Source organism: Numenius arquata, chromosome 19 (assembly GCF_964106895.1).
Source record: "Numenius arquata chromosome 19, bNumArq3.hap1.1, whole genome shotgun sequence".
Lineage (NCBI taxonomy): Eukaryota > Metazoa > Chordata > Aves > Charadriiformes > Scolopacidae > Numenius > Numenius arquata.
In genome coordinates this window covers 4,502,772-4,616,024 of record NC_133594.1, presented here as the reverse complement: position 1 = coordinate 4,616,024, position 113,253 = coordinate 4,502,772, and the positions used below count along the sequence as shown (strand labels likewise).

The 113,253-nt window shown below is 43.6% G+C and overlaps 1 protein-coding gene across 1 annotated transcript; it reads left to right on the top strand.

Annotated features, from left to right (window-relative positions):
• The first annotated feature begins 19,210 nt into the window (after window positions 1–19,210).
• BRINP1 (BMP/retinoic acid inducible neural specific 1) lies at window positions 19,211–78,443 on the top strand. Its single transcript, XM_074161180.1, has 7 exons — window positions 19,211–19,428; window positions 51,525–51,715; window positions 56,898–57,067; window positions 58,371–58,476; window positions 65,244–65,480; window positions 70,884–71,106; window positions 77,303–78,443. Exons 1-7 carry the CDS (start codon window positions 19,211–19,213, stop codon window positions 78,441–78,443), a joined length of 2,286 nt encoding a protein of 761 aa, XP_074017281.1.
• The last annotated feature ends 34,810 nt before the right edge of the window (window positions 78,444–113,253 follow it).

Genomic DNA, 113,253 nt, shown 5'->3' with positions numbered 1-113,253 from the left:
ATCCAAATCCTGTTAGAGGCAGTGGAAGCATTTCAGTTTGCAGGAACAGGAGCTTGGGACTGGCCTTGGCAGGTTTTGAAAGCAGTCGGTGACAAGGTAAGGGAATGTTTTAGAAAACAGGGCCTTAAATATCACAGTGGGATATGCTGAACACTTGGAAAATCAGCCTCCAAGGTGTTTGTAAAATATCACCTTAAAGAATTTGCCCAAGTTTATGCAGGAAGGCTGCAGCAGAGATGAATGCCTGGGTGCATCTAGAGATTTACCCAAACCAGCCTGGTAGGAGTGACAGAGTGGAGAGAGACCAGTTAAGGAGCTCATTAGTGTACTGTCTCCCCTCCCCAGGTTTTCTCTCCAGTGCCACAACCCCATGCACCAGAGGGTCCCAAGGTCCCCCCCCAAGACAGAGGTCCACCCTGTCTGCCACGTGCTGGGCACAATCCTGCATCATGCTCGTGGTCTTCCACCATCACTGGCACCACAGTGGAGGGAGGAAAGAGGAACCTGCCTTTCTCCATACTCTTCCTCTCATATCAGCCGTTTTTTTCCTGTTGCCATAGACAGACATTTGCGTGAAGAGAGAACAGGCTGTTGTCTACAAACAGACAGGGGTGTTCAGCTTCAGCAGGTGGAACTTTCTGAGACCCACTTGTCCAGTGTCTAAAAGCATCACCAGGTGAGCAGAGAGGAGACTACACTTCCACCATCAGCTGCGCTGGGGCTGAGACGGGTAATAAAACTGCGTTTCCTTGAGAGAGGTGGGAATGATGAAAAGCTGATGGCTGTGAGGAAAGCATATGCTCTAGATGGAATAAAGCTCTGAGAGAGATGCGTGACTGGGGCAGGGGGGGAGAGCTGGCAGGTAGGAACACAAAGTTCACTGGCAAGGCAAGTGTGAATGCTGAGACGAATTGCCACATCGGGACAAATGGTTCCTTTGCTTCCTGGATTGCAAACAAGGTAGAGATGTGACGGGCAGGTGCAAATTTGCAGATGAGGTGTTGTGTAGGTGTGATGATTACTGTGCCTACAGGCTTGGCTGGAAAGGGGAAGGATGGACAAGGGAGATTTCGTTCTGCAAAACGCATGAGAAAGATGCTTGCAAAAAAAAAAAAAAGCTATGAGGTAGGATTACAGTTTACCTACATTATTGGAAGATTGATTTCTGATGAAAGGGAGCAGAGAAGGGAGGGAAAAAATGTTTATAGCTGGCAAGAATGGGGATCACAGCCTTAAAATGGCAGTGGTGAGTTAGTATTCTTGAAGGATTGGTTCAAATGTGACTGCAGAGACCAGTGCTAGTTTCTGATTTCTAACCATCTGCATTAAAAAAAGAGAGAGAGCGCGAGAGAGAGACCAGCAGACTGGCCTCAGTGAAATTCTGCTGGATTTTCCCCAGGGAACCAGAATTGTCCCTGCATTTCAAGTACCTGGAAGACTTAAAACATTGACAAGGCTGAAAGGTGAGGCGAGGGTCGAAAGGGAGAATGGCTGGCAGGAATAAGCAAATTGTAGACTAGGCTGGATAATTCAGGCATCTGTAATAAAACTGCACGGTGACGGATAGTGAATAAAAGACTATAGGTATATTATGGTTTACGGAGCACAGGACAGATGTGTCTCTAAGGAGACTGATAAGGAGTGGAAGGCAGCAGCGGACCAGGAGCAGCGGCTGTTTTGGGATGCAAGAGCACTGTGTGAATAAAGCAGCACCGTAGCAAGATAGTTCAATCCCGATGCTGTCACCGACATGTTATATACGACCTTGGGCAGGTCACTTAGGCTGATATCTTTCAGAAGAGCTTTTTAAATGCATGTGTTTCCATGCACAGGAGCTGAATTTCTTACAGGCAGCACTGCGGTTCTGAGCCCTCCAGCTCACACGGTGGATGTGAACCGCTCGGGGAACTCAGCTCCAAGTTTTGCATGAGGAAAAATTTGCATTTTTTAAAGAATTCAGCAACCCATGTCCTCAGGAAATGTAGCCCCTCCAAGACTGCTACTCAGCAGTACTAAGCCTTTACATTTCCAGTGCTGGGCAAAAGCAGCACTGGTTTGCATCTAACTCCCCTCCACCCCAGAAAATGGCTCGGCGTTTAGAAGTCTGGCCTGAATTAATTTCTCTTCTTGTTGCCGAAGACCACAAATGAAGTTGGCCTTTTACTGGAATATATAAGGGAAGAATATGCTAATTGTATCTCTTTCTCTCCCTTGCACAGAGATATGAGGCTTTTACTTATACCACATGCACAGTGAAGTGTGCCAGTGTGCATGTGGGGATACACACACACGTATACACACACACACAGAGACACAGACAACACACACACACACACACACACACTGGGCTTTAGGAAGCCTGAATCGAGACCGCTGTTTCAGTGCAGCGTATTAGTCTTTTTACCAACTTCAGCATTTGCAGTAAATAGTAATTAATGATAAAGCTGCTTACATTAAAGAGAAGAGCAAAAGAGGCTGATAAGTCCTTCCTACCAGTGGATTCTCCTACAGTGTTTCTCATTATTTTGTTTGTTTTCAAGTTTGAAGACAGAAATTTTGTTGGTGGCATTTTTTTTTTTTCCCCTCACTGCTGCTCCTCCAAGGGATCTCTTCTGTAGAGCCTCGAGAGCAGTGCAGTCCAGTCCCCAAACCTTTTGTGTCGCAGAAAACAGGGACGCTCCTTTGATGCTGGGGGCATGACCCTTCCTCGGGTGCTGTAATAGAGGTGGACAGAAGGGCTGGGGACAAATACACACTCTGCTGCCCTTGCACAGCATTACTGCTTGTCTGCAGACCTCCATAAATAAGATTTGAAGCTGGGGAAAATCAACAGGAGAGCTGAGATACACTCTGGGTTTTATTTTTATGTGTAATTTTAAAATTCCAGGCTCTTAAAAGGATATGAGGTCTGATTTCCAGCTCAATATTGCAGTATTTTTGTAGTAAGATGCCCAGGATGCATTTTGTGTGCAGATGCACCCATGCACACATGCAGTCTGTGATTATGCAGTGTCTCCTGGGACAGTGCTGAGGGACTGTGGAAGATGACAATAAGCCGTTGGAGGGTTTGTGCTTGCTCATAGTGCCCACAACTGATGTTAATAAAGCAAAATACACCCTGAAACGTGTTTCTTCTTAGTGGAAGTAAACTAATACAAAATGCAGTGTCTATGGCTAAGGAACCCAGAAGCCAAGGTCTTTGGCAATGTGGAAACACCCAGAGATATTTAGATGCCCGACTCCTATATATATGCCTGATTTTCTTCAAATCCACTGTAAGCAGGAAGCTAAGCAGGTGATGCTTCCCTAAATACCTCTGGGACCAAGATTGCTGGTGGGTGGCTGTGAGCAGGGTCCTGAGCTTGAGAGATCAGAGAGAGAAACGGCTCTGCCAGATGATGCCTGAGGAGCAGGATCCCTGGTACACGCTGTTCCCATCCCCGCACGTCTGTGTCTCGTTCAGAGCTCACCTCGGTGGTTCGAATCGGGGATGGCTGATTATTGCAGGGAGCTGTGCTTTTTTTTTTTTTCTTCTTAATGTCAGACGCACTTGGACATCACACGTTCCAATTTTCTCTAGGGACCTCATGCCTATTTGGTTACATGTTAGAGATAGTGGTGCTTAAAAGAAAAGGAGAACTAAGAGAAGCGAAGAGAAAGAATTCAGAGAAACAGAGGGCAAAAGGGGATGCTGTGACTGTCTTAAAATAAAACAGCAGTAGATGGTAGTTTCTAATGGGAAAAGTTAAACCTGGTCTCTCTCAGATTATTTCCTGGGAACTTTTCTCGCATTTTTGATACTAGGATTTGCTCATTTATTTTTCTGTAAATCTAATTATTTTACTTCAAGTTCTCTGTTGAATGCAGGTTTAGACTAGAAGAGAGCAAGAGACTATGAAAGTCATCAGCTTAAGAAACTCACTGAAATTCAGCCTTGCTGAGATCCCTCATGTTGTTATGAAGATCTGTCAGGCAGTTATTGTAATTCCTTGTAGGGATAGGGGAATAATCATTTTTCTTTTCTTTTCTTTTTTTTTTCTTTCTTTGTCTGTTTGCTTCTGAAACAAAAAATGAAGGGGAAAAAATTAATTTCGGCAATTCAGACATAGTGGGGGTAGGGGGAAGAATAAAAAGGATTTTTTTTTATATAGAAGGAAAGAATAGAAAATCACTTCACAACTTTAAATTTTATAGAAACGCATAGCTTTTTTTTCACAACTGTATTATTTCTCTTTTGTTTGTGTTTTTTTTTCATTTCCTTCTAGATCCACTTTGTAAACATTTCAATATGAAACATTTAAGTTAAGAAATAATGCAGCCACATCCTTTGACTCTTTTAAATTTTTCCCATCACATTTTTTGACAGTAACTATTTAATGGATTCAACCTGAATTAATAAACATTGTCAGTCAATCCCCAAGCCCTTTTTTGTACCTAATTTTAGTATGTGTTAAAAATGTCTTGCATCTTTAGTGCCTATGATTGCAGTTTCCTTTATGCTACACACAATTGAAGACAATTCATACCTCAAATAACATATACTCAAAGGGTACAGAGCAGTGGGAGATAAAATGAGAGAATAAAAAGATTTGTCTGAAATCACAGAGTATATCAGTAGCAGAAGCATATAGGAAAGCGTATGGTCTTGAATTCCATTTCCCTGCCCTCTCACTAGACTGTGGATTAATTATAAATCTCTTTCTCACCCATTGGATTTTTCTCATACTACTTCTACTCCTGCACTTTCTCATTCACACCTTCAATTCTTTGTTACTCTTCCTTTAATTCAACTTTCCTTACTCTCCATTTTTGCAACTCTTCTTTTTTCTCCTCCTCTGCTTCTCCTGTAGAAGATTACTAACGAAGTGGCAAGTGTTAATAATGTGTCTTGGCTGTTCCTGCTGTAATGGATAAAGAAGGAGCAAGGTGGCTGAAGGAAAAGAGTGACAAAGAGGTAGGGAAGGGAGTGATCTGAACTGATTTCAGACTCCACGTGAAGGTGTGCAGGATGGCAGAGGACCCAGCTTCAGGCTCAGAAACCCTCACTGCAATGGGAGCAGAGTCCAAACCAAATGTCTAAGGAGGAGAGCATAAGGGTATCTGAAAGGTGGGACCTTTATCCTCAGGAACACAGGCAGCAAAAGGAAAGCAAAGACTTCCAGGACTGGGAGATGTGTGGCCAAAGAGGGACTGGCAGATTCCTCCTCTTTTCTATGACAGGACCTCAAACCCAGGCGTCTCACACTTGATTCATCTGGGTGATTTTGTACACAGGGACTTCTAGCGCTCGAGTAAAATCAGATGTGAATACGCATATTCAATCAGACAGGGGTTACGGGTGCTCTCTGTGCACTGGGCATTGCACGCTGGCAGGGATTAGACTGCCATCTGCTAGGTACAATACACATCACAGGGATGGTACCTGAATACGGGATGCTGCTGGAACTCCTGCCGGCTTCCTCAAGTCCTGCAGAATAACGTTTTTGTCACTGGAGCCTCTGTTGCGTGGTTAATGGACAAATCTGGACAGGGCATATGGATTTGGGGAGGAAAGGCACTTAATGGTCAGACAGGAGAAGCAGCTGAAGGATCGGTACTTTGGGCTGATACCTGTACCTCCCTGAGAAATACAGGCCAAACACACAACAGCTGTTGGGGGGGGAATGGTGTTGATGCTGTGGGAACAAAGATGTTGTCTAGCCTGCAATCCAGGCAGGAGGAGGGAGAAAACAGAGACGTAAATTAGCTGAAAGGTTTCTTGAGCTGCTTTGGTTCAAGAATATTATACCAAGAATAAAATGTCCAAGAATAGCTGTCTGTCATTGTAAACAGTCACATTAGACATGATAAATAACTTCAGGCTATGTCTTCATGAGCACAGTAGACTCTTAATACCCTTCTTTCTTTGGAAACTCCTTCCAAATACCTTTGATTTCACAGGGATAAGCCAGCTAGCTGTATTCCTGTTCTGCATTTGATTTACCACTCACAGAAAATTAATCTATCTAGCTATTTATTATCTAATTCCATGGCTGCAGTTGAGGAAAGTCTGTTTATTCCTTTTCCACAGCAGTGTCTCTTTCTCCGGCAGCTCTGACTAGCTGCTAGGTGCCCTGGGGAATGTCGAAGTAGAATTAATTAATCATGACCAGTGATGGAGGTGTTTTTCAGATTTGGATTTGGCGAGCTGATTGCACAGGATCTTTCTGGGAGTCAGGCTGTTGAAGAAACAAATGTGACGCCTGCTCTGGATTGCTTTCAGACAGACTCACTTTGGGAGGTTGCAGAGGCATGTGGGATCTATCGAGCAGTGGGAAAAATCCAGCAGAAGTCAGCTGTATGCATGCTCTTGGAGGGGACTGCTTGCTCCCTTTGGTAAGACACTGTGCCAATGAACTAAAAATTACAGTTTAGCCTGTCCTGTCCTGTTCCCAGCCTGCAAAGGCGTGGATCTTTCATCATTCACAAGAAAATCTTCTGGGCTTTCATTCTGAATGTCCCCTTTGGAACAGGAGGAGTTGTGATGGTGCCTGGCACACGCCAAACTGGAATTCACCCCTTCAGCATGCCCATGAGTGATGGCAACGCTGGCCAACTGCACAGGCTGTGCTAGAGCAGCAGTGTTTGTTTTACAAATAGCTCTGAATTCTTCCAGACCCTCTTCCCTCCCTTTGTAAAGCCCAGTAGAGCATGTGCTGTTCTTGCTGGTCAGTGATTTCCTCCTGGCAATGAGAGAGGTCAAGCGTCCACGCCAATTCTTTTCAATCTGTCAGGAGCCTTCAAATCTTCTGGCAATGAAGGGCTAATGATTTGCCGTGTCTGGCATGGATGGGCAAGCTCTTGCTGCAGGACCATTCTTCCTTTCCAAAGAGACTCCACTGTATGGCTTGAAGTAATGAAGCATTTCCCTCAAGGACTCTTCCAGGGGGTAATTCAGTGCTCAGTCGTGCTGTTCCTGGCAGAGGGATGGGGCTACAACATTACAGATGTGCCGACGACAAGGGATAAGATCAACTTTCAAGTAAATAATCCAGAGTTTTCAAAATTTATCATCCTCAGACATATTTTCCTGCCTTCAACTTGTTCTGTTGTTGCCTAACAAAGAAACAAATGGAGGCACTTTGCTCCTTTCCCACCCCAGAGATGGGGCCACGTGTACAGAAACCTCATCCGGGATGGAGCCCTTTGTGGCGTGGGGAGGTGGAAATGTCAGCCTTCCATGGAAGTCTCAGACTAGAGCAGTCCTGGCTATTAGCAAAGAGCTGTAATCTGCAGTGACAGGCTAGCTGGAGCAATGGTGGATAACCAGGCGCATCTGCATGCAGGGGTGCACTCGGAGCAGCTGTGGGGGGGAATTCAGATTTCAAACTGCCACGCTGGGTGGTAGAGTCATGTCCCTTTAAGAGGAAAAGCAGACAGAAAGACACCCCCCACCCCTTATTTTAAATAAACCTCCGAAGATTGGGGATGCTACTCCTTTTTATTCCCATTGCACAAAACACCATATTCATCCCTGTGAAGCCCAGGTGGTGGGGGGAACTAAGCCTTCTCTCTGAGGGATGCTGGCAGCCTTGCGATGGGAGGGAGCAGCCCTTACCGCCTCTTTACACTTTGTTTTAGCCTGATGGAAGGGAGGAGAAGGGAAAGGAGGGTAGTCACACATGGCCATGCTCTGCCTACTGCTCCATCCACCATCACGAAGGGTTTTGTATTCCAGCCCTGCCTTTGTAAATGTTGCTCTCTCTGTGTTCATGGGGCATGGACTCTCCATCCTCTGTCCTCTCGCCGTTCAGCCCCGCAAACAGGCGCTGGCAGTGCAGACCCGGCTGCTGAGACCCGCTGCCCTCCATCTCTTATTGAGCTGCAGTGAATGCACAGGAGCCGTTGGGGACATTTTCATCCATGAAATGAAGAATCAATCGAGTTGCCTCATTACAAGCTCTGCTCCGCACTGCCGGGCTCTCCTTCCCTTTTGCCACTTGCTCTGCCCTTTTTTTCAACCTACTTTTACCACCACCTACACAGACTTGATGGCGCAAATTCACGGGTAGCAGTTCCTCTCTACTATGCATGGAGCAGTGAAAATATGGTTTAAAAGAAGAAAAAAAAATTCAGGTAGACTTCCAAGAAGGAGGTGGAATATGTCTTTTAAAAGTACATGAGTGGTTTGGAAGCCAAAGGCCCCAGGAGGTCAATGGTATTTTTTAAATCTCTGATGCTCATGAAAACATTACATGCAAATTCCAGCCTGGAAAATTGTAATTTTCTTTTTTTATCTCTTTTTTTTTTTTTTTTTTTTTCCCCACGAGCAGAGAGGTTGGTTTTCTGATGTGCAGAGGGGAGTGGAGCTGTGCTGTGCAGTCATTGAGCTGACAGCTGCTTGGAAAATGGACATGCTATTTCCTTGGGACATTGTCACCTTTTGATTTGTGGTTGGTTTTTTTAAGCTCCAGTTTGAATGCGAATCGTGCTCCCAAAAAGCTCTTATGACCTAAAAATTCAAAAGCAATAATAATTTGAGACCATCAATATCTTCTGTTTCTGTGGTGCTGAAAGACTAAAAGGCTATGGGAAATATTTAGCATTGTATAATAATAACATGATTAATAAATAAAACACCATCAAGTATTTTATGCAATATATAGTATATTTAAAACATATATCAATACAATACAGGATATATAAAAATGTCAAAACAAATTAATTGAAACAACATTAAAATAATGTGTTTATCTCCTCAAAATGAAACATTTCAGTATAACTGAAATGAAGAGAGAAAATCAAAATGATTTGTTTTGACACTTTAAACATAAAAAAAGTTTGTCAGAATTGACATGTTCCCATGCAACGTTTCGATTTCAAGAGAACTGCGTTTTCCTGCGAAAAACTGTTCTGTCAAAATTTTTTGACCAGCTCTGCTTACAGTCTATCTAAACAGACAAGCATCACAGCCAAGACTCGCAAACGCTCCAGGTGGTCAGAAGATGGATTTAGCACAGAGCAGAACAGTCTCAGAGAAGGAAATAAATAAAACTCACAGCTAGAGGTGGCCTTAAACTTGGGAACCAAACTGCTTTAATGTTTGAGATGCTCAGGCCTGAGTGTTTTTGGATGCTAATCCCAGCAAGGACAAAGTTCCTTCATATTTTAAGAAATCTGTGCAGCTGATGGAGGAGGCTATTTGTGATGGTCAGATGCCAGTGCAGATTCTCAATATCCTCTGGGATTTTTCAGTTCTTGGCATTGGCTAGGGTCTAGCTAGTAACAGCCCTCTGTGTTTGACAGATTAATACTGGTAAGTATGAGATGGCTTTATTTCCCACACATCCTTCTGTCTCGGTGGAAATCCCAGGCTTAGGGCTTAGGGGATAGGCTGAAATGCAGTGCTGCAGGTAGACTGGCTCTGCGATTCAAGGCTGGTGAGAACAGCTTTGGCTAGGAATTCTCCCACCTTCATGATACACAGATTTTAAATCTTCTCATTATATAAATGCAGTTTCAGGTTAATTTGAGCTTCTAATTTAATATGCTGTTCCGAATTAAGAGTTAATATGATATTTGATTATCTTTTTGCAATGAGATCCAACCCAAGGCTCATTGACTTCAATAGACCTTCCAGGAGAACCTGCAACTGCAGAGCCTGCGTAGATGCATGTTTAGAGCAAGAGACCTACACTCAAGATTTCTGGCTTCTGTTTCAGAAGCTGCTGATAAAACAGTGTTATCTGGGGCTATTACACATTCTAGCTCACATTTCTAGCTTGAATTTAAGCGCCTGTGCATTAATGTGCATATAACTTCCTCTGTATGTGGAGGCAGGGTGGTAGAAGGAGCTGAACCTGAGTGTTTTCAGCCTCAGACCAGTGTCTTATGCACTAAAGGAGACCTTCTTAAACACTTAAATCAGCAGGCGATTCATGTAACACATCTCTGAGCCACTGCGCATCATCCATCAGGCAGTTGCAGGGGTATTAAGCCCCTGCCAGTGACCAGTTATCCTCACCCTGGTTCCAGTTGCAGCTCTGTTCCTCTGCAGAAGTCTGAGCCATCAGAGGGAGGTCCTTGGGAGGTCTCACCATCTCCAGAGTGGCCTGGCAGGAATGTTGCTCTAAGGCAGTGGCTTCAGGAGCCAGTGTGGCTAAATGCAGAGGGAGATTTTTTATAGCCACAGTAAATTCTTCATCCATTCGGCGTGATAAAGGAGGTGGATCTGCCCTGGGTCAGAATTGGCAACTGCCAACAACTCATGGTCCCTTTTCCCTCCCCTCTTCAGCTGCCCCTGGCTCCCTTGGCTTCATCCAGCGTGAGTGGTGGCACAACCCAGTGCCCATAGGAAGTGCTGAGTTAAATGGTGCTTTTCATCCTGGCAGGCAGGGCTGTCATTACCCAAGCAGCAGGAGCTGTACCAGGAGAAGCAATGGCCGGTGGATTTTAACCCCTTCTGCTCCTCCAGTAAGGGCTGAGGAACACAAAAAACCCAGGTCAAGAGCTCAGCTCCTTTCTGAAGGACACAAAATCAGGAAGACAAATAATTTGCAAAGATCATAAGGTAACCTCAGCTTCCTAGCACAGCAAAATAAACAGGGTTATTTTGCATTGCCCAGATCCTATGGAGCGGGATCACTCCATGTGGCTGTGGTGGTAAAGTCCCTGCCCAGGAATAAACTTCAGAGCAACAGAAATATTGCAGAGAATGTCTGGTGTGGGATAACAGTTGACCTTTTGGGTTGAACGTTACATTATTGTTCTTCGGGGTAGTTTTGGCATCGATTTTTTTTTTCCTTCAAGTTCTTTGCCTGCAGGTCCATATTGTTGCAATGGAATATATTAGAAAGGCAGAATGGCACACAGAATGGAACAGGCATGAAACCAAAACCTGGGTTTCTGGACTCTGACACAGGCGTCTTTGAACTAAATTTTCAGATTACTCTCTTTGAAATTTCCTGTAAAAAATTGTAGGGAATAGTATGATTTCTGTTCTATTTATTGTGCGTGGTTTGCAGGTGTTTCTCATTCCAAAAGGCAAGAAAAGTATTAAATGAATTTGGACATTTCCTTTTATGCATAAATTACAAAATCTATTTTGGCTCAGTCAAAACATACTGTTTAAGAAAACTCTTCATTTTGATTTTTAATGTATATTACTCAACATGAAACAAAAAACAAAACACAATCTTGAACCGATCCTTTCCAAACAGAAGACTCGACATGTTCTGTTCCAAAGAAAAGCTGACTTTATCAAAATGCTTTTTTTTCCCCTTAAATCAACAAATTTCTACAAAGTGTTTTGCCTCTGATGAATTGGCATTTTTCTGACATAAAATGAGCAATCCAAAAAAATTCTAAGCAGCTCTGTGGCAAGTCTTAGCTAATTCCGGAATAGTAGCATGAAGGTGCGTAGGAAGGGTACTGCAAGGAGACGTAGCATTGAGCTGAGACTTAAGAGATTTGGGTTGAATTCCTGAAGCAGTTATAAAATGATCTAGGACAAGCCATTAATCTAACCCATGTCTCAGTTCCCATTCTGCAGAATAGGAGAAACAGCATTTCCCGATCTCCTAAAGCTACTGCAAGGATAAAAACCTATTAACACTTATGAGATTACTGGACTTTGATATGAGGTGTATAAATACTGAGAAGACAGAAGACGGAGCTGCATTTTTGTGTAACTTAGAATGAAATTATGGGGAACTGAACTAGCTTGGACAATAATTTAATAATAGTAGGAATAATTTCAAGTTCAGGGCAATGTTTAATAGAAATCACTGCTCACCACCCACCATATTTTTTTTTAATAAGCAGCTCAGAAAAGTGCAATTTATCATTATTATCATCATCTATATTCATTCTATCTCTGCCACTTCACAAATGAGAGGAGTTCCTCACAAACATCTACAAAGCTAGCTCATTATCCAGCCTCCCTATTTATAACTCTCATTTATGACAATAGCTATCAAAATCTTGCCAACAGTAGGGCTGCTGGTGTGCTGACACCACTGCTCCACAGCCCGCTGAGCGGTATTATCTCACTGTTCCCTTGCGTTCCCCCATCTGTCCCTGGCCATCTGGTGTCCTTGGTCTTCTAATTAGATTGTAAGCTTTTTGGGGCATGGACCGCCTTTCTGGTTTCTGTCTGTACAGCACCTAGCACGGCACCATTCTAGTCTCAGATTCAACAGGACTGTCTTCAAAATGTGGTACTTCACCACATATCTATGTCCATATGCAGAAGATCCTTTCAATTCGGTTCTCAATCTATTGAGCACTGTTAGATGGATACCTTTTCTAAGCAGAGCCCTGAACCTGCGTAGATCCTGGATTTCAGAGCGGTGGCTTTGGCACCTTGGCTAGTAGATTTATCATGACTAATGGATTTTAATTCCCTCTGTCCAGCGCCACCTGATATTGTGACTTGATGGAGGTTGCACGCCTGCTACAGTTCCTCGGTTTCAAGCCGCCTCTCATCCTCATCATAATAACACCAGTAGCTTATAATTAGCTGAAGTGCGGGGACAAACGAGCTGAAAACAGGTACCTAGTTGTTACCAGTGTGATTCTTGCCTCGCTATAGGCAGGGAGTAATTAGAGTTTCTGCACAAGACCTGCTCGCTTTAGGCTGCTGGTTGAACTGCATTAATAACGAAGGATTTGTAGGGTGGTTTTGGTTCACTGAATATTCTGACAAGGTGTAAGCAAAGTGTTGACAAACTGAAAGGGAAAGAAACCTTTTCTCCTCTAAGTCATTTGGGGTCAAAAGAAATATTTTTATCACTGTTCTCTTTTAAGAGGCCAGAAAGACAGATCAAAAGGAGAAAAAGAAAAAGATCTAGTAGTTTTAAATAGAGATTTGGAAATATTTCCCCTTGGTGCTCTCACAACCAAAACACTGACATCTCCCAATCATTATTTTTTTCAGCATGAACAGTTTGCCAAAAGTGAAGTGAATTCGTAGACTGTGCTGGTATTTTTGAGAGGTATTTCTCATTCTCCCTCCTTGCCTTTCCTCACCCAAAAATGCTTCAGCTGATGAATATCTCTCAGGTGTAACCACTCATGCATATTTTAAACTGAAATGGTTAAAGAGTGGTTAAAGAATAAATTTAGACACTGATTGGTGCAGAATTACCAAGGTTTGGGGAAGAATTCACCCATCACTGCCCAAAATAGAGAAATCACACTTCCATGAAGAAATAGCTTTGAAATAATTTCTGATTTTATTTCGTTGTGTGCCATAGTCATCCAGAAAGTCAGAGCCTCTGCTGAACTGCCATTCCATCCCTGACTGTAGTCAGACACCAGCCTTGGCAGTTTGAGCTATAAAGACATCTAGGGTAGAAAGGACCAAATTCTGTTTTCCCAGGGCTGAGGTTTATCCACAGAAGTTCATATGACTTAAAAACCCTAACAGATTGGATTCCCCGTCCCTTTCCACCCATGTTCCCTGTTTTCCCCTGGCCCTGACACACAGAAGGTGTCCTCGGTTGGATTTCTGGCCAGCATTTCCAAGGGACAGCTAAAGCTGCTTCACAGGCGGTAACCGCCTTTCAGTGTTTTCATGGACCAGCTCTGAATTAGGTGCAGGACATAAATGTTATTGCTCCAGTTTCACCCAGCAACTTAACACGAGCTAAATCCTAAAGGCGCAGGGCAGTAGTTACCTGTCTACAGGAATGGGAGTGCACAGGTAACTTGAAGCAGGGGTGGTTGAGTAAAATCTAGGAGAGTGTCTCCCATACTTAAAATTAAGGATGCACTTAAGCTGTTTGCTGAAATGAGGTCAGACGTTCGTCACTTTACAGGGTCGAGCTCTAAACTAACATAAGCTGTTTCATCTCTCCCTTGACACTTCAGTCTTTTACTAATTTATCAGCATCCTAAAGCAGCGTATGAAGTTGGTGCAGAACAGAAGTGTTTCAGATACAAATAGCAATTGTTAGCCTCTTCCCTCTGGTAAATGGCAGCAGGCAGAAACCTCTCTCAACCTGCCAAGAACCAAATGTGGGACACAAGAAAGAATTATTGGTGCATGAAGCTTAAAGAGATAGGGGACTTATTTCTTTGCTGCAAATAATGTGTTCAGTAATTTCTCTTTCCTGAGTCTGCATTTCTGATGGAAATAGTTTACAACAATGAGCATGAGAAAACAGAAGGGATGTGTGCAAGATCAATTTGAATCTAATAGAAGGGATAAATGAAAGGTGCAGAGGTTAGAAGAGAGGTAGAAAAATCCCCGGAGGCAGAGGAGTAGTGGAGTGTTTACAGCAAGCAACGGAGAATCAGAGTTCCTGCATTCTGCTTTCCCATTTATAGCAGTGATCTGAGGCTCCTCAGCCTTCCTCATATGAAACAGACCTTGCAATATCATTTTGTGCAAGATCCATCATTCTGAGCTATCCCACTGTATAAAAATTACCTTTTAAGTGGCTAAGTAGACACCCAGCTTTATTCCTTTCTTCTTATTTCAAGAAACAATGGGAGTAACAGCACTTGCCTGCCTTACTAGAGTGCTGAGAGCTTTAATTAATGTCTCTAATTCAATTTGAACTCCTTGGATAAAAGGCGCTGCCTTGTGACAGCAAAGGTATTGCCTAAAATAGAATATAATTAACACACAGATATCAATCACGATGAAATTAAATGTGCATTCAAATACAACTTGCACTTTACAGAAAGTACTTGCCTATTTTTCCTCCAAGAATGCTGAAGACTCATAAGACAAGGAACATTTAATGTTCCAGGCTGTATTCAGATTAGAATAAGGCCATATTAAACCACCTAACAAACTAAGGGCTTGTAGCAGAAATCTCCATTTGCATTGACGGATGTACCTTCATGATGGACAATGCTGGAAACTGGCTGTAACATGACTCAAAATCGGTACATCTAACGTTTTCTTCTCCCAGTACTTATTTACTATGAACTTTAGCCTATGTCCTGGCTCACCCACCGATCATATTTATTAACAGATGTGACAATTGTGGGATCATGTTTGTTGACAGGAATCAGAAGGACCCAGAGAACTGCAGTGCTCTGTAGTGTTCCTGAGTGGAAATGGGCTTTGTATCTTGGATTTTTTTAACTGCTGCATTAAAAAGCTTCCTGACACCTTGAGATGGTTCTCATTCATTGCTTACAGGATAGGAACACCTACTGAGCCAGTCCAACATGAGCAGGACTGGGTTTTGCTAGGTGCTATACCCAGATGAGGGCCTCTCCAACAAGTTTATGGTCCAAGCAGTCAAATAAGTAAATCAAATAAATAGTATAGTGTCTGTGCTGATAATTGGAAAGTGAGGCAAAAAAGCATGTAAGGGCACTGCCCAAGATCATAGAGGATGTTTGGGGCAGAACTGAGAAGAATGTTGGACTCCTGGATCAAAACCCAGTGTCTGACTCCCCCAAGCCTCCCCTTTAGTGCAGAGATTGTGTCTGTGCCAGATTTAGCTTTTAGTTAGTCTTGGATCTCCTACCCAAGGGCTATATACTTGGAGCCATCACCTCCCTGCCCCTTCTTCCCCCGTCCCTTTAGCAAAATCCCCAGAACATATCTTACATCAGTGGAGCCCCATAAAGACACCTAACAAATTAATTTCAGATTCAGACTTGTTAGGAGTTAGATTGAATGCACCTCACAATATTGCCTTAGACACAAAATAATCCCACTTTAGTAAGCTTTATAGCTTCCATGGGGACCAGCCCTGTGGTGTGTATTAATCTTTAATGCGAAACAACATCTCTACAGCAGCTACAGGGGGGAAAAAGATACTACTAAAAAATTAAAGTTGATGGTGTGATAGTTGTCTAGACCCAATTGTGCTCTACCATCCTCAGTTGCCTCAGGCACCATTCCCTGTTCTCAGCACTGATACAGCCAGCTTCCAGACTGGAGATGTGTCCATCTCTTCTAGTCATCTCAAGGTATGTTCTGCCCATGTCTTAACCCTTGGTTAAGAGCCGTCACAACTCTAACCATCCTGACTCTAACTCTGAGTTAAAAGCAAAGGAGGGGAGGATGAAGAGGTGTGTGTGGGGAATTAGTGCATATCTCCCCTCTTTTATAAGCTGATATTTCCCCAATGTACGATGCTCGCATGTGGGAGGACACACTGGGATTTCTCTGAAACCCATTTAATTTGGCTCTTCTCATATTTCGCTTTGCACTTGCACTGTGCTGGGAATGGGAGGTGAGCTGTCACTCCGCTTTGGTATGTAAAAGCTCCCTTCCTCTTTTCGCAATAGAAATTCAATAGAAAGTGAAATGTTTAAAGGGAAACTGATCCAGGCCGGCTGATGAAGGAATTAGTTATGGATGAGTTTAATGAACAGACAACCAAGCGAGCTTGAACAATGTGTACAGAACTGATTGTTATCAGAAGCAAATCTGCATACCCGTCTCATGGCAAATATGCTGAGTTTGCAGCTGCTCACTGTGATGGGACATGGTGGGTCTGCAAAAAGCAGAACGTGGAGAAGCAGCCTGGATGGAGAAGCAGGAGAAATGAATCCCGCACTGGAATTTGGAAATGCTGAGGGTGGGATGTAGCTGGGAGCATTTCCCAGTAATCACCTTGGGTTTATGACCACTGTGAGTGGAAGCAGAGATGTACTGTAGCCCACTTGGAATATGCTCCATTCCCCTTAATGTGGGAATAGAAACTCCCCAAGCCCCAGTTTTGTAAGGTAAAGTAGAACCAGTCCTTTCTGAGAGGCGAGGGACTAAAACACTAAGAACTGCCACAGTGATGGGTAAAGTGGGAGTCAGTGGTGAAGCCTAATATTAAATACTTGCCTCCAGAAAAGGAACAACCTCCTCAGTCAGGAGCTGCAGGTACCATTAGGTTTAATAACAGTAATATTCTATCTGCAATTGCAAAGAATTTTATGTGTGCCCAACAGAAAAAGCGAACATTCGTTGACTTTCCTATACTTAGTTTGTTGGGGTTTTTTTCTCATTTCTTCATGTAATGCAACAGCTGACTGTCATTTTTAACCAGACCTACCCAACTCCGTTTTGCCGAGCGCTGCGGAGCTGACTGCCGCTCCACAGACACATGCTGTGCACACGTGCGGACTCCCACACTCCGCCGTGCACATACAAACCGGTGCTTGTGCTCCCCGTCGCGCTCCTGGGTTCGATCCACCCACGCAGGAGACAGACACGCTCGCTGCCATGGGCTGCTGCTTCACCCTGCTTCCGGTGAAAGCTCCTGGAGCAGAGGAGACAGCCACCCTGACCATGAATGGTGATGCTCTCTGGTCTATACCATCCTCACACCATCCAAGGTCTGATGTTCACACGCTCTGCTGCAAATGTGCGTGGCACCTCTAGCACGCCTTGGTTTGGCCGCTCCTATACTGACAGCAAAACCTTGTCCCTCTGGCATTGCAAACTTTTTGAGTGCTTATGGTGAACTCAGACTCAAAAGCAGAAGGGTTTCTGGAGCTGTAAAAATAAGCCTGACGCTAAATCTGACTGTAGCCAAGCTCTGCATAGCCTAATTTCTCCTGCTTTAAAGAGTAGCTACAGTTTCTCTGCACTACATTCTGCAACTATATTTATTATATATATACCTTATATACCTATTATATATTTTTTTTATATATATATATTTGCACTATATTCTGCAAAAATAAGTGGGTATCACCTGTCCTGAGGCCAATGTTTGGCCAGGTTTATGCTCCCAGAAGCAGAGGGATGCATCCTCAAGCTCGCTCTGCCTGCCCGGGCATGCCCACCGTGTTGGCACGTCTTCCACAAAACTCAGCAAGGCAACCAGATGGACAGGAGGTGGGCAGGAGGAGGAACACGTCCTGCGTACAGAGAGGACTCTTTGAGAGCAGCATCAGCAATTCCCAGGGATGAGGAACACAACCTAAACAGGCTGGGCTGCTGCTGCAGCCACGTTGTGGGTAGGAAGCAGAAGGGAAGGGGGTCCACGCCAGTCACAGGGTGCCAGCTAAGCAAGCCACTCACCTTCCACCAACGGAGCCCACGTCTTCGTGCGGAGAAGGGGCACCATGCCAACAGCATGACTGCGGAGGCGGATGATCTAATGGCTGAAACGCTGGAAATGGGAGTCAGGAGACGAGGGCTCTCTTCCAGCTGTATCCCTGGCTTGCTGCGTAACCTTTGGCAAGCCGTTTCACCCCTCTGTTTCCCTTCCCACTCATCATATGTCTTGTCTGTTTAGCTGTTAAACACATCGGGGAGAGGAGCTGGCTCGAAGCAGGGCTGACTCCAGCCATGATTTGACGGGGGGGGGTGCAGAGGGACAGCCGCTCTCCCATCATGCGAGCGACAGCGTGCCCTGCACCAGGTGGTGTGGAGCATCCCCTTAAGCCCCCTAGTAAATCTCCTGCACTGAATATGCATGTTCAGTATGTCGCCCTGCAGAGCCTTGATCTTGGGAAGAGCCTCCGGGTCCTACCGCAATGGAAATAGCAACAGATCCTGTCCCCCTCCGCCAGACACCCACCTCTCAAACACCCAGGCAGGAAAGCAGGTCGAGGTGATTTATATCTTTCAAAGTTTGGCAGGATTTCATAGTCCTCTGTGTGTGTGTGCGCGCGTCTGTGTGTCTGCATGTGCTCGTTATTGAGGCTTGGGTAATTATTTTGTTTTATTTCTTTTTTTGGCAACACTTTAAAGCAAGAGCTAGGTCTTTATAGATTCCTCAGGTTGCATGGAGTATGGATTACAGATCATCAGAGAGACATGAAAGCAGAAGACATGTTTCTCTGGCACGGCATTAAAGGGACAATAAAGGGGTAATTGTAGCCTAGGGTGCGGCCACCTTCTGCGCCCAGCCTTCACTCGCCTTTGCAGCACTGCGGAGAACTTCATGAGGGAAATGATGGAAAAGCTGGGGTGAGGATGTCTCAGGTCAGGACCTGGTTATTTCAAAGGTGGTATATGCTCAGGAGGTTAAAGGCACCACTTAGGTACATGAATAAAACACTGCCAAATACTCTAAGCTGTAACAGAGGCAGACTGAAGTCTTTTAAAACTTGATTTTTCATGTCTTTTTTCACCCCGAGAGACAGCTGTCAAAGGATCAAAGCAATTCCCATTTTTAAACTCTCTCTCTCCCTCTTCTCTCTCCTCCCCTCCATTTCTCTCTCTCTCTTTCCTTCCTCTTCTTCCCTCTCTTTTTCAACAGGACTCCACAGAATGGAGCAAGAATGAGAGGAAAAAGGCAGACAGAAAAGCATGAACTGGAGGCTTGTTGAGTTCCTCTACCTCCTGTTTATATGGGACCATATACTAGTACAGCCCTCCCACCAGGACCCAGCTGCTACCAACCAACATGTCTCCAAGGAATTTGATTGGCTTATTTCAGACAGGGGGCCTTTCCACCACTCACGGAGCTACTTATCCTTTGTGGAAAGACATCGTCAAGGATTTACAACCAGATATAAAATATACAGGTATGTTGGTTTTCTACAGCACCTGTAGCTTGTCTAAGTTGTTAAGTGGTGGGAACTTAGCCAGTTCCCATGGGCTCAAGGCTTGTAGTCAACGGGAGACACATCATTGTCCCCGTTCCACCTGGAAATGCTTCTGTGGTTCTTCATGGTCCTCAGCTGGCAATGCAAATTTCTTCAAAGGCTCATGCAGTGCTCTGATAGTGAGATGAAGGTACTGCAATACCATGGCAATGTGCATGGCATAGATTGAGATAAAAAGGGACCAAGGGTGCGGGTGTACTTCATTTGTGGTGACAGATAAGTTCATGGGCAGGTTCACAAGTATGTTTTTCAAATCAGTGTACCTATGGGCAGACCAAGCCTCTGTAGCAAACTGAAATGCCGATAGCTTAAGGTTCATGTGGGCAAGAACAGACATAAAGACGTCAAGACACACATCAGTACGGCCGTGCTCACACTGCTGTGCATGAGCCTTAGCTGTCCACTGCCTACCACAGACCTTCGCAGATTATCTCCATGTATGTGTCAGACTTGCCCCCCAGAACCGTGATCTTGGTTTAAAAGTCTTCCAACTAAAAAACTACAGGTTTTTTAACCTGCAGAATTTGGATTTTCCTTTGCCTTCTAGATTTTGAAGCCTTTGTTCTTGCTTGTTTCAAGCACTTCTTGCCAGCTGTGATATCCAGAAACACATTTTTCTTTTTTTTCGTTTTAACATGAAAAGCTGGGGTGCTTATATGAGCCTCCGATTAAAGCAGCAAGTGCTTTGGAGTGAAGGGGAATAAGCCAGCAAGTGTCAAGAGATTTGCTCTAAAACCCAAAGAGACTGCAAAACTCTCATAGCCATGTGTGCATTTCCATAATTATATAGTCTTGTTGTGTTTCAGAAAGACACTTGCAAACACAACCATGCAAACTAGGAGGTAGGAAAGGACTAGTGAATACCCTACTGGCAACACACACACAAATACACACGATGAGGGGGGGCCAGGGAGAGCAGGGAAACCACGTGTGCAGGCAGCGTTCTCCCACGGGCAGAGAGCCAAAAGCACGTGCAGAGTAATAGCAACGTGTGAGACATGTCTCTGTGTGGGGAAAAAAAATGAGTTGTGCCTGTCCCGTGGCCTCCAGGGAGAGCAGCATCTCCTCCCCTCACCCCAGCCCACAGAGCAAGGGCAGGTCAGTATGGATTGAAGGTATTGCCCTGGCTTGTCCTCTTCATCCAAAACAGCTTAGGGGGAAGACAGCCCCAAAACCTAGAAATTATGCTGCCATGCTTCCACTAAAGATGCCTCACTGTCTCTGTTTACACTAAGGAGCAGAGAAAACCTGCCTTTTTCAAAAAATACTTTCTTCCTGGTCGTGGATATCCCCAGCTCTCCTCCTTCCCTGCCTGACAACACACACTCCAATTGAGACGGCAAATCTCTGCCCCACACAATGCCCCTGGCAGTGGCTCTGCCCTTTGCTAAAGAGCTATTCAGCCCTGAATGCCACCACAGCAGTCTACAGGGGCCGTAGTGGGAGAGAAATGCATGCAATGTATGTGTTCAGACACATCTAAGAACTGTCACTGCAGGTCAGGCCAGAGATCCATCAAGCCTGGGATCCTGTCTCTAAGAATCATGGAGAAAAGGGTCTGGAAGGACCTTGAGAGGTCATTTAATCCATGCCTCTTCCCCCAGGCAGACTCAGACATACCTGTGTCACATCTGACAGAGGTTTGTGGGCAACCTTTCCTGAAAGGTTTCCCGTGATGGAGAATTCACACCCAGAGCAGGCAGCCTGTGCCACAGCTTTGCTGTCTCCGCTTTTATAAAGGAGCTAAAATCTTGTTTGTATGCAAAGCCTGCAATTTCTAGTTTTATCTGCTATGGAGTGAGTAACAAACTCCCCATTGTTTTGTAGGAGAGCAGTAAGAATTTGAAGGGTTATCTTGGTTCAGGATGAACTTTATATATGGGAAACAGAAAGGGATCTATTTTTCTCCCATTTCTGCTGGATATTGACAAAGCACATAGGAAAGAAACTTGTAGCATGGGGAGGACACAATGTCCTCCTCCTTCCAACACGGGAGAAAATGGGCAGCAGCATTCTGCGTGCATGGGAGGTGTCTGAGAAGGGTCTTGCAGATGGTCACAGTGCTGGAGAAGTCATTATTCACAAAAGAAACTGGAGACGAGAAAAAGTCCAGTGGAAGTTGTTAGGGAGAGAGTTTAGAGAGACATGGGAGGGTTGCAAGGGCACCCAGGGATGCATCTCATGGCCAAATACCATGCACTGAGCTGGAGAAGGGAGCTGAGGGCTTGGGGAAATCCAGCCACGTGTGTCATGGTTTGAGCTGCTGGGAGCTGAGCACTTTGGAAACACTCTCTGGGAGTAACTTTTGCTCCAACTACGGTCGGCTGAGGAGGAGAGGAAACCTCATGTGCTTCAGCAGAGCAGAGGACATTGAGGTGCTGGAGCATGTCCAGAGGAGAGCCACCAAGCTGGTGAGGGGTCTTGAGAACAAGTCATACAAGGAGAGGCTGAGGGAACTGGGCATGTTTAGTTTGGAGAAGAGGAGGCTGAGGGGAGACCTCATTGCCCTCTACAACTACCTGAAAGGAGGTTGTAGAGGGGCGGGTGTTGGCCTCTTCTCCCAAGGGAATAATGACAGGACCAGAGGAAATGGTCTGAAGTTGCAGCAGGGGAGGTTTAGATTAGATATTAGAAAGAATTACTTTACTGAGAGAGTGGTCAGGCACTGGAACAGCCTGCCCAGGGAGGTGGTGGAGTCGCCATCCCTGGAGGTATTTAAGAAACGTGTAGACATGGCACTTCAGGGCATGCTCTAGTGCCCGAGATTGTTGGTTTGTGTCTGTTTGTGGTTTGTTTGTGTGGGTTTCTTTTTCTTTTCTTTTTTTTTTTTTTTTTGTGGTTGGACTTAATGGTCTCAAAGGCCCCTTCCAACCGTGAGGATTCTGTGATTCTATGTTGGAGGTTTGTTTGCTTTTGATATCTGGCCCCACTATCAGAACAGGTCACTTGAAAATTGGGCCCATGCGTTTTTTAAGGAGTGTCAAAATCAGTCTAGCTATGGTGAATTAGTGGAGCCACAGCCAATTCTAGCAGTTAAGAGCTGGACTCTGAGCACACACATCCTCCAGAACATATCATTTCACTGAAACCCACAGGGGTAAAATCTCATTTTGTGGGCTCCTTAAATTGACTTCGAGAATCTGTAAAGCTGTTGGGATTTTGTCAACTGTTTAATTCCAACATAGAAGCCTCTTTCGTCCCAAATGATGTCTCTCAATTGCTCTTTGCACTAGACTAGCCCAAGGGAGGCACATATTCTACATTAAGGATATTGCTCCTTTCCTTAGAAAAGCAGCTGATTTGGAGCATGGGAATTTTCTGTGTAGTCTTCTCTTTCAGTGTTCCTTTTCTCTCATACTTTTTTTGGTTGGCTGGTTTGTTCTTTGTCCCTCGGTCAGACAGTTCCTTGGGGCAATCCTTGTGAATTTGTTGAGTGAGGTTTGACCTGACCACTGCTCTTCTCCTAAGGCCAAGAGCAGCAGATCTCAAACCAGCCACAGCGACCAAGGGTTTGGAGTGGATGTGAAATCAGGCGAGAGGACCTCACCCGTCCCTAATTGAAACACTGTTGCCTGTTTAGTGGTGATTTCCCCAGTGTTTTGCTGTGCAGGAAGCATGGACACAGCACATTAGGACCGTGTCATTTACATTGAAAACCCACCGAGACAAAGCCACTGTCAATGCTACACAGCAGCGTCAGGCAAAATGCAGCATTTTGTCCTTTTTACAGGTGGTGTTAAAAAGGAAGCACCACCAAACTAAAACACGCAAAACTCCTCCTTCCATCACAGCTCAAGTCCAGAAGTCTGTCAGCAGCAAGCAAAGAGCCTGTTTAAGTGAGCAAGGCTATTTCATACCCTGCATAAGCAGAATCGCTGTGGAACAGCATAGCTGCCGATACCTCATCTTAGGATGCCTGAATCCCACACTAGCACAGAAAGGCAGTTCACTGTTACAGTCTCCAAAGGTTCATTCCTTCCTTCTGTGTATTGCATTTTAGCAGATTTTAGGCCTCTTGCAAAACTTGAATGACTGATTTTCCTGGTACCCTCAGTCAAGGATTGCACCTTGCATGCAATATTAGTAGGAAGGCAAGCAAAGGGGTAGATGTTTTATATTAAATCATGGACAGTAGGGGTAGATACAATTGCATTAAGGAAGCACATTAATCAGCATCGATTCATACTAATAAGGCTGGTTTAGGGGGGCCTCTGGCAGGAAAATGCTGCTTTGATCATTATCTGTGCACTCTGATGCTAATGTAGATAGGATGGCAGATGCTGAGAGTGGTTTGTGGGATGTCTGAATATTCATTATCACTATCCTTGTTGTTGTTCCTAGTCATGAGAGCCTTGGGTACTAGGTACAGCATGAAGGCTGGAAAACAGATGAAGCTCAGCTTGGCTTTGGGACTGGGGCACTGCTCAGACCAGAAAACATTCCTGTTACCACAAGACAGGAGTTAACAGCTTCAGTCCACTTCTTTGAAGTGTATTGTTGTGTTGTCCTTTTTTTCTTCTCCCAGAAACTGATTATTTAGCTATCAGGCAAAGCAAAAGAAACAGTAGACTGAGCACTTGAATCCACTATGCAAATAGGCAGGCAGAAGCCCTGAAACAGAGGCATTTCACTAATGATGCTGCTCAGTTTCAGCAAGTTCTAGAAAAATGAAGATTTTCAAGAAAAAAAAAAAAATGAGGCTTTGTTTTTCAGTGCCAGAGGTGAGACATGGGAGGCAAAGAGGGTCTGGTCCAGTGTGGTAGACAGGCTGCCACTGCTAGTTTTCCCACAGAGGGACAGGACACACTGGCTTGGAAAGAGGAACACTCATGGTGAGACTGGCAGAGAGGTAATGCAGGCAGTAGCTATATTTTTGCCCCGGGCTCATGGTGTGACTGTGGGTAAGCTCACTTCTCTGTGCCTCAGTTCCCTCCCCACACCCCTGAGAATGGGATATGACAGCATTTGTCTGCTCTGTGTTGCTGGGCAGACTTAATTAAACGCTGCAAGATGTTTGAACGTAAGGAATGGCGGCAGTATAAAGTGGATGATCACAGAGGGCTGGAAGGGGAATGTGCATGTACAAGAAGAAATGTGGATTTTCCACGTGTGGGAGTTTTAATTCCATTTTCTGAAATGACAGTAAAGACAGGGAAATCTGGCACTCTGTGTAGGAGAGGAGGGAAACCCTGGGGTATAGTAGCGAGATCTGCTCGCCTTGCAACTTCTCCTGCAGCGGGACCTTTTAGAGGCTGCCTAATTTCATGAATCCTGCAAATACAGAATACTTCTGAGACCTCTGCCAGGCCTGGTTAAAATGCACCAACAGATTCAAAACTTAGTGGGGAATGTGACACCAAAGCAGCCCGTCCTGCCCCATCCCTCTGCCTGCAGAGGGACAGGAGAAAACTGATTGCTTACGTACACTCGTAACAATAAGGTCCCTGGATATATAAAAAGGAAATACAGCTCCTGAGACAGGAAAGGTTGTGAGTAACTGGCTGCACAAACTAGCCATAAATTGGTTGGGATGGTGCCTGGGGAACAAAAAAAAAAAAAGGTGATATTTTTTATTTTCTTCTAAAAATCGTTTCATCAGGAGGGTGGTGCCTGTCTGGGACAGGTCAATGAAGAGATGAGGGGTATCTCCATCCTTGGTGACTTGTAAGGCTTGGCTGGACAAAGTCACATCTATGGAGGTGTTCAAGGGCAGGCTGGAAGGGGCTTTGAGTAACCTGGTCTGGTGGGAGGTGTCCCTGCCCAGGGCAGGGGGTTGGAACTTGATGATCTGTAAGGCCCCTTCCAACCCAAACCATTTTATGGCTCTGAGATTCTGTGATGTTCTCAGGAGCTGGTAATAGTCCTTCTTCAAGTGAGAAGTTAAATTAGGGACCCCCAGGGTCCCATCTAACTAACATTTCTGTGATTTCCCTGTTTCTCCGATTCAGAGTGGACACTAAACTGGGTGCTCATAAAGGGATTTGCACTGCTGAATACATTCGACCACACTAGAGATTTTTATTTAGTCCTAGAAAATCCACAAATCTGAGCAGCTATGTGCTCTCTAAATGTGTCATTCCCTCGCAAAGAGGAAGAGAATTATCATAAAGTGAGCATCTTTGCTGTGCACGTAGCATGGGCTACAACTGACTTAGAAGTGCATATGCTATTCTGCTGCTTAAATTTTCCCTTAGAGGAAAAAAATATATAAAAAAAAAGAAGAAAAAAATATTAAAAAAAGAAGAAGAAAAAAATTCATTCTCACAAAACTTTCAGAGTTTTCTGGCACTACAAATTAAATACAATGAGCCAGGTTCTCTTTGACATAAATATGTGAAGCTGTTGATTTCAAGGAAAATTCATCAATTTATTGGCTGGAGAAACCATTCTAGCATATTCAGCATTGCCCACTGCCCCAGGACCTGCATACACAGCACCGGGGCTTACACGGCTGCTTGCCCAGGCTGTCTGGATGGAAGCATTATGAGCTTTTATTATTTCTATGCAAAAGCAGGATGTAACTCCTACATTCAGGCACTGTACTTGGACAATCTGGCTAGTGAATGTGAAGTTTCTATGACTCTTTTTAGCAGTTTCTATTACAGAAGTTTTGCCTTTCCTGATCAGACCTTCTAGGCAGGTTTCATGCAAACCTGTGATTTCCACAACTGAGGAACTGATCTGGCAGAAAACCAACCTGGCAAGAAAAAGGAAAAGGAAAAAGGAAAAGAGAAAGAAAGAAAAAAAGTTAATTTTCAACTGCATCACTTTTCCAGTCTCATTCATTGTGTGTTCAGGTGATAATAAAGGGAGGAAGGAAGGACTAAGGGGACTGGTGAGACTGCTGTTTCAACAGCAGTGTGGATTAAAGTTGTATTAAAGTAGTTGTGAAAATGCATGCTAAATTTTGGCAGAGACAAGGTCTATTAGAGCTGCTTCCACCATTTTTTCAGTCCCTTATTCTTCTCCCATCTCTCCACTCCTCATTGACTCCTAGTGCTGTCTCTCTATTGCATTGAATTTAATCTACTGGTCACTCAAGCTGTACAAATAATTGATTTTGTGGTTCACCGGTTGTATGGAACAAAAATAACATTAAAAATGGGTTTACCTGAAATGGATGTTTGTTCAAATTTTCAGTACAAAGAAAAAATCAAAACATTTCATTTTAGGCTCAGTGAAAGGCTTAACCTTTAGATTTGTTTTTGTTTTCATTTTATTATTCCAGTGAAAAACTTTTTTCTTTGCAATTTTTAAGGCATAGAAGTTTATCTCAAAACAGGAAGTCAACCATTGCCACTTAAAAAATGTCAAAAGGGAAACATTTTTATTTTGAGTGTATTTTGTTTAGCAGTTTGCTCTTCAACTTGCGCATTCAATTTGTGTTGAATTTACAAGTAGTTTTTATGTCCTTGAAATAGGGAAGCAGAAAAAAAAAAAAAAAAGACTGACTGTCCTTATTGTTCACTCTGAGACTTTGAAATCTTAAAATTCCCCAGGGTTTAGCTTTGACTTTCCTTGGGTTCAGCTTTTAGCATCTTAGGATTAAAAAAATTAATGATGATTTCCCCAGCACCGCTGGGCAAGGGAGGCACAGCCAAGAGGAGCAGTAGGATTGCAGCTTTGCTGTGGGAAGGCTCATGCTTGTTCAAAACGAAGTTGGATGCTGAGACATGGGTGTTACTGACTGGGACGAACTGTACAACCCAGGTGCAGTCCCAGTTTCTCTCTCACACACATACCCTGGCAAGTTTTCAGTCCTGTTGGAGTTGTTTGGATGCCTGGAGCATCCAAAAAAGCACCGTGAAGGTTCTTCTACAACATTAAGGTGATGCTTTGCGCTGGTACAAATTGATAGGCACCGTTAGGCTTTTTAATCTTTGCTTTGGCTTTTTTAGTCATGCTGAAGTTCTGCTGACAAGGTTTTCCTATTAGGTTTTTATGCTATCTGTTTAAAGGGGACATCAACTTTTATGTTTTCCAGTCAGAGGCAAGGCTTTTTTAGGAGAGGCAACGCAGCAATTGAAGGACAGAGGGAGCTGAGATGAAAGGAGGCTCTTGCCTCTGTGTGGAATGAGCAATGGAAATCCGCACAGCATTGAATGGCAAAAAATAAGAAATCTCCATAGTTTACATTATGCATGTAAACGAGTGATGTACATTGGTTTGTAATCAGTAAATGCCTTGTAAATAAATGTGTGTAAACCAAAAATTTAAATCTATTTCCATAGTGCATGTAAACAATGAAGCCTTCTAGTGTTCTCTTCAATGTAAATGTTAATCTAGAAATGACATTACACCAAGTTTATGCAACTTTACAAGAGAGCCACAATTTACATTCCTGTCTCACCAGCTCTCACACAGCAGCCTGGCAAACAGGAGCCATTCAGCGGTGGGCGTAAACCAGCCAGTTCCATCACGTCGCCTCTCCTTTAGCCACAACCTTCATTCTTCATGCAGTTCAGGGACCAGTGTTGTTACATTCCCTGCATAATGCGTCTCCCTGCGTATGGGAAGCTTTTAATAAATTTGCATAAGCAGAATAAAGGCAGGAGAGGGGGGTGGCAGGGAAGGGCTCAGGCTGAGCTGTGCAGCACTTAGTCCTGGGAGCGTTGGGCTGAGCAGACAAGGAGCTTGGCCCTGGTCAGGGCTGGAGGAGCAGCTGCTCTGGCTGCCTTTGCATTCAGATGGTGAGGGCTTTCGAACATCCCTGGCAGCTGCAGGGCTTGACAGAAGGACACACCTCTCCTTCTCTTTGATATCCTTGAGAACAGAGGGCAACTGGAAGGATAAACGGCACCAGCCTTTGATATGCTCAGAGCTGCGAAAGATGCGGGAAGAGAACATCTGGCCAAGCTTTGGGGAAGTGCAGACCCTCATCTCAGTGCACGCCCAAGCCGTAGGGAAGGGCGCAGAAGCGATGCAGTTGATAAGTTCATATTGTGATAAGGTGCTTGTGGTCAGGGCACACCAGTTCCTCTGGAGAAAAGCGTGCACGTGAGCTGTGTGCCTGGCAAGGCATATCACTAACTGGTTGCCCTGCCTGCTGACCCGGGTAAGCTCTCTGCTAGAGCGGCTGAGTGTTAGCACAGTGCTGCAGAATCGCATGCTCAAGCACAAAAATTCCCTTTCTGAATCCAGAATGAAATATTTTAACCGCACTCCCAACCAATTCCAAGAGCAGCATCCACAAATATTTTCAGTCATTGAACCTTTTCAAAGAGATCCGTGTCCTGCTGGGCTAGGAGGGGGCTGTCTACACAGTCCCCTCTGAGACCTGGCTTGGTGGGGGGATCTTTTCCCCTCTGCATGAAGGATGGAGGGCTTTGATCAGCAGGACCCCCGAGGCTGCTCCCCAGAGTGCTGCCACAGCAATGACTCTGCACCTTCATCTCAGATTCTAGCAGACTATGGTCCAGTGGCTTGGGAGCATATTTTAAAGGTTAACAAGCCAAGGAGAAGCCTTCACTCTTTTTTTTTTTTTTTTTTTTTTTTTTTGGTGAGCAGATTATTAATTCTGCTTTTAAATCAGGGAGATGCTTATTTCAGCAGAGAAACTGTTACATTAAAAAAAAAGTTAGATGCATGGAATAATTTTGTTCTGGCACCAGTAGCACTGGGAGATGGCATGACTGTACCTATTATAGGGGTTTTTCTATTTCTGGATTCTTCTAATGTTTCCCTTGGGTTCTAGAAAGTATTTTTTTCCCTTCTTTTTTGCTGATTGCCACCCACCAGCCTCTGTAAATGGAACAAGATGCGTCCCACTGGGGCAGTCGGAGACATCCAGGCTGGTTTCCCATCTTTGACTATGAAGTGCAGGTACAGAACCCCAGGACACATCTAAAAAGAAATGCAGGAATCAGCTTTGCCTGCAGTGGGGAGCGAGAAGGGGTTGGGTCAGCCCTTTGTGCCAGGATGTCCTCTCCAGGCAGCATGAAATCAAATACACTGGTGTGGAGCCGGCAGTTGCTCCATGTGCTGCAGCAACCATGTGCCCAGCGAAGGAGCTGACACAGCTCAGGGTGAGCTTGGTGCAGCCTCGGCTTCTCCTCCGGAGAGCCCTGGGAGGTGGTACCAGGGCTGCTCCTGGGGAATGGGGCAGAGGCAGCATTTAGGCAGTGCCCTGCTGCCAGGTCTGTCCACTAGGGATGCTGTTCATAGAATCGCTTTGGTTGGAAGAGACCTTTAAGATTATCAAGTCCAACTGTTAACCCAACACTGCCAAGTTACCACTAAACCATGTCCCTAAATGCCACATCCATCCGCCTTTTAAATATCTCTAGGCATGGCAAATCAACCACTTCCCTGGGCAGCCTGTTCCAGTGCTTGACAACCCTTTCAGTGAAGGAATTTTTCCTAATATCCATCCTAAACCTCCCCTGGCACAATGTGAGGCCATTTCCTCTTGTGCTATCACCCGTTACTTGGGAGAAGAGACCAACACCCCTCCACCCCCTCACTACACCCTCCTTTCAGGGAGTTGTAGAAAGCAAGAAGGTGTCCCCTCAGCCTCCTTTTCTTCAGGCTGAACAACCCCAGCTCCCTCAGCTGTTCCTCATAAGACTTGATCTCCAGACCCCTCCCTCACTAGCTCCATGGCCCTTCTCTGGTGACCAAGCCTGGGAGCTCTGTGTGATCTGGCCTGATTTCACACCGGGAGCACTTCGCAGGCTTCCACCGCTGATCCAGTAGCCACAAAGTATTTACAGGCACCTGCAATGAGGTTCCCTTCCCCAGGGAGTCACTTTTGCTGGTTAAATACATCCCATCAGGTGAGAAATGCTGTGAGGGAGGGAAGAAGAGGGGTAGGGACAGGAGCTGCAGGTCACAGTGGTACTTGTAGCTACTGAGCTGCCTGGGCTGGAGGTTCTCTGCAGGGGCTGCCTCCTCCTCTTCCTCCCTGACAGACTGCTTGCAGCTGCCTGTGTCTCCAGCCATACTGTTTCAACAGGATGGGGATCCTCCCCTTCCTCCCCATCCTTTGTGGCGCTGGAAAGCCTCCGACCCGAAGGGAAGCCTTGAGGTCTGAGAGCAGCAGCTACAAGCGGGGCTGGGCTGGGGCGTAGCGGAGGGATGGGATTCTCTAAAGTATCTGCTGTGCTTCTAAATCAAAGTCCTGCTGACAACACAGAGCACTAAATGCCTGCCTGGGGCTCTGCTCCTACAGTCATGTGATGACATCAGAATTTAAGCTTTAATTAAGAAACGAGCGCGGGGAGGGAGGGGAGCGTCTCTAGCCCTTATGACTGTAAAAGAAAGCTTGGAAACATGACCCGAGTGCAACCAACATCTGCTTTAATGTGCAGATGGCTCCCAGCAGAGGGGTAAGCAGCCAGGAGAGGAAGCCATTACATCGAATTCCCAATCAGGTCAGGCCTCCTTGTGCTTCTGCTTGCAATGAAAGCACTTGCTTGGAGAAAGGAGCTTCCATAAAAGCTGTGCCATGGCAGATTACACCAAGACGCCCTCCCTTGCTGTACGTGGCTCTCATGCAGCCTTGCAGGGCCAAATTTTACACTCACATAGAGCCAATGCTTGCGCACCGCCATCATCTAGAGGTGTCAAGAGCCAGCTAAATGCCACTGTGTCCCTGCAGGCTGAACTGTGCCCATGGTGAGCAGCACGTTTTAAGCAGCAACATGGAAATTCTCTGCTCTTGGCTTATGGCAGGAGGTTTTTTGCCTCCTGGAGCTCCTCAGCCCAAATTGAAGGGAATCCTTTGTTATGCCTATGTGGCATGCAAGCCTGCAGCACCTGCTGACCTAAAAACCCACACTGTTCTTTTTTCTGCCATCAGTTTTAGCAAGGGCAGGGGCCAACTAGATGTTTTAGAGACCAACTAAGCAGAAGCCTCTGGATGGTTTCCATCTTCCAGGGATACAGCTTTGGCAAAGTTCATTGAAGAAGAACTTTATTTAATGGCTGTCAGCAAGCACACCAGGGTCTGGAGACTCAAATATGCTCTGATTAATTAGTGACAGCTCTTACGTTCATCCCAACACTCTTTCCCGTGTTGATGTGGCTAGAGATCTGTTGTTTTTGCAATAGAAGTGCCCCTTTGCAAGCTGCAGTTTCATGGACTGGCAGGTCTGCTGGGGCACAGACTGGGTTTAAGCATTGATTTCAGTAGCCGACTGTTGCGGTGCCCTCGGGATTCAGCTTGGATGAGGATGCAAATGCTGACCAGTGAGGGACACTGCCTCCCCACAGCTACCTGGAGGTGGAAGAGAGGATGAGGTGAAACCAAGCATTATGTTGGGGATGCAAAGGTGTTTTCATTATCTGTGTGTCCTTGCCCAGCCTCATTTGGCTTTTCCTTCCCTTTCTTTCAGACTGGTTCTTTCTCTCTCAGCAAATGAAAACCTGCCTATTGAGTACTCAGCATTAAATATTTTGGTGTTAACTTCCAGCTCTTGAGCAAAAACCCGGAAAGAGCATTACCTTTTATTCCCTTCCAAATGTCTGGGCCTCTCCCTGGGGAGTGCAGGCACACACAGAATCACAGAATCTTCTTGGTTGGAAGGGACCTTTGAGACCAGCCTGGTTAAGGCTAATAAGAGCTTGGTAGACGGGGAGAACTGCATGTTGCATGGTTAACAGCAAACAAGAGAGACAGGAATAAGGAAAGAAGGTTGTTAACTTCATCTCTGGTTAAAGCTAAGTGAATAGTGCCCACCAGACTAATACGTTCTCCTTGCATTTTGTCTTCCTTCACCCCGTTTTCCTCCCCTTACTCCCCATCCATGCACAGACTGGAAAAGTCTCAGATTCCCTGTTCCCACCCGTAAAAGACTCCCGACTGTTCCTTTTGATATTTGAAATCTGTGCTGTATGGATTCAGCGGGCGAGTGTTGCCGAGTCACATGATGAACTGTATCTCAAGACTATTTAGTGTCTCTTCAAAGCCCACACTTTTACAGTCTTCTGATTATGTAAGAGTCTCAACTCAATTTTTAAAGTAAGTTTACGGCCCTCGTAATTGCAGAGGAAAACTTGATAATACGACTCCTACATACTCAGAAAGCAGAAGGCAAAAAGGAAGAAGAAAAAAAACCCCAAAGTTTATCAGATTTTAAAAGTCTCATGAATTTTAAAACCAATCTCTTAATTCTTTTTTGGAGCCTGACTCATGATTTTCAAACAGTTAGCAATATGGCTGTAGGGATTGTAAGGCTGGTTTGTTATCTTATTAGATAACTTACATAAAATATCCAAACCTATGGAGACTCAAAGATTGAGTATTGCACTTCAGTACACAGCTGGAGAGAATAGTGTCTTTTCTTCTGTATAGATGCCGAGGATCTCCTCTTAATCCAGGTCTCTAGTCACTACTGCAGCATAAATATTTCCCAAAATTATATTAGTGCTAATCATATGAATGAGAATAGCCATAATATTGATCTTCATAATACTTAGGTTATTAAATTTCAGTTTGAAGGTAGTTTTGTGGGGCAATTCATAATAGTAAATCTCGTCAGCATGCATAAGCAGGGAAAACAAGCCGCAGAGCAATAGCATTGCAAACCCAAAGAGAAATATATTCTAGAGTCTTCCATCCTAGCACAAGACTGCACAGTGAACAGACATGTGTGGATAAGTTCGCAATGCCAGAACTGATGTTTTGCTAGTTGTTTGATAATCTCCGATTAATTTAATTAATCTGAAAGGGGAGAAAAGCTTTTGGATGCTGAAACAACCTGTGCTGATGTTTCTATGAGGTGTATGCACCACCCAGGGGTACTTTATTCCTGCACATAATTTTTGCACACAGCAAGACAGGGGTGCTTCTGTGATAAGATGGAGATAGCCATTGTCACCCTTAAGTGGTGGCCTTGCCTTCCACATACATGTTGACTCAGGCTGTCCATGTTCAGTTTAAAAGTCACTCGTACTGAAGAGATAGGGAGGTAGCAAACATATCATGCTTGTAAGCTGTTCCAGAGCCTCATACCTGCCTCTGGGATGACATGAGCACTGATGTTTGAGGTGCACGCAGGTATTGGGGTGGCTGAAGCATCTTGCATGGCCTACAGTGGACTAAAGGAGATCTGAGAATATTTTCCTGTGGAATGGCTCTAAAATAGGGGACAGTAAAAGTCCTACCAACTCTTCTAGCATATAACAAAGGAAGAACCAAGAGTTTGGAAGAGGCTGAATGCTACTATATAATAGGCTTACAGGATAATTGCCAACTGTATTTGGACTTAATTTTCTTCTGCAGAAGAGTCATAAAAGTAAGTTTATTGTTTTCGTTCCTGGGGTCTGAGATATTTGCGTCATGTCTTTTAAAAAAGACACTGCTTTGTCTCCCAACTCAAACATATGAACTCCATTGGTGACTGTCTCCTGTACAGTTGTGGGTGAGCATCCGAAGGTAAAGATCTTATATGCAGAGCTGCTCTCTGATAGAAGTATCTCAGCTCTCTGTCAGAGTCTTGCAAGTGTTTGTACCACTGGGGTGGGATTTTCACTCATAGTGGTGGGGATTGTGCACCAAAAGGGAAGCAGATCTGGGGTAGTTCTACAAGGACGGAGGAAGGCAAATGACAAGATGGTAAAGTCTTTGCATTTTAGGTGTAATAAAATTGTCTCAGTGAGCTAGGAAAATATTTTCTCCTAAGTAAGGTTTTGTCAAAATTCTTTATTTTATTAGTGTTTCAGGCTGATGAATTGGATTCAACACATTTTTGAAGTCCTGGCTCTCTGGTCACTAGTGACTGTGGCGAGAGAGAGAGATCTAAGAAATGAGGTATTTTGACAAAATTTTGTCTAGTGAAAACATTACAAGCTGTTCCAGATTCTTCCAGCATGGAACAAAGCCAGATTCTGTAGTAGTAGTTACAAAAGGAATAATCTCCTGGACTGCTCCAGCTGCCACTGAAGTCAGAGCTCTCCCAAACGTAAGTGATTTAAGCTTTGTCTGGAGACACAAAACTGAAGCCCTTACCAATTACAGATGAGTTATCATCAGGTGCCACAGGGACAGTGCAAAGGGACTGAGTAGTAAAGGATTAGCCAGGGCACACAGAAATATTGAGCAACTCACTACTACCTCCTATTGTGCTCATGCCAGTGGAAATCCTTCTTAGAATGGCATATTTTATTCAATTTTTAAGAGCTCTCAATTTTTCATTTAGGAAAGGAAGTTGGAGCGGCGTCCAATCTGTAATCAATCAGTCCGCCTTTGCAGAAAAGCTCTGAGGAAGTGCTCTTGCTCTTTGGTCCTTTATCTTCTCTGTGAACTCACAGAAATTATATTTCTGAATGGGATTAAGAGTGAGGGAGAAGGACAACTACAGCCAGGGCAATCCTCAACTAAATCTTATAGACCGCCGTCTTGTAGTAACTAACCCTACCGAAGCCATCCCCAACCACAACACTTCTGCTTCAGTCAGAAGAGGCAGTTAAGTTTCAGATAAGCTTGGCCCAGACTTAAAAAAGGTATTTAAGCACTTTGTGTGGATACTTAACTGCCTAAGCGCCAAATTCCTGTAGATTTTAGTGGGCATTATAAAATTAGAAGCTTTTGAACAGGATCTGTCACAATCTTAAATGAGGCTGTCCATAACATAAGCCATGGATTTATTTTCCCTGGTAATAAATCACTAGAAATACACAATAATAAAAGGAGGAATAACACACACAGCTCATCCAGGGATCTCAAAGCTCTTTGCAGGGTTCCTTATAATAGCTGAGGAAAAGACTGGGTTTTGTTTGTTTGTTTCGAATGAATAAATTAATCATTAGTAAAATATTATGCAGTTCATCAAATATATTATTCACTAGCTATTTGTCAAAATAACAGCTCAGTCATATATTATCAGAACTAAACATTTATAATGCGTGTATATCTAGTCATCAGATGATTTATTCAGGCTTTTGTAGAATGAGTTAGTTATTGACCAGTTTAAATCACTGCTCCCTTGGGATGCAGAGGCGTACTGGGTTGTGAGCTCTTGGTGAACTCTCACCATCTTTTTTGGCGCATTGTGCAGCACCTGGCACCACAAGCAAGAATCCTGTGTCTGGGATTCTTTTTGGAGCTACCTCAATAAAAATAGTTAAAATTCTGTTTATCTATAGCAAATCCCAGGTCTGTCTCAAGAAGGAAAATTCAATCACTGATTCAAGATTGAACTATGAACAGGGCTTTCCATGTTTTTGTAGGACCAGTGCCTGAACTCAACACTGAGGTCATCATCCTTTCTTAGATACCTCAACTGTTCAGTGTCTCTCTACCTCCCACTTGCAGGAAAAGAGGGTTTAGGAATCCCAGCTCATTGCTCCGTGTGACAGATCACACAATTTCAGTAACGCTGGGAAAGAACAGAGGAGCCTTTTACCAGGTCCCTCCCAGCTCCCTCTCCTGTGCCAGCAAGCTGGACTCCTTCCAAAAGAGCTTCGGCAGAGCGAAGCTACGTGACTGACACTCACTGACTCCCCTTGTCATTCGTGACCAGCATCCCAGAAGGCTGCAGCTTCTTCCATGCCTTTATTGGTGTCAAACATCACAGCCTCTCCCCTGGGTTTTATTAGGGAAGTTGGTGCCAAATCACCCAGCTTCCTCCTACTCGATAAAAAATGTTTATAACCCAGTAAATTCTAACATATCAGCAGCTTGTTATGGAGGGAAAAGGTCACTGGGAGAGAAAGAGGGGGGGGAAAAAAAGAGTGCCCTTCCAGTGGAGATTCTGGCTGGGTATATACGAAGGAGTCAGCGCCAGGAAAATATCTTTTGATATGATAAAGTCTCATAATAGAAAATGTTGCTGCAATACAGGCCTCGTTTCTTCAGATAAATATTTAATATAGATCACTAAAGATTAATCGAGTACAGAAAAGAGTGTCTCCTATGGTTGGTGTAAAGAAAACATCTTCTTGTTAATTTATTATGGAGCCTGAAATGAGAAAAATCCTATAGAGAGAAATGCAGGGTACGGTTTCCATAGAGAAGCAGCGCACCGCACCAGAATTTATTTAGTGTGTGGGCAGAGGCCTTCCCAGAACCAGCTGCAGCGTGGCATTCGCGTGATAAAAAATCCCAATGTAGGAAGAAGTCTCACAGACTCATCGTGTTTTGCTGATCTGACTTCTGCAGAACCTAGGGTTTCCAGAAATGGTGAAACCATAGGACCCATGGGCTCTCAAGACCATGCCCCACCCTGGATGAAGACAGTATGGTGGCATGAGTAACATCCCAACCAGCTCCTCCAGGGAAGGGCATTTGGTACTTTAGGAGAAAGGTGATACCCTGAGCTCACTACGAGGAGAGGAGCCCCCAGTCTGATCCTGAAGACTGTTTGCTTTAGCCAGAAGTCCCCGTAAGCATCTCCTTGACAGTTTCTCCAAGGCACTGTGGCCATGTCACGCTGTGCTCCTGACTGTACTGGGCAACAGTCTGGGATGCTGGTGTGAGATTTCCATCTCCTGCAGTGCTGGGATGTGTTTAGTCAGTTCCACTGGGATGGGTAAGTGAGAGAATCCCTTGGCTTTCTACAACATTATTCACAGAAACCATCTTCCCAACCATTTTGCAGCATTAAATAGGACAGTTAAAGAGAATAAATCATAAATAGCAGCAGAGACAGTAGAAGGGAGAAAATAAGAGAGTCACAGGCAAGGCAGGAGAGAAAAAAGATACAACTTCAGCTGAGACTGAAATGGAACGGAGTCAATGAGATGGAGAGATACATGATGGTTGTTCCAGATGGCCAGCCCCACTGACGTGAAGCCTCTTGCACCACCAGTATCTGCAGTGTGTGAATGGGGGCGACACCAGTTGCTCTTATGGAAGTGGGCAGGAGAACGCAGCAGATCTGTCTGTGCTCAGGGATGGGGAAAACAGAGGAGCCCCCTCTTGAAACACATGTTTTAGAGACCAGAAACAACTCTGGAGAGAGGGAGGCTGTAACATTTTTCCACCTCTCCAACAAGCCATGTCTAGTTGTTTCTCTGGAGATGATGCTGTGTTTTCCTACTTGACCTTTTCCTGTGGACACATTTCCTGTTTTGGGAATGTTTGAGTCAAGCAGCCGACAAAACACTAGTCCATGTGTTTAGCTCTCCCCAGGAGAGAGGCCAAGGGAAGGAAGGTTGAATGCCACCAGTCAGATTCTCATTATGCTGCCCTGTGCATTGCTGGGAGGCATTCAGGAAAGGTAGATGGGAGGAAGGTGGAAAAGCATGGTTAGAAAAGGGCTGGCTTTATTTTTGTGGCATATGCAATGCAGTGTGTCTCTTCTGCTGCCATGCCCAGCTGATCTTGCAGGACACCATTTTTTTGGCTGACATGGAAGACGGTGGAAGGGCAGAGAGGGTTCAGCATCTGGTATCACAACCCAAGGAACATGGGACTAAAAGGGCCCTCCAGGGTCACAGTATCCCATCTCCCACTCTGCCAGGCACAGCATTTTGCTATTTGAAGGATTACAGTCCTAAAGCTGTAGGAGAGTAGGGGTGGCCTCTTTGTAGACTGCATCTCCCAGGCCTTGGCTGCTCCCAGAACCCAAGTAACAACTGAAAACATAAATAATAATTCTCTCTAGTTCTACCACAGGCTGTTGGACTTGATACAGGTGTGAGTGGATGGCAGGCTCTAGCCTGGGGCTATCCAGGGGAAAGACTAACAGATTTTTAATAGCAACAGGGACTGTTGCAGTCATCTAATACAAAACTAATCTGTGTTTTGAGCATTTATTTGTAGCTTGTGGCACGGATCCGGTCAGGAGAATTGCGAGAGCTAAACTACCCCCAGGATAACCTGGGGCTGACGGAAGGGCTCCTATTTTCATCTCTGCAGACACTGTGACTGCACTGCAGCTTGGCCCCTGTCACCTTGGCAGGGGCTTTCATCATCCATGCCCCTCCGACTCTGTCTGTCATGCTTGGTACTCCCGCCACAGTCAGCCACAGATATAATCTATGGAACACAAACATGATTTTATAATAAGTTTTCTATGCAGCCAGGATAAAATGCCAAACAGAATCAGAAAACAATCAGTCAGTGAAACTCAGCGCTGCTGATGAGTGCGCTGCTTGTAATGGTTCGGTGCTCAGGAAGATTGAGGCTTTAAATACAGCCACCACCTGCCCTTCCAAAGATGGGGAGAAGCGGGGCAAGGGGACAAGGGCAGCAGGGGTATGAGGGTCAGGGGCGTGGGAATACCCAGTACATCTTCTGGTGGCAGTATGTTAAAACAGGAGCGGTATCAGAGCTGCAAAGACACCTTAGCATGGAGTCACTGCTTCATATAACCGGAGATCAGCAAATTTGCCAGCGGCTGGGCTTTGTAAGTAACAGTGTGAGGAGCAGGGACAAACAGGTCTGCTGCAGAGACAATATTTGAGCGAGATAAACATGCACTTATTGTGGAGGCCTCTGGGTGATGCTCTTGCACAGGGCCGTATAATTGATTCCTCCCACCGTAGGCAGTTTTAGGACTCCTCTCTCCCCTCCATCAGGCTTGTAACAGCACCTGCCCTGGGCAAGTCGAAGTTTATGTTGGGTTCTACGTCCTGTCACAAGAATATGGTCTGTAGGACCCTAAATCTGGGCTGCTCAGCACAATGCAACAGCTGGGGGAGAGGAAAAAAAGAAAGGAGGGCTGGGAAGCACGAAGAGGGGAAGCGACTTCTGCAAAGAGTACAAGAAAGAAGAAAATGGAGTGCCTGGGCATAGGGGAGAGTGCCAAAAAGCATCCTGTGGGGCTGAGCAGCAGTTCTGCTAATCTGGCAGTTTACCCAGGTCCAGGAGAGGGGAGGGCTGTACCCCGGGGGGATCACTACCCATGGAAATGGGGCAGACTTTGAGCTGCCCCCTTCTTTCTGACACTTGCTCAGGCACTGGGAGTTGTGAGGTTTCTACTCCGTAACGGGAAACATTGGGACCAGTTCTCTATCAGACTGCACAGATAGGGTTTTTTATTATTTTTTTTCCTCCAGTATTTGTAAGAGTTGAGGGATTCATACTAGCTTTTTTCATGTCTTCTTTAAGTACTCCAGGCTTGAGTCATATTATTGTATAACTCACAACTTCCATTTAAAAAATAAGAATAGGCTTTCTTTTAGGATTGCAAAGAAAAGCCAGAAAATATGAGCCTTTAAATCTCAAAACCCAGAAGGCAAATAAAAAGCATTGCAGATATTGTTGTTTTGTTCAGTAGATAAATATATACATATTCATGTACTTCAGAATTCTGGGGTCCAGTTCATTATTTCTCAGCAGAGGCTCAGATGTGCAGTAGCACATAATCCTTTATTCAGCCATGTGTACAGGTTCAGCTGGCACAGGAGATGGTGCTTTTACTGTGCCCAGTCCTCACCCCTCAAACAGCCATGAGGAGAGATCTTCTCCTTTGCATTTCTGCGGCATCTGATCTCCCCAGACCAAGTTTACCATTCCTTGCCTCAGAGAGATCCTGACTTTAACTTAGCACATACAAAAAAGTCTCTCATGAAAGAAAGTGGTGCAGGAGAAAGGGGAAGAATGAACGCCATAGAAGCTCCCACCCGGGCTAAGCAAAGGATTCCTGAGCCACAATAAAAGTGCAAAGCAAAGACAAAAGAGCCCTTATTAAAGAGCAACACCCTTCACCCTCTATTTCACTCCCTACTAAACTTAAAAAAAACCTAAAAACCCTAACCCTGTGCCTCAAAAAAAAAAAAAAAAAACCAGCCCAAACACCACCACTGCCTTGGGAAAAAAAAAAAAAAAAAGGAAGGAAAAAACCCCAAATCCTCCCCACACAGCTGACTTCTCTTTCCCCCTAAATAGAGCATGAAAGGCGAGGCTATAAATCTTTGTAGCTGTCCTAGAGGAGGAGCCCTGTATTTGAGGAAGAGGATTGTGCCCTTTGCTCAGCAATGGGGCTCAGCTCAGCCCTCTGTCCCAAGCCCCGAGTTTTGGTTCTCAGAGACCTGCTGAGTTCTTGAGACTGCCTTTGCTTGTGCGGCTGCATGCTGCCTGCGCTGGAGTCAAGGAGGTTTTGCTCTTAACTTCTCCAGGACCTGAATTTCACATCTGGACCTTAGCATGTGAGTGGATTTTGCTTTCTATGTGAATTAAGCGATTCATGCAGACAGATGCTCCTGTGGCTCTGTGTGCATTGTGGAACAGTTAGCAGTTTGCTCATCCTGCCCTTCCACTGAAGGGCTTGTCCTCACTCCCTTCGCTGTACTGCAGGTTTTATGCCCACAGCACGTGTATAACAATGCCTCTCAGGTATTCCGGGTGTGCTTGAAGCCCAGTGAGCTAAGGAAGCACTCTGGTGTTCCTTCTTACACTAAAAAAGTCTCCTGTATCATCTGGCTATGGTATATTCATAAAACTGCAGGAATTAAGACAAACGCAACCTGAAGCGGCACAGACTAGCATTGCTGGAGGCCTTAGAGGTCTTTAACCTTCTCTCCTAGACTATCCAGCATGTTCTTCTTTGCCGATTTGAACACAACTGAGTTGGCAATCAACATAACCTTCCCGAAGGAAGCGGTTTGCATTTCATTAGATTGATTTCACAGCCTTTGGGGTCCTATTACTTTGTAGAAAAAAAATGCTACGGGTGTGCACTTGATCCCTCTCACTCTTGCTATAGAACAGGTCCAACCCCCTCCTTGTGGTATGACGCCAGCTCGCTCCACTCCGTGTTTTGAAGCACATGGTTCTTGTGTCCTCCCCAAAGGGCTGGGATTTGGGAATTTATGTGCAGTGGTGATTTGAAGACATGTACTTCTGACCCTGCTTCTCCTCTTGGTTGATGTGGGGTTGTGTTTGCACATTGCCACTGCTATCCTTACCATGATTGAGTAGGATCCTGGAAGCAGCGCACCCTGAGTAGGCAGCAAGGACCCTGGGCATGAGTGTTTATTGGCACTGGAAAAATGGGCAGCAAGTTTGGCCATGACCCCTTCCCCCCCGCAATTTGATAGTGTTATGTTAACAGTTGGACTTGATGATCTCATGGGTCTTTTCCAAACTAAATGGTTCTATGATTCTATCTACCTTAGTCCTTGCTGGAGAAACGCTTTGTCCTGGCTCCAGATCCCTTCCTTGGAGAAGTTCATCTCTTACTGCCTTAACTTCTCTCTTCAGAGTGACACATTTGTTTTAAAGTGCTTTGAGATCTATGTATCAAAGTCACAAATAACAGCTAAAGGAAACATGACTCATGATTGGGAAATTGGGAAGCACATGCCTGAATAACCAAGTGCTTCAAAGCTTCACAAACAGATCCCAGAAAACAAAAGCATTTGCATTCACGAGTCTCTGTTCCCTGGATAGGACAGGACAAAAATAAAACTTTTCCTTTATGACATGTTGCATGAAAAGCATGGTTGTCTTTTTATTTCAGGCCACTTTGCAGCATGCAAAAAGATTGCCTTTCTTCAAGAGTTTGTGAATTTTTATTTTATTGTAGTCTTTTTATTTCCTCCATCAAAACATGTCTGAGTTTGAAATGGCATGACTAGGAATGAAAATTAAATACATCAAAACTGATTTTTGTTGAAATGAGATTTTGGAGCAAACAAGGAATGTTCAAGGCTTTCTCACTGCTTGTGTTCAGTTTTTTTTGCTAAAGAGGGATGTAGTCTGAGGAAATGGGTCACCTTTTTCCTAGAGAAAATTTCTTCAATTTTACTGTAATTCTGAAATGTCACAGGCTTTTGGGGACAGTTTTTTTTTTTCCTTAATCTTGAACAAAGCATAAATGTCTCTGATTATGGATAGCTTGAATTTTGCTGCAGCTTTACTCTGCAGACTAATTTTTCTTAACCCTTCACCTCTTACCTTATACTTTTTGCTAGTAATTTCAGGCCCAGATACCATCTGAATCCTGTGCTGAGAGGGGACAGTCTCTGTGTATAGCCACTGTGGATGTCAGTGTTAAAATACCAACCCATGGTGACTGGCCTGAACCTAACAGCACAGCTTGAAAACCAAAGGGGTGTTCAACCACAGATTTTGGGGTGAAGGCACAGAAATGGGTGTCCTGTGGAACCGTGAGGAGGAACCACCATTTTCTCCTAAGCCAACTTGGAAGAAATAATGTCACACAACACTATAGGAATAAAGTAGCAAGGATCAGTATGGGAGGGGAGAGTGGGTTTATTGTACGATCGCAAAAGAGATTTTGATCACTTGCACTCTCATACCTCCTCCATGTACTCACAAATGCTTTCTACGAGATCCCTTGCAAGAGCATGAGTAGTGAAGGATGCTGGTCCTCATCGCATCTTGTGGGTCCCTCTGTTCTGTTTCCCTACGTATTGTCTATGTGCAGCCTGGAGCACGTTCTTCCATCTGAAGGATATTCCCTGGTAGGGAGAGGTACGGACCCCCTTCACTTCACTTAACCTGGACAAAAGGCCCCTATGGCAAGAGGTCCCTGCTGTAAGCAGGTGGCTTTGCCAGCTGGCTGTCTTTAGGCATCCAAGCCACCCACCAGCACCTACCTTATATGTTAGCTGGTGTTTCCATCAGCTGAGAATGACTCAGGGGCGAGGAGGTGGGCGAGAGGGGACAGCTTTCCCATCACTGCCTGTTCTTGCTGAGCCCACAAGCGTGGTAGCTGTGCCCAGGTGGCTCTGCCAGGACTGCCTTGAGGGCACAGCTGGGTGTAGGAGGCAGGAGGGGCTTTGAATTTGAATATCAATTTATATTTTTTCCTCCTGACATGGTGAATTTGAGCCTTTGCCAAGTGAGTGGCACAACTGACCAGAGGGGGGGTGATGGCTCCATTTTCTAACAACAGTTCAAGTTTTGAAACATGGCTGCATGCTGCGTTGGAGAAAATTTTGTGCTTTTTCGAGAAAAAGGGCAATCAAGGCTAAATTTCCAATACTTACTTTCCCAGTATTGACAGATACTGTGCTTACATTGCCAGAAGTGCAACAGCCAGGTACCCTACCCTGTAGCATGAGAAATTAAGGTTCAAGTCCGCATTTCTTCCAGTTTTTTAATCTGAGTTAGCTGTGAATCATGATAAGTAAAGAGCAAAGCTTGGGGCTGTGGTGTCACAAGCTGAGGTTATCAGCTTGCTACAGCTAAAATTAGGAAAAAAACCCTGTAGTCCATGCACCTATATCTTCAGGAAATAAAGCAAGTGCAATTTAATGAAATTACTTGTTCCAAACTATGTTCTTGTTACAGCCTTTGATTCATGCTGTTGTGCTTGTATGAACACCGGTAGGTGATTGTGACTCAGTTTAGATGGTGAGTTTTGGGGCAGGCCTAAATTGCTGAGGGGCTCCATGGGGTAAAGGGCGTGGGCCAGTCTTCCCCGAGTGATGTGTTGTCTATTGATAAATTAAATTGCCTGTTTTCTATTTCAAACTTGCTTTCAAAAGTAGATTTAAATACTTTCATGTTATATTTAGCCCTATGAGGAGGGACTTCATCAAGAGTTTAATCCTCCAACCTACTAGAGTACAAACACTTCAGTGTGAAAAGGTCTATTTTTTTTGTTGGTGGTTGTGTTTTTTTCAGTTGCTACAGCACAAGACCGAACAGTTTGGGGCCTTTTCCTGTCTTTGCCCCATGCTTCTCTACAGCCTTAGCTAATTGTTTCACCATCCTGTCTCTTGGCTTCCCTCCCAACCTGTTGTTGGCTGAGTCCAATTGGCTGATGTACGCCATCAGCTCTCTGGATCATGTGTTGAGCAAAGGAGCATACAAGAAGGGAATTAAAAGAATTGTGGAGAAGAGAATGTAAAATTGTACCGATTATCTCAGGCTTCCTCAAGACTATGTAAAATTCCTCCAGTGACTCAGATGTTTCTACCTGTTGTTTTAAAAGTGCTCTTCTTTGAAAGCATCTTCTTGACAGCTCCTTGACTTCCCAGGATCTGCTTGATCCTGAATTTGAGGTCAAACTCGTAGAAATACAAATCCAGGAGACCATGTTATGAAAAATAATGTCAGTGTTGTCATAATCATAACTGTAGAACTCAAAATGCCTGTTTCGTAGATGAGTTTCTCTAGGCTACATCAGGTTTTCTAATGGACAATTGTTCTGGCTGCATCTCTTGTGATTTTTATCATAATTCGCAGTGAAAGAATGGGTGTCTATATTGTCTATTCCAGTGCTTGGAGCACAAGACCTTGCAGCCTGTTAGAATAGCTTCCACAGTAGCTTAATAAACTATGTCTGGTTTAGGTAACCTTTTATGAAGAAAACAGCAACAGAACAGAACATTTCCTATTGTTGATAATGTTTGTTAAGCTGCAGCAGTGCTAACAATGCTGGGAGCCCTTGTAGGGATGTCACTCCGGCTTCTAGCAGCTGGTATCAACCACTATGTAACTTGGAGTGGCTTAGAAGAAGTGCCGTCATCTCAATGCTGAAAACAGTTGAAATGGTGTTAACAGTAATGGGAGCTACTTAGGAGCAAGTCTCCAGGGTGGACAAGGCTTAAGTAAGCTGGTGTTGGAAAAGCTATCTCCAGTGCCCAAGGTGTGTGCTGTTTGCAGCGAAATCTGCACAAATAACTTTATGGGGAAAGCTGAGGGGAGTAAATGTCCCACAAGCGGTTTGTGATGTAACCTGATGGGTGTGATGAAAGGGAATTGTAGCCGCTGACTGGGGTGAAATATGGGAACAGAGCAATAAGTGACAGATGAATGTAGCTGCTGAGTTTGCTCTGGGTTGAAGAAGTTTAGAAGTTACTGCGTGTTATCTGAGGATGCATAAACATGTAACCTGGTGGTGACCCCATTCAGTTGAAGGGGTAGGAACCTGCTCTGCTGTGTTTGCATGTGGTTGACTGGAATGGCAGCTATGTTTATATTTGAAGTCAGAGCTAGGAATCATGTCCTGGCTACGATCAAGTTTAATAATAAGCAAACTTAGTAGTGACCAAATGTAATGACCTACCTTTTAACTTGTGGTTACCTATGCTGAATCACTCTGCTTTGACTCTAGTAATGAATTCATTCCAGCTTCATCTTTTTTTAAACAAATCCATCTTTTCAGCACCCAACAATTACGTGTTGCCTCCTAAGAGACCCAAGTGTAGTCCCATCCTAAGAGAGAACACAAGACTCGGAGTCATGTCTGTCTGATTGGTTTTTAATTCAGTGCTGGAACAATCTGTTTACCAAGGCACTTTCAAGGTCACATGAAATCCACCTAACTTTGAAGTAATTTTCTTTCTTTTTGCTTCTTGCAAACTTCCTGTCATTCTGGACCTATTATTTACCTCCCTCTCCTTCTACAAGGAAAACCTTCATGTTTTATACCCTGAGAGAATTTAATATTTTTAAGAAAATATCAGACAGATGAAAACAAAACTCTGTAACAAGAAAATCCAACAGGCTGAAATGATTGCCCAGAAAAGGGAAGTAGTTGAGGTTTCAGACGCCTCAGCCAATGCAGCCACATGGCCAAAGTACAGACCAAGCAAAAAAAACCAGAAGATTCTTCCATTGTCCTGTGGAGACAGGTGAAGGAGTAGGTAGTCCAACAGCGCTGTTTTATTTCTGCCATATGATTCTGTTGAATGACCCAAACCCTGATGATCTTCTCTTTGGGTTCAGTCCTATCAGGGCAAATGCCCCTATAGGAATAAAACTGCTGCAGACAGCACAGCATTTATCAATAGATCAATAGTCAATTTATTTATCTTACTCATCTGCCAGCTGTCATATGTCAGCCTGTCTGCTTGCCTGGTTGTTATGCAAAATGCTGTCAGACTTTCAGCTTAAGTGATTTCTCTTCATACTTCTCTGGAATTAGATTTTTGTATTTTTTTTTTCTCTCTCTTTCTTACAGCAGAGTTTCATCCTCCGTCTAATTTGGAACAAGTATGAATCTATGGAGTGGAGTTTTCTTAAATAGATTAGGGGGGATGAGTGCCAAACTCTCACAGGAAACTAATTCTTGTAGGTCCTTTGAAAAGTTGAGCTTTGAAGACTGACTTCTTCATTCTGGCCTAGATAGAGAAGAGACCAAGCTGCAGAGGAAACAGCTGAAGGAATATTGTGCTGCTTAGCCTCGGGCTGTCTGGCATTTTGAGGGCACAGACTAGAAATAAGACATCACTGACCCCACCATAATCACAGATACCTTGTCCAGACTCCCATTAAGCCAGATCTGGCGGTAAAAGATAAGCATTATAGTGCTGTTGTCATGCTCGTATCCTTCCCCCATGGCATTGTTTGCAGAGTCAAGGGCTCACAGTAACCTGGAAGAGCTATTACCCTGAGGACTGGAGATAACTATTACTTTGTGCAGCCCATGGCTGGGACAATTAGGCGGAGAAAAGGAAAGACAAAACAAAAGCCCTGAAACAACAACTCTGTTGTAGGAACAACTGGGAGGATTCTGGAGGACTTTGGGCTAAGTTTCTGATGCAAAGACCAAAGTTGTTTTCTTGCCTGGAAAATGCCTCAAATCTGTCCGGTTTGGTTCATTCTCATTTTTAACAGTTAATAACACTTGTCCACAACATACATAGGAGTGTCCAAACATGTCTGTCTTAATGATTGTGAGGTGCTTGGATGTAGAAAGGTAGAGGCATGTCTAGGCAGATGCTATTGTATATAGATCAAAATCCAAGAGAGGAAGAAGGCTCTAGGAGTTCTCTGTCTCTGACTGGGGATCCTACTGACATCAGAGAGTCAACAACATGTGCAATACGCCAGGTAGAGGACATTAAGCAGTGCTTGTATCTTGCTGTTACTGAAGAGGGTGTTGCCTTTAAAAAGGCTCTGTCTGCTCTTCACCTATGGGATCAGTTGATGGCTTTTGAGCTGTGATCTATAAAACAGATAAAGGACCACTGAACAGAAGGGAACTGCTGCCTTCTCCTTGCCCAGTTCCCAGGGAGTGGTGGGGCTGGTCCTGTCTGAGTGTGCACTGTGACTGGGATGCACTAACTGCCCTGAAGGCAACATATCCAGCAGCAGGAGGTGTTGGGGTGTTGTAGTCAACGTGACACTTACAGGCTTTGTTCAGTGTCTTCCTGCTCTGCTTTTTTGCCTTTGTCAAACAGATTCTGTCTCGCTCATTGTTTAATGCATTTAATTTCTTCTTGGTTTCAAGCACCAGCCCCCGAGGTCTGTACTGAACTTGTTTCTTTCACTCACGTCCTTTGGTTGTCTTGGCCATTTGAAGACGGGGGATTTAATTTGCTCCGACGGCCTCTCTCTTTCAGACTTCTCTCCCTGGGTAGAGATCTCATGCCCTTGGAGTCTCCTACTGTTGGTGCAGTGGGGGGTCTGGGTGATATACTCATTCTAGGCTTTTGACTTTTTCTCCCTCTTCAGCGTTTTTCCCCCCTTTTTTTCTGTTTCCCTCAAGGGGTCATAGTGCTAATGAGCACTGAGACATCATAGTGGCTCCCTCTGTCTCTGACATGCATGGCCTTGATAGCAAGCTCATTAACGCAAACTCTGAAGGCGCAAGTCTTTTCTCAGATATAGCCGTATACAAATAAAATGTATCCCCTTTCTGTGACAGGGAGGAAGGCCTGAAATATGTGTACTGCCCTAAGGCAGTACTTCATCCCTCTATTTCCTCCCACCTCCCTTCCCCCTTGAGGCATTAGCACTTTCTACCCCTTGCAGCCATTAGAAGAGTGGGCTCTTCAGAGCTTTCACCAGACATTAGAGAGCAGGCTCCTCTCTGCTGACCTGGCAGGCATTTTCCTGGGTACGTTCCACATTAGCATGGGCTGTCTATGCTGGCGAGACATTAGAGCATAAACAAGTGCCTCTCCCCCACTACTCAGACGTTAGGTCATAGTTTCTCCTTATCCCGTCTCTGCATCAGGGATACAGGCTCTTCCTCCTTGCTAAGAGGTTTATCATCTTTCCGAAGCCCTTAAAAGCTTCCCCACTGGCAGAAGTTCAGGTCCTTGCTAGGGTTTTCCCCCGAGGGTCAGAAGATTCTGCACTAATCCTAACCGTATCATGGGGTGCCATCATAATCCTGGTCAGGTCTTTGCAACTTTTTCACCTGGAAAGCGAGCAAGCAACAGTGCGATATTTCTCTTTTATAAGTGTCTTGAGACCCATAGATACCTCACCTGTGTTTTCCAGGCAGTGGCATTGAGACTGTGTTGTCACTGGTGGTTCTGAGGAGCAATAATCAGTGAAATCTGAGAGTCATTTCTGGGAGGAAAGATTTCAGTATCCTTTTGCACATATCATCTGTGAATCCAAGGCTGTGGTAGAGCCTCCAAAGATTCAGTGGGGACACTTCACAGACTTCAGGAGACACAGGCTGGATCATTCCCTAAAGCCAAAGCTACACTGTTCCCTGCAAATATATATATATATATATTTTTTTTTTAAATCACTAGCCATCTCCATTAATATTAAGCCTATTTTCCAAAATTGTACCATAATCTTGGCCTTGGGTGCATTTTATAGCACAGAGTTCTACAGGTTGCATGGAAGTTTGCTAGTATTTAGAGGGTTGCTTTCAGTGTAAAATATTTTTGAACTGAAGAAGCCAAGTTTAAAATGTATTTGTGACCATTAATCAGGAAGCTTAACAATACCTTATCATTTGCTTGACCAGTCCCAGCCAATCAACAGCACACAAAGAGAGAAAAGAGCCAAATACTACACAAAACCTTAAAAAAAAAAAAAAAAAAGCTCGAAAAATGTCACTAAGTAAATTCAAATAATGCATAAATTAGAGGGAATTGCAACTGGCTCATGGATATTCTATGAGCAGAAGATAAACATCTAAGTTCATTGCATAAATTATTCATCATAACGTATTTGCTCAGCTTTTCTCATCAGCTATGAAAGCCACACATCCAAGCATTTGGAGAGTATAATAAACTGGGCTTTCACCTCAGTGATATGCCCTGGGAGTAGAAAGCCCTGGGGAGGGATGGTGTGCATGAGAAATGAGTGGAAAAAGTCTCCTTCACTATGAAGTTCTAGATGTGGGTACTGCTAAGGGCTTGTCTACTCTATGAATGGTGACTGGGACTGTCCCTTGGCAGCCGGCAAAGTTGAAGATATGGCAATGATTTCTTTTAAACTCCTTTTGCCTGCTGCCAGTGGTGTCATGAGATGATATTGGACCTGATATAAAAATTGAACCCACCATTCCTTCTTCACACAAAGGGGAGTTCTTTCTATAGTGATATTTGGTATTGCCACTCTAATCAAGAATGATTAGAGCAACCTCCCTCTGTAGTGTCAGAGAGAAGCTATTTGTCTTTACTTTTAAGGGTTTCTCTATCACTAAAATCAACTGTGGGATCCCCAAACATATATATTCCACAGATACTAAGTACTAGACTTTTACACTATTCTGGGACAGCAGAGAAAAACCCCTGTATTCTGCTCCACACATTGAATACGCGGATATTGGTAATGTATTCGTTATCTGCAGACCCTTTTGGAGACAATGGTCTGTTTTCTCCACTCCTGGTAATGTGATCCTGGTGTATGGAATTTTTTGGGTTCTGTTAAGGATTTTTTTTTTTTTTTTTTGGCCTTTTGACAGAGTTTTTTTTCTAAGAAAGACTGATATTTCTGGGGATTTCAAGGTTTGACACTAATGACTTTTAGGATGTGGTAAGAGGGGGGTTTTGTTTTGGCATTTTCAGTTGGCTTGTGAAAGCCTAGGAGCTACAGAGGGGGCATTAGCTCAGGTGTAATGAGGGATTGTGAAGTAAAAAGCTGGCACTTTGCTGTTTTAATGAATGCAACTGCTGTTAAGCAGCCTGGGGTGCTGCGATGGGGTGAAATCAAAATAAATAAATGGATAATTGCATTAAGTAAAATAACCTAACACACATGAAGTGGATCGGGTCTAGAATCAATCTGGGGAAAAAAGATTTGGTTTGTGATCTGTGATCCCAGCTTTACAACTGACTTACAGCATCTCCTAAATCTGCCTGCATGTCAGGTTCTCTACCAGCAAAGTGGGATTGCTGGTGCTGGTTGACACACATTGATAGAAAGTGCCGTGTCAGTGCCAGATATTGTCTTTCCTATTATTTAAATGAAATTTTGGTCTTAAACCTGAGTTAGAGGAATAAGTGAATGAAAAGTGACAGAGAAGCTTGTGACTTGATTATCTGGGAGATAGCTTAAGATAGTGCAGGTGCGTCGTAGGAGAGTAGTTATAAATAATATCCTTTCTTTTTAGAAGGCCTTGCTCAATATTTTTTCAAAGGACATTAATAGGTTTCTCATCTCTTAGGTGCTCAGCTGGTGATGTATTTCAGAGGCCTGATTTTTAGATTGCAGGTGTGCAAGGTTTTCTCTAGGCATTTCCCTCTGTGTCATTTCAAAATGGATACCCGCAATAAAGCGCTGCTTTTGCAAACATTAACTTTATTTTTTTCCCAGTTGCTATCAGCTTAAAGGAAGGGATTTGAAAATCACTTTATAGGCTTTTTTAAAAAAAGAAAGAAAACCAAACACCTCCATTTTCATCCTGGCCTCTGCTTATATCTGAATCGATCCTTTTAGATGGTTTATCAAGTGTATTGTTTTTCAAAATGATCTTTTCTGTACTCCCTGGTGATGAAAGATTAAGATGTTTGGGGAAAGTGTGTTTCTTTCAACCTTGCTTTGCAAAAGCAGTAACTACAAGGAAGGCTTGTGGACACAGGGACATAGCAATGATCAGACCAGTCCAGTTCTACAGTCTAACTGGCAAGCTCTTTTGCTGACAAAAACCAAAATTTGCTGCTTTATGGAGAAGTGTAAGATCCCAAAGTGTGTGAGGCTGAAAGAACCAGGCTGCTTCCTTTGTGGGGAAATGCAACCCTCTGCCAGACACCTCTGGAGACTCTGACGCTGCCTCCTCATCAGCCCAGATCCTGATTCTCAAAGTGTGTTGTTATTGTGCAGTAATGTCTTGCTTTTCCTCTTCTCCTCCCCCTTCCCTTCTGTCTAGCCTTGTGGCTTCACGTGTGTATCCATGTGGGGGTGTCCAACAGGATTGTCCCCTTCTCCATCCTCCGTCCCTGCCCTCGGTGGCTCTCCCTGCCCCTCTGGACTCAAAGCCTCACCCCTGTTGTGTTCCTGTGTTGTCGCATAGGGAGTTTGCCCGTTGGAAGGTGAGGAACACAGCCATCGAGCGGAGGGACCTGCTCCACAATCCACTGCCCCTGATGCCTGAGTTTCAGAGGAGCATCCGCCTCCTGGGCAGGAGACCCACCACGCAGCAGTTCATTGATACCATCATCAAAAAGTACGGCACCCACATCCTCATCTCTGCCACCCTGGGAGGTAGGTGGCAACCGGCACTGTTTTCGTCCGCACGGGGGTCAATGGTGGGGTGGTGAAGGCACTGGATGGCACCTGAAATCCTTGGCCACCTTGCGTGGAGCACAGCTGGTCACGTAGAGCCAGGCTGCAGCTCCTCCAGCTGAAGCCCGTCTTGTTGTCAGATGGTGTGAAAATCCCCAGAGTACAAATAGCCTTTGGAAATGAATTCGCAGGGCGATGCGTGCGAGCTCAGCATCTGTGGTACCTGTGCTCCTCTAACAACGGCATGTGTGTACCTGTGTGCGTCAAGATAAACATGCTTCACTTAGCCAGGGAGCCTGTCTGTCAGTCCTGTGCCTCTGTCCTTAATTTGACAATAGAGTGTGTTGATCCCTCTATTTGATTTCTTCTTTTTTTTTCAGAATGAAAACAATTGCAGGAAGTAAAATCATCCGTTCTTGCTGGAACTAGAGGAATTTTAAAGAGCTCCATGAAAAGGGAGTTCAAGGAGCTGGGCAGGAGAGAGGCGACCGAAAGGCCTGTGCTGAATGCTTAAGTGAAAGCAGTAACATGGAGTAGACTTTTGAAAAAAAAAAAAAAAAAAATAGTTAAATAAAATTCAAAATGTATACGCAGGGGGTGCAGAGAGGTTTACATGTGCAAGCAGAATATGTCAGGGATGGCATAAAACAAAGTATTGTAGGGCCATTAATCCATGTGCATGCACTGCTGTTGGTGCTGCTTAAACAATTCAAGTACTCGGTATTGAAAACGAGCAGTGAAAATCAACAATTCCTCTTGATATTTGCTGCTGGGTTTTTTTTTTCCATCTCTTATACTATTTTTATCATTCCTTACTCCTTTGGGTGTGCATTTAAATACTTTTCTTTTGAGAACTACTATCTGTAAAACAGATTCTGCAGTGGTAAAGGGTCTTAATTTGAGTACAGTGTTTGTTGCTGTTGCTTCTTCTAATGTACCTCACCTCCAGCCTTGCCACATTGTGAAGTTTGTAGTGAACTTTGAGGAATTTCTGACCATCTGTCTGTTCCCAAAGCATTCTGCGGACACTGGGATGAGACGTAGATGAGATTAGATGTGTGCATATGATTCATGCACAAATTAGGTGGTAGGTAAATTGGCCTGATTCCATTGAAGTCAAATGGCCTCTCGTGTGGCAAATGTCCTTCAAAGAACCTCAGGCTGCTCTTCCAGTCCAGGCATTCAAACTGTCTGCTCCATCAGCAAGAAATGTGAGAGAAAGCAGGTTCCCAGGCGCTGAAGAGTACGAGTCACTGCCTGCATCAGGCCTTAATGAAGTCTGTGTAAAGATAAACTCCTTTTTATTGAGGAAATTACTTTTCAGGACCATATTTTACAGAGCCCAAGCTAGCCATCTAGAGTGAGAGGGTTGTTGGGTGGGGTTTTTTTAGTGGATTTACTTTTCTTTCCATTGATATGCTTTTTTCTTCTTGCCACTTACATCTGTGGAAATTCAAAATAAGAAAGACCTTTGATGGTAAAATATATTTTTAATTTTGCCTGGCTGAGGTTGTGAATTATTCACAGTGGCTTGTTTCTTCTCCTGATTTTACAACACAACAATTTTAAATATGCAGAGGCTTGTAAGAAAAACTAGTGTTGGAGGGGAGTGCTGAATGCTCCATCAGCCCAGAGCACGGTGAGCAATGGTGGAGGAGAGAAGGATTAATCTTGCTAACGGTAGTCCCAGAGAAAATGTAGATGAAGCTGAGCATGCATTATGCAAGGAGGACACACTCTAATCACAGTCTGTGGGCTAAACAATACCACTGGGGTATGAAAGCAGACATGTCCTGGCACCCTTGCTTTCCCAAGACCTCAGGTCTCCTCAGAAAAGTTACAAGAATTCCACTTTGGATTACAGCAGTTTGTGAATTTAGCCTGATGTCTTATTAGGTTGCAAACAAGTGGCAAACACACAGGAAATTGTTTTGCTTTTAAATGCCAGCTGTTGCATGGACCACAGGAGGCTGGGTGATGGATCAGGCTGGGCCACCTCAATGCGGCAGCTATTTTCACACCTGGCCACATGAGGAACAGCTCTGATGCCTTTCAACTTACAGAGCAGCCAGGTCCCACCTGGAGCCTAATAAAAACAAAACCAGCTCTGCTCCAGTTTAGTTCTGACAAAGGGATTGGTGAAGGGTCATTTTGAGGGCATCCATGCACCAGGATGGAACGCACAGAGCTGAGAGCCAATTTGCAGGGAAAGCCCTGAAGGAAAGACAACTTTGAACATAGCATCCGCTTAATAAACGAGAAATTAAGACTTAATAATGCAGCAAAAGTCTATTAACCTCTCTTGATCTATGAGTTGCTTGCTCATGTGCACTCTCCATAGGAATGCTGTGCTTTTCCAGGTCTGCACAAATGTACACAGAATAGGTTCCCAGCAACATTATTTCTGCTCAGCACCCTTCACTCCTAGGGACAGTATTTGTCCCTCAAGAGAAGTATCAACTATCTTGGGCTTTACTTTCCTCTTTTCTTCTTCTTCTTCCCAGTGGAGGAGTCCAAATACCTCAGGGAGGAAAAATGGCAGCTTTTGTGTGGAAATCGCTGATCTCCACTGCCCTAGAGCACAGGTTGCTCTTGTCTGATGTCTGGGAGCTGCTCGTTGCCTGCTTTGTGTTGTCTGGGAATGAAAGCTAATGGTGGATCTCCTGGTGATCTGAAACCAGTGTCACTGCCTGATGAAATTCATCGCACACCTCCTGGTTGCTCTCTGTCCAAGGGATCTCCAGTCTCAGCGTTCCTCTACTAAAATGAACTGGTCTGGGCTGAAAAGGTCCTGATTTTTGCACCTTAGCTATTAAAAGAAGGCATGATATTTTTTCCAGAAAAAGCTGGTTTTTTTCCAGTTACTGGTGGAATTGAAGAAGAATTGATACCTGGATCCCACAGGTTGCTCTGATAATCGCAGCTAAGGGGAGAATAATCCTAGTTCTTCCCTCTCCTTTCACAGCCTTGTGAAATGGAGGCATTGTTTATGTCTGCGGCATCTCCATCTAGATAAATACTTACATTGGAGATACAAAACTTCTGGCACTAAATACAACACTGTCCTGCTGACTCAGTCTATCTTCCTCCCCCCATGCAGATGTCCTTTCAGTGGCAAAAAAGATGCCTCATGAAAATTCACCAAAGTCTGACCTTCCTTCAAATCCCCCTGTAAAACTGGCCTCAAAGATGAAACCTGAAAACGTGTTGACAGTGGCCAGGCATCTGGTGTGCGGTGACTACTGTTTCTCACGCTAATCACAGTCATCTCATTACCTTGTGCTTCACCGGCTGTTTGCTGTATACAACTGTTGTGTCTCATCAGATACGGGGGGTTTAAATCCTCTGGGACAGGAACCATCTTTCTGCTGTTTGTGTGGTAGAGCCTGGTGTGACAGAGACTTGATCCCTGCCAAAGCCTCCTCATGCTGCTCAACACATAATAATGTTAACGGTGATAAAAGAAATCAAAGCTGGTCATTTTCCAGGGAGAGTGTTTTGTGTTTTTGTGAGAAGTAACAATGATGATACTGTTAGTACTACAGCTTTGATCGTGGTCAAAGAATAGTATGTTATTTTTAACAAAATATTACAGAGGGAAAGTTTTACATGCCAAACTTCTCCACTTAGCTCCCATGAAGCCAATTAAAAGATTTCAACTGATCAATTCTTTTGATGAAAAGTATCTTCTTTCCACTAAAAATTTCAGGTTTTCATCTCAAAGCCAGAAGCTCAATCTTCAACATACCAATTGCTTGAAAAAGCTGAAATCTAATAAAAATATTTTGATTTTCAGCCAGAATATTTTTGTTTTGTTTTCAGGCATTTGGCTTCCAGATAAAAGCTGGAAAATTTCCAGGGAAAGCAAGGGGGAGGGCTTACTGAGGTTTGTTTTTTCTTATGCATGTATGCAATAAAAGAAATTATTTGGACAAATCAAACAGTGTCAGCTAATACATTTATTTTTTTTAAGAAAAATAAGTGCTTGTTCTCTTAAATAAAAAATACACAAAAATGCTGAAGAGCAAAATATTTCTTGGCCTAAAAAGTGGTGATGCATTTTTTTGACCATGCTATCATTGCCAGAGGCAATGATTTCATCAGAGGTTCATCTATCAAATCAGAACAAGTACCCTTCTTCTCATTATGAGAGCTATGTAGGAATGGCACATTCCTAGGTATCTATTCTCTTCATTTATTAAAATCAGGACTTCAGATGTTAAGAATGCAGGAGGTTATTCTACCTTTTTACTCCTTCTGTAATGCCAGCCTTATGTTAAGCATGAACTGGATTTTAATCTGGTTCATACAGCAAAAATTGAACTTTTAGGTAAATATTACTTCTCAGCTTCATATCCTTTTCTTATATCTTTTGTTAGATTCTGGTTTCTGCTAATGTTTAGGATGTTTGCTGCTATCAGGTCTTAACTGCTTCACTTCCAGATTCTCTGTGATTACTGGCTCAAAATCACTTCTTGTCCCTTATCTTGCACAGTATTTTTTCACTCCCCACTTAAATTCACTGAATCTCTGGGAGATGAAAAAAAAAAAAGGCAGAAAGACTGGTTGGTTTAACTTATCTTTCCTGTTTGCTTTTTCCTCTTATTTTTCTCCTTTACTCAACCCCCTGCCCTTACCCTTTTGCATGGACACTGGAAGATAAAGAGGTACAACTGGCATTTGTTTGTCCTCTGTACCCACCTATTTGCAACTTAAATCATCATTTGTTCCTTCCAGAAATCAGGCCAGAGACAATTGCATAAAAGTGGCATCTTCTCTGGTCAGGTAAGCGTCGTTCCACAGGCACTGCCCATGGAGAAAAGCGTTCCTCAAGTTGGTCAAAGGGTCTGAATTCTTTCCAATGGTTGTGGTAAAGTTATGGTGACTAAAGTCCAAAATGTTATCTGCTCAATTCAGTGGAGCTGATCTACAAGTGTGGTGGACCTGGCCTTTCTGGCTGAATAGAGAAGGAGGCTCATATACACTCCAGTGAGGTTCTGGAACTGGTGATGAAGGGTGTGTTCATGTAAGAGTGCTTTACATGTTGGACTTTTCTTTCTTTAGGTGCAACACGTGACATCGCGTGTTCCTGCTAAGATGACCCTACGTGGCACCTTCCTGGGCTTTACTGAAATCTCCATTTGTTTTTTTCCTGCTGCAGGAGAGGAGGCCTTGACCATGTACATGGACAAAAGCCGCCTCGACAGAAAGTCGGGAAACGCCACCCAGAGTGTAGAAGCGTTGCACCAGCTTGCTTCCTCCTACTTTGTAGACCGTGATGGCACCATGAGGAGACTCCATGAGATCCAGATCTCTACCGGAGCAATCAAGGTACTGTATCTTGCCTTAGGAAGAGAAAGAAGATTGTGTGTCCATACCAACACTGTAGGGATTTGGGGCAGGACTTTGCCAGTCCAGTGTGACAGCTTTTTTGATCACAAGATGTTTTGTTCCTGCATTGATTTCCCAGGGTAAATTGTACTCTTACCGACCTTACTGAAGAATTGATTTCTCCAGGGCCAGTAAATATCTGGAAAGAGGTGAGCATTCATTGTGATTGTTAGGTAGGATAGGAGACTTCCACTATGTGTGGCAGTGACCCCTGGAAAGGAGAGAGGGAACAGATAATCCAGATCAGCGCTGGAGTTTGGAAGGGAAAGGCAGGTCTGTGAAATGGCCAACCCCATGCAATCCAGAAGTACTTTCCTATTGTGGGCGTAAGACTGCTAAACATCTCTCAGATGAATTGGCTACAAGAAAAGGTGAAAAAATCGGTGTGGCATCTGGAATGAAACAGGCTGAGAGACAGCTTGGGGGTTGCAGCAGGAAGGAAGGGGAGCTGCTCAGAGCATACAAAATAAGGGAAAATGGCTCTGCAGACAAAGGCTGTCTTCTCTGAAAGCAATCATCCTATACTGGGGAGGGATTTTATTGTTGCAGAGTTCACTCCAGGGAAAGCGATGTGGATGGAGTCATCATTGTTAGCCATTTCTGAAAGGTTTCAGCTCTTGTTATTGTTCTGTGGTGTCTCATGGCTGACTCTGTTCCCTTCTGGATGGGAAATCGAATTGAGATATTGAAACAGTGACAGCAGATAATCACCCTTTGTGAATTCAGGAAGGGCAGCTCTCCTCCATGGCGTGAAACCAACAGCAACAACCACAGCAACAGCACTGCAGGTCATCTGTGCCTCCATCTATCCTCAGCACAAGGATGGTGCACACATATGCTGTGGGAGCACTAGGCACCATTGTGGGCTGGCAATCCATCTCTGTATCTTGCTTTCCAATAAGTGAAGCCAGGGAATAATTCCTCTACTGGCTTCTGATGTTCTCCAATGGAGATCCTCTATGAGAAACATCAATCTGCAGGACCTCATTGCCAAGCCCAGAATAACATGCAGTACCATAAAGAAAGCAGATACAATTCACTCTCTTTTTTCAGCTTGTGAGTCTGCCAAACATTAGCTGTGTCTGTCCAGTGTGGGGTATTTTTTCTCAATTAGAGAAAAATGCATTCTGGATTGCATCAGCTGGTGACAAGGGGTCATTATATTACAAAGTCTGAACTTGCCTGGGGAATGTGTGATGCTACCATTGAAGGGAACACACTCTCTTTTCTACATCCTCCACAGGTAACAGAAACTCGGACTGGCCCCCTGGGCTGTAACAGCTACGACAATCTGGACTCTGTGAGTTCTGTCCTTCTGCAAAGCACTGAGAGCAAACTCCACCTGCAAGGTAGGGCACAGGAATGAGGGAGGTGGTAATACAGGGCATGGAGGTGGGGGGGTGAAATAAGAGAAGGGTGGACTTTTTTCTAGCCTTTTCCCCTCCTTTCTTGGCTGTGATTGCCGCCTTCGCTGTAAGTTCCCTGAAGCAGGACCGGTGGCTTCTGGTGGCTTCATAGGATGCTCAGCAGAGCCAGGGCTTGCTTGACAGAGACTGAGCCAAAGGCACAAGGAACTGCATATTGGACACCAGTAAAGTGTATGGGTGCCCCCTACCATTGAATTTTGATGGCCTTCTGTGTATTATACCTATCCTGACATAAATAAATATGACCTTTTCCATTAATAATGAAGGGGCATTCTGTCCACGTCTCTCTTTGTCCCTCCCAAATTGCTGATATGTGCAAGCGGTTTCCAGATCAGCTTTTGGGACTCTCTAATGACTGTAATCTTTGGGAAAAGTCACAGAGGTTTTATTTGGATGCTAGAAGCCATGGCTTCAGTCCCAGTTGGGGAGCTAGTCCAGAAGTCAACAGATAGAGGTCATGACTGAATTAATAAGTAAATACATGCTGGTTAGCAAGAAGTCAACTTCAGTAGAAGGAGGAAATTCACTGGGTGTGTAATTTACTAAGGTTATTCCCAAGTTTTTGACAAAATAAGGAAATGTGGGATTTAATTGCTCATTTGTCCAGATGGTTTTATTTCTGGAATCCTTGTATTTGCACAAATTTTAATTTTTCAGATGAATGGGCTACGTTACATCTTCCGCTTTGAGTATAATTTGGCAAGTGCTGTTTTAATCTTGGTTTCACGGAAACTGGGTTTCATTTACTGAGTCATGTTGTGGATATATTATTATTGTTATTATTTGCCTTTAAAAATAATAGGCAGGTTGTTTTCACTATTGTGGTGATTATCTAAATCACTTAGTTCTGGTTCTTACCTAATTAACAATAAACAATTTGAGGCTTTTTATATATTGTGATGATGACTGCTGGTAATGAAAACCCAAGGATGACACATCAGATAACTAGGTAAACAGCTAGATAAGCAGACAGCTCTGTTTATAGGCAGACAAACTGATAAGTAGGTAAATCAATAGATCTCTATTGGTGATCTGATCCTACAAGAGAAGAGAAAAAGCAAGGTGCCTGAGAGGGAGAAAGAGGTGGAGGAAGAGGGAAAATTTAGGAGAGAGAGGGGATATAAGGTGGACAAGGCTGTGATTTCTGATGGGAGCAGGCAGAGAACCTCAGGGATCAACCACACATGGGTTTCATGGAGCTTCATGGCATAAATCAGTGCAGAGAGGGGCCAAACCCAAGCCAAGGGAGACAGTGAGGGGAGGAAAGAAGGTAAGAGCTCTTCCTAATAGAACAAAGTGACCTTTAAAGCTACACCTGAGTGTTTTCCACCTAATCTGGAGTGTGGTTCTTGGGATAATTACCCAGGATCCTTCCTCTGCTCTGAGAGACCTCATTAGGAATTAGTCACAGGGCTGCAGGTAATGGATCGTGACCGAGTCTCCTCTGATCTGATTAGCAGCCAAGCATGAGCTGCTGACAGAAATCCATGTTACTACCTTCGTGTCACTCTGGCTCCAAGACTGGCTCAATAAAAGAGCAGCATCTTCGTGACAGGGAGAATTTCTGTTTCTGAACTTGCTTGCTGCTGCCCAGCCCTGAGAGTTGTGGTTTCAAAGATGTGCCCTTTAGGAGATTCAATGGCCGGACCTGGAGCTAAGCTACTTTCATGCCTGAGTGTAGGGTTTGGGAAGGTCAGCCAGCCTGGAGATTTAGGGGAGGACCTGGATGAAAATCAGGAAACCACAGTGCAGTGTGTCCAGTTCTGCACCTCAGGTTACACGGACAGAAAAGCATCACTAACCAGTATCTGTATGGACCCAGCACATCTGTTCAGACGCCAGCACTGGGGTATATTCAGAGGTACATCTATCACAGCAGCTCAGAAGGTTTCCCTTTTTCCTAGCACTACCTGGGCACAGGTTCCCTGTCCTGTCCATGGGAGGGCTGTGCAGTGATGCAGCCTCCCCTCTCGGGACAGGTGAGATCCTGTTGTGGGGGATCTCACAGGTGACTGCGCTTACTTGTAGTTTATATCCTTCTGTCCCTGCCACCAGTACAAAAACGTCCCTTCCCTGTATCCGTCTTCAGTGCGGCTGATGCACGAGCTGCCTGGAAAAGGAGTAAACCAGAGCGTGGGAGGGGAAGATGCCAACAGCTCTACAGCACTCTGGTAGGAAACAGGAATTTGTGTTCCCTGGAAAAGTGTCCTAGGCTGAAATCTGAAATTTTGAGTGAAAAAGAGCAACATTCTGAAAAGTTTTGAGAAATTAAAATCCCAGAGACATATCCTCTTGGGCAATGTGACAGTATAGGTCAATATTGCCACATTGGACTATTTCAATAAGGTAAAATCCTTCTGTGCTATTCTAAACATTGTGACATTAAACAGGAATTATTGCATATTAGGTAGTTTTTTACATCAAATATGGCGATAGAATATTAAAATTTACATTACAATTAATATTTAAATCCTTGCCAAGATGGGAAGAGCAGTAATGACAACACAAAAGATTTCAGCTTTTCAGTGAAACAAAATGAAGAAGTATGAAATATACATTTAGACCTTTCCCTGTCAGAAGTGCTTTTGGAGTCAACGTGCTCTCACAAAATGCTTCAATGAAACTGCATTTTCAACAGAGAACTCTTCTGTAGAAAATGTTTCAAATAGCTCTAATTTAGAGCTGGGGAAATTTACCTCTTTTAATGCAGGAAGCCTTTTATATACAGTCCAAATCCAAACATCTCTCTCTAATAGTTTTTCTCGGTGAATTAAGGACACGTTCCCTTGTCAGACGCTCCATATTCTGCCTGTAGTTATCTAAGACAAACCTATACCAAATCTGTGCTGCTCTTAATTTTTAAAGAGGAACTTTATGCTTTACAGCATGGCAGAATTCCTCCTTCTGGTCAATAAGGTACCTTCAAAACTAAGATATTCTCCCTAGCACTTGTCACCAGCAAACTTACCTTCTGCATGTATTATCAGGTCCCAAGGCTGCTGTGGAGGATGAATCCATCCCTTGCACACCCTAGCTTGGATTGAGGTGTTCATCCTATGAAAATGGTCCAGTATCTCAGTCTTTAAGACCAGGTTGCCCCCCTGCTTGGCTGCTGATGTGGGGTTGCTTTATCAGGAGACAACACTGAAAGATTAAATTTTATATATATTTTTTTTTAATAATGTTTGCAATATTTAAAGAAAATTCTTGGAGAACAAAACAGCATCTTGGTATATTTTGTTAAGGTTGTGGTGGGCAGCAGGGCTTTCCCGGCCGGCATGGCTGGCTGCAGCTGCTCTGTGGGGCTGGTGTGATGTTAGAGTCCTTGGGACTGCAGCTTTCCTGCTTTAAAGGTGGCAACTGAAACACCCAGAGCACTGGTCCCAGTCAGAATGGCCTTCTTACAATCTCATGTTTATAAAACTTACCTTAAAAACGATTAATCCCACCTATGCTTTATTGACAGCTGTAATCAATTCAATTTCAGCAATATTTAGTCACAGGGAATGGTACAGAACTACATATGAATGATGGAGGGTCACTCAGGACTGAGTGAGATGCTACTGGCCCAGTATGTGTCAAATATCTTGCTAGGATCTGGTCACAAGGATGCTCAATACAAACCCCAAAATGTTGATATTAATCTGCCCGTGTCTGGGTATGATGTATCTATATATATATACGTGTGTTAAAGCACAAATGTAGAAACAGGCATGGATGTATTTGAGTAACCCTAAAACTGATTTCTTCCACAAGGAAATTCCTGGCTGGAAGATCTCTGAGTTGCATGTAATCCCTACAACATGTTTGCAGTTTCAAAGTTAGGGCTTTGTGCTTGGTGGATACGCGTATTTCGATGAGTAGCTGGATTTGTGTGTTGCTTGTTCCTGGTCTAAGCACATATTTGGGTATGTGCTGCTTGTTAAATGCTACAATTAACTGCTTGGATTCCAGCAGAACTGCTTACCTGATTAAAGTTAAGTATTTATAGAAGTGTTTTGTTGAATTTATGCTAACTCTACAGGCGGTCTGATTACCTCTTAAACACGAGATTATTTCTTACAAGAGAAGGTTATCCTGGATATGTTTTTTAGAAGCCATGAGTTTTATGGACAAAAAGCAAGCATCCACATGAGGCACTCTGTAGTGTAGGATAGGACCATGTTATGTGTCAGAGATTGCAAGGTATTCATGGTTCTACATGTGCTGAGATACACAACGGATGTTCCTTGTGATTGGAAGGACTTTCCCTGAAACTTTAGTTGCTTTTTTTAACCCCTCTTTTTTAACTTTAGTTGCTTTTTTAAAGTCGAGATTTCTGGACTTTCCCCTCCAGAAAAAGTCTCCAAAGCCAGTATCATTTGTAGCTGGGACCAGACAGCATGTCAGTGCTGTTATCTAAGTTAAAATTCAAAGACAAAATATGGTGAACTGAAGAGTCTGCAGGCATTTGGGCCTCATATTCAAAGGTTGGAGGAGCAATGAGGGCAGATTGCTCCTCCATGAAGCAGAGTGGAAAGATTTATTTGTGGGACTTGGACCATGAATAGATGGGGTCAATGCACATCAAGAGGTCCAGCCTGCCTCTCCTGTGATCTTGCAAGCTCAGTGAGTACAGAAGCCTTCAGGCTCTCCAAGGACCTTTTGCAGATCTTGGTTCTCCAGCCGTGCCATGCTTTCCTTCCATCCTGAAGGGAAGACTTGGACCCTGGCAGGTGGGACCGTCCCTAATGTCAGTGTTAAGGCTTGAAAAGGGACCATTCCTCTGCGATGGTTGCTTCAGATAAATCTCCAAAAGAGACTGAACTTCAGTCCTTCCTGAAGACAACAGGAGGAAAGATGTCAAGAGGTATCACAGGAAAGACCCAAGGGACTTCAAAATGCTGATCCTCATTAGACTGTGGGATGCTGTAGACTGTTTTCAGCTCCTTGCATTTTCCCTCCCTTCCCCACAACAACACTGCAGAAAAGGCAGCAGGATCTGTGCAGACACAGTGCCTCCAAATGACGGGCTTGAAATCCTGCCTTGTGCAAGGGTCACAAATGTCTTCTCCAGCTGCAGGTTGCTCTGCATTCATCCTGCCTGGAGGCTGCCACTGCTCCACGCTCGGCTATGAATTAGGTCAGACACCGGGGCAGCTCACTGCCGCCGAGCATGGTGCTCTCAGAGGCAGGAGGGGAGAGGAAACAGAGGTCCCTGTGCCTTCAGCACCCTACGGATCCCCCCCCAGACTTGATCTTCCAGAGGGACCTTGTCAAGGCTGGAGGTGTCTCTGTGGAACCAAAAGCAAAAGGGTAATGGGGGTTCCTGGGGCACTGCCTGCCACTTTTCTCTTGCCCGAGGTGAACATGACCCATCACAGAGATGGGCCTGAACTCCTGAAAGGAGTCACAGCCCTTCCTGCCCTTCCTGCATGGCCTCATCCTCTGAATTATTGTCTTATTTTCATTCCACTCCAATGAGCTGTCAGCCACGGATACAGTAATTCAGCACAATGGAAACACAAACAGATGGGTAATTGACCCGCCTGCCTTCATTACACCGGAGTTCAGCGCTGCTGTTCAAGCCATAAACTCCTTTATCTGCCACTCTGAAGTCCCTGGGCCTTTTATGGGTAAGGAGAGCGGGGCCGGGCTTCCCATGAAACATCCGCTCAGAGTTACTATTGTCTCTGCCTTCCACGCCGCAGATGCTGACAGAGTCTGACAAGCAGGACTCACCAGGTAGAAGGAAACAGCTGTGAACCCTCGGGGACGTCTGTAGGGAACCCAAGGGCAGGGGCTGGAGAAGGACAGGATGGAAAAACATGTACACTCTACATAGGGCAAACACTTAAACTGTTACTGTGTCCTCTAGTACCCGAGCAGCTGTGCACCTACACTAACGCCTGCACAGACGGATGGATACGCAAACACTTGCTATGGAGAAAGGGACATGGGGATAGATCTCTCAGCTAATGTAAATCTTCAGAGCGCCACTGAATTCATTGGCACTAAATCCATTTGCACTTTTATAGGATTTGGCAAGTAGCCTTCCTAGTAGGGAGCAAGCTGAAAAGACTCAGGTACTCAGCTCCCATATTTGTACTGTGGGAGCTGGGCACTTAACTCTGCAAGGATCTTTTATAAATTTTTCCTCGCATTATTTTCCTTTCTTCTGCTTTCTTTCCTTTCTTCTTTTCTCTTTCAGCGTGTAGTTTCCTTGTTTCTGTGGTACCAAACCTATTTAGTCTCTCTCAAAACAGCATAATGCTCATCACTTCTGAACCAGCACTTCGTTGTAAAGTATCAAAAAAAAAACCAACTCCAAATCCCTAAACCAAAACCCTACACCTGGGAATGAGGGAGGCTTTGCATTCAGATGCTGCCGACTGTATTGGGATTTAGGTTTGTGATGCAAAAGGGTGCACTGGGTGTTGGGAAAGGGGAAGTTACTTGTCACCCTTCTCTCATAGAGCAGATGCTCTCAGCTAGCTCTCTACTTGCGCTGGAGGCAGGCAATTTGTACCCCACCTTCCTGAGTCATGACAGCTCCAAGAGAAATCTCCCAGCAGCTCCTAATTCCTCAGCATCACTTTCCCAAGCTGTTAATGAAACAGGTTTTGAAATGAAGAACAGATATCTGAAATTATTTTTTTTCCTTTTTTTTTTTTTTTCCCCCACATCCCTGCCTCTTGTTCCTATGACAGGTCTCCAGATCATCTTCCCTCAGTATTTACAAGAGAAGTTTGTCCAGTCTGCCTTGAGCTACATTATGTGCAATGGCGAGGGGGAGTACATCTGCCGGAACAGCCAGTGCGGCTGCCAGTGCGCGGAGGAGTTCCCGCAGTGCAACTGCCCCATCACCGACATCCAGATCATGGAATACACACTAGCAAACATGGCCAAGACCTGGACAGAGGCCTATAAAGATCTGGAGAATTCAGGTAACTGAGCAAAACGTGTTTTCTGATTGATTTATTTCAAACAAAACATGTCAGATTATACCAGTTAGGAATCCTTTCTTCCCTTAATGTAACGTTACAATTTGGATAAACAACTAGAGGATATTGAACCCAAAAATGTGATCTTAGTCTTGAGAAAGTGTCTGTTTTTCTCTACACATGTACAGACAAAAACACACACCACATGTAATTCTATGTATAAGGGAATATTTTCCATGAAAGAGTTTGTTTGATTAAAAATCTGATTTTTCATACTAAACCAGCTCAGAATCTGTCTTTAATAGTTCTACAGAGAAACTTCCACAATATGAATGATGCAGAAATTGCTTTTCAGATTTGCATGAATGATTTATTCTGCTTTGGTGAAAGGCAATTCACAGAGAGAGAGCACAGGCCAGATGACACCTCATTTGAGAGAGAGAGAAGGAGGGAAAATGACTTTTCTCTGACAGTGCCAATGTCTGCTGGTGTGAATATTCCTCTTCTCCCTTCACTTTCTCTAAGTGTGATGCTGGTGGTGTCAGCAGATTTGTTCCACATTGATGCTGGTAACACCCATAGTAGGTGTGCAACATTGCTCTCAAGGGCTTGAGGTAGGAAAGAGCAATATTATCAGCGCAATTACATCCTTTCCTTTAGCAAGGGGTCTGCCTACCCTGCAGCCACATGGGCACTGAGCAGAACTTAATCGAGAGTTTATCCCTGTGCTGCCTCTCTTCTCTTATTGTTAGCCAGTTATCTTCCAACACATTTTCTTTAACGATTACTGTCATAACTGTCCAGGTCTCCATGTTAGGAAATCAAACTATGAGAAAGGGACCGTCTAGCTTCATTCAAGGCACTGAACAATCCTCCTTCAGAAGTCTTCCCAGCAGCAATTTCTTTCTTCATGTTGAAGATCCCCATAATGGCCCAAATGAAGCAGTTTCCTCAACAGGCTCTTGAGGACTGCTTCATCTTTCAATATGTGGACCCTGCTGGTGTGTCGCTGTTGCACTGATTCTTATGTCCAACCCACGCTGTCAACTTGGTGCTTAGCTGAGCAAAGTCAGAGTGGTAGTTAATGGCCTAAGGCTGATGGCCATCTTGATAAGAACCCCCGCCATATACCGTGGGGAGACAAAAGGCTGGGGCAGTTCCAGAAGTAGGTCAGTAGCTGAAGAGGTCAGTGGCTCTCTGGGAGTCTCTATAGATTCATGGATGGGGTGGGTACACCAGGGCAAACCTGAAATTTGAGTTTTGGAAGCTTCTGCTAGCTCAGTACTACACAAATCAGGGTTACTGGCAGTGCCTGCCAGCACAGCTCTGCCACTAGTTAAGTGTTACTAGTTGCTAGTTCTGGCAGAGGATCTTCACACAAGTTGCTCAAGAGCCACATGTTGGCCACCGCTCATCAAACCCCTTTACATTCCCAGGGGATCTAACCCAGGCACTTAGAAGGTGAGAGCCCTATGGAGAGAGAAGAATTACAGTCCCACAGTGATTGTTTTACTGTTACATTCTGTACTTGTTGCACTTGATCTAGGCAAAGACTGTGGTAGATAGTTATATTCAGTCTCCCTTCCCTTGAGATTTCAACAGAGGAAGGTGTTTTCCATTTGCCATGTTAAAGTGACACATTGCAGTGCAATTCTCTGCTGTGCTGTAGCCATATTCCACCCAGGGCTGGAGGCTTTTCAGGGGTAGATGGAGTGATTATCTTTGTTTGAAGCTGCTGTATCTCATTCATCACTTTGTTGCATCATGCGTGAACTTATCCTTTGAGATGAAAGTTGCTATCAGAAAAGAATGTAGTATTAGTATTTTGCTTCTTTGTTTTAATAAATATTCCCAATAACTAGAGGATTTTCTTCATAATGAACAGCAGAAAAGAAATCTCTAATGACATCTGAAGGTTTTTCCAATAAAGTGGGCTGAAAGGCACATGAGTGCTGTGAAAGCAAATACCATTTGCACAGGAAGCTGCTGATAGCCTAAAAGATCTATATTCTCTTTCTGATCTGTGTTGGATTCCTACGTCATTTTGAAAAAAATCATGTGGGGCACTCAAGAGTTGATGTGATTTGGGAGAGCATCTTCAAAGTCAAGGAGGCTGCAATGAACTGATGCTGCCTTAAATCAGCTCAGGAGCTCTCTCTTAGTCCAGTGCTTCATTGCTCATGTGTAAATTGAGAAAAAATAACACTGCCCGATTCTTGGCATTTTAGTACATCTGGCCAAAAAATTCTGTGTCAGGACCGTGATTCTGGATTTTAAAACAGCCTTTTGATTAAAAATCATGGGGTGGTTTTTTTGCAGTACTATTGCTTTTTGATGAAAATGTGATATATTTTTTTTAACTGAAAAGGCAAGCACTGGAAAAATGAAAAGTTCATCTTTGAAAGAGATGTTTGAGGTGGCCATTTCACTGCGACGCCACCATTCTTCTCCAGAGGCTGAACCCTCCGCCCTGTGCCACCTGCGGTGCTGAGTCATTGCCAGGGGACTGCCTGCAGGAACTGGGTGACTCTGCAAAAAGGGGGGCTGTGTTGCATGATGGGAGATGTAGTCCTAGCTGTCATCAACATTTTCTGTGCTGATAAATAAAATAAAAATGGATGTATACAGCCTTATTAGTTAATTGGAAATTCTCAGGGTTAAGAATGAACTACTCCCAGAAAGATACAAGGCTTAGCACAATGCAGCCGTGGTTGCATGGTTGGGGCCTCCAGGGATAGGTATAAATAAATATAAATAAATAATGAAGAAGCTATTCTTTTTGGAAAGTATTTTTTCACCCCCCTTTTTTTAAAACAACTCCATCCAGCTTGTATTTTGCTCATTTGTTTTCCCCCCAACGTTGCACTGCAGTATCAAAATGTGCACACTGCACTGAAATTTCTCCCTTACCCGTCTCTATGAAAAATGTAGCACATTCATCATCAGAGGGAAAAAAAAGCTTGGTCTTTTGCACAAACAGGCTTTTGAGGAAATTGATTTATAAGGGGCGGGAAGCAAATGCAAGGCTTTTACTGCTGAAAGGTACCAGGAGTAATCAGCATGGTCAACAGAAGCAATTATACATGATGATAGTTTCAGAGGACCACTGAACAGGAGAGAAGCATTTTTGGGGAGGAGAAGGGCACTGAAAGCAGCATTACAAATAGAGTGAAAACCTGAGAGATTATTAAAAAAAAAATCTCTCGGTTATCTTTGGGGAAGAAAGGAAACAAGCAGATGTCCTGTGGATCTTGATAGTGCAATGATGATAATTATTTTTATTAGGTGCTTGGTTTCACCATGTGATGAGTAGGACATGAACATCCTTTTACCGTCTATATAATGATGGTACTGACTAATGCATAGATATTCTTTGTTAGGAAGTTAAGCATGAACTGCAAGTTGCTGAATAATAGGAAATCTGTTATGCAAATATATATAAGCTTTGTAGAATAGGTTGTAAATTATCTGGTCTGATTTTCTCCAATAGTTCTATGGATTATTTCTTTTTTTGAAAGGATATCAGCCTTTACAAAATTTCATTTTTTTATTCATTTTTTTCCTTTTGTCCTCTTCCTTCTGAAAATGGGATGAAGGAATTTAAATTTAAAAAAAAAAAATTAGGAAAGGAAGAAAAATACTGTATATAACTTGCAGGAGAAGGTGGCTGCATTTCTTGTTGGATACTTTGTGGGATTTATGGCAGGGCTCTAGTCCACCTCTCTCTAGAAGCAGGACTACCACCAGCACTAGATCAGGTCAGCCATAGTTTTCTCTGGCAGAGCCTAAAAGGAAAGATTCTTCTACATCTCTGGGCAGCATGTTCCAATGCTGCATTACCTCCAAGTGAAGAAGTTTTTCAATAAATCATTGGAACTTCTCAAGCTGCAAACTGACTATTACTCCTTGTTATATCATCTGTCTCTAATAAGAAGAGTTTCTCTCCTTTGTATTTGTAAGCGCCTTTTAAGCAGTTGTAGGCTGTAATTAGATTGCCCCTTGGCCTCTTCTCCACCAGATGAAACAAGTGCTGCTCCCTCCACCTGACCTTGTAGGACTTGTGCTCCAGGCCCTTGACCACCTTGGTAGCCCTCAGCTGGGCCCTCCCCAGTTTCTCAACACTCGTCTTTAATCGGGTGTCCCTAAAGATGGGCAGGAAAATGCAGGTGCAGCCCCAGTAGTGGCAAGAAGAGGGGAACATCCCCAGCCTACTGGACTTAGCCCAGTAAGCTGTTTGTGTTGTTTGCAATGAGAACATAGTGTTGACCCATCTTCAGGATGGTGCCTACTGTAACCCCCAGGACCTTTCTAGCAGCTGTTACTCAACCGGTTGTTTCCAAATCTGTGCTGATGTGTGGGGTTGCTCTGCCCTGGTGCAGAGCTTTGTTCTTTTTTTTATTGCACTTTATGGGGTTTTTGTTGGCTCACTCCTTGCATTTCTGAAGGTCTCAGTGTGTCAAACACAGTTTTCTGTTATCAAAAATTGGGTTATTTTCTACTGAAAAAGTTGGAACCATCTGTTTTTTCCATACGAGGATGTCCCAGCCTGGTAATCAGAGTCTAAGCAAACTATACTTCTCCGTTAGGAGGAAAGGGGTGGTCATAAACAGAAACAGTACCAGATTTTGTTTTGTGATGAAAAAACCTCAAGCCCTGCATAAAGTTTTTTTCATTATCAAATAAAATCAAACGGAAATAAAGTGATCACAAAACAACATTTAACAACATATTTTTGGATCAATTAGATTTTTTCCTTTGGCTAAAATTGACACATTTTGTTCTGACTTTAGCCGTGGAAACTATTTTATTTTATTTTCATAGTTACATAAAGCAACTCATTTAACTTCAAATGAAGTTAAATGAGAAAAAAGAATCAGAATGCTCTTTTTAAAAAATGAGAAAGCAGGACATTTTAACACAATCCAAAACCTTCCTCTGGGGATTTTTTAAAGCTTTTTTTTCTCTCTCTTTTTTTTTATTTTTTTTTTTTTTAACAACAAAGCCAAAGTGATTTGAGTTCAACAACAAATGGCATTTTAGGAGCAGACAAAAAACAATTTAAATGAGAACTCTTTAACTGACAATGATTACAACTCCCTGCTTTTTGTTCATAACCCATGCTCCAGGGAATGTGCTCTCTTTTTTTTCTCCACCATGTACACATTAACCTCCTTGTTTCACCCTAATACTCTCCGGCTTTCATTTCCCATAGGGAAGCAGCAGCAGCCGTGGAATTAGTGAGCTTCCTGGGGCACAATGACAGAGTTAATGGACATCACCTTCCTTTAGCAGAGCACTGATGGCCTCATACATCACTGATGTTTCTCCATCCTGCTAATGACAAGCTTTGTAACTTTCTAACAGTTTAGAAACCTCTGTATTTCTCCACATTTTGGTGTGTTCCAGATGAGTTTAAATCCTTCATGAAAAGGCTACCTAGCAACCACTTCCTGACCATTGGGAGCATCCACCAGCACTGGGGGAATGACTGGGATCTGCAGAACCGCTACAAGCTGCTGCAGAGCTCCCTGGAAGCCCAGCGCCAGAAGATCCAGCGCACTGCCCGCAAACTCTTTGGCCTCAGTGTCCGGTGTCGGCACAATCCTAACCACCAGCTGCCTAGAGAAAGGTACCTTCATCCTTCATTGGGGTTGGGTGTGGTGGGATGGGTGACTGATGGAGCTGAGCCTGGGCTTGGACCTCAACCCAGCAGCCTGAGCGTCTGGATGTGTTAATGTGGAGGTTTGGGGGAAAATGGTAACATTTGGGAGTGGGCTTAAATTTCTGGAGGTGTAAGTAACCTTTATCACACACCTAAGCATAGTCACATTCCTTCTGTGTGGTAGTACCTGCCCAGGTGAAGGGCACCCACTTACCCTATAGTGTTCTGTAAGACTATTGCGGGGCTGAGATCAGCCAAGCAGACTATGATGCTTTTTAAACGGTCTTGCATCATGTACCACAGGCAAGTTTTAAGCCTCAGTTAGCTGTTAAAATGGACATATGGAGCACAAGATGCTTCAGCCCATGTTTGAGTTGTGCTCCTCAATGAATACAACCAGGGTGAAAGAGAAGCTTTAGTTTCACTGGGAATAGATCACATCTCCTCTACAAAATGCAGAGTGAATGTGCAAACCTGCCCTGACCAGAAGCAGCATTATTACAGATGGAGAGGGCAGATTTTCCATTACAGCTACAGCAGCTATTGATAACCAATAGTCACCTCCTGCTGGCTCCTTTCAGTCCTGACCTATGACTGAGTTTAAGTTAGCTTCCGATCATTTTTGGAGACTTGCATCTATGGATTTTAATAAACATTTCTTGCTGTTTCTTCCTACATTGTCTGGAGTGAAGTGACACTGAAAAAATGAGTCCTAATGCCTTTTCTTCCATGCTTCTCATGGAAGGGTCGGACCAAGTTAATATTTCTAGAGGAACTGTTTTTTTCATCTCCTTTATTACCTAAATATTTAGTCTTACAAGAAAATAAACTGTTTGACTGCTGTCTCCTGTTATCATCCAGTCCCCAGCTGCTGAGCACACTGAGATTTCATTTCATCGCTGTACAGCTCAGGAAACTCTTCCAGGGCTTAACATCTCTTTAATTACCAAGAAATCTCATATTTCTGGACAAAGACTTGATGGACTTACTAGGGATGAGGAGAAATATCTATTAAATTTAAGAGATTATGAAAAAAAAGTCTGGAGAACTTCCTAAAGTTGGCCCATTCCTGCCAATTGGCTGAGCTGCTCTAAACAAGCCAACGGGTGGAGGAGTCACAAATATGTCCAGGCATTATTTTGAGTTGTGCCACAACAACAATAAAGTGAAGCAGCAGCGAGCAAATATCCAGCCACCCATGTTGCTGAAAAGAAAGCATTCAGAGAAATATCTTTAACGTTTCTCTTCTATTTTAAAAAGTCAGCCACGCAGAAAGGAAGCCTCCGACTTCTACTATAAAATCTGGGGGAAGGAGGACAAAATGGATGATGGCAGCTGGGTTTTTAACTGACTGATGTGCTTGATTTGTTTAAGTCAACACCACCAGGCATATTATCATTTCTTTTCTTATTTGTCATTCTGTATTTGTAGCGAGGCAGGGGAGGGGCTCAGTAGACAGATGTGTAGCGGAAGAGGTATGCATTTCACCCTTCTTTTCACAGGGCTTGGAAATACTCTAATTTTCTAATTGTTACTGTACAGAACGACAGACACTTATCAAGGATGCCAGTGGCTTTGAAAGGATGGAAGGTTCTATTAAGAGCAAGCCTCTCTCTCTCTTTAATACACATAATAGTAAGCCTACTTTATGTATTCCAAAGCAACGTGAAAAAAGAAATAGGATTGCTGTTGATTGTCCTCGGGGAGAGGAAGAGGTGGTGTTTCCAAAAGAAAGAAAGAGTAGGGATTTTGGCAATTAGTCTGATTCTCCATCACTTTTTTCAATAGCTAAGAAAGAAATACATCTCTATATATACACATACACACATTTGCTCTGCACTGCTTTTGCTTAAAAACCACCTCTTTGCAGGCAAGTTTGTTGGTTTAAAAAAGAAAGCACTCCTCAGTTGTTAAAGCTCCAACATTGAATGAGTACCTATAGTCGCATTTTAAAACTCTGGATGTAAAATATAAATAACATCCAAAGGGGAGGGGGGGAAGAATACACGTTCTGGGCTCCAGCCAAATTGTCATTAGTTAAGAATACATCTTACAGCTGCTGAGAATAAAAATAGCATTTTTACTTCACTGTTCCATACATAAAGTCCAAAAGTACCTCCACAGCAGATAGTGTTGCTTGGAAAGTGAAAGATGCATTTGCAAAGGAAGACTTGTTAATTCCCTACCTTTTCCCTTGCAATTTAAAAAAAAAATAATCTGTCCTGCTGGATTGTGGTTTTGATTGTTTGGGGGGGGGTTTGCTTGGTTTGGTTGGGTTTTGGTTTTGTTTTGGTATGGTTTTCTAATCATCTCAGACACCATCTACAGCAAGGCTGTATCTTTGTCTCAAGGGACACTCATCAGCCTCTTCCCCTCCCCAGACCTGATTAATCCTGAAAGATGACAAGTCAGGAGGAAAGAAAATTATTCATCACCTTCCTGTATAACCTGCCCTCCGCTTCTGATCTGAATGCCCAACACTGTCCTGTAAAACGTTATTTTTGTCACAGGAGATAGGTTTTAAATGGTGAACCAGCTCTGCATGGTTACCTGGCACCCAGTTCCCAGCATTGCCAGGGGACCACGTCTCTGATGCACAACCACAAGAAAACACTGCAAAATAACTCTCACAACTTTGCCTGGATGTCATTTTTTTTCATTTTAGTTTGGAACGTAAGATATTAAAGTTGAATGCAAAATTGCTTGACAGTGACCTTTGAAGACATAGTTTTCCTTTTTTTTAATTTAACATGCTGTTGTACTTTATACTTTGAACTGGCAGAGGTAACAAACACAAGGCAATATAATTTTCATGATGATATTGAGACAGAGAAAGATAAACGACGACTTCTTAATGAAAGAGAAAATAATTAAAATGAAAACGAATGGCTACTCTGCTGCTAGCTTTCAGCTTTTAAACAGTGGCTCTTTTCAGCTTCCTTGTGCCCTGACACCTCTTGGTTATATTCGAGTCTGAGCCATCATGGGGGTGTGTTTAAAGAAGCTGCCTCTTGTCAGCTGAAGGGCTGTGACTGGTCCTGTGTATATTCTTAAACTGTCCCAGTTGCGAGACAAAATGGGGTAATTTATACCGCATTTCCTCTCTCTCACTATATCATCACACTTCCTATTGTCATGTTTGTAGCCCATGCCCAGCTTTGCCCTGGATTCTACATTTTCATTTAATTACGTCCTTTATTGCTGCCATCAGCAGATGGTGGATAGCCGCCGCCTTTTTTTTTTTTTCTTTTTGTCCTACTTGTGTCTCTGCTGAACACTAAGACATATACACACAACACCCAAAAAAACAGCCCTCTTTCTCCTGATCTCCTCCCATCCTTCCTCTACAAAGTTGATCTGGTGAACAGGAAAATTACTAGTTTCAATTGCAAGATATCAGATGAGACTCCTTTCTTGTTTTGCTCTGCCAACTGTTAGGATAAGGGAAGGACGGAAGGATAGCATTTTTTTTTTTCCCTCTAAGACAGACAGGATATGGTCATCTGACTAATTTTTATCGTGTTGCCTACCGTATAGCCTGGCAATCCTGGCAAACCATGGCCTCAATGGTGTTTTCAACACATAAAACCTGTGTAAAGCACACCTCTGACAATGCCAAATACCTAATCTAACCCACCTCAGAAACCACCTTTAGTCCTAAAAGCAACCATTACTACCTCACCTGGAAGCCCAGTCCCACAAAAATCAACAAATATGACCGTGGAGAGTGCTGTGGAAATCAGGGAAATGCTGTCCTCACCTCACGGACATGGGTAGGGATGCTGAGAGGGTACCTGATGGAGCTGGACATTTACCATCTGTCCGCCACCAGCCTGCTCACTCAGCCCTTCATTTTCTTTGTGCTACTGGGCTTTTCCCTGTCCTTGTCTTGGTAGAGATTACAGTGGGAGCTAGGGACAAAGCTTGCAGCTGCAGGAGATAACTCCCTTCCAAGCAACCTCTGATTTTCATCATTGTCATCAAGCCCAATCGCAGGATGAGGCAGCACACAGGAGCCTTGTGCTTCCCTTCAGCAATTCCCCCAGCCCGGTGAGCCCCCCAGCAGCCAGCATACATATATTGGAGGGTTGCTTTGGTTTTAGTCCATCCTCCATTTGCTCGTGGTCCCTCAGCTTCATGGTTAGATTAGTGGTTAGAAGTAAAGAAAGAAGCTTTCAAGGAGGTGCCTGGAGAAATTGAGTTGGACTCACAGCACCTGAGGGAGACTGAAACCTGGAATCTGGGAGCCTTGCTAAAGTCAAGTGCATGTCTGGCTTTCCAAACAGGAACTGCAAGGCTTCAGATGGGGTAAAAAATATTCACATTGCTGAAAAAGCAAGCAAAAGTTCACCTATGAGCAGAAGGCAGACTCAGTCCCCAGGGGATGTTTTTGAGAGTGTTTGTTGCTGTCAGCAGCATGTTTTGCAGTCACACTGTGCTATGCTGTCCCCTCCCCTCCGAAGCAGAGATGTTCTGGAAGCCAGGAGGAGCCCCGTGCACTTTTTCTAGAGACCAGGGCTGTCACTGTCTCCCTCTATGGCAAATATTTATAGAGGTCACTACCTTGCTCCCAAGCTCCCCACCCAGCCCTGTCTTTTCCACCAGCAGCAGAGCTCCTGCTAGCTATGAACAGGGGAAAGAGACCCTGGCAGCCCTGTACTACAGGAGGAATGTGAAAATTGTTTCTTCCCACATACAAGATTTCAGAATTTTCCTGCTAATGCACTTCCTTTTACCTCGCTCTTTCTCCTTTCACTCAGTTTCTTCCTGCTTCTTTTCATTCCTGTCCTCTGTCTTTCACTTGTTGCTGTTGTTTCAGTTTTCCCTTTTCTCCAGCCCTATGCTTCCTGCCCACTGCATTTCTCTCTCATTTTTCCTTTTACCTGCATTTTTCCCCTTCTTTCTTCCTCCAGCCTTTCTGCTTCTGCACCTTGATTATTTCTTTCCTTCCAGCGCTTTCCTCTGTTTTATACTCTCATCCCTCCACTCGCTCCCTCCCCCTAATCATCTTGCTGTTCTTTGCTGCTGTATCATTTAATGCCTTCTTTGATACAGCCTACAGCTTAATGATTATTCGGAGGTCAGGCGATGCAGGTGCCATGAATTTCACTAATCCAGCTCTGAGAGCCTCTGTCCATAATCACTCCTCCCGTTCTACAGGGACTGAATCCTAATTTGTCATTAGCCAGTCCTCTCACTGCAGCGCTACCAAGAACTTTTTGCCCAGAGGAGACAATGAAGTATTCATTAGCTGGGGGGGAGGCGGAGGGGAGGGAGCAGGCGGCTGAACAAGGCATTCTGCTGAAGGCTGCTGAGAAAGGAGTCGCTGTGCTGAGATTGCCCAGGGAGGGGGGAAAAGAGGGGCAGCAAGGCAACGTTGCGAGTGGTTTATACAGAAAGCAAACGTGGGTTACGGTGTCATGCATTAGGAATCATTCCAGGGCTGCAGGATGAGGAGGTGAGGGTGCACTCCTATAGGAGTGGTGGGGCTCAGGAATGGGGAAGTGTGGCTGCTTGTTAAGGGGAGAGGCTGTAAGAGGAGGTTAATTAGCAGCAGATGTTTTAAAGGAGAAGCTGTTCTAGCAGGTTTGTCTCTGTGCACCCTGACTTCCACCCTCTTTTCTGCTGTTATTGACCTCTGCGCCATAAGCAGAGGTTACTGCCGGCTTTGCCTCATCCCATTATGGCTCTGTTTTTGGAGAGTGGGGGGAATTGCCGATGACATGAAGAGGAGTTTTCTCCTGCTAGCCTAGAAGTTATGCTGACCTGCAATGTCTGATAGCACCTCAGTCTCTGGCATGGCTTTATCAGCTCCATTCCCGTGGTTAAACTTTGTCACTGTGGCATTGATGGGCTCCTTGGCAGGAGACTGTGCCGGTCTCAGCTCCTAGAACAGTGTGAAGAGAGAGACTTCAGATGATCAGTTCTAACATCTAGCTATTTCTTAGAGGGCTTTTGTTCTCCACCAAAGGAGTAAACAGCAGATGAAAGATTCAGTCCAGAAATAGACTGGAATAACTCCCAGATGCCACGGCAGGGCACCAATATTCTGAGAGCTCTGCCTCAGATATATCCCTGAAAATACTGTGGCTCCAGTAAGATGCCAACACCTAAGACTCTGTGAGTCTCTACAATGCTAATGCTTTCTTCTTTCTACCTGCAGGACAATACAGGAATGGCTTACTCGGGTCCAATCCTTGCTCTACTGCAATGAGAACGGGTTCTGGGGGACCTTTCTGGAAAGCCAACGGAGCTGCGTTTGCCATGGTGGCACCAGCCTGTGCCAGCGCCCCATCCCCTGCATCATCGGGGGCAACAACAGCTGTGCCATGTGCAGCCTTGCCAACATCTCTCTCTGCGGCTCGTGCAACAAGGGCTATAAGCTTTACCGGGGTCGCTGCGAGCCTCAGAATGTGGACTCGGAGCGGAGCGAGCAGTTCATCAGCTTTGAGACGGACTTGGACTTCCAGGACCTAGAGCTGAAGTACCTGCTGCAGAAAATGGACTCTCGCCTGTATGTGCACACCACCTTCATCAGCAATGAGATCCGCCTGGACACCTTCTTCGACCCCAGGTGGCGCAAACGCATGTCCCTCACCTTGAAGAGCAACAAGAACCGGATGGACTTCATCCACATGGTGATCGGGATCTCCATGCGAATCTGCCAGATGCGCAACAGCAGCCTGGACCCTATGTTCTTTGTCTACGTCAACCCCTTCAGCGGGAGTCACTCTGAGGGCTGGAACATGCCCTTTGGGGAGTACGGCTACCCGCGCTGGGAGAAAATCCGCCTCCAAAACAGCCAGTGCTACAACTGGACCCTGCTACTGGGCAACCGGTGGAAAACCTTTTTCGAGACCGTCCACATCTACCTACGCAGCCGGACTCGGCTGCCCTCCCTGCTGCGTAATGAGACTGGCCAAGGGCCCGTGGACCTTTCTGACCCCACCAAGCGTCAGTTCTACATCAAGATCTCAGATGTGCAGGTGTATGGCTACAGCCTGCGTTTTAATGCTGACCTCCTGCGCAGTGCTGTGCAGCAGGTCAACCAGTCGTACACACAAGGTGGGCAGTTCTATTCTTCCTCCTCCGTCATGCTCTTGCTGCTGGATATTCGGGACCGAATCAATAGACTGGCGCCTCCCGTGGCCCCAGGGAAGCCCCAGCTGGATCTGTTCTCTTGTATGCTCAAGCACCGCCTGAAACTCACCAACAGCGAGATCATCCGTGTGAACCACGCTCTAGACCTGTACAACACCGAGATCCTCAAACAGTCGGACCAGATGACAGCCAAACTCTGCTAACCCGGACTTTTCAGTGGACATGTTGGTGATCGATCCTTTTGCTGTAAAAAAATAAAAGAGAAAAAAAAACGAGAAAAAAAGAAAAAAGAAAGAAAGAAAAGTGGGGGGAAAGTAAAGAAAGGGGGAAAAACAAGATTTGTAAAATGTAATTAATATACAAAAGAGACAAAAAAAGAGGAAATTCTTCATTTGTTGAAAACTAAACCCGTTCTAGCAGCTGTATAAAACTGTCAGGCATGTTTGTTATTTCTATAATCCGTCATAAAAGGGTGACACCTTACTCTCTCTTGACCTTGGGGGTGTTGCTTGCTAGTCCTCAGGGGCAGCAGAGTAAATAAAGGGAGGAGCAGAGAGAGGGGCAAGCTTCTGTAATGAATTGTAAAGATTTCTGCTATGCAGGTGCCAAGACAAAGAGTCAAACAAAACAAAAAACAAACAAACAAAAAAAACCAACCAAACAAAGAAAACCCACAAATAAGAGTTATCTGTAAATGTAAAAGAACTGCCATTATTCCTATAGTGGGAGTAAATGGTTAAAGATAAAAGATATTTCTTCTGTTGAGATTTATGACAGCTTTATGTTGAGTTATTCACACAGCCTGTGCTGAGCTTTTCTGGAGGACAGAAGGCGATGGCAGTCCTTTGAGAGTAAAACCAATGCCTTATTGGTGAGAAGACACATAAGAGGTGGTGGGTGGGTGCAGGTCTCAGGTGTCTTCACTTTGGGATTTCTATCTTGGAAGACTTTTCACCAGAGGTAGAGTCTCAGCACTTGTTGAAGAATGGGACATGTCAGGTCCCTTTGGCTACTTTGCTGAATTGGAGTCCATGCCCTGCATCAGACTGCTGTTGCCTTCAGGGATGTCAGAGCTTAACCTCTTGAGGACCAGCACCTTTAAACCTTCAGTCACTCATCTTTAAGGTACTTCAACAGAGTCCCTAAAACAGAGAAAGCCCAAATCATATGCCACTTTGATAAACCTAGGCTTAAATGCAAACCTGAGTTTGGCTTTTTGCCTCAGGTTCTGGGTTTTCCAATAACACTGGAAAACCCACGTCACCACAAAAACCAAAGCACAATGCAAGAAAACACATTTCCAAGGAAACCTGAAACACCTAGGGGCACACATGTCATTTTTGTTCCTTGAGGAAGGAAAAATTCCTTTTAAATTCTTATATTTCCATGGCTGTGAATAATGTCTTTGTTTCACTTTTTACACTTTCTTTGTCCACAAAAAAAAAAATATTACAGAAAACAGATGAGAAAATTTTATTAAAATATCCACATAAGTAGCAAAAAGGAGGGGGGGAAGAGCACAATAACCAAATCTACTCTGAATTTGAGTTATCAAAAAAATTACTAAAAATCACTAAAAGGTGGGTAAAATTTTGTGGAGTGTGCATGTTCATGTATGTTTGGATTTAAAAAACATGATCTATTGAATGGAATGTATGAATGTAGGATTAACTGAGCTGGGTGATGAAGCCTGAACACAGTGGGAGGTGAGTAGTGGGTCGTTTCTCTTAATCTCTCTGGTTTTTAGTTAAAGTTGATTGTGAAAAGTGCTAGTGAGAGAATAGAATTTCTGCCTTCTTACAAGGGAGAAATAGATCTCTGATCTTGCTGGCTTCTAGAGGTGGATAAGTATCCTGGGGAAAAACAAACCTGAGCAGGAGGGACAGTCCTGATCCAAAGTCCAAGATTCAGATCTGACTCAAGATTTAATGTGTTGATTCAATCAAGCTCAAAACAGTCTTGTAGAAATTTTGACCTTCTCATTTAGAGACTTTGACTCAGATTCTGAGAATAACATCAGTTCTTCTGGAAAGAGCTAAATGCATTGCGGTGTTATTCATGTGACACCAGGGATTTAGACAATTAAGTTTGGCTTCAGGTTTAGTTTAATTTGTGTGGGTTTGGTTGCTGCTCATCCAAACTGAGAAGGAATTAGATACCTTAAGGAAAATATGTATTCACTGAACTCTCCCACTGAACTAGCAATTGAGGGCATAAGAGAAACTATCTGGGTAGTTAGTAAGAAAATGAAAAGGAGTCCTAGTTATAAAAGCTCATATCAGTCCCTGTCTGTCTACAAAAAGATGGGGAAGTGCATGTGTATGAAGAAGAGCTGGGTAAACTAAAGAACAAAGATGTTTCTAGGGACATTCATCGATTTCTGTTGGTAGTAACTTTATGTTTTTCCCTAACTTGCATTATGATCTCTTTCTATCTTTACTGGTCAGCCCATGCAAGAGGTTGCAAGGTTGCCTACTTTTCCCACTTTGTTCATTTCTTTGTTTTTCATTTGATTGCTCTTTGCTCTTTGTACTAGCAGCTCATGCTTATAGACCCCACCATTCAAAGAGGTTTCTTTATAGTTGTGACATGCCTGTGTCAGCTTTCTGATAAGAGAAAATTCACCAGTCATAGTATGCATGGAAGTTAGTTTTAAGCAAATAGTAGAGAGTATTCATGGGAAATGAATGTCAAATTTGTAATTATGACTGGAAATAATGTTCCTGACAGTTACATCCATCCAAGCAGGGAATAGAAATGTACTGTTTAATTTACATGTATGACCCAAAGAGCTGACACTGAAAAGAACTATAGTTATTGCTCTAAAAATACTCAATACTGCTTATGAGCAACCTATAGCCTGAGATGCAGTCTGCATTCAATGATGGGATTTGTTCATGGCTGGGAATAGTGAACGGGCTAACACAAAGTGAAATTAATTCGATAAATTTCTTTCCTATGAGATAACTATCCAGTGCTAGTGACCAGAAGCCAAAGAAGTTGCAATTAAATCTCAGATCTCGTGGGTAACTAGCAATATATTAGCTAAATCTTGACCAGTATTTGTGGGACCGTTAGGGATCAAGTCAATTGCTCTCATGTATCTTTAATGATGCCTTGGGATGGTCAGCCCCCAGTATTACTGGGCTTCAGCAAAGGGGATGACGCCACAAACCTTAAGCAAGACATTGGGCACCAACAGAACATTAAATCACTGCTGTCCAGTTCAGTCCTAAGCAATGGTAGACAGCCATGGAGTTAGAGAGGCATTGTCTAACACGAACTAGCGTTTCCAGGGTGGCTGGGAGCGGTGAAGCTGGAGTGTAGAAAACCAGTATAGATGGAAGGAATTTTGGCATAGATATGCTGTCAGTGTATGGAATTTACCTTGGGAGTACCTGATGGTGCAACATGGCACCAGAGTGTGATGGCACATCGACACAACCATGGCTAGGTGAAATTTTGTGATAGAATGAAGCCAAAATGTCAATAATAAATTTCCTTGTCCTTCAGGGTAGGGGAAAATGAAGATATCTGGCAGCTTATGCAGCATTTTGGGCTCAACGTTTATGTCAGAGAGAAAAAGGAAAAACCAAACCGAACAATGCAATCAAATGTGGCCTGGTCCATGCTACACTCTGCTTTTGATGCTAGAAAAGAAATGTCTGCTGCGGACAGGGCACATGCTCTGCTTCCACTGCTCAGTCCCATAAGCCCTTCCCCAGGTAAGGGGACAGCCCGTAACAGCCAGAACCAGATCCCACAGGTTTGTTTTAGGATATTTTTTCTGCAGGCAATAGAAGATGTGGAGGCATCTGGCATACCTCTGTCTCGATAAGAGAAAGTAGTTCTTATCCCCCTAGAGAAGCCACTCTAGTGCTACAGTGGTGTTAATGGGTTTCTGAGGAAAGTATGTCCAAGTCTTCCACTTGGTCAGAAAAAGCTGTTTTACAAGACAATGACTAGAATGGAGGGTAATTAATAGAGGAGAATTAGGCAGGGCCCAGAGAATCCTTTCACCCATAAAACTAGATTCACTAAATTGCATCATCAGTAGGTATTGTTATAGAGTTTAATGATAAAAGGGACCTTCATGCTTTGAAATATGAGTAATCATTCTCTGACTGTATGAGAATGAAACTCATCTTCCTTCCCCTGTAGAAGAAGGAGTTAGGAAGCAATCCATGAGATTGTCCACCTCAGCTAACACAGAGAAGGTCCTACCAAATCATCATAGATACTTGTCCCTTGCTGCAATTAAATTAGGGACTGCATGAAAGCTGATGCTTTCAAATAACCCAGAGAAAAAAAGAAAAGCCAGATGCCAAGTGTCCCAAAGGCAAAGCATGGCAAAAAGCAGCAGGTCAAGCAGAATCTACCTGCTTCTTCCTTTCAAACGCAGAGGACTTGTGGGATCAATTGCTTCAAGTCACCAGAGAGAATGCACTGGGAGCTTACTAAGAAATGTGTTTTTTTTAAGTTATTCTAATTTAGACTTAGCCAGCCGATGTGGCAGAAAGCAAAGGACGTCAGCAAGTCTTATTAATATGCTGATGCTACAGCTTCAGAAGTGTACAGAATGCCCATTTGGATCAGGGCTAAGAGCACAGCATGGAGTTGCCATGGAAACGTGAGGAGGCCATTAATTAGCTATCACATGGAATCATCAGGAAGAATCTGGACCTCAGCAGCTTTGCCCTCCTCAGAGGCAAAGGGCACAGGCCCAGTGACCCCTCCACAGCTGCAAGAACTACCATCCTGGAGCAGAAATGCCTTCCTGGAGGCAGGAGAAGTGGGTGGACAAGTTAGGGAAAGGGGGTGACAAGGGCAGAAGGCAGGGAAGTAAATAAAGGATGGAGACAATTTCCACACTTATTTCCCTCTTCCCCCAAAGCCTGTTTGCTGTTGCATGAAAGAACATAAGAGATCTGCTGCTTTTTGAGCTAGTGGGACTCATGCCAGTGACCTCAAAGAAATCAAGACTGGCCACAGGGCCATGGCAAACTCAATTAATTGAGTTAGCATCTATATGACTGAGCTGCACCTAGTATGAATGAATTCCAGTGCTCCCTGGTGCCATCCTGCTCCCCAGAACCACCTCTGACCATGCGAAGCCAGGAATCCCTTTCCCCAAAGGGAAACATGGACAAGCAAGGGAGGCTTGTTGGCCACTTGCCCAGCCTCCCTACAGAGCCAGAATCCACCTCCAGCCCAGGCTGTGTGCGTATGTTCTTGTGACAGCTGTGAAGGACTTCAGCTGCCATGTACAGGATGTTCTTTTTAGCCCACTTGCTAAAACACCACTCAGGAGGACATTTGGCAGATGGCATCTCCTGCACCAGGGTGTAGCAAGATCTCCAGCCTGGCTGCTCATTTCCCAGTGCTGGAGGAGAAATGCTGAGTGGCAATCCAAAATGTGTACTCCTGCCTCCAGCTAAAGTGCCTTCCTTGATGAATCTACCCTGGTGCTTGTTGAAAGTTAAAAAATGGCACAAGAATGGCTGCAGTTTCTTGTCTGAAGAAGAGGAGGTTGGTCAGTGGTGTGCGTTAGGGGAGATGCAGAAAGGATATGGATGAGACAAGGCATAAGGAGGTAATGAGGGAGATATTTCCATGTTCCTTCTATCCTGGAAAGTTTGAAATTTTACATTAGACATGCTGGACCCAGTCAGATTATTGACCTTCTTGTCCAAGATACTTTTTCTAATCCACAAAGCAATTAACACCCCCTCACATTTTCTTTGTGACTTCTTCCAGTAATCTTTTTACTGTAATCTAAAACTACCTTATCTTAATGTCATCAGGTATATTATTCTTCTGTAAATGAAATAACTATGGAAAGCAGTGAGTACTAAAAGCTCTATAAAAACCTTGTTGGAAATTTCAGTCCTTCCTCCTGAATTTTCAACTGATAAAAGTTGGGTGCTTGGTACAAATATATTGTTCAACAAAATATAACTTTCCTTTTGTGTAACAAGAAGAAAACCACAAGCAAACGGTACCACTCTATGCCCCTTGGATATGCAAAACAAACCTTCTCACTTACAGAGTTGTCCGTATGAATCCTGACCACAAGACGCAGGTGATCAGTGGTACTCCCCAACCTACTGACTCTGTGTCTTCTCAGATAAATACTGACAAAGATCCCACCAAACACCATGGTGAGATTGGGTCTCACAACGGGAATATCTTTCTAGTCTGAGCTGGATTAAGTTTAGCAGGACACATGAGGTGGGGTGTTGCTAGCTAAACATCATAATGGCTTGTAGGGCTATTAAAGACATCTACAGGAACAGCCCCAGATACACCATTCTGTGTCCCCATCTTTGGTGTTTATCTGTACTGCAGTGCAATCACTGTGCGGTTCCTGTTGGCCTCCACTACTTGCTTTTCAGACAAGAAGGAAATCTGACCTTGTGTAGAGACCTAGAAAAAACAGGCCATGGGTCCTTCCCCAGGAGAACTGCAAAAGGTATTGCTAGAAAAAATAATCACGGCAGTAAAACCCGTGGAGGAGTGGGATTTGCTTAGGTGACCCTGAACAGATATAGGCAGGCACAAAAGAAATTGGATTAGTGACCCCACCGCTCAGGGAGGACTCCTTTCACTCCCCAAACTCATCCTGTGTCTCATCATCTCCTCTTTTTGGTTTTGGCTCAGTAATGAACAAAAACAGCCCATTAGATATTATATATAACACACATCATGTAAGTGCAGCTTAAAATAATATTTTAATGCCACAGAAAAAGTCAACCAAATGGAACTGAACAAAGAAGCAAAATGACATGGGAAGAGCACACAGACTCATTCTGTTTATTAAAGATGTTTTTGCCAGTGATAAATTGCTGTGAGATGCCTTAGTTTTTAACAACACAACAGCTTCCAGTAGAAAATGTCCAACTGAATTATTTTCACTGAAATTTAGGTCCAAAATTTAAAAAAAAAAGGTCTAAAAAAGAGAAATTTAAAGTAAAGATTTTCTGATTGCAATGCATGGGATAGATATTAGGTTTTGAGTATCTGAGCTACCCCTGTTTTTTAATAGTTACATTGCCTAGAACATAGATTTATCTAAATAGGAAAAAGAAGCTCAACTGGGATGATTTTCCAAGGTGCTCACAGATTTTCTTGAACAGGGTGTGCCAAGGGGAGCTGAAGGTCAAGAGTTCTCAGAGATGCTGCCAGGAAGAGAGGAAAGAGTGTGTGGATTATGATGCTGCTAAATTCAAGTGAGGAAGCCGAGACTTAATGTGACATCAGGAAGACAGAAAGACAACTTATACCTTTTGTATTTTTATAAACAGGTATATATTTAGTTAAGTTTTTATATATTTATATTAGATATCTTTTAGCTTATTAATAGGTATCTATTAATCTATTTTTTTAGGTCTTGCTTACAGTCCAAGTCTCATTGTGTTTGGTCCTGGGCATACACAGAATTAATACAAGCTTGTCACTTAAATAGACATACTCAGTTTAGGGCTGGCCTGGCTTTTACAGGTGGGAAAGGGAAGCCCAAGACAGACAGAGCCTCGCTTGCTATGGGACCAGAGTCTGGGACCAGGGTCTGTCTCGAGTCTCAGTCTTATGACCGACCATTGTATGAAGAGGAGGAGAGATGACAGGGAGGGAATGGTTATTCCAGGTGTGCTTTTATTCCCACCAACAGCTCCTGGTGTCTGAGTATCCCACTCTTACATGCATTGATAGTAACCTTGAGAAAGACATATCATGATGTGCTACCACAGTGTGGATTTTGTTTCACATTTGTGACATCCCAAATACTTAGGTCAAGCCTCAAAGAACTGCCTTTGCCTGATTTTGGTGCAGGGAAGCCTGTAAAAGAAAATTTCTAGGGAGTAAGCAATCCTTATTTCAGTCTGTTTTCTGGGGCAGGCTTCTTGACAGCATGCAGCATCTCCCTCTGAGTTGGGTTGTGGTGTAATTTAGGACTGAATCTTGTTCTGCAATGTGATGACAGGATCATATTATACAAATGTCATGCATCTAACTACTGAGATCTGGTTTTCAAACTTCCCTAAGACATTTAGACTCAGGGTTCTGTTAAGATTCGTTCCAGGATGAGAAAGCAAAACCTGGATATTGGCAGGATTGGATTTAGGCACTAATTCTGATCTTTTTGTGTTTTTACAAGCTACTCAATGAAGGGAGTTCACTCCCGACTTACTCCAGGATACTTTGGAACTATCTCCATACTTTCAGTCTCTCTTGATATGAAAATCTAATCATGTTCATTGCTCAAAATCAACTCTGGTTGAAGACTAATGCAAAAAGGCTCAGCTTAAGCTAGCAGCTTGTTCAGGAAATGTAGATAAGGAACCCTCGTGGGCTGCTTTGAAAGTCAATAGACTTGGGTTTAGAAGGATTAGCGAAGGGCTCAGTCCTGCAAGCTGCTGAGCACGATGAATTGCAATACTGTGTCTGCATGTGTGCGGGCAGATGCAGGAAAGTCAAAGGGGCTATTCAAGACCATATGAGTTAAGATCATGCCTGTATATTTTTCTGGCTGGAATTCAGAGTTCTCAATAATTGGTAGTGTGTGTTGAGCTCTGGGGGAATCCCAAATCTCAGGACTGTAAAGGCTCAGGAGTCCTAAAATCAAAAAACCAGTTGTTAGCCTGATTTACTTTTTTAATCCCATCGGCTGGGTTGGGTACAGTAATCATAGGCAGCTGTGATGGAGCACACACAGAGCCCTTTAGACCAAGATGAACACTTATGTTGCACCCTGGAGCAGCCAGTGAAGTGCACAACACGTGTCCACATGAACACCAATTGCATCACTGCTTAATGAGAATTAATATCTCTGATGGAGCACTGGGGGACCTCAGTCATGCACCAAGACCCCAGAGTAGCTGGCATTTTACTGAGACACAATAAAAAGGAGAACTGGTTTCAAATAGCTTCTCAGAAGAGCACTAATTAAGAGGAAGATGTGTGTGGCACCATCTGAAGTTCCCAGTGGGCTTTCAAAGGTCAGTTCCGTAAAGGTGGACTTTATCTGTTTTTTAGGGTGCTTTTTTCTGCCCTCTCTTCCTAGGCAATGTTGAATAGGAGCCATCACTTTTTCAGCCTGGAAAAGAGAAGGCTCCGGGGAGACCTTATTGCAGCCTTTCAGTACTTAAAGGGGGCCTACAGGAAAGACAGGGACAAACTTTTTAGGAGGGCCTTTTAGAATGGAACAAGGGATAATGATTTTAAAATGAAAGAGGGTAGATTTAGACTAGATACAAGGAAGAAATTTTTTTACAATAATGGTGGTGAAACTAGCCCAGGTTGCCCAGAGAGGTGGTTGATGCCCCATCCCTGGAAACATTCATGGTCAGGTTGGACAGGACTCTGAGCAACCTGGCCTAGTTGAAGATATCCCTGCTTATTGTAGGGGGGTTGGGCTAGATAGCCTTTAAATGTCCCTTCCAACCCAAGCCATTCTATGATTCTTTTCCGCTCTGCATATATTCCCATTCATAAAGTGTGGCATTTTTTATCTCTTTGATTTTCTTTATAGAGTAAGCAGCATTTCCTTCAGGTCAGACCAGCAAATTTAGAACGAGAAAAAGAATAAAAGCCAACTAGATGACATGGACATGAGAAACTCGTACTCCAAAAAGTATTTCTTTAAAACAAGAAACAGGGCTGAAAGAGTTGAAAGAGTTCCCTGTGGTCACATAGTTTGTCAGTGGCAGAAAAAAGGAAGAAAAATAATGGGTCTCTTACAGCACTGTTCTGATCATACCCAGCCCATGTAAGTGGTCTTCAAAGTCTGCGCCTACAGAAGCAAAAGTCAAAAATTAGGGTTTCTTGCCAGGGTGAAGGGAGATACGGAGCCAAAACCACATGTTTAACATGTAGCTATTTTATTCACCAGTTGTAGAATAGTTTTAATTTCTCTGAAGTGTCAGGTATCGGGTATTAAACTCCAGGGTACCCAGTTGTTCTAACAAACCTGGCATATCCTATCTTTCTGCACTCTCCTGTAAAACAATAATGCCATTTCTCCCATCATTATGCATCACACATCAATCTGGCTGTTCATTAACAGCCCTGACCTGAATCTGTCACTTTACAACAAACTCCTGTAGGATTCCAGGTTTACTGCCACATAACTCCTTTATTATACATAGAAGGCTGTAATAAGCTGATTAAAAAACCTGCTTTTTTTTTTGAAGACTTAATATATACTTCTCTGACATCAGATAAGTATAAAATAAACCTGAAGCTTCACCCAAAATGCATTATGCAAAGAAATTTGTCACTATAAATAGCCTAAATGACACAGGGCTCCCTGTACCAACTCCTCTCTGCACTGCCTTGGCTGCACGAGAGGGAGTCCTGTTGTGGCAACTGTTAATTCCTTAAAAACCTTGAGTCAAGCCATCCTTTCTATGATTCAGCTGGTGTGAGACACCTTTCCTCCCTAGAGACGCGGCTTTCTGGAACAATTTTTTCATTCTGAGAAGGAAAGTTATAAAGTTAAATGGAAAGTGCCATTCTCAAAGTTTAGAGTGAAAGGCAACATCCCATCATATTTCAGCTCAGAATTCTCAGGACAGCCTTCTTGAAAGGAAAATGAATGATTGAAAGAGGCAAGGGCTTCTCTCCTGGATTTCATGCCAGATGAGACAGAGCTGGCCAAATGCTAAAATGGAAATGAAGTGTTTCAATAATTTCCCATTAAAAATGTCAACAAAAATTATATTTTGCTGAATTCACATTTCTGTAAGAGAAAACGGTTCAGCTGGGGAAAAAAATTTGGTCAGCTCTATCAACAGAGCTAGTTATGGGAAGTGAAGTTCATCACATCTGGGCTAATGGGGTGTGAAAACTTGGCCTCACTGAGTACATGTAGACCTTTCTTACTGCTCCTGAGAGGCCTGGGAGGAAGGAGTGATCCCTGATTGCACTGTCTCCTGTCTGCACGGCTGTAATGTGCTGATCCAGACAGAGCTGGGGTGTGAGAAGCCTGTGGGTTTGCTCCATGTGCTTACAACTCCCACCCTGATCTTCAGACCGGTCTGTAAAAGCTGGTGTCTGTCACACTTTCCATGGTTAATGCTCCATAGAGAGAATCAGCCGCGATGGCAAGACATCACACAGCATCCAAATTTTCTCTTGCCCTTGTGTGTCTTCCCACCTCTCCAGAAAATTATTCTGTGTGTATATTTTTTCACCTCAAAGTGCCGGAGGTAGCAAAGGAGTTGTGTTGCAGCTCTCCTAGCACGGCACAGAGGACACACTGCTACTGCAAAACATGTGAGGATGGTTGGTAGTGATGTGAAGGAGCAAAGTCTATTCTGATAGTGGTGAAGAATTGTCCTGGATATAGAGAACCAAATTCGATATGCATATGGGTATCTAAAATAGACCCAGAAACAAAATATTCTGTAAACTACACTAGTGTTTGACTTACAGGGCACAAGGTGATTGCTCCAAAAGGAGTCAACTATTGTGTAGGATGTGATTGCCCTGGGTATAGGACCTTGGTGCAATACAGTGGTACGTACGGCCAAGTAGAACAGTGTCTTTGCAAAATAGAAGGCAGAATTATGATGATAATCTGCAATATTTTAAAGCAGGACTTTGCAAGTTAGAGCGCAGCTTAAAAGGGAGAGAAGGTATTTTGAGTTTTAGATCTAAGTCATTGATAGTGGCAGGGTTTTACCGTGTGTGCTGTACAATCAGTGAACAAAAGCCCCAGACATTTCTGTTAATCAAAGCCCATCTTTTGAATCTGTTATTGGGTTTTTCCTCTTGTTGCAATCTCTGGCCAGCACAAGCTGAATTACAGTGTTCTTTATTAACCAGCACTGCTTGCTCCACCTTAATTAGTACAGACCAGTGGAGTTAAGGTGAACGAGGTGAACATTAGATGCAATTTTATCATTGATGTTGAAAAGGTAACCAGACCTCAACTTTTCTCTCTGTAAGAACATGCCTTCCTTTTGTGAGATGATCAATAACACTTCCACTGGAGGAGGTGGGCAAAGCACCTTTCAGAACTGATAATTGTGCAGGATCCAAATCTTTTCTAATAAAATCTTTCAAAACCTTTACAAAATTTCTACTGAAGGCCAGCTTTCCTAGGAGACCTATAATTATTGAGAGCAAAAGAGAGAAGAGATGAGAGTTATCACCTTGTTTCACATAAATAGGACCAATTCAAACAAGAGATCTGAAAGGCAGGGATATGGACAATGAAATAAGGGTGGATAAATAAATAATAATAATAATAATAATACAAATAAAAGAACAAGGATCAATATCTCTAAGAAAAAAAAATCATTTAATTTTATACAAACTATAAAGCGTACACACATTCTGTGATTTCCCAGAGGTCTCCTGGCTGATTCTATTTTCTTGTAAAACCCATATCTTTACACACTGGATCCACAACTCTTATTTTAGCAATACAAAATGTACATCCAAACTGCAGGACATCCCAAGAGATTTATTCCCTTGATGCTGCTCTTCCTCTTCTTTTTCATGTTTCAAAGTCAAATATTTATCATTTGGCATCTTCTATGCTTTGCTTTGATCCTCGAAAGAAAGAAAAATCCCTTCTCATTGCCCTCGCTCTGGAAAACCACGGAGGCAGAGTAGTAGTCAGGGAAGGTACAGTAAGATGATCAACTTAAAACAGCAGATAGGAAGATGGCTCCAAAATAGGTGTTTTCCCCAAACTGTAGGCAGCATGTCAACACACTGACACATCCAAAAGCTTGACATCCAGGAGGGAAAAATACCAATTCAGTTTGAGGAAGACACTCAGACATCTTCCCTTACCTTTGAAAACATCTGTTTTAAATTCACAGCTTACACGTTAGGGCACAGTGTGATTTATGCTGATTCATCTTGAAGATTTAGCCCTTTCTAAGAAGAGTAGAGATTTTAAAAGTTTTTTCTACACATTTTTTAACAGTGCATTCCATGCTTCTGTCTGCAGCATTAGTGGGGATTGTCTGCAGGAGGCATATTCTAAGTTTATCCTGATCCAAAGGTGTTTTCCTTCACCTAAATTTGCCTGTACCATAGCCCAGACTATGAAAAGCAAAGGTGTTTATCCTTTCTCCTTGCTGACAAAGTGTAATATAGATAGTTGGTGAAAAACTGTGGGATAGTGTGCAAAAAGGGCCAAAAGTGAAATTAAAAATCCAGTGATGTTCCCTCCCTCCCACCACAGAAAACACGGAGACGGCTCAGGTGGCTCTGCCCGTGTCTGCTGCCTCCTGTGTGGAGATTCATTGCAAAGGACTCTGATGGGGTAGCACCCCTGGTCCCTGCCCTGCCTGTGGCACCCCTTGATGATATTTCAGCCAGAGGTGTGTACCCCCAGCCCCCAGGTCCTCCAGCCCTTTTGGAAGTCAAGCTCTGGTTTCTTTTCACACATGGTTGCCTGTGGAGGCTCGGCTCTTCATCTCTTCCACTTAGTGTGGTGGTGAGAGGAGAGCAGTCAAAAGAAAAGGATGAAAAACAAACCAAAGAGGGGGAAAAATACCCACTTAGCAACAACTGAAAACCTCCTCAAATGTCCGTACGAGAACCAGCCTCTGAGGTATCCTCAGTGATAGCAGTAAAGACAGGAGGTGGGAAAAAGAAAGGAAAAGAATAAAAAAAATCATTACATTGAAAACTCACTTGAAAGCAGCAAGGGAACATGGGTCTGAGCCAGGCTGCAGCCCAGCTCCCATTACTGCTGCTGTGTTGAGCGGTGCTTATCATTCTGTGTAGTTCAGGGAGCTTTCAGGTGATTGCTCTAAAAATACCTTATCTGCAATGGTTAAAAATAATTTCCTCCTTTCTATTTATTGACCTCCCTCTTTACCTTTATGACCTCCCATTCCCAAACGTCTCACAAGTATTTAAAAATAACAATCTGTCTTTCTTCCTTCTCAGCCTAATTTGATTAGTTTATACAGCTCTGTTTAATCGGGTGCATGCAGAAAATGAAGACCTAAAAGAAGAGCTCTGCATTCCTCAGTTTAGAGTGACACCCAGTCTGATTTCTTACAGGAATGAACACCACTCCTTGCACACTGTTCATGAACAGGTTTTGAGTGATTCAAATGCAAACTGCTCTCTTTTGAGCTACTTCTATTTTGTCCTGGTGGTCCACAACCTGAGGGAGAGGTGCGCTCGGGGGAGGAGACACTTAAGATTAAGGGGAAAGCAGCAGAGAGAGCAGCAAACTGCAATAACTTGCATTGTACAGTTTTTTCTTGCTGTGTCTTCTCTAGTATAACTAGCTACATGCAAATTCCAGCCCTGCAAGGTGCCTGGGCAGTGTAGCTGGCTCAGCGTCTTCTCAGACATTGTTTAATTGTTGCCTCTCATGGTTTGAAGTGGGCATTTATTTCTTCATTTTTGGTCTTCTGAAAGCAATAGGAAGCAATCTTGAACTCATCAAAGAGGATGAGCTCCATAACACTGCCGCTTCAGACCGCATTGTCTCTAAGGCACCAGATATTTTCTTTAAACATTAACTTATGTAAGGGAGAAGACTGCTTGTGGGAGTCCGCAGGGGTAGGCATGGAAAGTTGTGCAGGATGTCTGTCCCAGTTCGATTTGGAGGGAAGATTTAGAGTTACATTTTTCATCCTTTGCTAGAGATGGGGTATTATTTAGCAAGCAATGGTATCAAACGCAGGGTAAAAAAGTCCAGCAGAATGGATACAGATACACTTCACTTAATTTAGTACTTTCATACTCCTCACTTTGTGATTGGGGATGCAGAGAACAGCAGCCACTTTGTGCTGCAAGCACAGCTTTTTATAAGGACTTTGCAGTACCTTCTGCCCTATTAACACTTGCTGTATTCTACTCCCAGGCTTAATTATTCATCTTACATGCAGAAGTGCAGCAATGATTAAACTGAAGAGCAGTTAGGCATTTTCAAATGGAAGTGATGCCGCAGTGTTGGAGAGGTGTGTATTTCAAGGGTATGAGTTTGTCCCTCTCCCCCTGCCCAGATGTCCTCTCCACTGAGTGGTGTCTCTGTGTTCCTCCTCTTCTCAGTCTTTAAAGCACCTCTCTTTGTTTCCCGCTCTCCCCCTTCTCATGGTTATGTCTTTTAGCTCTCTCGTGTATTTACCTTTCCCCTCTGTTGATTTGCCTCTGCAACTGAATTTTCTCTCTCTCTCTCTCTGCAGGCTTGGATGAAAGCCCATTGAAGACAACTGAAATTTTCTTACTGACTGTTGGAAGACATTGTTGAAAGGAGTGGAAGTAATGAAACATTAAGGATAACAAAACTTAACTGCAGCTTTCTGCATGTGGATTGGGCATGGGTCAAGTGACTTCTCCTTATGCTTCCAACAGGCTTTAGTTTCTCTGACTCCATGAAACTTGAGCAAACCATTCCACTACCATTTTTGAAGGACAAAGATGAGCAGATCCCAGGAGAAATCACAAAATCGTCCTTTGAAGGGGCTGTCTACTGAGAAGTAAGCCTTCTCACCTCACTCTGAATTTTGAAACTTGAGACAAATGTGGTTAACAGTGAAGATGGCTAATTTCTGCCACCAAAAAGTTAGGCTTTCAGTTGAAACTAGTCATTTAAGCCATAGAAAGAGAGACTGTTACCTTTGGAGGATGAGTCATGCCACCCACTTTAGACACTGTACATAGGAAGAGGTGACTCATTCTGTGGAGATGTCTCCCTTTCAGTGCCTGTAGAGAAGAGCTAGATCACTGGCTTAGACATCTAAACTTTCACATGGCTAAAACTGGGTAAAAGTAATCTTCACGTTTCTGAAGAAGACACAGATATTACCATGCTTCACAATAAAGCACTGTGATGAACACCAAATCACTGTTGCTCTGTGATACTGCAAGTGGAGCCGCAGGATGGACCTTCTGTCTTGTCTGAAACAGGTCTGAAGTAGTTTCTGCCCAACGGTGAGTCAGCTCATGCTCAAGCTGTGGCCTCAGTGAATTCTCCTGGGAGACAGCAGGGATTCTTTTTGTGTTTCTTGCTACTAAGCAGTGGGTGAGCACCCAGACTCCAGCTTGCTTTCAAAAATCTCTTCCCTTTCCTTTGCCACCCAACTTGGACATTGCACCCTGTGGGCTGTGGTGCCTTCTTTCCACTGAGCTTCTCATCCTTAGTCTATTCTATTCAATTCTATTTCAATAATTCTAACAGGCTTGGCTTACTTTCCCCAACACTACTAGGACATCCCAAGATCCTGGGACAAATGGGAGCTGAGCACAAATGGGAACTGGTTTTATTTTCCAAACACACCTCCAGCTAGGCTAGCTATGGCCATGTTCGCTCTCTGAGTGGAAGTGCAGCACTCCACTCGGTTATTGGAGTGCAGCAAGTTCTCTGGTGAGAGACCATGAGAGCAGTGTTCAAATTTTTCATTTCCAGAAAAACACATGACAGGAAAGAAGTTAGGACTTGTTCTTGTTCTCTCTTGCTCATAGTTTCTACCTTGCATTTTTGTTGAGGGCTGCATCAGTACATTCATTTATAAAACTGACCCGAAGACAAATGCGCACAAGCTTTTCTTGCCTTCCCACTGCTATCTTGGAGCCAAGGCTCCAGTTTTTAACCATATGACACAGCAAGATAAGCCTCACAATAAAAAGCAAACAATGCAAGGCCAGCCCTGGGCCTCAAAGCCGTGATCTCCGTTTGTTCAGCATTTTCCCAGGAGGTTGTTGGAGATACCTGTGAATAAGGCTGAATGCAGAGAGTCAACTTTTCTGAAGCAAAGAGCACAGCATTCTGGGTTATTAAACCATTTGTCTTACAGCCCTGGGGAAAAGGAGTTTGCTACAGAAAGTCACAAGTGGACTGAATTTGCGTGTCTCAAGCCTGCTTCTCTCCCTTTCACTGCATCCCCAGCTTGGCACCATTGTAGCACGAGCACCAACTTCTGGTGAGAAGAGAGCAGAGACTGAGAAATGCAAAAAAAAAAGGATGTGTCAGTAAAGCTATTTTTGAAACTGTCTCTGGCTCTTGTCTGCATTATCTCCAGATCTCCCCTCGACAGTATTTTTTCGTTGTTCACGGTAGGTTGAGGGTTTTTTTTCCAACACAGTGTTATAAGAACATTGCAAATTCATCAAGAATTTCCCTGAAAATTAACAAAACAAAAACAAAACCAGAGTTGATACTGTCAAAAAATTCACTCAGAGTAAATGATATTCTCCATGGCATGGTAATACAATATGCTGTTAAATTCTTTCACTCAGGAGGGAATAAAGGATATTTGAGCATAAATGCATTATCCACAATCCACAATAGCACAGCCTATCCTCCTGTGGATAATGCTATTAGTGCTACATTTCAAATTAAAAAGCATATGCTCTTCTTCTTTCAAAAACAAGGGAGTGCTGCCCACTTCCTTCACTTGACTAAAAACAAAAGCTTTTAAAGTGATAAAACAGCATTCATTTGATAAAAACAACCATCTGCACCTGATTTAGCTAAGTGTTAGCATTTAAAGACAAATTGCTGGTTGGGGAAAAATTAAACACAAGCATGAAGGTTGACTTGATTTGACCACAAATTGATATCTACTATCCCCACCAGTGCTAACCCTAATTTTGATGCTAAATCCTGACCTCAAATAGCAAGTCCTGACCAAGGGCTCTTTAAATCATTTTACTTACAGCCCCTCGAATAAAACATATTCCCAAACTCACTCCCCCTCCCTTCTCAACCTATTAGTCTGTATTAGTTAAAGTGGGTTGCTTATTAAGTTTTTTATATCTTCAGAATAATTTGGAAAGACACCAAGGTCTTAATGTACCAGATTTTCATAATGCAACGCGATATTAACAAACATCAAACTCCATCAATGATCTGTGCAGCAGGCATCCTTAAAGCGTGTAATTAAGATAACACAAGATAACATCAGCCACAAGAAAGCGGAGGAGGGACCACAAATGTGGTTTTCTGAGGAAGCTGCGTTAAGATCATCCCTTTGAGGTCAGGAGTGGCAACATGTGAATGGTGAAAATACTGTTCTGATAGTGCACTAAACTGTGATGAACTGTATGTTGCACGGATCATCCTCAGAATAACAGCAACGAGCACAGCCAGAATGGACGATGAATAGTCAAATATACAAGTGTCTTTTTAGAAATGGTTACATGGACTTATGGGAAAGTCCTCAAGTGTTATAACCTCTCCTTGATATTTAAATCAGTGAGGAATATAATAAAGGCAATAATATCCACCTGTTAGAGAGTGCTTTCCACCAGCAGATCTTAGAGGCTTTGCAAAAGGGGTCAGTATTTTGAATTCCACACAAGTTATCTCCATTGCTTTATTTGCTGTGCCATTCTGCGGGGCACACCCCCTCCCAAAAGGTGGATGTGCCCATGGAAATATGTGTGCTGGGTGGCAGGAAGGATGCAAACGAACCATGCAATAGTGAAACCAAAATCATCACTATTGTCACTTGGCACTTTCAAGAATCGCCCAGAGTCCCCATCTGCTGGGCTATTTCTGCTCAGTTTAGGAGGATAAAAGTGGGAAAAGTACTTTCTTTCCAAAATGTTCCCCAAGGCTTTGAGAGGTGTTTGTGGCTGTGCACACCTCCTAATCTATTTTCACTGGTAAACGGCTGGGTATTTTTGTGCTGGAAAGTGTGGTTGTGGATGTGTCTGCTGTTCCTTTTCCTAGCATAGCTGAATACCTCCATACACAACTGAACATGTATATTTCGCGGTAAAAAAAGACAAAAAAAGAAATAAAAAAATCCCAGCATATCACGATAACAAGTTTATTTCCCACCAGAAGTTTCCATCTATTCAGGCAAAACTTTCCGCATTCCTGGACAGTAGTAGACAAGCCCAAATGCATATTTTAAGTAACATCAGAGAGGAGTGACTACAAAGCATATTTCAGACACATAAGTAAGTCCAGGCTAATAAACCCCCCTTTCCATACTCACAACCCCCAGCGTCAGGCAGAAAAGTAAACCAATTTGTCACTGTTGCTGCCTAGTGCCAGGATAAAAGGGTGTGCTATTCCCATTCCTTTGCCAGAGGTCACTGGATGCAGTGTCGCAAAGACTGTCTGAAGAAAAACAAATGAATGCAAACATAACAAATTGCAAGGAAGGAGCTCTGTCATGACTAGTAGGAAGGCAGGCGGGATGATATCTTTTGGGGGGAGCAGAAGGAAAAAAAAAGATGTGCAAGATTCATTCGGCATAAGACTACTTTAATCACTTTGCGAGGGGATGGCTGGTTTCAAGGACAAATGGATAATACATGTTTCGCTGGGGCCGATAGTGAGATAGTGAGTATCTTTGAATGTACTGATACAGCAATTAAGCAAACTAGTGTCCTTGGGCAGCTGCTGAGGTTTCTTAAAAGTGGAGTTTTAGACAGCACTTCAAGTCTTTCCTCACTAGCAGCAGGGATGCACAGAAAACATGTTACTGTCCATGCTGGCAAGAGCAAAACATTTTTCTGGGGACATCCTTCCCTACTCCATGGCTGTATTTTGGGACCACAGAGTCCTGACCTGGCATGTTCCCTGTTCTAACCTGCCCCTTCACAAGGGCGGATGGAGGGACATCCCATGTCAAATGTAGACGTGTCTCTTGGGGGTGGTAAGAGAAACCATGAACTTTTGTACCCTTGAGCTGTTGCCCATAGGATCAATTAATAAAAAAAAATGTGCAACTGGGCTTGCTTTCCTGTGCAGCTTGAGCAAATTTATTTTGTGGGGTTATAAAACTAGATCCTTCTTTTGGTATCCTCAAATGAATAGGGATGAGTCCAGCACTGCTGGTTTATACTAGCAGTGCATGCACAGCAGATCTCTGAAGACCTCTAGAGAAACAACAGCACAACAGATGCCATTTTGGCTGACCACAGAAACTGGGAAAAAAGCCCTACAAAGCTGAAAGTCTTACCGAGCTTAACAGTTAGATCTACAACCCCAGTGTCAGTCTCCTGTCAGGAACGGACTGGGTACACACTGAGGCATCTGTTATCTCATGAGCAATGGGCTGCGAGAATTCCATAAAGGAGCAAAACAAACCCTTGGTTCCCACTTTCTTCCCCAATTCTGACATGTCCATAATGGTACATCCACACTCCGTCACTCTCCACACTCGGGGTCACCCAGAGGGAAGTTACATTGTACCCATGCACTGCAATGATTAACTTCTAGCCGAAGGTTTATTAGGCTAATTTTGCTTCTTTCTAATTTATTAGACTCATTTTGCCTTTCTGTGAGTTATCGTCCTACAACCGAGATCATTAATTCTTTGGATTTATTTGCCAAATATTTTTCCCTGGAATTATTTTTCTGTACCATAACTTACTTGAATTGTAAGCTTCTGCAGGTTGTCTTTTTTGTTCTGTGTTTGTAGTCCATCTAGCACTTTGATTGGGAGCACACTGTCCCTCTGTGACACATATATATATATAAAAAACAGGCAGTACATTGTTAGTACTCTATATCCCATGTTCATGTTGCGCTGGTTAGTTCTGACACAGCCCAGAGTTCACATGCTGTGTATCTGTCCCCCTGATTTCATACACATTTCTCTATCAAAGCAGGTTGTTAAGGGAGAAGCTTAGAAACAAAGTCAAGTTCCCTCTAATATTCCCCTGTAGCCATTCTCAAGCATAGGAAAAGGAGGTTCAGCCACTGAGCAAACAAAAGCTGTATTAATTAGGTTGTTATTTCTGGAAAGTGTTTTGTGGTATTTTCTCATTGTTATTTTGTTCCCTTTTGTAGAACACCAGTGCCTCGTGACCCCACATGACATTCTCCCCACCATCCTTGCTCTTTCAAGGTATCTTTTATTGCCAGACAAAGGGAAAAATATATATTTGAATGTGACCACCAGATAGGCCATTGCTAACATCTCTACAATAGAAAAAGACATTGCAGAATAAAGACATCATTGGTATTATCAGGAAGCCAGGTGTGGGCAGTGAGGACTGAAGTGTTATCACACATTACAAGGATTAAAGGTTGCCAGCCTTGACTTTGGCCACGCTAGGGCAGATTCTCAGCTGGTGTAAACTAAAGTAGCGTCCATGAGAAAAATTAACTATGTCTATTATATCCTGTGACTTCATTGCGGTTGAAGAACACGTGACGGAAAGAGACCTCAGAGGTCGTATCATCCAGTCCCCTGCTATCTCAGGCAACCTTGCCACATAATTCCACTCGTAAACTGATCAAGCTTCATCATAAAACTAGTCAGGCTGCTGCTTGCCACCCACTCCTCCTGCTGAAGGCTGTTCCAGAGCTTCCCTCCTCTGCTGGCTGCAAACCTCCTTCCAGCTTTCAAACAGAATTCATTAAATGGAATCCATTTCAGCATGCTTTCTGAATGCACAATTTTAATCCAGCTGGGGAGGAAGCAGAGGACAGGACGGTGGGACTTGTTTGCATTTCTTTTGTTTCGCAAATCTGGAATAACTTTCCCCAGATGTAGGAAGCTCACTGTATGGATGAAAGGTTAGGGATCCATACCTTTCCTTCTTACGCGTGGAATGCAGGGAATGTCACTGCGGCTGCTGAGTTTCTGCTACTTCATTTCAGTCTTTTCTTCAAAGATTACTTTCTCCCAGGCAGAGCTATTTCTTCACGGTGAGACTTACTCCAGGACAATTAATAGCAAGGAGAAAATATCAATACCAGTTGTTTGTCCACAATCCCAGGTGAACCACAATAAATCTCCAGGCAGTTCCCTCAGAACGGCTGCACAGGATCACCAAGCCAAACCTGAACATGATGAAATCCTGTGAGCTTCACAGTGGGTAGAAAGATGGGTTAATTCTAGCCCCTGGACCCTGAATGTGTTATGATAGCTTAACTTGTAGAGTAAACTAGACTTTATCCATTCAGGTTTGTCTAACTGTGCTGCTTCATATTGGGTGCACCATAATTTTGACCAACTGGGAGCTTGGGACAACACTAATGCCATGGTGAGTATGGCTGCATCAGTAATGAGCTGGAAACACGAGTCTGTACTGCTCTTCAGTCTTAGTCTGCACCCACCACTGGTGACGGGCAAAAGCCCAAACTGATGGCAGGTTACAGCCTGGTCTGCCAAGACATGTCCTGGGCTTGCATTCTCCTGAGCACACTGTGGGTATGTTTAGTCAAGAAGGCTTCAAAACCTGGTATACACATTATCTGCACACAAATAAAACATTTTTTACTAGCATTTTCACCTTGACGAATATAAAAACATCAAAAGAAATACACTTTATTAAAAAAAAAGTATAATCAACAATCAGGATTTCTCAATAGGGATGTGATTAGATGAAGGGAGAATTCATGTCTGGACTTCCATTTGTCTGCAAAAACTATACCATTGTTTTGGCTAAAAAGGACTAAAATGACAGTGATTAAGAGATTCATTTAGTAAGCTTATATTTCTTCCTTCCAGGCACAGTGTCCCTGGAGGAGTTAAATTGGAAATCCAAAGAGGCTTCTGACAGTGGGGAGCTCAGAGGAGGTGTGGAGAGCATATTTCAGCAGTTTTGAGGGTGGCAGGGAGTGATTTCAAGTGAGGAAGCAGGAGAAGGCTTTAGTCTCTGCCCAGCCCTAGATGGCCTTGAGCTCTCAATGCCCAGGAATGAGTGCATCCATGGATCCAATTCTGCTAAAAGACGGTGAAATAGGTTGATGTACTTTCCTCAGAAGCTTCCTAAGAGAATTTAGCCCCAGTGATAGGGTAATAACATCAGTTCAGCTAAAAATTTTTAAAGTCTCTCCCTCCATCCCTGCTGTTTCCTCAATTACATTTTTGTTTTGCTTGTGATATCCGAATGTCTGGAACAGAAAAATAGCTACCAGAAGCTAGTACATGAAAATTTAAGCTGTTGCTTTGGTAGGGATTGATCCTCTGAAGTACTGGGCACACAGTTCTTCAGTATCTGCTTAGCTCTGAATATACTGTGAAACTCTTTGCCTTCAGCAAAAGCAAGTGGACCAGCATTTTGCAGGGCTGAGTCTTGTGAAGATGAATCACGTGGTCACAGTTGGTAAGACCCAAAGCTGGACAAAAGGTATTTGCCCTGAGGCAGGAGTGAGATTGACAGTGTAGAAAAGCCTCAAATGACTCTCATGCACACTCAGAGCTATCTTCTGGATTTCCCTGGAAAAGAGGAGCCCACTGTTGGAAGAAATGCATCTTTTTGGTGTGAACCATGCTATTCTTGTTGTAGTGTCCTCTTACCAGGCCACCATCAATGGGGACACCCCAAAAGATTGACACTCACGTATGGAGTGAGAACAGCCTCTAAAACACAGTCCCAGAATTCTTATCCACCAACTGGACCAAGCAGCCCCAGGAGGAGTAAGTACAAACTCTTTTTGCCAGACTTTACCTTCTTTCTTTGTCTTCCTTAGACTCATTTTTCAATTATTTTCTTTCTTTTTTGTCTTCTCTTTTCTGCTTTCTTCCCACAAACCTTTGCTCTTCCACCTCCACCTCCCCCCCCGTCCACCCTTTTTATGTGAACACCATCTTATCCTCCTGTTCTTCTGTCTTATTTTTTTTTCCACCCTGATCTGTCATAGCAAATCACATTCTTCTGCTATTCTCTTATTTTCATTCCTCTTTCTTGAGTCTCTTCCAGTCCTTGCCCTTTCTCTCTGCCTCTCACAGCTTTTCTCTGTCTGGCTCCAATGCTGTCCCACTCCTGGGCTCCAGGGAAGAGGTGTGCAGCAGCTGACACCAGGAGTTTGAGCCCTGGATGTAAAGCGTTGCTTCTCAGTTGGCTCTTTGGGATCTCCAAAGAGTGCAGCGATTTAACAAGGACATGGGAGCACACCTGCCCCTAACCGGCTTTGAAAATTGACTTCAGAAGTGTGAAGTGGGTCAATAAAAACAAGAAATGAAATTGATCTCAGAGGTTGTATATATATGACAATAAATAGCTTCATAGGCTTGAATGCCTCCGTCAGTTGGGAGGCTCCTGGCTCTTGGCCAAGTAAATAGGTGCTGCAGCATATAGAAATGAGGTGACAGTCAGAGGAGGGGACAAGAGCAGTTGTCGAAGGCAACAGGGACACCAGCTGCTTACCTTGTGGGTAAACCTACCCAAGGTGTCCATCAGTGAGCCGGGCAAAAAGGTAATAATATATTTGTATTTAATTTTTTTTTTACTGCGTGGCAGTACTTTAGATTATAAAATAATGTCAGAGCAGGGGGTGTATATAATAACTTGCAATAAAAAGCAAAGCTGCTGGAAGATTTCCCCTTATAGGCTTATTTTGTCAAGTATTGTTCCACATTTACTTTTTTCCCTCTTAAACTAAGAAATAGATCCTCCCTCTGCATTGTGAGAAGCACCTTTTGAAGACAAGAAAGAAAGAATGGGAATGAAATACTAAAATATAAAATAAACCCCGGAGCCCATGCCTCTACTCCCAAGTGAAAGGAGATTTCAAAGGGAAGCATTTGTAATTTAGATTTCTGAACAGCAGTGAAGAGAAGCCCCACTACTGACTATTTCCCAGTGAAGATGCTGAGGCTGTATTCCTCAGTGACAGAGGATGATGGTGATAGAAGATTTGGGAGTAAGCTCGAGAACTACTGCTTCTCATACAGTACGCTGGAGGAGGGAGTGCAGAATCTCTGGGGAGACCTGGAGCAGACCCAGGTCTCAGAGGATGGTTGTTGTCAGGAGAAAAGTGGTTTGACCAACATCTCAGGGGCCCAGCCTAGCTATGGTATTCAGGTGGCTGCACCTATTGCCAACTGACATAGGTCTAGTTGGGGTTTTTTGCTTCAGCCTTCTGCAGATGTAGATGACACTTTCTACATCGCATCCTCAGAAGCCTGTGGCCTGAAGGCAATCTTGCTGCTTTCAGAGCTTGACTATTGACTTCAGTGGAAGCAGGAGGGGGTAACGTGGGCTGGCTTTAATTTTGCAATAGCTCAGTGATCCTTCATCTTCTCAGGTAGTGAGTTTGCAGTGTCCACCTCCCACCTTTGTCACTGCCAAGGACCACTGGCCTTACTCTGCTCTGGCAAAAGCACTCAGTCAGCATAGCAAGGTGAACTGAATGTGCTGATTTTAATTTGGATGAGAAATGAATTGCAATAAGATCCCCATCACTACCAGCAGCCCCCTACGGCTCAGAGATGTTCAAGTGAGAGCAGCACTGAAAAAGGGGAAAATATAATAACAGGGGCCTTGCTGGATGCTCTCCACCCCCTCGCCCCATGACTGTTTATTAAAGGTGAATTCCTGAGGGGTGTTTGAACTCTACTTCTGACTAGCACAGATAATAACATTGAAAGCTTTGATGAGACCAGCCTGAGCTTCCAAATTTCTGAATCTATATGAGTTTTTGAACTCCTGAGGGGTTAATATATCCAGGTGAGAGAGTGGACAACTAACCTGTATCTATCAACCACCCAGATCACCACAGTTGGAGCTAGAGGACACGATGCGGATCACAGGACATCCCCTCTCACATTTCTTTGCCTCCTTCCAGGCCCCTGTGTGGACCTGCAGCCCCACTTCCACTGTGGAAACAGCAGCAGCAGAGTTGGGCATGCTCTAGGATGAGTGTGCCCTCCTCTAACATCTCCTCCTGCCTCCAGGGTATCAGGGCTGATGCCTCTTTCATCCTGCCCTTGCTACAGCACAGTGCCCAGTGCTCAGTATTTTGGAAACCAGATAATTTCTAAGATACCAGTTAAGAGATTTGACCCACACCATCAGTGGCAAGTTTAAAAACACATCAGTTGAAACTGGGGACCGTTGAAAGTGGCTTTGTCTCACAAAGGGACGCTTATATGGTTTTAGAACCTCCTGTAATTTGAAGAATACAGGGGCCATGAAAACATCTAAACACAAAAGATGTTATTGTGTGCGTGTGTGTCAGCACTTATGGTTTGAAATGTAAAGAAATTGTTTCACAGCTCAATGAGAAGTGGTGCCTGGTCACAGAAAGACAAGAAGATGACCACCATCCAGCTTCTTGGACCTCCTAAGTCTGATTTGGGTTACCTTTGAGACAAACAGTCAATTAATAAATCCCTCTGGAACCTGGGACTGAAATCCTGAGAAAATCACAACCAAACCAGCTCATGCAGAAGCAGGACAGAAGGAGGGACCTTACCAGCTGTTCCCAACATGAACCTTGTGTAATTAACAGGCACCGTAAATGAAGCAAAGCCAACATGACAGCCACAGCTGGATTGTCTTCTTTGCTGAGCTTTGTCTCCATCTGACCAAGTGCAGACATCAGCATCCCTTCCCTTTCTGGGTATCTTTGAAACCCCCTGACTAGCCCGGCTCAGGCCTGGCCTCTTTTTCATTCTAACCAACCTTCTGCAGAACAGACCTTTCTGCCCATTTATGGTGACCTTTGCCGAGCCACTCTGGCACTAAGAACCCAAAGGCTTCTGCTGACCTTCGGTGACTCTTCTTCCCGATCCTGTTATCGCTCTCTGCTGGACTGCCTGCTGCTGCAGAGCTCCCTTGATGTCAAGCAGAAAAAAATGGATTGGGTGGAAATGTAGGGGAACAAATTCACAGGCTAGAATGATGGAAATAGTTTAGCTTCAGTCAACTTTACCATTAAGCACATAAGAGAAGTCTGTGGCGTCTAGGGTGCCTCCTCACTGCTCCTCCTCACAGAGAACTGAGAATTGGTAACTCTGTACACCCTCTGTTCACAGGACCAGCTTCCTACTTCACCCAGCAAAAGGCAGGGTGAGTGGGAAAGCCAAGCTTTGACTGCTGAGTTCTCCTTTCCGGATGCATGCAGAGCATTAACAACCCTTCCAGTGGCACAATGTATCTTCCCCTTCCTCCTACTCCTTCTCCATACTCCTTCCTTTGTCCCAAAACTTTTCGACACCTCTCCATGTGCCAAGCATTGCTGATTTTCTCTCTCCTCTACACAGCTCTGCCAAACTTCTGGTATAGGAACTTCAAACCATTCCCTGTATGAAACCATTCCAACTTGGAGGTCTCCTTGTTCCAACCTGCAGACATACCAGTCTCAGGATGTCCAGAGTCCTTTTCAACAATGTTATACCTCCATCCTTACCCTCTGCTGTGGGGAAGTTCACTGCAGTCCAGTGGATCTCCTTCCCTTTGTTGGAGCTGGTGGTGTCTGGCATGGTCTCTGGGCAGTGGAGGGATGATATGTGTGCCTGAATATGACCTGTAGGTGAGAATGAAGCTCCACAGAAACACACTGGGTGCACAGCCCTGGAGAGGGAAAGCATGAAACCAAAGCGAAAAACTGCATTTGGGGCAGCTGCAGCTCAGAGGTACCTCGTGATGGCAATAATTGAAGCTTAGGTACTTCAGTACAGCCCCCATCTGTGCTGATTTCTTCCTTTCTTTTCCATGCTTTCCTGCTTCCCCCTTGATCAATCCTATGAATTCTGTGTGTGCGTGTGTGTCCCCCGAGTTACCAGCTTGACAGCCCCTGATGACGGGTTGCTGATCCTATGAATCACAGAGCTCTTAAGCCCTTTCACATCCCTTCCAAACACATCCCTTCACTCTGGATGATGCAGTGAGCTTCTTACATATCTCTCAGTTGCCTGGTTACCAGGTTAACAGTGATGACAAATGCTGGATGACAGTTTGTTTAATGCTGCTTCCTCCGTGATCTGGGCTCCAGCCTTCTCCGTTCCTAACCTCCTGCAGTGTCAAGCCTTCAGATGCTCCTGTTCAGTGTCTCTTTCCGGTAACTAACCTCCTGCATCCTACGTTCAGTCTAGTCTATCCTGTCATCTCCAGTGTCCTCTGATTGAATTGCTTTGTCACATTGCTACAGACCAGCTTCCCCAGGATCCCTCAAAAAAATTTCCATGATTTAATGTCTCCATCCTGAAGAAGGCTGTTGCAGGAAGGATCAATGCTTTTCCTCTCCCCCTGCACTAGAAAGAAGATATAGACATATAACATTGATCCCCTATCTTACAAGCTTTCAGTCTTGAGGAGACATGTCTATCTTTAGATGTTCACATATGACCTCATATCAATATCTAGTCTTATTGCTGCAACTGCATTATAAAAGGGTAATATTAGTAATAATGTGCGTAACTGCCAAACCTCTCCTTCCATCACTCATATGCAAATGATGCCCTTTAAAACATAGACCACCTCTCTTTTATATATTTATAGTGTTGAGTACAATGTAGCTCCTACATGTTCCCATCATGCAAATAAAAGATAACTTTAAACCTAGATTACCTTCTACCTTGAAAATGAGGAAAGGTTTTCATATTACTAAGTTTTATCTTCTTCCTGTGTTCTTGTCCGTAGAAACATCATTGGAGCTGTTGAGTGAATGCATCTGATTTTCTAATCCTAGAACTACTTCTCAGAGAAGACAACTCTAATTGTTAGAGTCTCCCCTAGCTGGGCCCAGTGTGATCCTATTGTACCTCTAGCACTTCAGAGCATCTTTCTCCTCTAAGCTAAAATGGAACATTAGTCATCTCACAGCCAAAAATGCTCTACAACTGAGTGGTCTTTTGGAGAGAGGTGTCTCAGAGGCTGTATGAGAGGCATTTGTCCAGCTGGCAAACAGACTGACCAAAATATATTTTATTCTTCCAGAGCTGAAGCCCAGAGCTTTTGGATGAATATGTGCTTAACTATTTATAATTGACCTTTGCACAAAAGCACATGAAATTTTTATAGCCTAAAGCCTCATTTATTAACTTTACTGGAGTGTAAAATATTGCTGTTTGCTATAAATTTGTACCAGGACAAACAATATATATGCTAATTAGCGGCTGTGCAGCCATTCGGGGGCGTATGTGCTCACCAGTCACTTCCAACAGGCGACAGAGAAGAATGGAATAGACAAATGACAATTGAGTAGTTTGATACTCTCTGCTCAAACAGTGAAGTCTGAAGAGGTGAATTAATGGTGTTCATTATAACAAGTCCATTTCCTTTTCATTTCCTTTATAAATTAGTCCAGGTAACATGCTGTGTCCCTGAGAGAGCCGATCAGAGGCACCTTGCTGAGATGCACCTGCAAAACCGATCACTCTGGAGTTCTTTCATAACTCCTTACTCAGCCCTCTCCTTACTTTGCCTTCTTTCAGCCCACCCATTCATCTTCTCCATTTTGTCTTCTCCATCTGCACTTTTTCCTTTTATCCTTTCCCTTATTTCTGTTTTTGCATTACATTCTTTTTTTTCTTTTTTCTCCTGTCCCTCTTTTCTTTCTTGTTTTTTTTTTTTTTTCTCTTTTTCCTCATTTTTCTTCCTCATATTGTCTCTTGCTTCTTTTTTATCCCCAGTACCTTTTTCTCACCATATATTATCCTATCAGTATTTTCAGGATCTCATTGTTATTTTATTAACTTTGGATCATACATGGGCACATATCCCTAAGGCTCATCAAAACTCAGTATGTAATACAACCACAGGGGAAAAAAAAGAGAGTGAGATGTTCAATTTCATGTGGCTGAACCAGCTATTTCATGGTTGGTTGGCTTTTGGTAGCAAAGAAGTAAGGATGCGGAGATAATAAAAGGAACCTGTTGGAAACATCTCAAATAGTCCTGCAGCTGCATCTGAAGATCTCCTGTTTAATAAAAGGAGCCTGTTGGAAACATCTCAAATGGTCCTGCAGCTGCATCTGAAGATCTCCTGTTTAATAAAAGGAGCCTGTTGGAAACATCTCAAATGGTCCTGCAGCTGCATCTGAAGATCTCCTGTTCCTGTATTTGTCACAGGTATATTAGATTGAAAAGATGAGTGGCAACCTGCTAGCAAAGACTGCTCTAAGTACTTGTCCAGGGATGGGGAAATGGGAGACAAATGCCATTTTAAGGCTGGGTGGTCACAAAACTTACCATGGATCTGAAATGATGCTCCTCGGAAGGCATCCTTCCTCTTCTCCCATTTCCCTGCACCCCTCCAGGTCACTGTCTACAGGATGTAACAAGCAGCCAGGACACTCAAATAGGGAGCACCAAAAATTATAATAGTGCTCAGTCATCTGTGGGAACAGCAGAAATCAGAAGGGGCACAGTGACACAACCAAGGAAGATCCAAACATGATAAACCCACTAAAAATAAAAAATGTATACATATTTCCCTTGGACACAGATTCGGGGTGCTGGTTTCCATGGAATTTGGACCACTTAAAGAATCCAGTTGAGTTCATTGAGTTGTGGGAAGCTGTTAGAGATTTTCCATCAAAATATTTGCAAAGAAGTATTTAGTTTCTATCAAAAAAAAAAAAAAATCAACTCAAAAATATCAGCATCACAGAAATTGCTTCAAATTTTCCTTTGAAGTAGACAGGTCTAAGCCCTACTCTGAAGCCCGTGGGAGAGAATAATGTTCCCCAAAATATCATTAGCATGAGGCAAATTGATGTATCTGGAGGATTTTAAGTTAAAATAAAATTTTTATCATTTTCAATCTATCCTTTAACTATTTTGCAACAAAATTACATTCTTGCTTAACTTTTTCTGCTATCAAACCTATTGAAATCTCTTAGTGGGACAAAAGTCTGCATGTGAATCAGATCTATATTCTGTTATAAATGTTAAATAAAAATATTTCCCTAAACCCACAAACTTTCTGCTTCCTGGGGAATAACATAAGCTCTGCTGTGAAGCTGTCCTTGGATATTTGTAAAGGTAAATAAACAATAACATACTTCATTAACAAAACAGTTGTGTAAAAAAAAAAAAAAAGTTCAATTTCTTTGAGTTTATATGTATTAAAAGAAAAAGCTTCCTTTAATGATTTTTTCTTATTTTTCCCCATTAATTTTAACAAATTTTAAATGAATACAATAATGTACCAAAAGCTCCAGGGTTTTTTCAGTTCTAACAGAAACACTTTGCTGAAACCACAGGTTTTGCTTTCTTCACATTTAAAGACAGACTTTCAGTTAAAGAATAAGATCAAGTTTACAAAGGAAATTATTCCAATGAGCAGAATATGTTGTTTGGGGTTGAAATATCTATTGCTATTATAGATCCTTTTTTTTTGGTTAATGTACAGCAAAACAGGTGTCCCCTCTATACCTCAGTTTACCTACCCATAGAAGAAAGGAGGACGTGGCATTGCTGTGACATACCTGAAGTAGAGGCAACTTTGGATGGATGTGTCAGCATGAGCAGAGATAACAGTGTTCAAACACCCACTGCCTTCAGAGATTATTTTTTAAATTCCCAATTGTGAGAAAAATTATGGGCCAAATTGTCTGCTTATGTAGCTCATCTCAACTCCAACAGAGCTATAGTAGGAGATACATCGACTGTATCCAGAGTACACCCAGCTTTCTGTGTTCAAACAGCATGAGAATACCTGAAAAAATGCATGAGGCTTTTATAAGTACATTTTGAATTCCTGTTTATGTGTCTTCTCTATTTTAAATCTTTAGGATATGCTGGGAACATGGGGTAGGGGAGCTGTGGTTTTGGTTTTGTTTTTCCAACTGCATCTACAGATAAAAAGCACGGCAAGTTTTCTTACACACACACACACACACACAAAAAAAAAAAAAAAGAGTATTCCTTAATAATTGTCTCCACGAACTGGGGTTTTACCTGAAAAACCAAAGAAAGCTGGTTTCATTGGACAGTGAGGTGCAAGAGGAGATGTCTGGGGTTTTTGTATACAGGGCAGTGATATGTAAGTACATTCCTATTATTCCTCAGTATCATGGATGCTTTCGCCAGCTTCCTCTCATTGGCACTGTTTTACATGCAACTAAGCGGGAGATCTCTGTGATCTTATTGGCCTGTCTCCTTTTCACAGCCTCAGAAGGGAGATGAATAGTTAATTACCCAAATTCTTACTTTCATCAACCATTGGACTGGCCCAAAGCAGAGACGTGGACCTGGCAACCCCAGTCCCTGCATCATGTCATCGACTCGGTACTGTCCGCTACATTAAATTCATCAATAAAGAATTTAAAAGATCTTCCTCCTATCCTTTCTGTTGTCATATAGGAACAGCATTATTCACATGTCCATACATTTAAGCATAAACTGAGCTTTATGATCACTTCAGTTCCATTTTTTAGGCAAACAGTATATCAGTAAAGGCATCATCATAAAAATATTGACCCAGTTCATACCTGGCATAAAATGCCATCAATTTCAGCAGGGTTGTGGAATTTGGCTTACTGCAATAAACACTTCCCGTGAAGTCCTATTCACCAAAGAATCTGGAAAAACCTCCTTTCTCACATCCTACATTATCACGGTATGGTGGCAAAGCCATTAGGGCATTTTTCCCGTGGTGTTGAAGCTGCTGATTCAAACCTTTCTCCAGCCTTATGCAACCCTCCTGCTTCAGCTCTTCCTGGAGTGACAGGACTGGAATTGGGGAAGGGGAGGGTGCAATGCACCCAGCAAGCAGACACGGGAAGGCTCCTTCAGCACAGCTCCCTTAATCCTGCTCCTGCACCAGGTCTGCCTCCCTCGCTCCCTGCACCAGAGGCAGCGGAACATAATGCCAAATGCTTTGTCACTTGCTTTCGGTTTCAGAAAGTGACCTTTATATGTAGTTTTATCCCCAGTCAAATTAATAACAACTAAGATTGGAGCGGCTCAGCCAGCTTCAGAGCTGGACGGCTTTTCTGGATCATATTCAGCGCCTAACATGCCTGGCAAGAGCATCCAGGTTTTAACTGTTGCGAGTGAAGGGACCGCTTGACTTGACTAGTCCCGCACAATGGTTTTGCTGCCACTGCTAATATTTGAACAATGTGTTTGCCAATTACGTTAATACAAACAAGTCCCCTGGATCCCAAGGAAAGGCTGTGCAAACCCACAGTGAAAGAGATACTGGCGGTCTGGCTACTCTGCAGAGACTCGTGCTACAAGGCAGGCAGAGGCAAGACAAGGACAAGAGAGTAGTGAGCTTTCTGCCGGAAGGGACAGAGTGGCTTAGCCAAGCTTAGCTTGTCTAAGTGATGGGTGACTCCCAAAACTCAGGCTGGGATGCAGAGGGATGGGTGGGATGTCAGAGACACCTGGCTTCTGAAGTGCCTCACAGGAGTCACACATCGACTGTGTTCTTTTATTTCTTCAGTCATATTCTTTCTCAATTTGAATTTGTCCAGGTGAAACGTGAAGATATTTTACACTTATTTTCCTTCTTTAACTAATCTGCTCCAGTGTCAAAGGTTGATGTCCTTTTGCCGCTCTTAACTATTTTGTTGATTAACCTGTCCTCATAATCACTCGTCTGTGCCTGGTTTCTCTCACTACAACCTGCCATAAGGCCCTGCTGATCTGTTGACCTCTAGTTTAAATAAGCAGAAACTCCTTATCCATGAGGAAAATATCATCCATGAGTGCTGGTGTGAGCTCAAGCTAAAAAAGTTCCTCCAGGACATGGGGAAGCAGTTGGAGTGTTTGGTACAGAGAGAAGGCAGCATGATCTAGGGAATGAGGCCATGCATGGCAAGCTGGCAGATGGCAACATCTGTCTTTTTTACCTCAGTGTCCCCATCTCTATGGACAAGGCCATATGCCCTTCTTTCAAAGGACATTGGATTTCCAGCTCCCTTCCTCCTCAGATCAGACCTGAATTCAGAAAGTAGCCTTGGGAAGCAGGGAGAGCTTTAGTGGACTGCAATCCTTCCAGTTTTTGCACACGCATACATGCACAGCCACATCCACGTCCTCACATTGAAAATTGGCACAGACATTGCCACTGCTGTTCTTGTGAAACAGAAAGTACCGCACAGCTGGTTTAATAGCCTTTAAAAGTCTCTCCTGTTCAGGAGCTAAGCCTCATCATTACAGATAAGCTCATAAAGCTGTCATCATTAACTGCCACCCACTGCCACAAGAGTGCCCAGGTCATGTCTCCAGGAAAGGGAAGGCCAGTTTCACCTGGGCTCCATCCCACAGCTGGGGATGTTGTTAGCACCCCTCTTTATCCCCAAGACAGCACTGTTGGCTTCTTTGAACTGCATTAAGTCCTCCTGCTGCCCCAAAGTTCATGGTCTTCCTGTTCTTGTTTCAGCGCCAAATGCCCATCTGTCTCCAGCCATTTCCTAAATTATGCCTGAGCAGCCTCCATTTGTTTTCTTCTGAACCTGCTCCAATATTGTGGGTTTGAAAGCTCACCTCCAACCTGGCCATTATTGGCTTTACCTTCCACTGAGGAGCAACTGTGAAAAACACAAGCAGAAAGAGGCAAGAGAGAGTCCTGAGAAAGAATAAACAAATTAAATGCCAGCTGAGCTCTGAAAGGCATTTTCTAGCCCAAATAGAAAACACAGCTTGCCCTTTCATTTTAGATCAGAAATACGTGGCTATTGCTTTTATTTTCCCTTTTTTTTTCCTTCTTTTTTCTTTTTTGCCTTTTAATGAGTCATCCTAAAACTCAACAAGGTGGTTGCAGAAAGGATAGATGGAGGTGAAATTACGGCAAAGTGACAAACTCAGATGAAGAGAGTATCAAGATCTGGCAGGCTGTCCCTGTCCATGGCATTACTCCTCCCTCAAGTGAATTCTTCTTGCCAGTGTTTCCCCTTGGCTGTCCTCCTCTCTCAGGCTCTCCTCTCTCCATAAATCAATCTTGTATCTCTGTGCTTTGGTCCTACATCTTTTATTCCTCTTCTCTGCCTCAGGCCAATGCTTCTGGTTTTCTCTAGAGTCTCTGTGCAGCTTTTCTCTCTTCAGAATCCTCAGATCCAGTCCTTCTCTCAGTCCCCGAGATGCCCCATTCCTTCCCTACACTATTCATGTTTATCATCAGCAGCACGGATTTGGCAGTTTTACCTTTGCATTAAGGTCCTTCAGACATTCCCTCTGATTGCTCATTTAACCCCCTAATTCCATTTCTGTCATTATAATGATTTCTTCCCCATTGTCATCTCACACAGGCTCCCCTTCACTTTTAGCCCATGGTCGTCCTTCCATGAGCTTCCCCTTGCCATAGCTTTCCCCCTTTTAGCCATTCAGTCTTACTTTTCTATATTCCCGAGTAACACCAGCCTGGAGGCACTCCTCTGCTTCAGGGTCCACTGGTTTGCTGGTATTATATGCACCATCACGCCATGCTTTTCTCCCT

Coding starts and splice junctions, on each gene's coding strand:
- BRINP1 (XM_074161180.1), top strand. CDS start 19,211: ATGAACTGGAGGCTTGTTGAGTTCCTCTACCTCCTGTTTATATGGGAC. Junction 57,068..58,370: donor TCTCTACCGGAGCAATCAAG/GTACTGTATCTT, acceptor CATCCTCCACAG/GTAACAGAAACTCGGACTGG. Junction 71,107..77,302: donor CACCAGCTGCCTAGAGAAAG/GTACCTTCATCC, acceptor TTCTACCTGCAG/GACAATACAGGAATGGCTTA.